The sequence below is a fragment of the Prionailurus viverrinus genome, chromosome B1 (assembly GCF_022837055.1).
Source record: "Prionailurus viverrinus isolate Anna chromosome B1, UM_Priviv_1.0, whole genome shotgun sequence".
In the NCBI taxonomy this organism is placed as follows: domain Eukaryota; kingdom Metazoa; phylum Chordata; class Mammalia; order Carnivora; family Felidae; genus Prionailurus; species Prionailurus viverrinus.
The window spans coordinates 15,506,617-15,620,637 of record NC_062564.1 but is presented as its reverse complement, the minus strand read 5'-3'; the positions used below and the strand labels follow the sequence as shown (position 1 = coordinate 15,620,637).

Below are 114,021 nucleotides of genomic sequence, written 5' to 3'. Positions count from 1 at the left end.
ATAGAATAAAATACCTGGAAATAAATTTAAGGTGAAAGACCTATAAGACTCTATGAAACACTGATGAAAGAAATTGAAGAGGACACAAATAAATGTAAGGATACCCTTGATCATGGACTGGAAGAAGTAATATTGTTAAAATGGCCATACTACCCAAAGCCATCTACATATTCAATACAATCGCTATCAACATGCCAATGGCATTTTCACAGAACTAAAATAAAGAATCCTAAAATTAGTATGGAACCGTAAAAAACCTTCAATAGTCAAAGCAGTCTTTAGAAGGAAGAACAAAGCTGAAGGGGTCGTGTTCCCTGATTTCAAACTGTACTATAAAAGCTGCAGTAATCAAAACGGTATGGTAATTGCACAGAAACAGAAACATAGATCAATGAAATAGCTCAGAAAAAGACCCATTCACAGCTGCTGTGGCCTCTTCTTTAGTTCAGAAGGGGAAAATAAGGGAGAGTGAGATGGGAAGAAAATATAGGCTATTCAATTAATGTGGTCCATCAATCTATGACAAACGAGGCAACAATATGCTAATGGAGAAAGACGGTCTCTTCAATAAGTGGTGCTGGGAAAACTGGACAGCTACATGCAAGAGAATGAAGCTCGACCACTATCTTACACCATGTAGAAAAATTCAAAATGGATTAAAGACCTGAACATAAGACGTGAAATCATAAAACTCCCAGAAGAAAACACTGGCAGTTGGCCCTGTGACATCAGCCTTATGGATATTTTTGAACCAGTCTCTTTAGGCAAGGGCAACAAAAGCTTTGAAATAAACAAGTAGGATTGTATCAAACTCAAAAGCTTCTACACAGCCAACAACAAAATGAAAAGGCAACTTACTGAAATGGAGAAAATATCTGCAAGTCATATATCTTACAATAAGGGATTGATATCCAAAACATATTAAAAAAAACTTACACAACTTAATATAAAAAATTTTTTTGAACGGGCAAGGAATTTAAATAAACATTTTTCCAAAGCAGATATGCACACAGACAACAGACACATGAAAAGATGGCGCAATAGCACACTAGTCCTTAGAGAAATGCAAATCAAAACCACAATGGTTATTACTTCAGACCCATCAGATTGCTATTATGAAAAAGGATAAACAACAAGTGTTGGTGAGGATGTAGAGAAAAGGAAACCCTCATGCACTGTTAGTGGGAATGTAAGTTGGGGCAGCCACTGTGGAAAACAGTACAGAGGTTCCTCAAAAAATTAGAAATAGAAATAGCATGTGATACAATCATTCCACTTCTGGGTATTTACCTGAAGAAAATGAAAACACTAATCCAAAAGAATGTATGTACCTACGTTTATTGAAGCATTATTTATAACAGCTAAGACATGGAAGCAACCTAAGTGTCCAGTGATAGATGAATGAAGAAAATGAGGTACACACACGTACACACACACACACACACACACTGAAATATCAGCCACAAAAAAGAATAAAAACTTGCCATTTGTAACAACATGGATGGAACCAGAGTATATTATGCTAAGTGAAATAAGTCAGACAAAATTCCATATGATTTCAGTTTCACGTGGAATCTAAAAATAAAGCAGAACAGACGCATAGATACAAGAAATTGTCGGTTACCAGAAGGAGGGGTGAAGACGACTAAGAGCTACAAATGTCCAGTTACAAAATAAGTCATGAGGGGGGTGATTGGTTGGGTCAGTTGGTTGAGTATCTGACTCTTGAAATTTCATCTCAGGTCATGACCTCCCGGTTCATGGGATCCAGTCCCACACTGGGCTCTGTGCTGACAGCATGGAGCCTGCTTGGGATTCTCTCTCTCTCTCTTCCCCTCCCAGACTGACTCACTCTCTCTCTCAAAATAAATAAACTTAAAAAGTCATGAGGATGTGATATGCAGTACAGAGAATATAATCAATAATATTGTACTAACTTTGTGTGATAACAGATGGTAACTAGACTTATCATGGGGATCATTTGGTAATGTATAAAGATATCAAATCACTACAATATACACCCGGATATACTGTATGTCAATGATACCTCAATTTAAAAAAAAATTTTAATAAGTTTTAACCTATAAATAAACATGCAAAATTAAGCTGATATGAACATATACCAACTCTGGTCAGTTACAATTTCAAAGCTAATTTTCAATAAAACTGGCCTACTTCAGTAAAAAACAAGAATTGAGAAGCAGAGTGATAAAACTTAGTTGATATAGACGGTTTTAATAAAAAGTTACTATAACTTAGTATATTTATGTTACTAAACCGCCTTCAGGCAAAATTACAGCCTACTTATATACCAGTCCAGAGTTAATTACTCTTGCAATACTTGCAAAATTAGTTCATCAGGAATTTCATCCACTCCACTATAATAACTGAGAAGGCCATTCTCTGCAGCTTCTGCTAATTCAGCATCTTCGGTAGCTTCCAAAAAATAAGTATCATCAATGCCATTATCCCAGTCAGCATCAGAAGCTACACCTTTTGACAACGTACTAGATGGTGGTTTATGAGGATTCTCGGTTTCACTGTTCATTGTTTCAGGTGCTGTGAACTCTTCTTCCTTTAGTTCAAAGGGGGAAAATAAGGGAGAGGGAGATAGGAAGAAAGTACAGGCGATTCAATGAGAATATGTGATGATTTCACTAAACAGTCGATTTATGTTAAAGTACTAAGTACAAAACCAGTTCTTGAACAGATACTAAAATAAATATGCTGGATGATATGGTCTTCAGTACAGTCGCCATGGGAATGAGTTCATTAATTCAAATGTTGCTGCCACTGTAACTCAGACACTTAACACTCTAAATTTGGAAATGCCCACAATTCCTCTGGTACATTCTTTTCAGTATTCACAGATGGGATTGGAACAATCGTAGATGGAATTTTTTAAAAAGCAGACAGTGCAGCTCAAGCCAAATTAGAAAATACACCTGCTATCTTAAAAGATTTAAAAGACTTGTTATCCTATTTATAAAGAATTTTAAGAATTAAGAACATGAATTTAAAAAACTGCTATAAATAGTTGAGACAATTGTCAAGATAGGGCTATACAGATTTATGTATTAGATAACAGTATTGTTATGGTAAAATTTTTAAACTCAGAAAATGTACATATTTAAGAGTATCCTTATTCTCTAGTAATATACTTAAATGAAGAGATACAGGGTTTTGATGGCTGCAACTTCCCTTCAAGAGATCTGTTGTGGACTGTTACCCCAAATTCATAAGTTGAAACCCGAACCCCCAATATCATGGTATTAGGAGGGAGGCCTTTGGGAAGTGATTAAGCATGAGGGTACAGCCCTTACGACTGGGATTAGAAACCTCACAAAAGGGACCCCAGAGAGCTCTTTCATTCCTCTGACATGCGAGGACTTGTCACAGACTCTCAGTCTGGAGTTCTCTCTTGTCCAGCAAGAGAGCAGATGAAGAACTGAATACGAGAGAGGCTAATGTCCAGGAGGAGACAAGAGCCCTGAGTAAGGGACCTAGCTCCGTATTTATTAGGATTAGAAGGCTCGCATATGTGATAGACATGCAGAAACAATAATACAGTAACCATTAACTCCTGTGTGAGAGAAAAGGGGTTTTTGAAGATGTGTGGGGTTAGGGTCAAGACAAATCAAAATCTGGACACCGAGCAGACAGCTATTTACTAAAGGCACCAGGCACCACGTCTGTTTATCTTAACTTTTCTAGGGGCTAAGACAGAGCATACTACCTCAGGGTTAACAAGGTGTTTTTCTCAATAATTAGCCCTGGGTGCTTTCACCCTGTGGCAGCTTTCCACCTCTACCTGTTCTTCTATGCTTTGGTCCTGTGGAAGCGGCTTTCCGCCCTAAGCCTTGTTAACTCTTGGTGCAAGCTCGGAGAATTTTTAAACTTATCCCCCACAAGGATTCAGCGAGAAGGTGGCTCTCTATAACCCAGGAAGCCAACCAGACACCAAATCTGCCAGGGCCTTGACCTTAGACTTCCAGGCCTCCAGAACTGTGAGAAATAAACTTCTGTTGCTGATAAGCCGTCCAGTCAGGGGCACCTGGGTGGCTTAGTTGGTTAAGTGTCCAACTCTTGTTTTCAGCTCAGGTCACGATCTCACGGTTTTGTGAGTTCGAGCCCCACGTCGGGCTCTGCTGAGAGCGCAGAGCCTGCTAGGGATTCTCTTTCTCTCTGCCCCTCCCCCACTTGCACTCTCTCTCAAAAATAAATAAAAACTAAACAACAACAACAAAAAGCCACCCAGCCTGTGGTATTCTTTATAGTAGCCTAAAATGACTAAGACAAAATTCGTCAAAAATGTGTATGCGTACAGTAGAGGGAGAAACACAAATGTAACCAATATTAACAAAGGGCAACTCTAGGTGAAGAGAGTTTGTTGTCCTTGTACATTTCTATAGGACAGTTACCAACACTCGGTAACAGAAATACAAATAGTATATCTGAAAGAAGTTCAACTTCCTTAAGACTGTAAGAAATGTAAACAAAAACAACTGAAATACCACTTTTGGCCAAATAGGTTGGTAAAGGTCAAAGGTAAAAATAAACAATGTTGGCAAAGGTGTAAACAGGTGCTCTCTTAAATTGTGAAGCCTAATTTTGTATCAGTTTTATTGGTACCAACTGGTAATACATACTACTGAAAACATTTGTGATAGCTGAAGTAGGAAAAAAAGCCTCTAACATAGTACGCATACTATGACTTTAAAAATATACACGGGAGCACCATAAATAGAAATTTCTGGAGGATCTATGCCAAAGCACTTACATCTGTTATCTTTGAGTGGTCAAATTATATGTGAGGAGGAGTTTTTCCCCTTTGGCTTTTCATGTATTTTCTAATTTTTTCTCAGAGTGAATGTGAATTATTTGGGCAAATAAAGGTTTTTAACAAGAAAACGTTAATTTGGCAATCTAGCAATATCTACCAAAATTAAAAATGTATACACTCTTTGACATAATTTACTTCCAGAAATTCTCCCTACAGAAAGAGTTGTTTAAAGAAACACAAAGATGAGTATTTTGGTACGCTTTGTAAAACGAAACATGAGAAACTTGTTAACTGTCTGGGAGTGGTTGACTAGGTATCTATACAATTTCTTCCGCGGCAGTGACAGTGAGGTGCATCCTACCAGGTACGTGCTCACAAGGCACAATCACTACGGCACGCTCCTAAGTGAAAACTAAGTACTGCAGAGTGTGTTTAAAGGCTATGTGGACACGTCTGAACACTACTAATAGCTCATGGATACTGTTGTACCAAGAACTGATTACTAATGAGAAAGAAACTAAAACCTGCACTTACCTCCTTGAGCAGAAACAGGAGACCAACTTCAGCAGGTAATGGAAAACCTGAACAAGAAAAAGAGCAAAACTGTTTTATATAGACCTCCTATTTTCACTTGGTATAAATATAAAAATTAACAACTCACAGTCCGATTTGAAGTTTTCTGCTTTACATACAGGGTCATGACATTTTTGATACCAAACTTCATTTTTCAGATCAACCAAAATCCTTTATATTGAAAAAAATAGAAAGGAAAAAGAGTTACAACTTGATTCCCAGACTGGATGGAAAACAAAATTCATCTACATGCTGCTTACCAGAGATGTGCCTAAGACTTAAAGATGCAGACAAGGTAGAAAGTAGAAGCATTGAAACAAATATACACCACCCAAAAGAAAACTGTGGTTGTCAAAGATAGCATGCAAAATGGACTTTAGGGGGAAAATATATGTATATCTATATACATATAGATACATATACAATATATGTATAGATATGTATATACATATGTGTATGTACGTATGTATATAACATGTATATATGTATATACATATCTATACGTATATCTATAGACAAAAATTCTTCCAGGAAGACCTAATTCTCAACCTGTACCCACCAAATAAAAAAGCTTCAAAAATGCATAAGCAAAACTGATGGAACTCCAAGGATAAACAAATCTCCCATAAATCAAGATTTTAAAAAACATTCTTTTAGTATTTGATACAAATAGGCACAAAAAATTCAGAAAGGATATAGAAAATTTGAATGACATAAATTAAAAAGCAATTACCAAGTTTGATGTAATAGGCATACATGAATATTGTTTCAGATAGTTGGAAGTTCTTTACACTCACGTATAGAACAATTACAGGGGCATCTGGGTGGCTCAGTTGGTTTAGCGTCCAATCTTGGTTTTAGCCCAGGTCATGATCTCACAGTCTGTGAGTTCTAGCTCCACGTCGGGCTTGTGCGGTCCAGTGTGGAGCCTGCTTGGGATTCTGTCCCTCCCTCTCTCTCTGCCCCTCCCACAGGCTCTCTAAATAAATAAACTTAAACACAAAACAATGATAAAAACTGTGCCAGGTATCATGTTAATTTCACTGAATTAAAAAAAAAAGTATTCATACAACACATCTCTGACCACAAAGCAAACTGTTTAGAAATAAATATTAGAAAAATAGCTAATAGAAACACGTAACTTGGAAATGAAAAACTTTTTTTTTTTTATCATTCTGAATTGTTCTATTTTGTTCTTTTCACTCTAAGAATGTAGTCTTATTCAGAGAATGACAGCTGGTCAATTTATTCGTAAGATATTTATCCATACTTATCTAGAGTTTTCAGAGGCTACTGGACCAGTCAGCTATTCTAAACGTTTATGTTAAATATGGACATTTTCCCAATACTACTCTTAAGTTATATCTCATTTACCTTCTTCCTTAAGAACTGCACAGGCTTGTTTCAAATAGTTGAAATGTCTGTAATACACTATAGAGTTTGCTTAGAGGCACTCTGTTAATGCTCTGGTGTGGCCAGAGGAAAAGCAAGCATTATTAAATATGAATGCAATCCTTACCAACACAAATTGAACCTTTTTTTCCTCAATAAAAAAGCTAGCCCAGAAAAGTGTCTCATCCCATAAAGATTTATCATTTCCAAATCACAGTGAAGGGAAGTAAATTGATTTCCCAATTTTGTTTTCTATTCTGTGTCTCAGAGATGCCTCACTAAAAACTGGTATCTGACAGAGTAACATTTGCAGAATGTAATATTGTAGTGACACCGCTCACATTGATTGTTAGACATATTAAACTCTGCGTATTAAATGGTTACACCCTGTTTATATAGAACATTGGTCCAATAACAAAAATAGAGAACAGCAGCTGGAAATTTATCTCATTCAGTGTTCAGAGATAAAAGAGTTAACTATTCATTCCATTATGTTCTATAGGTAAGTCCTTTTTTCATACGGAAATCTGCTGGCAATTAAATTATATTTTTCCCAGCTACTGTATGAAGAAAATGCCGAAGGCCATCATGTACAGCACACTGCGACGGAAGGACTCTTCCGTTCACCAATTCTGGCGCACTTCCAAAATATACCCAACAATCCAGTCTTATTTCTGTCTAGGAGGCCGGGTGCCAAGGATAGGATATAAGCACAGGTACACATAAGCAGCAAGATTACAGTCAACAGACTCTGGAAACCGAAAACGGTACACATAGTGAGGCCACTGAAGCCCCAGCCACATCTGAAAAACATTTCTAAATAACCAATTACTCAAGGAAAAATCATGATGGAAATTAGAAAATGGAACTGAATGCAATTGAAAATATGTATTAAAATATGTGAAACAGAGCTAAAACGATCTTTAGAAAAAGCTTATTTACATAAAAGAATAGCTGAAGACCAATAAGTAACTAACTTGGGAAATGAACAATTGAATAAACTCTAATAAAAAAAAAAAGGCAGGAAGTAAGCAAAAATTTAAATGTTTGTTTATTTTGAGAGCAAGTTCCACACTGTTTATTTTGGAGCAGGCTCCACGCTCTCAGCACAGAGCCAGACCCAGGCGTCAAACTCACGAACCATGAGATCATGACCCGAGCTGAAATCAAGAATCGGATGCTTAACCGGTTGACTGAGGCACCGAGGTGCCTCAAGAAGCCAAACTGTAAAAGAATCAACAAGGCCAATGTGAAGACTAATACAATTCTTGCCAGATTGATCAAAAAATAAATAAGGTAAAGACGTAAGTGTTACTCAAAATTTAGTGCAGCTATAACTACAAATGTAGAATATACTAAAAATTTAAGAATATTATGAACAATTTCTGACAGTAACATTAAGCATTTTGGTAAAATAGACAAAGTACTAGATAAAAAGACACCCAACTAAGCAAACTTAAAAAGTTATGAAGAACCTGAACAATCCTAATAAACGCATTAGTGCTGCAGTTCCCGAACTTCACATCAAACTGTCCCAGGGTCATGAAGAATATTTACATGTTCCTAAGGGCAACTGTGATACTTGATATCCGTCATGCGCCCTGCAAACTACTTGCTTACGGTTCACAGCCTCAGAACTGTAGCAGCCTTCATTCCTTTCGGTCCTGTCCTGTCTTTGTAGAGCTGAGGTTTTTGGTGGTGACTGGGATAAAAAGGACCACTAACCTCAATGCAGAATAAGACAGAACCGTGGCGGTGACAGTGTCCAATCTAATTCCAAGGTTTACGAGGTTATGTGATGCTCAGAACGACACATATCCCATTAATAAGTATCCGTATTTGAGAATTAGTCAAAAGGGGGGGCGCCTGGGTGGCTGTGTTGGTTGAGCGTTCGACTCTTCATTTTGGCTCATGTCATGATCTCATAGTTCATGGGATTAAGCCATGCGTCGGGCTCTGTGAGGACAGCACGGAGCCTGCTTGGGATTCTCTCTCTCCTTCTCTCTCAAAGTAAATAAACAATTTTTAAAAAGGGGGAGGGCACATGGGTGGCTCAGTCAGTTAAGCGTCCGACTCTTAATTTCAGCTCAGATCTTGATCTTGCGGTTCTTGAGTTCCAGCCCCACGTCGGGCTCCGTGCTGTCAGTGTGGAGCCTGCTTGGGATTCCCTCTCTCCCTGTCTGCCCCTCCCCAACTCGCATGCTCTCTCTCAAAAAGATAAACTTTAAAATAAAAAATAAAATTAAAATTAAAAAATTCTTTAAAAAAAAAAAAAGACGATCATCTTATGATAATGATTTACTGGTAAACTTATATATCCATAGAGTAAAAAATTAGAAAGATATACCAAAATTATAACCACAGTTATCACTGGTTCTGGGCCTATGGGTAATCTTTTCTTTGTGCTATTCTACGTGATAGCTTTTGTGTATTGAGCATATAATTTTTGAAATGTTATTTTTTTTTAACTGGGTTAACCTACATATGTAAGTATAGCACTGAGTCATGCTGCCCAATGTATTCGCTAGCTTCCTAGCAGAACTTCACAGTCTTTTCTCATGTCTGGCACACGTGCTATTTACACTTGATACACAGAAGTCTCAGCTTTGTGTTAAATATAAAACACAGCAAAACTTCCCATATCATAACCAGTAACTGCTGGGTTTCTGTCTTATCCCTATTCTAACCATACCTTTGTATTATCTAAAATTCTTTTTTTTTTAAGTTTATTTATTTTGAGCGAGAGAGACGGAGACAGAGAGAGACAGAGAACATGCACAAGTGGGGGAGGAACAAAGAGAGACAGAGAATCCCAAGCAGGGTCCTCACTGTCAGTGTAGGGCCCAATGCGGGGCTCAAACTAACGAACCGCAAGATCATGACCTGAGCTGAAATCGTGAGTCAGATGCTGAACCAACAGACACCCAGGTGCCCCTGTATTATCTAAAATTCTATTTCTGGTTTCACTTCATCCTTCACTCCCTCTCCTTTTGCCAGGGGGATTTTACAGAAAACTCCTAAAACAGGGCCTGGTGCATACAGCAAGCATTCAATAAATATTTGTTCCTCTCAGTATCATTCTTTGTCTTGAACATGTTAACCTTAATTCCAACTCTTAGCACCGAAGAGTTTCCCTTTCACCCAAGTTTGCTTGATTTCAATTTACTCCCTAACATGTCAAGGACCAATGGAAACAGACAAGGGAGAGATACTTCCTTCCTCCTGTCTACTGCCTCTAATTTCTTTCTAGCCCCACTCAATTCTACCTTACTCTTCTCAAGATTATACTATCTAATGGATTATTTTACCAAATAAAGTACAGATGAAAATGACATGTGCTAAGGTGATAATTAAGTTGGTCAAATTAAATATTTTCAAACATAAACCAAATACAGTATCTGATGTAACTACATTCATTATAAGAACAAAATCATGTTTATATTCTCAACTGTAAAAATTATAAAAATTTAAAATGTAATGTTGGTTAAATACATGGAACTCAATAAACAACATCACCTACATGATATTATTGCTCTTGTGCGCTCTTCTGATGTTTTCACACCAGCGATATTTACAAATATCATAAACCAGTAACTCTTCTGGGAAAAAGTAGCTCCAACGCCGAATTCCTAAAATGCAAATAATGTTTCTGAAGCTATTATAACTCCAGCATATTACAGTGAATAAGGAATAAGATTATCTTTACCTCCTTGAATGCCATTTTTATTCACCAAAGAAAGAACAAATTGATCAATTTCAGGGTAGGGCGAACAATGAAAACCCTCAATGTTTTCTGCTGCAACAGAGAGAAAAATTCATTATAATTAAAGTGGCTAAAAGCTGAAGAGTTAAATTTTAAGTTGTTCTTTAGTGCAATTACACGTTTCAGAAACTCTCCAGGTCCCTCCCCCCGCCCCCCCCATTTCTCCATTTGTCTTTTAGTCAGTCACGGGTTCTGGCTTATCCTACAAGTAAGTAATATTCAAACCTCTCAATTAAGTCCAATGTTAACTAATTTTCACAAGAAGCACCTATAATCATTCTGATTGCTTTCTTCATTCTTATAAAGAGAAAAGCAACCCCTTACACCCCGGAGCTGGCCTACTCCTATCAGCTCGGCCTTGGTGTTGTGACAAACAGGCTGGGCACACACGGCTCAGCCCTGTATTTTCCTGCTGATGAGTAACCATTTCACAGAATTTCAACATCACATAAGGTCACTCTGTGGCCAAGATGATTCAAGACAAAAATAAGAGCGCTCTGCAATCACAAACAAAACATGAACTATTTCCAAACCACAAAAATGACTAAACGCCGCCCATCTTATTCATAACGGGGGCTGCTTTGCCAATTCTAGCTTTAGTCCCACTGTAGTCTGCCTTCCTTCTAGATAAACTTTATGAAGATAGCCAAGCGCAGAATTGTCTCCGACAGTACCCAGCTGAAAACAAATCCACGCTGCCTTGGACATTCCTCAAAACACCCAACTCAAGCCTGAATCCTAGAAGTCGTTTCTAACACCCTTTTACTGAGCTGCCCCCACAGATCCCGGTGGTGCGTGTTTTCCACACATAACACACGCCACTGGTTCACTGCAGGTGTGCTCTCCCGGGACCTTCAGCCATAGGGCTCTGACAATTTGGTTATATTTTGTATCTAAGAATCTACTGGAATAATTTACAATCATTTACTTAAAATCTCACTTCATCTTTAAACACAGAATTATCTACTTTTCTTAAAATAAAGCCTATATTGGGGTGCCGGGGTGGGTCAGTCAGTTGAGTGTCTGACTCTTGATGTTGGCTCAGGTCATGATCCCAGGGTCGTGGAATCAAGCCCTGAGTCAGGCTCTGCTCTGAGAGTGCTGATTACAGACTTTCTCCCTTTCTCCCTCTGCCCCTCTCCCCCACTGTGTTCTCTGTCTCTAAATAAATAGGGGCACCTGGGTGGCTCAGTCGGTTAAGCGACAGACTCTCAGGTGTTCACTCTCTCTCTCCCTCCCATTCTCAAAATACACTTTTTTAAAAAAAGTGTGAAAATAAACAAACAAAGCCTATATTTCACTTACAAAAATAATATACATAATTGGAGAAACTTTGGAAAATACATTAAAGCAGAAATGAGAGAAACAAACTCCAAATCAGTATCTGAAATAACTGTTAAACAAGAAGAAAATAAGCATAAGACAATGTTATCCATGTTTTTAAGGAAGCTGTAATCATACCTCCCAATTCCAGAGTCTACTTTTTCTCTTATAAATGGACATTTCCCATGTTATATTGGTTTTTATAAATTTTATAAATTGGTTATAGAGTATGTTATAGGATGTAACCAATGCCATTTTGTTTTACATTTAGATTTGTTTCCAGTTTTTCACTGCTATAAATAATGATAATCCAAAATGCATTTACAAAATTGTTTACAGGAGAATATACAAAATCCTAGAAAAAAACCTCTATGTTTTTCAATATAAAAATGAAGGACATGCGTGAAAACCATGCAGCCATTAAAAGAACAGGGAAATGCAAGGGAAATCTCCACGGGGTTCCATGGAAACTGATGGTGGCTACCCATCATTGGTTGTGGACAGAAGGGAAGAGGACTTTTAGGTTTTTCTTTTTTTTCTTTTTATTTTTGAGACAGTGTGAGCAGAGGAGGGGCAGTGAGAGGGAGACACAGAACCTGAAGCAGGCTCTAGGCTCTGAGCTGTCAGCACAGAGCCTGACATGGGACTCAAGGTCACAGACTGTGAGATCATGACCTGAGCTGAGGTCATATGCTTAACCGACTGAGCCACCCAGGCCCCCCTAGGTTTTTCTTTTAATAATGGTTTATTTCTACCAACAATCTACTCTATTTTCCCATTTCCTGCCCCCCAAACCATAAGATGAAAATTAGTGAATACACTTTAAAAGTTATCTTTTCTTGGGGAGCCTGGGTGGCTCAGTCAGTTAAACATCCAACTTCTGCCCAGGTCACGATCTCACAGTTCATGAAGTCAAACCCCACGTCAGGCTCTGTGCTGACAGCTTAGAAACTGGAGCCTGCTTCAGATTCTGTGTCTCCCTCTCTCTATTCCTCCCCTGCTCACGCTTTCTCAAAAAATAAACATTAAAATTAAAAAATAATAATAAAAATTAAAAAAATAAAAAATATAATTATCTTTTCTTTACACTTTTTCCCTTTTGGATAGAAACTAAGTTGTTTTAAAGGATCAGTAGATACTGAGGCACCTGTGTGGCTCAGTTGGTTGTCTGATTCTTGGTTTCATCTCAGGATATGATCTCATGGCTCATGAGTTCAAGCCCCTCGTTGGTGCAGAGCCTGCTGGGATTCTCTCTCTCCCCCTCTCTCTGCCCCTCCCCTAATAGCTCTCTCTCTAAATAAATAAAGTCTAAAAAAAATAATAAATGATCAGTAGATATGAATACTGAGGATTTAAAATCTTCAAGGCAAAACAGACTTTGTATCCTTAAATTTTCATAGGAAATTGTTCTCTTAAAATTACCTTTAGTGTTGGTGCTGCTAAAACATTCAATTCGTTTTTCTTTATTCTGAGATGTGTCACATGTCAGAATTCGTAAAGTGTCTGAGAATCTGAAGAAAATAGGTGAAAGAAACAGTTAACATTATGTAAGAATTAAAGAGACATGGCTACGGAAAGGAGACTGAATTTCAAATAGTTCCACATTAAAATCCTTTGTTCAACAGCTAATTGTACTAGGACAATTAAGCCACATTTGCCTACAAAAACACCAATCCTATCCATATAGAAAACAGTAGTTTGGTGATCACTTAAAATACTTTCTTTGGGCTGCCTGGGTGGCTCAGTCAATTGAGCATCTGACTCTTAACTCTTGATTTTGGCTCAGTTCATGATCCAGGTCGTGGGATCAAGCCTTGCATCAGGCTCTGCGCTGAGCAACTGAGCGTGGAACCTGCTTGGGATTCTCGCTCTCTTCCTCTGCCCCTCTCCACCTCCCTCTCTCTCTCTCTAAAATAAATTTTTAAAAATTAAAATACTTTCTTCAACCACAGAGTGAACCAGAGGACTCTGGGTCTGCTGAAGCTATAGAATGAAGTACAATTCTATTCTCCAAACATACAGAGCCTTTGACATTTTTGTTACAATGATTTGAAAAGTGTGAATAAGTCTAAAAATAATTTGAAAAGTGTGAAAAAAAAGGAGGCATGAGAGCAAAGGAAAAAATGAATTAAAGTTAACTGAAAGACAGACTCATAGCCATAAAGAATTTAGCCTTTATTTCAGGAAGAGAAATACTTATTTACTTGGCTACACAAAAGAAAATTAAGGAAACCCCATTGCGTAGAAGAACTCTCCACTTGCATGAAATTAATACTGAAACTACAAAAGAAATAGGATTTGGTAATCAGGAGATGACTTCAGGCTGTATTAGAGGCCACTCCTGTGCCAACCACAGTGATACAAGTCTTACACTTACCACTGTACTTCCAGAATCTCAGGAACAGCTGCTAACAACTAACACTTACCCAGCAGACATCGCGTGCCAGGCCCAGCTATAATTTTGTGTGTACCTCTTCCCTCATTTAATCTTCACAACTCCCTAAGATAGGTGTTAATATTATTTCCATTTTAAAGGTAAGGAAACTAAGACCCTGACATTACTTCTGACAAATGTAACTCAGTTGGTTAAGCATCTGACTTCAGCTCAGGTCAGGATCTCACAGCTTGTGAGTTCAAGCCCCGCGTGGGGCTCTGGGCGGTCAGCTCCAAGCCTGGAGCCTGCTTCGAATTCTGGGTCTCCCTCTCTCTCTGCCCCCCTCCAGTTTGTGTGCTGTCTCTCTCTCAAGAACACAGAAACATTAAAACAAATTTTAAGTTTTCATTACAACTAACTGTTGCAAATTACGAACTTGGAAGATATTCATGATATAATGTCGAGTGGATAAAACAACAGATATAACCACATAAATAATGATCTCAACTATTTTTTGAATGAAGGACGTATATAAGTATGTATGAACTTGCATATATGAAAAGTAGATATTAACAGTAACTCTATTTGCAAATGGAACAGGTTTAATTTTCTTCTTTATAAAAATACGTTACCCTAGAATTTTGAGAACTTCCTTTTCCTTAAGTTAGAATGAATTTACCCAACTCACATTATAGTACTATCCAATGCTGTTCACTGCTTAATAAGCATTCACGAATATGCAACAGTTTGATGTTGGTACTATATACTATCTACCTGACATTGCTGACCAAAGAAGACAGGAAACATTGATTTTCTTCAGATACAGTCTCCGAATGTTTAGGAAAAAACTTGTTATCTTCAGCAATCTCCAAAGCCACGTGCTTCCCTATCTTCGATGATTTATACAGCCGAAAGTTTCTATTTCTTGTATAAACTCCTATGTCAAAAGTTAACAAGAATAATTACGAACGCACGTTTTCAGCCATTTGGTTTTACAGTCAGCAAACATTAGATTCCTTTTGTATGGCGTTCTTAGGGAAACCAGTGCTTCCGGTCCAACATGGCAACGTTGGAAGAGCCCGAATTCACCTCCTCGGGTGAACACCCCAAATCTGTAGCTATATATGGAACAATCTCCTCTGAGAAACAGCCTAAAAGCTGGCCAACTGACTCCTTCCGTGGAGGATGAGTCGGACAGCCCCTCAAGGCAGGTAGGAGAGGCTGAGACAACCTCGCCGCAAGCCCCACCCCCACCATTGGGAGGGAATTCAAACCCGGAGCTCCTCCCTGAAAGGCGGAGGAGTCATACCTCACACACCTCACAGCCCAACGTTTAAGACCCGAGCCTAGGAGATGAGCCCCGGGAACATATGGCTTTGAAGACCAGCCGGGCTGGGGCCTAGGAGACCTACGGGCCGTGGCCAACTGGGGAAGAAAGACTCCCTCAGGGCCTGCGTGCAGACTCACTCACCCCAGGGCCGAGTGCAGAAGCAGCTCTCCGAAAAGCACCCAGGGTTTATGTGAAAGAGGCTCATTTCCAGACTTTCAAGCGTTGGACTGAGAGATCTTCTTCAGAGATGGAGGTGGCCGGTGCCATCTTCTCTGCTTTGCTAAATCCGGCGGGCGCCATCTTTTCTCCTTTCTCCCCCCCTTTCCAGCGAGTGCCATCTTTGCAAGCCCCTCTGCCCCCCTCCAGCCGGGGGACACAATCTTTGGCTCCCCGCCTGCCGTGCTCCAGGCCACCAGAATCTGCTGGAGGAAAGCGTCTACTCGCATCTGGTGCCGCAGTTTTACATCCGCCAAACCGTTTGCAGGTAACCCCCTTGATCACCTGGCCTTAAAGGCCAGGGAGGCTGGCGTTCCTGGGTCCAAGGACTCTAACAACTGGAGGCACAGTTCTCCGTAGACCACCACTCCCAGGCCATGGCACTGAGAGCAGACTGAAACCCACCCCCAGTTTCTGACAGGCCGATTTCGTGTGCCCGAGGGGCAGGCTTCTGCTGTGGCACACGCCCAGGGGCCTACAGAAGGGCTCTCAGGGAATGGAGTCCAGGGGACCTAATTTTTGCACTCTCCCTCTGCCTCACTCCAGCTCACTGGTATCTTCCAGAAAGGAGCCTATGCCCTTTGCTTGGTGCCCTGATTTTCGCAGTTGCAGCCTGGGGACTCCTCTCTGTCACCTGGCTCTGCTGGCCAGTGGGACTTACCCTCACAGGTCCTACAGAACTGTCACCAGTGGAGAAAGGGTTCTTAAACAGCGGGCGTCCCTAGGGCACAGTGAGGCAACAGAGCCAGGAGCTCAGTCAGCTCAGTCCCTCTGTACAAGAGCCTGCCAGCTTCTCCTCACAGGAGCCTAACTGAACACACATCCAGGGGCTAATTGGAAACCTTTCCTGAGACCTTGGAGGGTGGGCACCATTCTCCTCCTGGCTTTTGCCGTGTCTCACAGCACCAGCATCTCTCAGAGGGGAGCTTCTGTATGTGTCTGGTGCCCCAGTTTTGACCTCTGGTACCCTGCTTTTCGTGGCCGCCTCCCAGGGCCTAACCCTCGATCACCCGGCCCTGGGGGTCATGGGACTGTAACGGTCAGGGGGACAGTTCTGAGATGGCGACCACCACCGGCGCACCGCAAAGACAGCGGATTGAAACACCCCCAGCCTTTCTGGGAAAGACGCCTAACTGCTTGTCCCGGAGCTTCGGCCTGAGGGGCAGTCTTCAAGTTTGGCATACATCTAGAAGCTACAGAGCTGCTCACAAGGAACGTAGCCAGAGGCTCTATCTTTGCACTCGCCTTCTACCTCACAATCGCTCCCCAGGATCTCTCAGAAAGAAGGTCACATGCTCAACAAGTCCTGATTTTTACAACTGCCACCGTGGGCACCTCCATATGACCTGGCTGTGCTGGTCAGCGGGACTTACGCTTGTAGTGCAATACAACTGCACATGCTCTCCATTCCTTAAAAGCTGCTGCCATGGGGCATCTGGGTGGCTCAGTAGGTTAAGCATCTGACTCTTGGTTTCAGCTCAGGTCATGGTCTCACGGTTCATGAGTTCCAGCTCCATGTCAAGCTCCAAGCCACCAGTGTGGATTCTCTCTGTCTCCCTCTCTCTGCCCCTACCCCACTTAAGCATTCTCTCTCAAAATAAATAAATAACCATTAAAAAAAAAAAAAAAAAAAGCAAGCAAGCAAGCAAGCTGTTGCCTGAGGGTCTGGCTTCCAATCAGCCTGAATCTAGGTGTTAAATGAGATCCTCCCCTTTGGGACATTAACTGGTCCTGGAATACCCCGAAGTACTGGGAGCTATTAAAAATAAAATAGGCTGCTTGGAAAATTACAAAAGTTTGAGAAACAACCAAGAGCTAGGACAGGGTTGAAGGATAGATTTCATCTCCTTCTCAGGCCAACTCTTCAAGACTGCTAGGGATGCTAGTTCACCTAATGCAGGGAAACAAACAGAGTCAAGCAAAATGAAGAACAAAGGACCAAGTTCCAAACAAAAAAGCAATTTAAAACTCTTTAAAAACCTTTATGAAATGGAGATAAGGAATTTATCTGATAAAGAATTCAAACTAATGGTCATAAAGATGTTCACCAAATTCGGGAGAAGAATGGATAACACAGTGAGAACGTCAACAAAAAGAAATATAAGAAAGTACCCAACAGAAGTCACAGGGCTGAAAATGCAAAAACTGATGTGAAAAATACACTGGGGTTCAACAGCTAACTAGATGAAGCAGGATCAATGAATTCAAAGACAGGATGGAGGAACTCACCCGGCAGAGCAGCAAAAAGAGAAAAGAATGAAATAAAGTGAAGACAGCTTAAGAGGCTTAGAAGACAACACCAAGCAGGCCAACATTCACATCAAATGAATCCCAGAAGGAGAAAGGGCCAGAAAACTATTTTAAGAAATAGTAACTGAAAACTCCAATAACCTGGGTAAGGAAAGACCTACAGATCCAGGAAGGACAGCGAGTTCTAAATGAAATAAATGCAGAGACCCCACACCAAGACACATTATAAAATGTCAGAAGTTAAAAAAAAAAAAAAAATGAGAGAGAGAACCTTAAAGGCAACAAGAAAAAACAAACAAAAAGAAGAAAAACCTTGTTACATACAAGGAAAACCCCATGTGACTATGAGCACATTTTTCAGCAGAAATGCTACAGGCCAGAAGAACATATTCAAAGTGCACGTGATGCTCACGGGTTGGAAGAATAAATATTGTTAAAATGTCAATTCTACCCAAAGCTATCTACACATTCAATGCAATCCCAATCAAAATTGCACCAGCATTCTTCTTGAAGCTAGAACAAGCAATCCTAAAATTCATAGGAACCACAAAAGGCCCTGAATAGCCAAAGTAATTGTGAAGAAGAAGACCAAAGCAGGAGGCATCACAATCCCAGACTTTAGCCTCTACTACAAAGCTGTCATCATCAAGACAGCATGGTATTGGCATAAAAACAGACACATAGACCAATGGAATAGAATAGAAACCCCAGAACTAGACCCACAAATGTATGGCCAACTCATCTTTGACAAAGCAGGAAAGAATATCCAGTGGAAAAAAGACAGTCTCTTTAACAAATGGTGCTGGGAGAACTGGACAACAACATGCAGAAGAATGAAACTAGACCACTTTCTCACACCATTCACAAAAATTAACTCAAAATGGATAAAGGACCTGAATGTGAGACAGGAAACCATCAAAACACTAGAGGAGAAAGCAGAAAAAGACCTCTCTGACCTGAGCCGCAGCAATTTCTTACTTGACACATCCCCAAAGGCAAGGGAATTAAAAGCAAAAATGAACTATTGGGACCTCATGAAGATAAAAAGCTTCTGCACAGCAAAGGAAACAATCAACAAAAGTAAAAGGCAACCAACGGAATGGGAGAAGATATTTGCAAATGACCTATCAGACAAAGGGCTAGTATCCAAAATCTATAAAGAGCTCACCAAACTCCACACCCGAAAGACAAATAATCCAGTGAAGAAATGGGCAGAAAACATGAACAGACACTTCTCTAAAGAAGACATCCAGATGGCCAACAGGCACATGAAAAGATGCTCAACACTGCTCCTCATCAGGGAAATACAAATCAAAACCACACTCAGATATCACCTCACGCCAGTCAGAGTGGCCAAAATGAACAAATCAGGAGAGTATAGATGCTGATGAGGATGTGGAGAAACAGGAACCCTCTTGCACTGCTGGTGGGAATGCAAACTGGTGCAGCCACTCTGGAAAATAGTGTGGAGGTTCCTCAGAAAATTAAAAATAGACCTACCCTATGACCCAGCAATAGCACTGCTAGGAATTTACCCAAGGGATACAGGAGTGCTGATGCAGAGGGGCACTTGTACCCCAATGTTTATAGCAGCACTCTCAACAATAGCCAAATTGTGGAAAGAGCCTAAATGTCCATCAACGGATGAATGGATAAAGAAATTGTGGTTTATATACACAACGGAGTTCTACGTGGCAAAGAGAAAGAGTGAAATATGGCCCTTTGTAGCAACGTGGATGGAACTGGAGAGTCTTATACTAAGTGAAATAAGCCATACAGAGAAAGACAGATACCATATGTTTTCACTCTTATGTGGATCCTGAGAAACTTAACAGAAACCCATGGCGGAGGGGAAGGAAAAAAAGAAAAAAAAGAGGTTAGAGTGAGAGAGAGCCAAAGCATAAGAGACTCTTAAAAACTGAGAACAAAGTGAGGGTTGATGGGGGGTGGGAGGGAAGGGAGGGTAGGTGATGGGCATTGAAGAGGGCATCTTTTGGGATGAGCACTGGGTGTTGTATGGACACTAATTTGGCAATACATTTCATATAATATAAAAAAAAAAGTGCACGTGACATGCAAAACATAAAACATGGGAGGCAAGAGTAAAAGTGTTCAGCTTTGGAATGCATTCACACGTGGGGCGCCTGGATGGCTCAGTCAGTGAAGCGGTCAACTCTTGATTTCAGCTCAGGTCATGATCTCACAGTTTGTGGGATGGAGCCCCAGTACAGCCCTGTACTGATAATGTAGAGCCTGCTTAGGATTCTTCCTTTCCCTCTCTCTCTGCCCCTCCTCCAACTCTCTCACACACACACACACACACACACACACACACACACGCGCTCTCTCCCTCAAAAAAAAAAAAAAAAGAATGGGTTCCCACTTAAGTTGTTATAAATTTGAAATAGATTATTATAAATATAAGCTGTTATATGTAATGCTCACGGTAACCACAAAACAAACACCTCTAGCAGATACACAAAAGCTAACGAGAAAGGAAGCATACTACTAAAAATGTCATCAAACCACAAAGGAAGAAAGCAAGAGAAGTAGAAAGAAAAAGAACTAAAAAACAGCCAGAAAATAATGAGCAAAATGGCTATAAGTACGTACCTATCGATAATTACTTTAAATGGATGAAACTTACCAATCAAAAGAGTATCTGAAAGGACAAAAGAAAACAACGGCCATCTATATGGTCCCTATAAGAGACTCATTTCAGACATACGGACACAGACTGAAAGTGAAGGAATGGATGGAAAAAGATGTGGCATGCAAATGGAAGCCAAAAGCTGGGATAGCCATACTTATGTCAGACAAAACACAAAGACTTCAATACAAAGACTGCATAAGAGACAAAGAAAGGCATGTAACGATAAAAGGGTCAATACAAAAAGAGGATAGAACATTTACAAATATTTAGGCACCAATGCAGAAGCACCTAAAAAATATAAATCAAAGGTTAACAGACCTAAAGGGAGAAATCGAAATATAACAGCAGGGGACTTTAGTACCCCACTTATATCCATGGATAGATCATCCCGACAGAAAATCACTAATAAGAAAACATCAACCTTCAATGACATGTTAGACCAGATGGGAATAACAATATATATAGAACATTCCATTCAAAAGCAACAGAATACATTCTTCTCAAGTACATAGGGAACATTCTCCAGGACAGATCACATGATAGGCTACAAAATAAGTCCTAATAAATTTAAGATTGAAATCACATTGAGCATCTTTTTTGATCACAATACTGTGAAATTAGAAATCAATTATAAGAAGAAAATTGGAAAATTTACAAACATATGGAGGGTAAACAACATGCTACTGAAAAAGAAGAAATCAAAAGACCTTGCGCCAAATTAAAAAAATAAAAATAAACCAAATCTAAACCTATGAGATGCAGCAAAAAGCAATTCTGAGAGAGAAGTTTACAATAACAAATACCTACATCAAGAAAAAAGAAAAATCTCAAACACCTTTATTTCTCAAGAAACTAGGAAAGGAACAGCAAATAAACCCAAAGTTAGCAGAAGAAAGGAAATAATAAAGATCAAAGCAGAACTAAATGAAATGGAGACTTTAAAAAACAACAGGAAAAAAAAAAATCAATGAAAGCAAGAGGTGGTTGTTTTAAAAGATAAATGAAATGGACAAACCTTTAGCTAGACTCACCAAGGAAAAAAAGAGGGCTAAAACAAGATCAGAAATGAAAGAGGACACATTACAAGTGATACTGCAGAAATACAAAGGATCATAACAAACTACTATGAGAAATTACACTCCAACAAATTGGGAAACCTGGGAGAAATGCACAACTTCCCAGAAACATAACCTTCCAGGGTGCCTGTGTGGCTCAGTCGGTTAAGTATCCAACTTTGGGTCAGGTCATGATCTCAGCTTCTGGGTTTGAGCCCCGTCAGGCTCTGTGCTGACACCTTAGAGTCTGGAGCCTGCTTCAGATCCTGTGTCTCTTTCTCTCTCTGCCCTTCCCCAGCTCATGCTCGTGCTCTCTCTCTCTCTCTCTCAAAAAAAAAATAAAACCTTCCAAGGATGAATCATGAATTGAAAATAGCCTGATGACTAGTAAGGAGAGTGAATCAGTAAACAAAAACCTCCCAACAAACAAAAGCCCAGGAATAGACAGATTTAAAGGTAAATTCTACCAAACATTTAAAGAATAATAGGTTCCCCTTCTCAAATTATTCCCAAAAATAGACACTTCAAACTCACTTTACACAGCCAGCATTACCATGACACCAAAAATAAACAGGGGCACAAGAAAGAAAATTACAGGTCAATATCCCTGATGAACACAGATATAAAAGTCATCAAGAAAATAACTAAATCAATAAGAAAACAAAGTAACAGCAAACCAAATTCAACAATACAGGTATCTCCCAACTTTCTGAAAGTTCACATTACAACACTTTGCTTTTATGAAAGACCTATATTGCTACCTGTTTTCACTACCTGTAAGATTCCAAAGAGGATTTCCACTCTTATGGAAAAAGCTATTATCATACTAATGTAGGTCTTTCATAAAAGCAGAGTGGCTTCATAAAAACCAAATGATCATCTTGCTCTTTCCGCCACCTTGGAACCTGTGGAGTCTGGCTGGGAACAGGACTCCTAAAAAGACAAATACGTCTAGAAGGCTGTGATCCAAGGCCATTTTTGCTGTCTGTAAGCGAGGTCTCCGGAGCCAGAGGGTCTCTGGAACACAGCTCTTCTTAAAAGTGAAGGTGTTTATGCTCTAGATGAAATGAATTCTATCTAGGCTTTGTGTACAAAGCAAAGAACAACACAATGACTCCTGGTGGCACACTGAACAAAACCAGAGTAATCTGGAGAAAAGTAACTCATGCTCATGGACACACACGGCGGCATATGGCTCGTGGCAAATTCCAAAGCAACCTTCCTGCTAAAGTCATTGGCCACAGAATACATGTGATGCTCTACCCCTCAAGGATTTAAACTTACTGAAAAGTAAACAAGTAAAGGTGTAGATTTCTCTTGTAAAACAAACAAGCAAAACAAAAAAAAAAATGACAATCTCAATAGATACAGAAAAAGCATCTGACAAAATTCAACATCACTTACGATAAAATACTCAAAGTATTTTATACCTATGATAAAAACTCTCAACAGAATGGGTATACAGGAAACGTACTTCAACATAATAAAGTCTATTTATGACACACCCATAGTTAACATCCCACTCAGTGGTGAAAAGCTGAAAGCTTTTCCTCTAAAATCAGGAATAAGAACACCCACTCTCATCACTTTTACCAACATGGTATTAGATGTCCTAGCCAGAGCAAGTAGGCAAGAAAAGGAATAAAAGGCATCCAAATTGGAAAGGAAGAAGTGAAACTGTCACTATTTGCAGATGTGTATGTATAGAAACATATTATGTAGAATATTCCAAAGACTCCACCAAAAAAATTGTTACAACTATTATCAGTCAAGTTGCAGGACACAAAATCAACTGTATAGCAATCTGCTGCATTTCTGTACAACCACCAACAAACTATCGGGAAAAGAAATTGAGAAACAATCCCATTAAAAAAAGAAAAAAAAAGAAACAATCCCATTTATAATTGCATTGGAAAGAGTAAAATACCCAGGAATAAATGTAACCAAGGAGGTGAAAGACTTGTACTCTGAAAAGTATAAAACACTCATGAAAGCAGTTGAGGAGGACACAAAGAAATGGAAAGATATTCCAGGCTCACAGACTGGAAGAATACTGTGAAGATGTCCATAACACCTGGGTCAATTTACGATTTGGTGCCGACCCTATCAAAATTTCAGTGACACTTTTCACAGACCTGAACACAGAATTCTAAAATTTGAATGGAACTACACAAGATCCCGAATGGCCAAAGCAACGCAGGCAGAGAACAAACCTGGAGGCACCATGTTTCCTGATTTCAAAGTGTATCACACTGCCATACTTACCAAAACAGTATGATATCAGCAATAAAAACAGGCACATAAATCAATGGAACACAACAGAAAGCAAGAAAATAAAGCCATGTATGTATATGTTCATTTAATTTACAGCAAAGGAGCCAAGAATATACAACAGAGAAAGAACAGTCTCTCCAATGAAATGAGATGGGCAACTGGAAAGCCACATGCAAAATAATAAAACTGTACTACTTTCTCACACCATATCCATAAATTAATTTGAAATGAATTACAGACTTGAATATAAGACCTGAAACCATAAAAGTCTTAGAAAACCGGTGGTTTTGGATCTTGGCGACGGTGTGGTTTGTTTTTATTTGTTTTTGTTTTTTATTTTAGAGAGAAACAGAGAACTCGAGCAGGAGAGAGGGGCAGAGGAGGAGAGAGAGAAAGAGCGAGAGAATGTATCTTAAGCAGGCTGTATGCTCAGCACAGAGCCCAGCGTGGGACTCAATCCCACAACCCTGGGATCATGACCTGAGCCAAAATCAAGAGTCGGACGTTCAACTGACCGAGCCACCCACCCAGGCACCCCAGCAATGGTGTTTTAAATTTGACACCAACAGCAAAGGCAACAAAAGCAAAAATAAATAAGCAGGACTACATCAAAGTAAAAAGTTTCTGCAGAGAAAGAAAACCAGCAACAAAAGTAAGGTTACATGCTGAATGGGAAAAAATACTTGCAAATTATAGATCTGATTAGATGTTACTAGCCAAGATATATAAAGAACTCCTACAACTCAAGAGAAAAAGGAAACCTAATTAAAAAGTGGGCAGACAGGCTTCTCGAAGAGAAAATAGAGAAGACCCAAATAGATAAAATCACAAATGAAAATGGATTTATTACAACCAGTCCCTCAGAAATACAAGCAATTATCAGGGAATACTATGAAAAATTATATGCCAACAAACTGGACAACCTGGAAGAAATGGATAAATTCCTAAACACCCACACACTACCAAAACTCAAATGAGAAGAAACAGAAAATTTGAACAGACCCATAACTAGTGAAGAAATTGAAACAGTTATCAAGAATCTCCCAACAAGTAAGAGTCCTGGACCAGATGGCTTCCCTGAGGAATCCTACCAGACATTTAAAGCAGAGTTAATACCTATCCTTCTCAAGCTGTTCCAAAAAGTAGAAATGGAAGGAAAACTTCCGGACTCATTCTATAAAGCCAGCATTACTTTGATTCCCAAACCAGAGACCCAGCAAAAAGAGAGAACTACAGGCCAAAATCCCTGATGAATATGAATGCAAAAATTCTCAACAGGATACTAGCAAATCTAATTCAACAGCATATAAAAAGAATTATTCACCATGATCAAGTGGGATTCATTCCCAGGCTGCAAGGCTGGTTCAGTATTCACAAATCAATGTAATACATCACATTAACAAAAGAAAAGAACCACATGATCCTGTCAATAGATGCAGAAAAAGCATTTGACAAAATACGGCATCCTTTCTTAATAAAAACCCTCAAGAAAGTCAGGATAGAAGGAACATACTTAAACACCATAAAAGCAATTTATGAAAAGCCCACAGCTAATATCATCCTCAATGGGGAAAAACAGAGGGCTTTCTCCCTGAGATCAGGAACATGACAGGGATGTCCTGTCACCACTGTTGTTTAACATAGTGTTGGAAGTCCTAGAATCAGCAATCAGACAACAAAATGAAATAAAAGACATCAAAATTGGCAAAGATGAAGTTAAACTTTCACTTTTTGCAGACAACATGATACTCCACATGGAAAACCCGACAGACCACAAAAGGTCTGCTAAAACTGATACATGAATTCAGCAAAGTCAAAATCAATGTACAGGTACAGGGCACAAAATCAATGTACAGAAATCGGTTGCATTTTTATACACCAATAATGAAGCAACAGAAAGAGAAATAAAGAAACTGATCCCATTCGCAACTGCACAAAGAACCATAAAATACCCAGGAATAAACCTAACCAAAGATGTAAAAGATCTCTATGCTGAAAACTATAGAAAGCTTATGAAGGAAACTGAAGAAGACACAAAGAAATGGAAAAACATTCCATGCTCGTGGATTGGAAGAATAAATATTGTTAGGATGTCAATACTACCCAAAGCAATCTACACATTCAATGCAATCACAATCAAATGCAAGGGAATTAAAAGCAAAAATGAAGATATTTGCAAATGGCATATCAGATAAAGGGCTAGTATCCAAAATCTATAAGGCACTCACCAAACTCTACACCCGAAAAACAAATAATCCTGGGAAGAAATGGGAAGAAGACATGAATAGACACTTTTCCAAAGAAGACATCCAGATGACCAACAGACACATGAAAAGATGCTCAACGTCCCTCCTCCTCAGGGAAATACAAATCAAAACCACACTGAGATACCACCTCATGCCCTTCAGAGTGGCTAAAATGAACAAATCAGGAGACTATAGATGCTGGCGAGGATGTGGAGAAACGGGAACCCTCTTGCACTGCTGGTGGGAATGCAAACTGGTCCAGCCACTCTGGAAAATAGTGTGGAGGTTCCTCAAAAACACTACCCTATGACCCAGCAATAGCACTGCTAGGAATTTACCCAAGGGATACAGGAGTGCTGATGCATAGGGGCACATGTACTCCAATGTTTACAGCAGCACTTTCAACAATAGGCAAGTTATGGAAAGGGCCTAAATGTCCATCAACTGACAACTGGATAAAGATGTGACTTATATATACAATGGAATACTACTTGGCAATGGAAAAAATGAAATCTGGCCACGTGCAGCAACGTGGATGGAACTGGAGGGTATTATGCTAAGTGAAATAAGTCAGTCAGAGAAGGACAGATTCATGTTTTTACTCATATGTGGATCTTGAGAAATTTAACAGAAGACCATGGGGGAAGGGAAGGGGAAAAAAAAGTTACAGAGAGGGAGGAGGCAAACCATAAGAGACTCTTAAAAACTGAGAATAAACTGGGGGTTGATGGGGGATGGGGGAGAGGGAAAGTGGGTGATGGGCATTGAGGAGGGCACCCATTGGGATGAGCACTGGGTGTTGTATGGAAGCCAATTTGACAATAAATTATATTTTAAATAATTAAAAAATTAAATAAATAATAAAATAAAGTGGGCAGAATTTGAGTCCACGTTTCTCCATAAAAAGACACACAGATGGCCACATAAACAGATGTGCAACATCCCTAATATCAGGGAAATGCAAATCAAAACCACAATGAGATACCGCCTCACACCTGTCAAAATGGCTGGTCTCAAAAAGACAAGAAATAACAAGTGTTGGTGAGGCTGTGGAGAAAAGGGAACCTTCATGCACTGTTGGTGGGAATGTAAATTGGTGCAGCCACTGTGGGAAACAGTATGGAAGTTCCTCAAAACATTAAAAATAGAACTGCCGTATGATCCAGTAATTCCACTTCTGGGTATTTATCTGAAGAAAATAAAAACTAATTCTAAAAGATATGTGGTCACCATGTTCACTGCAGCATTATCTACAATAGCCAAGATATGGAAACAATCTGCACGTGTATAAAATGGAGTATTATTTAACCATTTAAAAAAAAATAAAAATCCTGCCATTTGCAACAACATAGATGGACCTCAAAGGCATTATGCTGAGTGAAATAAGTCAGACAGGGAAGGACAAATACCATATTGCTTATATACAGAATCTAAAAAGTTAAAAAAAAAAAGCTAATAAATACAGAGAACAGACTAATGGTTGCTTGAAGTGGGGGGGGGGGGTAGGGGTGGGCCAATGGATAAAGGGAGTCTAAAGACACAAACTTCAGTTATAAATAAGTCATGGGGATGTAATGTACAGCAGGGCAAATATAGTGAATAACACTATATTGCATATTTGAAAGTTGCTAAGAGAGTACACCTTAGAAATTCCCATCATATGAAAAACAACTCTATTGTATGTATGGTGATGGAGGTTAATGAGAGTTATTGTGGTAATCAATTTGCAATATGTGCAAATATCAGATTATGTTATACACCTGAAACTAATTAAATGTGGTATGTCAGTTACACCTCAATTTAAAAAATGAGGGTGAAAAAAATCACCTTCATGTAAACAAAAATGAGAGTAAGAATTATTTTCTACCAGCTGTAAACAAAATAAAATCAATGTATAAATTAAAATAGAGTAGAGTTGGCTTGGAAGAATGCCACATCCAGAAACAGAAATCGAATTCTGTTCAATTTGTGGGTAACCCTCCTATTGTAAATAAATAGAAAACCTGGGGAAATCCATTAGGAAAAAAAGTTTGAGACTACTGAAGACCTGCTAAGGCAGTGAGGTTTTCTAGTGCCAAAATCTCAAAGAAGGGAGACATCCAAAAATCAAGCAGTGCTCTCTCTCCGCTATGGAAGGCTACAATGAGAAGACAGGGATCTGTACACCAGGAACAGGACCTTCACCAGAAGCCACCCACACTGGTACCCCAATCTTGCTACTGTGAGAAATAAATGTTTGTTGTTTAAGCAAAAAAAAAAAAAAAATCAAATATCTAGAATAAATCCAAGATGTACAAGTTCTCTATTCAGAAAATTATAAAACACGGAGAGAAATTAGAGAACATCGATGTTAGTGGAATGACAAACCACGCTCATGAATCGGAACACTAAATATTGTAAAAATGTCAATGTTGATCAATAGACTCAATGCAAACTAAATCAAAATTCTAGCTCTGTGTGTGTGTGTGCGCGCGCGCGCACACGTAACCTGATAGAGTGATTTTAAAATTTAAACGGAAGTGCAAACGGTCAAGAACAGCCAAGAAATTTCAAAGAACAAAGATGGTGGACTTATTCTACTGGACAGCAAGACTTTTTAAGAAGGCACATTAAGGGGCACCTGGGTGGTTCAGTCAGTTGAGCGTCCATCTGACTTTTGATTTTGGCTCACGTCATGATCCCAGGGTTGGGGATCGAGCTCCACCTCAGGCTCTGCGCTGAGCATGCAGCCTGCTTAAGATTCTCTCTCTCCTCCTCTCCTCCACTAGCATACACTCTCTAATAAAAAATTTTTTTTAATTAAAAAAAATAAATAAAAAAGCAACATTAAGATAGTAGTGGTACTGGCACAAAAATAGATCAATACAACAATGGAGCAGAACATAATCCAGAAAAAGACCAGACATAGATAGACGCTTGACTTATGACAAAGATGTCCTTTTAGGTAAAGGACAGTTATTTCAACAAATAGTGTTGAGACAAACAGATGTTCATACAGGAAGAAAAAACACAATCTTGACTCCTCTTCACACGATAAGCAAAAATCCATTCCAAGTGAATTGTAGATCTAAGTATAAAAGGTAAAAATATAAGTCTTCTAGAAGGTAACTAGGAGCATATCTTCCTAAGTGGAGATAGCAAAAGATTTAACAAGATACAAGAAGCACTAAGAGGAAAACATTTGATAAATCAGACTACCACTATTTAAAGGTACTTTTGTTCATCGAAGACACCAATAAGAGAGTGAAAAGGCAAGCCATAAGTACTATGATTCCAATAATAAAAATTTCAGGGGTGCCTGGGCGGCTCAGTCAGTTAAGCATCTGACTCTTGATTTTGGCTCAGGTCATGATCTCACAGTTCGTGAGTTCGAGCCCCCACTCACAGGATTCTTTCCCTGCCCCTCTCTCTCTGCCCCTCCCCTATCGAGCGTGTTCTCGCCCTCAAAATAAGCAAGCATTTTTTCAAAAGTTCGGAAATAGGCAAAACTAATCTACAGTGTTAGAGGATGGATTACTGGTTACCTGTGGGGAGGAGGAAGGGTACTTCCTAGAAGAAACACAGAGGAGGTTCTGGAATCCCAGTAACCTTCTATTTCTTGCCGAGGGTGGTGTGGTGACAAGGGTATGTTCATTCTGTGATAATCCATTGACCTGGGCACTCACCAATCACTCGTGGCTCTGAATGTTTTACTTCAATAAAAAAGTTTCCTCAAAAACTTACTATTACATCTCTGACCTTTCAAAAGATGCCTTAAGGAATGTCCTCTTTGCTGCATCAATAATTCTAGGCAGAGGCCTGAAATATTTCTTTCAAGCAGATCACAGAAATGTCCTTGCTAGTTCAGGAAACTAACTTTTAAGGCTGTCACAAACTGGGGTATTCGGTTTGTGTCTTTTACTGGGGTAGAGGTGGAGCACAGAGATCAGCTATGCCGCACCCCCACGCCCCAGCCCCGCCCCGAGTCACTTCCTGTCGGCAGTCTCCCTTTTTTACTGCATGCTAGCACGACCTGGAGAGAACAGTCTGCTAACAAGACAAAACTTGTCATTTGGAAGAATGCCCCTCTACTCCTAACTCGTGCTTGTTCACACCCGAACCAGGGCATTGCCCTTATCTGACTGTATTTCCAAATTTGGGCGCTCGGCTGTCAGGGTAGCCAGAGAGATATGGAATGCATCAAGACACTGCCCCCCCTCTTGGCCTGGCTGCCTTGATAATCCTGCCTACGAGTTAAACCTAACTTCCCTCAGCCCGTGGACACTGCAGCTCTCCCGGTTGCTCTGACACGCAACGCATAAACGTACTCTTCACGGCTTCCAAATCGCAAGCGGAGGCCACAATAGAAAAATGAGGCTTGGGTGGCTCAGTCACCGAAGTGTCCGACTTGGGCACAGGTCATGATCTCCCTGGCTGGTGGGTTTGGGCCCCCCGTCGGGCTCCGTGCTGACAGCTCAGAGCCTGGAGCCTGCTTCGGATTCTGTGTCTCCCTTTCTCTCGGCCCCTCCCCTGCTTGCGCTCTGTCTCTGTCTCTCAAAAATATATCAACATTAAATTTTTTTTTTTTTTAAATGAGGCTCCTTTCACCAGACTGGAGCTGGCTGAATGGGTCCCGATCGGCCTACGTGTTACCTAAGCAGACTACAGTCTCGCCCCATGCTTCATACACCTTCAGGTTCACCGACCAGAAGCAAGTAGGGTAGGAGAGAGCACAGTTAAAGCAGCTGCTGGTTTGACCACAGTGAGAAGGCTGAAGAAATGGCCGCTGCCACTAACGGCAAAGCTCTTCAGTGGAGAAAACAACCGCCTCATTTTGCCACATAAAAGTACCATTTGTATATTATGTCTGTTTTTAACTTTTTTTTTTTTTTTTAAGTTTATTCACTTATTTTGAGAGAGACAGACACGGCAGCGCAAGTAGGGGAGGGACAGAGAGAGAGAGAGAGAGAGGGAGACACAGAATCCCAAGCAGAGTCCCCACAGAGCCCCGATGCAGGGCTCGAACCCGTGAAACCGCGAGATCAGGACCAGAGTCAAAACCGAGAGTCAGACGCTTAACTGACTGAGCCACCCAGGCGCTCTAACGTTTATCTCATCTTATGAAACTTCTCACCGGTGCTGGAGAGTGCTGGGGCAACTGTCCCCTATTAAGACTCTCCTGACACAAGTCTCTAGACATTTCAGAAGTAGTGGCAGCCGCAACCATTTTCTTTTTGGAACTCAGGCCGGTCCGGGGCTTTTGTCCCACGGGGCCTCTCTACGATCTCTGAATGGAAGCCAGGCAGAGTTCCAGCACCTTAGCTCACTGATCACAGTCTGCTGGTGATTCTACGGTCACCATGGCGCAGTGGCAGTAGCAAGAATCCCAAGCAGAGTGACACGTGGGCACCGACTGGTCTCTCAGAGGAGTACAAAGGGACAGTCCAACGGACAGCTGCCAGCTTTACTTACCCAGGTCTACAAAAAGTTGCTTTTCTCCTGTGTTATTCCTCACAACTAAAAATGAAAGATCAGGACTGCTTTGCTTAGCTGACCCCAGCCTCTCCAGTTCCTCTGAATTCAACGTCCAGCTCTCTCCTCCATCCTGATCTGGGGACATTTTGCCAAAGGAAATTCCTTGTTTAATTGGGGTTTCAGAAAAATGGGAAAACCCATGGCCCGTTTTCTCTGAAATACTATCGTCTTCACTGGCAATGAAGTGAAAAGCAGGCTGCAATATTTTTCTCACAAAATTACCTAAAAAAAAAAAAAAAAAAAGTATTATGATTAATCTAACTCTGCTTTTCCACAAAGTATAAGATCTAGGCACAAATCTCCACATGACAATTTTATACAGTAAGGCTTCTTTTTTTTTTTTGACTTCTGGTTTTAAAACTGAGTTGTTATTACCAACCGTGCTTCTCTTGTTACTTCCTTCCTCTTTATGCAATCTTCTACTTTTTCGATTCCCACCGACAGGGTAGCATGGGGTCACTTACAATAAACAGATCATCTTAGAAGGGAAGGTCAGCTTGAGATGTGTTGACGTTGCTAGCATGAGCCTGAGCCTAACGTACTGTCACCAAGAAAGCACCATTTTTTTTTAAAAACTTTTTTTTAATGTTTATTCAGTCTCTGAGCTGTCAGTGCAGAGCCCAACCCCACCAACCCCCACTCAAACCCACCAACCATGAGATCCTGATCTGAGCCAAAGTCGGACGCTTAACTGACTGAGCCACCCAGGTGTCCCAGCACCACTTTTACTAATACAAATTGAGTAGAACTTATCTTGACCGTCGATGGATTAAAGAATGGAAGGAAGGTTTTTATGCATAAACAATGCTGCCAAGATAATGCCCAGAAATACCACGAGAACCTCTGCCGCACTCCCCTTGAGTCAGGATGTCAGCAAACTTCTCTGGAGCTCACGCTCTCGCCTTTACCTGTCATGATATGCCCTAAGAATCGTGACATTTGCAACCAGCGGTTCCAAAGTCGTTGCTCCTCCGGCTTCTCCCTATAACTGGTCACTGGACGGGCTGTGACATCATAAGTAAAGTCCAGATCGAAAGCAATTAAATACATAGATTTCAATACTTACTCTAAGGGCTCTGTTTTTTTAAGTTTTTGTTTTTTGTTTTTTGTTTTTTTTGAGAGAGAGAGAGAAGGAAGGAGGGAGAGAAAGAATATCCCAAGAAGGCTCTGTGCTATCAGTGCAGAGCCCAACGTGGGGCTTGATCCAACGAACCAGGAGAGCATGACCTGAGCGGAAATCAACAGTCGGATGCTTAACTGACTGAGCCACCCAGGTGCCACAAAGAGCTCTAACCATTAGCGGTCCTATCTCTACCTAGAAAAGATGATATGGCAAATCTAGAACTTCTTTAACTCTTGTATGTTATTTACACCATAAAAATCAAGCAATACCTTGGTTAAGGTGTTTCATGTATATGAATACTGGAGAAAGGCAGTGTTTTAAGAAAAAAAATTTAATTTCTAATATTGGTATTGTCTGGGTTTGTCACTTTATTTACCCTGAAATCATGTAACACACATGCTCTGACTTCAAAATTCTCTTTCTCCAAATTAATGATTTACTCTCTACTCAATGAAACAAATCCAGTATCTCATCAAACGCTATACATCAAAACGAAAGCAAAAGCATCTGATCCTTGCAATGATCTACAGATGTGATTATCTCTGGAATGAGGCAAATAAGGGTAAACACCGAGTAAAAAGAAATCACGATGTATCAAAAAACAACAATGCAGTACAAACATAAAGTTAATGTTCCTGGAAATGTAAGATAACATCTACTTGACGCAAGGCATGGTTCTAGAACGACTTGCAAAGGGAGCGCTAAGCAGGCCAGGTAGGCCTTTAAAAACCTTTGGCAGGGAGTTAACGTGGCCAGGATACAAGGACAGTATCACCAGCATGAATTCCAACACAGGCTTCCAGCAACTACTCTGCTTTCTACTTCCCTTCCCCAATCTTGTCACCCTCGCCCTCATCATTACTATGGGGACAGGAAGTTTACTGGCTGGGAATAACTCAAAAGAACGTGTCAATCATAGGAATTTCGGGTCCTATGGCAGGCTGGCAGAGGTGTAGTTTAGGCAGATCAAATTTACACATTTTGCAAACATTCTGTGCTCTTTTACACTCACTCTAATTCTACTTTCCGAAAGGCTAACGATAGGAACTAGAAATATCACCAAAACATCCGTGGAGGGATGGGAAATGAAGGGCAAATTTTGGACTAATTTCTTCATCCCTGCATCTCTGGTTCTGGCAGTTCATAATTTTAGAGAAAAGGAGCTTCAGACCCCCTCTGTCCCCCAAGGTACCTCCACGCTTTTGTGTATGCTGTTCTGACAGTAAAGCACTTTTTACTTAGTTTATGCCACGGAATCAGGTTTAAAGCCAGCTTGAAGGCAATCTGCTTTCAGAAGACATCTGTAGCAGCGACTGCTAATTACCTGACAAATTTCTACTCTCCCTTCTTCCCTAGCAACCAATCTCCACTTTTAGCCTGGTGGCTGGGAGCCATGGAGCAGACTGAGGAGTCCATAGAATCAAGGAAATATCTTGCTGAAGGCTCTGCCCCCACACCCTGACCGTAGAGCCCACTGAATAGTTTTTCATTCGGCAAATACTTATCAAATGCCTACTTCTGTTTTATTGCTGCGGCTGCTACTACTAGATTACAAATATTGATAAAGATATGATTATGTATGAGCTCTGGAAATAAACAGTAAATAAGAAACAGTCCTTGGGGCGCCTGGGTGGTTCAGTAGGTTAAGTGTCCAACTCTTGGTTTCTGCTCAGGTCATGATCTCACAGTTCGTGAGTTCAAGCCCCACATCGGGCCCCAAGCTGACAGCTGGAGCCTGCTTGGGATTCTCTCTCCCTCTGCCCCTCCCCCACTTGTGTGCATGCGTGTGCACGCACGCTCTCTCTCTCAAAATAAATTAAAAAAAAGAAAAAGAAAAAAACAAGCAGTCCCTGCCCTAAGGAAACATTCAGTGAAACATAAAGACGACAGAAAATTACATGAGGAAGTGGTGAATGTGATAAGCACTGGGCTGTCTATAACCCAGAGTCTCAGCGTTTGAGATGTGACAGGCATGGCTTCTCATCTGATGATATCTACACTGGGTCTTAAGAGACCACATAATCGGAGTATGTCATTTCAGACAGCAGCATCAAAATGTGCAAAGGCACAGGGACTTGAGAAAATGTGGCCCCCGCAGGAGCTAAGTAAAGGTCAGAGTGAGAAGGGCTGTTCTGTGCCGGTCTCAGCATTTCATCAACACCAAATGTTGTGCTTGGCCTGGGCTTGGGTTCTTGTTATGACTGCAAGACGCCTTTCGGTAACAACTATCAAGAAACTTTGAAAAAAAATAAAGGTCTATTACTTTCAAGATCTGAAAATTGCCCACGACACCTGGGGCCACACAGCGAGGTGGGGAAAGCATGCACAGGCAAGGGGTTTCTGCTTTTACTGGGCTTGGGGGCAGAGGCCTAGGGTTTCCCAGGCTCACACCTTGTTAGTGAATATAAAGTATAAGAGCAGGGGCTCCTGAGTGGCTCAATCAGTTAAATGTCCAACCTTCGATTTCGGCTCAGTTCTTGATCTCAGGGTTTGTGGGATCAAGCCCCATGTCAGGCTCCATACTGACAGCACGGAGCCTGCTTAGGAATTGTCTCTCTCCTTCTCTCTCTGCATCTCCCCTGCTCACACATGCTCTCCCTCAAATAAATAAATATTTTTTTTTTAATGTAAAAAATAAAAGAGCAGGAATTTAAAGCAAGGAAGAGAAAACTAGTGGCCCAAAATGTCAGTTAATGAAATCAACCAAGATTTCTGAATCAAAAGCGTCTCAGTCTGGGGAGTGCTATTGAGATAGCGGTCTTTGAAATGGATGCCACTTTGAAATGGGAGCCTCAGGAATCAAAGCTTAAGTCAGGCAAACCAAACACTGTCAGGGTTTACACTACAAGGGTCACGTGGTATGAGAGGAGGCTAGAGCACAGTGGGGCTCTGTGTAAAGGAAGACATCTAGAAGTCATCCTGATGGCATCGAGCAATCCTTGAAGGGTCTGAAGCATCCAAGTGGTAGAATCAGCTCACTCCAGCTCGCTAAGTAAGTATGCTGAGAGAAAACAGAGCTCAAAGATGACACCAACATTTCCACTCGGGTAGTTGGGTAGATGGTAGATACTACTCACTGGTACATATATCACAGGAGAAAGGGCAAATTTAGGAGAAAAATGAGGAGTCCGGTTTAGGGATGATGGGTGTGACCTATCTACAAGGGAATGTTTAATAGGCTGCTGGCTTTATAGGGTCTGGCATCAAAGAGGACAATCTTGGCCGAAGATGAAGACTTAAGAGTCATCAACACACAGATGGTCATCAAAGCCATGACAGTAGATGATCGCCAAGGTTACGGACAGAGTGAACAGAGGGACAAGGAGAGATTCTACAATTATTAATACCTGAGGGCTGAAAGAAAGAGATGGAATGTCCAACTATGCAACGGAAAATGGGGAGATAATAGGAGCCCCTCAGACATAGCAAACGAGGTCACCGTGACCTAGCTTTGATCTAATCTGAGTTAGGTTCCTGACTTCTATGCCAGTCCTCGAGTGACTATGCTCACGCCTTTTATTCTAGGTGCCCCTAAACTATCAGACACCTGTAGTTCTCAAACAGATTACCTATTACCTGAACTTCAGCTAATCAGCTGCCATTGAGACCTCGAAATACTAGCTCTGTTGCTGCTTTGATAAACACTCAGGACTGGGGCTTCTATTCAGACCTTGGTTTTCAGTGTTTCCCCCTGCCTAACTTGTTCCTCTACGGACTGACTTCATTTTATACCTGGGCCTGTGTCTCTAAACATCCAGTCCCAGACACACACCCCCCTTGCACTCTCAGGCTTCCATACGTAGACACCTTCCCAATCTTGAGGGTCCGCCTGGAGCAGCAACCAATAAAAAAGCCTCTTCGGACGGAGCCCCAGCCTCGTCCTCATGTACCGAAAACGAAGACTAAGGCAAGGCTGAAGTGAAGGACAGATACAGATCTGAGGCATCACGGAGAAGACCTGAATTAGGCCTCCACCGCATTACCCAGAAAAGTTCTGAAAGGACTCCTGTTGTAGCAGAAACCAGTCCCAGGCAACGGACGGCCATCCCAAAATGTCTAGCAAGAGGCACGAATGCCAAGGATATCCTGAGGAGGTTAATGTGTCTAAAATGTGTCTAGAACAGGAAGGTAGGTCTAGAACTAAAGGAGATCCTGAAGATGTGAAAAGCCACATTTCGTTATTCAGGATAGGTTAAGAACCCTAAAACCTGGCAAGTATTTACAGAACTTTAAGAGGTAAAGGAAAATAAGAAATTTTAATAGAATTCCTTGACTGTTTTGAAAATGGTGTACTTACCAACATGAATGTTATCTTTAAATGCCACATCATGGAGCTGAAATATTAGATGGCGGCTAAATTTTTCCTCGGTGCTAGAATCCAAGTTGAAAACATCTTCGGCTGAACAGTTAACCCTATATAGTTCTTGAAGTGCCTTACAAACATGCTAAAAATACAAGTAAAATAATTCATGTTTCAAATTGTTTTAAAATTTTTCCATGAGCAAAGTTCAAATACCGTGGTACAACTCAAACTCATCTTTTTTATTTTACTATCTGTATACTTACTGTGTAATAATTTCATCAAATTACTGATGTATAGAAATATACATAGTATTTAAATTATGACACACTTATGTTCAAAGAATCATAGGCTCTCAGGAGTAAAGACCTCATAAAATTCGAACAATTTACCTTATATATTAATCTCCTCTAAAATCACAGTAAAAATATTTCTTTTTAAGCATCTCTTTAAATATCATCTATGAGTTTAAAGTCACTAATTCTATTTTTTTTATAGTTTTAGTTTTCAGGAAGTTCCTCACACATATTGAGCCCAAATCTACATCCAAGGACATAGCCCTCTGGGGCTAGATGCTGCTGCTATTAAAAAAAAAAATTTTTTTTAATGTTTATTTGTGAGAGAGAGAGAGAAAGAGCACGCACACACAGGGGAGGGGCAGAGAGAAAGGGAGACAAAAATTCTAAGCAGACTGCAGGCTCTGAGCTGTCAGCACATGTCCCAATGCGGGGCTCAAACCTACAAACCATGAGATCATGACCTGAGCCAAAGTCGGATGTTTCACCGACTGAGCCACCCAGATGCCCCCAGATGCCGCTCATATTGAAGGCAGCTAAGCATTATAAGAAGGCAGCAAGCAGGATAGGCGCACAAGATTTGGAATCGGAAAGATCTAGGTTTGAGTACTGGCTTTGCCACTTACCAGCTCTGTGACTTTGGTCAAGCCCAAACCTTACATTCCTACTGCAAAATAGGAATAATAATCAGACCTAACTTTGAGGATTGTTGTAAGGAGTAAATGACAAAATGAAAGTAAAGAATTAGCACAGTGCCTGGCATATATACCTGCTTAAAAGCAGCTACAAAATGAGTCACTTCTCCTGAAACCTCAGCCTCCTCATTTGCAAAATGAAGTTACTAAGAACTACCATGCATGGTTATCCTGACATTAGCAAAATGCTTATAAACTGGCAAGCACTTAGACACTTAATAGTTATAAAATAAGTTTTATTAATGTTATTTGAGCATTATTATAGCTACCCCCCTCCCACCCTCTTTGATAGTATTCTTCAATATTCTCACTTTCTCAGAGACTTCCTCAGTTTCCTATTTACATCAATTCCCCCTTCATATTCTGTCTCCATTTGTAGTACTTACACAGCTACAATTTTAACTTGTGTGATTACTTTGACTTCAGTTTCCTCTGTTACAGAGGCTATCCCTATCTGTTCTTTCCTCCTTCTGTAGAAATAGAATGCTCATTACCTAGGTACAAGGTCATCAGAATAAAGACTACATTTCCCAGACTCCCTTGCAATAAGGTGTGTGGCCACATGACTCAGTTCAGGCCAATGGGATGTGAACAGAGGGAAGGTACCTGACTTCTAAGTTACACTCTTACAGGCAAGGGGCATGCCCATCCCTTCACCCTTTTCTACTGGTTAGAAAGCAGACAGTGGTAGTGAGCCATCTGGACAAGGTAAAATAGGCAACATCTCAGGAAATAGCAAAAGCAGTAAGCCTAGTCTTTAACAATGGAGCCATATCCAGATACTCCATGAGAGAAATAGATTTCTATCTTGTCTAAGCCACATTAAGTTTTTTATTATGGCAACTAAACCTATCCTAATTTGCTATCCTCCATTAGGCTATAAATTCTAAGAAGGCAGAAACCATGTCCTATGGGCTAAACCACTGTATTCCTAGTCTCTGGACGCACTGACACAGCAGAGGCTGAAAAGATTTTGGTAAGTGAATAAAATCTAGTTATGTACTTTGGAGCTGTATAGAATAAATGGAATGACTCCATGGGTTAAACAACAACAATAGAGTAGTCCTAATCATCAAAGTTAACTTTCCTAAGTTAAACTTTAAATATTTATTTAAATATTAAAATTACAAAATCCACAAATTAAAAATATATGATTTGAACAATGTTACCTGTCAGCATAGTTTTATAAAATGCATTAGCACCAGGGCTCATACCATTTGGCAAAAGGGGCTTACTAAAATTTTTCAGTTAAGTCATGGACTCAAAGGGTGATAGGTTATCACTAATTATCATTAGCCAGTTATTTCTTAACCACCTGTTAAGACAGGACCTAATTTATGCCTCTTCACATGGAGATTCAAGAGGCAAAGTACGTACTGGAATACACAGTTATTATACAAAGTAACCAATAAATGAAATTAATCTCAGCGTAAATATGAATGAAGGTTATATTATCTAAAATAATCCTACTAACTTTTCTACCAAACAGTAAACATGTTAAATAAAAAGGCTATATAATTCTAAGCTCACATTTCTACAATTTTTTCCAACTTTTGCTGATGTAGAAGATTAGTTATTTAAGACTAAGTTGGATAAAATTATATAAAGAATTAGGAGGAGGGACGCCTGGGTGGCTCAGTTGGTTGGGAGTTCAACTTCGGCTCAGGTCATGATCTCGCGGTCTGTGAGTTCAAGGTCCACATCAGCTCAGTGCTGACAGCTCAGAGCCTGGGGCCTGCTTTAGACTCTGTGTCTCCCTCTCTCTCAGCCCCTCCCCCACTCACACTCTGTTTCTCTCTCTCTCAAGCATAAACATTAAAAAATAATATGTAAATAAATATTTTAAAAAATTAGGAGGTGGGGCACCTGGGTGGCGCAGTCGGTTAAGCGTCCGACTTCAGCCAGGTCACGATCTCGCGGCCCGTGAGTTCGAGCCCCGCGTCAGGCTCTGGGCTGATGGCTCAGAGCCTGGAGCCTGTTTCCGATTCTGTGTCTCCCTCTCTCTCTGCCCCTCCCCCGTTCATGCTCTGTCTCTCTCTGTCCCAAAAATAAATAAAAACGTTGAAAAAAAAAAATTTTTTTTTAAATTAGGAGGAAAAAATTTTAAATACCTACACCATTTCTGCCACACCAGTGTTTATTAATCTATGTTACAAACAGGATTTGCACTAGTGTTGGTTCAATTCGGGGTATTTCTGGTTTATAATACAATGTGCTACTTCTTAATGGTATGCCGTGTTAAAGTGCCAGTAAAAATCTCTGAATCTTAATTCCTTCTTAGCTATACAATAGCTGTGTAATAAATCTTACCTGAGAATTTAAAAGTGCATCATACATCAGAGAAAAATCAGTATCTATGAATTATTTTAAAATAAAATTAAATTCAAAATACTTATGCATGTTATAATTTACCAAATACAATGAAATAAAACTTTGGAATCTGTTTTTAAGGGTCTAATGGTTATTTTAAGAAAAGTATCCTTCTTGTTTGGTTTCTTTGGGGGAAGGAGGACTAATGTACATTTCTTCTGCATCAAAGCTAGGAGAGGATGATGGAGTAGGAGGATCCTGAGTTCACTCCTTCCACAGACACACCAAGGCTGCAATTAAATACAGAACAGGTCCTCTGAGAGCAGCCTGATGACCTAGAAGAACAGAGCTAAAGATATAAAGGAAAAGCCACATAAATAAGGGTAGGAGGGGCAAAGACCAGGTTGGCTCAGGAACCAAGCCCTAAACACGGTGACCAACAGGAGGCAGAGACATCACGAGGCACAGGTCTTCCCTGAGTAGCGATGGGTTCAAGGCCCACACCGAGCAGCTCTGCCTGCCCTGGAGATGTGCACCAGGAAGACCAGCCACCAGAGAAGGACTTCGAAAAGGAGCAGAACTCCAGGAGAGCTGGAGAGCTGGAGGGTTAGGAAACCAAGACTCGACTCTGTTTTGTTTTGTTTTTTTAATGTTTATTTACAGAGAGAAAGATAGTGCTCACGCGAGCAGGGAAGGGCAATGAGAGAGGGAGAAAGAGAATCCCAAGCAGGCTCCAAACCATCAGCACAGAGCTCAAGGTGGGGCTCAAACTCACCAACCATGAGCTCGAGACCTGAGCTGAAATCAAGAGCCGGTCACTTAACCAACTGAGCCACCAGGTGCCCCAAGACTCTACTCTTAAAGGGCTTGTGAGCAATCTTACTCCAAGACACAGCACAAAGATAACAGATTTAAAAAGCACTTGGTCCAGGGGCACCTGGGTGGCTCGTTGGTTAAGCCTCTGACTTCAGGTCAGGTCATGACCTCCTGGTCTGTGAGTTCTAGCCCCACCTAGGGCTCTGACAGCTCAGAGCCTGGAGTCTGCTTTGGATTCTGTGTCTCCCCCTCTCTCTCTCTCTGCCCCTCCCGACTTGTGTGCATGCACGCTCTCTCTCTCTCTCTCTCTCTCTCTCTCTCAAAAACAAACACTAAAAAAAAAAAAAAAAAAAAAAAAAAAAAAAGCACTTGGTCCATACAGGAGGAGATGTATTAATCTTAGTGTGTGTATCAGAGGAGAAGAGGAACTTTCTCTGGGAATGGAAGCACTAGTAAGCATCAGCATCATTTTTCTTGTTCCCTGGCAGATACAATTTCCAAACACTCTCTCTCCACCTTGCTAGTACCACTCATTGAGCCCCAGCATCACCCTGTGGACTCAGCCCGTCCAACCTGCCCACCCCATCAGGTGCTCCTCCAAAGTGGCTTCCCACATGCTATACCCAGCAGGTAAGCCCAGGCCGGGACTGACAACCCTGTCAAGCAACTCCTACCCAAGGAGAAGGGGGAAAGGTCAACCCCACCTACCAGCACATGCACAGCAGTCACAGCCAAGCCCTAGAGCCAGCTACAACAGAGGCTAACTCCACCCACAAGCACGTCCCCAGCAGCTGTAGCCACACCACTGGGTCCGTTGGTCCTCCCACCCGCACTGCCCACCAGTGCCCCTGACAGGAGTCAGGGCCCTGTCACGACAGAAGGGGACATACAACGCACACACAGGACACCCCTGGAGTACCTGGCTCTAGTGAGCAGGAGAGATTTCACTTCTGGGGCCAGTAGGATGCCTTCTACATAAGGATACTACCTTCAAGACCAGGAAACAGAGCAGACTACCAAATACATAGAAATAAACACAGAAAAAATGAGAAAGGATATGTTCCAAATAGGGGGAAAAAAAAACAACCTCAAAGCAAGCATCGAACAAAAGAAAGATAAACAATCTACCTGATAAAGACTTCCAAGTAACGGTCATAAGGACGTATAGAACCGAAAGACCACATATAAATAAATCAATCTTAAGAAAAAAGAACAAAGCTGGAGGTATCACACTGCCAGATTTCATACTATACTACAAAGCTATAGTAATCAAAGTAGTATGGTACTGGCACAAAAGTACACACATAAATCAATGAAACAGAACACAGAGCACAGAAATAAACCCACAATTAAATGATCATTCTACAACAAAGAAGGAAAGAATATACAATGGATAAAAGACACTGTGTTCAATAAATAGTGCTGGGAAAACTGAATAGCTAGCTACACACAAAAGAATTCACTTTCTTTCATCGTATACAAAAATAACCTTGCAATGGATTAAAGAACTAAATGTAATGCCTGAAACCAAAAAACTCCTTAAAGAAACTATAGGCAGTAAACTCTAGGATATTTGAGCATTAGTTTTTGGATCTGTTTCCCCAGGTAAGGGTAACAAAAGCAAAATTAAACAACAAGGACTACATCAAACCAAAAAGTTTTTGCACAGAGAAGGAAACAATCAACAAAACAAAAAGACAATCTCCTGAATGGGAGAATATATTTATAAATGATGTATCGAATAAGAAATTAATAGCCAAAATGTCTAAAGAACCTCTAACAACTCAACACCAAAAACCAAAACTCTGATTTTAAAAACGTGCAGAGGACTTGAGTAACATTTTTCCAAAGAAGATGTCCAGATGGCCAACAGACACATTAAAAAATGCTCAACATCACTCATCAGGGAAATGCAAATCAAGACCACAATAAGATATTACCTCACACAAGTCAGAATGGCTAGTATCAAAAAGACAAGAAATAAAAAGTATTGGCAAGGATGTAGAGAAAAGGGAACTCTTTTGCACTGTTGATGGTAACGTAAATTGGTGCAGCCTCTCTGGAAAACAGTATGAGATTTTTCAAAAAGTAAAAAACAGAACTACCGTATGATCCACCAATTCCATTCCTGGGGATTTACCCAAAGAAAACAAAAACAGTGATTTAAAAAGATGTACACACTCCTATATTTACTGCACCATTATTTACAATAGCCAAGATATGGAAGACATTTAAGTGTCCACTGACAGATGAATGAATAAAGAAGATGTAATCATAAAGAATATGATTACTCAGCCATGAAAAACAATAAAATTTTGCCATTTGCCAGCACATGTGTTATGCTAAGTGAAATAGGTCAGACAGGGAAAGTCAAATTCCACATGGTTTCACTTACCTGTGGAATCTAAAAAACAAGACAAACAAAACTAACCAAAATAGACTCATAGGAATACATAGTCATTAATATTATAATAACTTTATACAATGACTAGACTCATCCTGATGGATCCTATATAATGTATATAGATGTCAAGTCACTGTGTTATACCCCTGAAACCAATATTAGATGTCAACTATACTTCATAATAAATAAACAAACAAACCTAAGTAAGGTGGGGGGGGGGGGGGGCCGGGGGGGGGGAAAGCAAAGCCAAAAGAAAACTAACATATGATTTTTTAAAAAAAATATTTGCGGGGGGCGCCTGGGTGGCGCAGTCGGTTAAGCGTCCGACTTCAGCCAGGTTACGATCTCGCGGTCCGTGAGTTCGAGCCCCGCGTCGGGCTCTGGGCTGATGGCTCGGAGCCTGGAGCCTGTTTCCGATTCTGTGTCTCCCTCTCTCTCTGCCCCTCCCCCGTTCATGCTCTGTCTCTCTGTCCCAAAAATAAATAAACGTTGAAAAAAAAAAAGTTAAAAAAAACAAATTTGCGGGGTGGGGCACCTGGGGGGTTCAGTCGGTTAAGCGTCCAACTTTGGCTCAGGTCATGATCTCACAGTTCATGAGTTTGAGCCTCACATGGGGCTCTGTGAGGCTCCATTGGGCTCTGCACTAACAGTACAGAGCATGCTTGGGATTCTTGCTCTCCCCTCTCTCTCTGCCCCTCCCCTGCTCATGCTTTTTTTCCTCTCTCAAGATAAATACACACTTTTAAAAAAAGTATTTGCATACATTTTTCACAAAAAATTTTAAAAACATAGTGATTCAACATAATTGGGCAGATAATCTCTACCAAAAACATTTTGAGATATATTTTTTCTAATTTTAAGTTTTATCTATTTATTTGGGGAGAGAGAGGAAAAAAATACAAGTCGGAGAGGGGCAGAGAGAGGAAGAGAGAGAGAATCCCAAGCAGACCCTGCACTGCCAGCACAGAGCCCGAAATGGAGCTCGAACCTATGAACTGTAAGATCATGACCTGAGCCCAAGTTGGATACTTACCTGACTAAGCCACCTGGGCACCCTTGAGATATATTTAAAGTTATAAAATGTAAAAAAATAAATAAATAAATAAAATAAAATAAAGTAAAGTTATAAAATGTGTCATCTACAATTAACATCTAAAAGAAAAAAATTAATCAATAAATGTTAATGCCTACTTTGGGCCCAAATAAAAACCAATATAAGTTTAATATAATTTAATGCAATAAAATATTAAAAGATTTTATAAACATACATAATAGTGTTCAGTTGAACAAGCCCATATTGTCCCTTTTGTTAGTAACTTCCTGGTTGACACTGCTAAATCAAAAACATACTAGAATTACAGTCTTTTCTCCTTTAAAAACAATGTTAACTGAATTACTAGACCATGTTTTGCCAATACTATAAGACCTAGAATAAGAATTAAGTCTTTCTAGACCTTAGTTTCCTCATTTATGATGGCACAATAATTTCCAAAATCCTTGTGAGCAAAAAAATTATGATGACTTTTTTTTTAAATTTTTTTTTAATGCTTATTTATTTTTGAGACAGAGGGAGACAGAGTGTGAGTGGGGGGAGAAGCAGAGAGAGGGAGACACAGAATCTGAAACAGGCTCCAGGCTCCCAGCTGTCAGCACAGAGCCTGATGCAGGGCTCGAACCCACGAACCATGAGATCATGACCTGAGCCAAAGTCGGACGCTTAACCGACTGAGCCACCCAAGTGCCCCTTATTTTTTTAATTTGAGAGAGAGAGAGAAGCAAGCAGGGGAGAGGGGCAAAGGGAGAGAGAGAGAGAATCTCAAGCAGCCCAGCATGGAGCCGGATGTGGGGCTCGATCCCATGACCCTGGGATCATGACCTGAGCCAAAATCAAGATGGACACTCAACCAACTGAGCTGCCCAGGTACCCCTGTGATACAAATTTTTTTATTTATTTTTTATTTTTTAAGTTATATTTATTTTGAGAAAGAGAGAGAACCAGCAGGGGAGGGACAGAGAAAGAAAGACACAGAGAGACAGAAAGAGAAAGAGAATATCCCAAGCAGGCTCCAGGCTGTCAGCACAGAGCCTGACTTGAGGCTCAATCTGACGAACCATAAGATCATGACCTTAGCCAAGATCCAAGTCATATGCTTAACTGGCTGAGTCACCCAGGCGCCCCTATGACACAATTTTTAATCAAAGTTTTCTTGAAATTCATCTGACTACCTGATTTTTACAGTAAAAATTACTTTGCCTTTTTACCAGAGTCAGCTATTTATAATATAAAGAGAATTAACATATAATTTAAAAAGTGTCCAAACTGCCATCTTTCTCAAGGCTGTTTTTTATAGATGTGCTAATATCACAAAACATATAGACTAGAACTGAACCTTCGGTCTCTGTGGAACTTTACTCAGAAAAGTCACATTAAGAAATGAAGGTCAAAAGGAAGAGGAAAGAAAAAAAAAAAGGAGCTGAAACACAGAAGCCAAATATTACATAGGTTGGATGCACTTAATGAATAAATGAATGAAGAGATATACAGATATAAGAAGAAAAACCCAAGTTATTAATGTACCTCGATGAGTAACGCAACCATCTTTTTCCCATCAGCTTCAGGATTCGCATGTTTGTTAAATTCCAAATCAAAATAAAGCTTGCACACAGCGTTTTCAGGAATGACTTCATAGCAGTGTAAGAGATTTTTTCTAATTGAATAATGCAAGATTATTAGGTTTACATCTTATACCTTTTAAATCATAATAGCTGCTTTTATATTTCAAGATACTGTATTAACTGTGATTTAATGACATATAACTATGGCACAGTGAAGGCATGACAAAGTAAACTGCTCACAGTAGGTTTATGGATCATATTATTAAGAGCTCCCATCACACAACATGTAATAATTGTATTCGTAACATTATTTAACTTGAAAATATTTTCAAGTGCTGATAACTTTCACATTGTATGACAATTCTTTGCTTTTTGGTGTCATGATAAAGCAAATCCTGTCTAAGAAAAGAACTTTCTCACACCGGAATCCCAAGATCACATATATTCTTGGGATTCGATAAATTTTTTGAGAATTTTTAAGATTTGTATTTTCATTAGGAAAACAGGCTTTTCAAAATTGGCTAAAAACATATTCTAAATCACCTGACTTCAATGAGCTTTCATTGCTCCCACGTGGATCAGGAGACAGGACTTTAACACGGGTTAGTAAGAACAGATACTGACTTGATAAGTAAATGATTACTTGTGCTAAGTGAAGTTCAGATGGCATCCTATGTAAGTAAAAGGTTTGTAATTTCAACACAGAAAAGTGATGGGGGGATTGGGTCATCATGTGACACAGATTATTTAGGAACTCAAAACACACACACACACACACACACACACACACACACACACACACACACACACACGGTTGGTTACATAGTACTCTTCTCCCAACACCTGGTGAGATCATTCAGTGTTGCCATGACAAGGAAGCTCCAGAATTCAATTCTACCAGTAAAGGACTATTGTGTGATTGAGAACTGTAACAGTTAATTCAGCCAGAATCAATTTCACAAACATAACTAGATGAAGGAAATGTAACTTTAATATGCTGTGCTTTACAGACTTACCGGGATTTATAGTAAAACCAAAGTTGAGTGTAGGTTGTTACCAGGTAAATACGTTGTCCATCACCCACTTTGTATTCCAAAGCAAATACATGAACATCCTTTATAGAAATCAAAAATAATATTCAAAAAATTAATAGAGTATAAATCCAAAAACCCACTGTAGCTACTCAATGCTTATGAAGAATTTTGTCAAATTTTGAAAAACTGGCATTTGAACATCTATCTGTATTACTAAAAGTAAGAAAAATAGTACACCTACGCCGATCAAAATCTTTGCTTTAAATGTAAATGGACTAAATCCTCCAGTCAAATGACAAAGGGTAACTGACTGAATGGATAAAAAACACAAGACCCATCTATATGCTGCCTACCAGAGACTCACTTCAGACTGAAAGACACATAAACTGAAAAAGGGATAGAAAAAGATATTCCATACAAATTGAAATGAAAAAAAAATGCTAGAGTGGCAATACTTCTATCAAACAGAATAGATTTGGGACAAACACTATAACAAGAAACAAAGAAGGTCATGACATGATGATAAAGGGATCAGTCTAACAAGAGGATATGGCAATTGTAAATGTCTATGCACCCAACATAAGAGCACCTAAATATATTAAGTACTAACAGACAAAGAGGGAGAAAATGACAGTAATACAATAATAGTAGCATACTTTAACACCCCATTTACATCAATGGATAGATCATCCAGACAAAAAAAAAAAAAATCAATAAAGTAACTTTGGCTTTGAATGACACACTAAACCATATGGATTTAATAAATATATACAGAACATTTCATCCCCAAAGGGCAGAAAACACATTCTTTCCAAGTGCACATGGAACATTCCAGGATATGTCAGGCCACCAAACAAGTCTCAATAAATTTAAAAGGACTGAAATCATATCAAGCATCTTTTCCAACAATAACAATATGAAACCAGAAATCAATACGAGAAAACAACTGGAAATAAACGTGCTAGTAAAAAAACCAATGGGCCAATGGAGAAGTCAAAGGGAAATAAAAAAAACACCTGGACACATGAGAAAATGGAAACACAATGGCTCCAAATTTACAGGAGACACAGCAAAAGCAGTTCTATTAGAGGCAAGTTTATAGCAATACAGGCCTACTTCAAGAAACAAGAAAAATCTCAAAGAAGCAATCTAAACTTACACCTAGAGGAAAAAACAAGAAATAAAAAAGCCCAAAATTAGAAAGAAGAAAATAATAAAGATCAGAGTGGAAATAAAGACTAAAAGACAATAGAAAATATCAATGGAATTAAGAACTGGTTCTTTGAAAAGATAAACAAAATTGATATAACCAGACTCATCAAGAATAAAAAAGACAACTCAAAAATAAAATCAGAAATAAAAGAGGGGCGCCTGGGTGGCTCAGTCAGTTAAGCGTCCGACTTCCGCTCAGGTCATGATCTCACAGCTTGTGAGTTCAAGCCCCACGTCAGGCTCTGTGCTGACAGCTAAGAGCCTGGAGCCTCTTCAGATTCTGTGTCTTTCTCTCTCTCTCTGTCCCTCCCCTGCTCACACTCTGTCTCTGTCTCTCAAAAATAAATAAACATTAAAAAATTTTTTTTTTAATTTAAAAAAAAGAAAAGAGAAGTTACAACTGACACCATAAAAACACAAAAGATTAAAGGGACTACTACATCTTTTGATTAGGTCTGGGTCTTTTAATAAGCCTGTCCTGGACCATGAACTTCATACTGGCTTATCAGCCCACCCACTAGGTGAGGCAGGATGATTAGAGTGGGCTGGAGATAGGTATTTCATTAGGTATTTTATTATTTAGTTTAGCTCTGATAAAACCCTGACAGCTTAAACCATGGTTAAATAGTGTCTCCTCAGTGTAGACCATGTTAAAAAGAACAGACTGCTTTGACGTATTTCTAATTGGTTCCTCTTTTCTTCTCCCTGCTGGAAGCATGAGGAGATTTTTCTCTGGTGTTCATTGTGAGAAACTGATAGAGCTCCCCAGGGGGAAAATTTCATAAAAGTGTGGGGCCATTTCTGCTTCTCCCTCTTCCACTCCCCACCCCCCCAATGACGGGTCTTCTTAGAGATTTTCTCTCTCAGACTTGTCCATCCTGAGACTCCAGCAAGTTATCAGTTACAGCTCAGGTTTTCCTAACTTGACACTCATTCCCAGAGAACAGAGGTTACTGCTCATGGGTCTTTTCTCCAGGAGGCTATGATTCTCTGTTTTTGTCTGTCAATCTTTCCAATTTGGGGGAGCAGTGGCTTACCTGTGTTCTCACTTCTCTTACAGATCTAAGAAAAGTTGTTGATTTTTCAGTTTGTTCAGCTTTTTATACTACTTAGGTAAAAAATTAGTGTTGTTGGGACACAGTGGCAACTTTTAAGCCTCCTATATGGATTGGAAATTGAAAGTCTACATATTTCTTTTAAAATACGTATCTCTGTGTTTTTAGGATGTGAATTTGGCACTTTTTCATAAATTTTGATTCAAAAAAATAAAAATAAAAAGTGGAAAAAAATAAAGGTACTACAAGAAAGTATATGCCAACAAATTGGACAACTTAGAAGAAATGGACAAATCCATAGTAACATAAAGTTTTAAAAGACTAAATCAGAAATAGAAAATGGATTACTAGTAATGAAATTCAATTGGTAATCAAAAACTCCCCAAAAAACAAAAGTCTAGGGCCAGATGGCTTCACAGGTGAATTTTACCAAACATCTTTTACTCATTTTTTAAAAAGTTTATATATTTATTTTGAGAGAGACAGAGAGCGAGTGAGCACAAGCAGAAGAGGAGCAGAGAGAGGGAGAGAGAGAATCCCAAGCAGGCTCTGCACTGTCAGCACGAACCCCAATATCATGACCTGAGCCAAAACCAAGGGTCAGGCGCTCAACTGACTGAGTCCTCCAGGTGCTCCTCACCAAACATCTTTTAAAGAAGAGTTAATAACTATGCTTCTCAAACTATTCCAAAATATATAAGAGGAAGGAATGCTTTTTTTTTTAAAGGAATACTTCCGAATTTGTTCTGAAAGAACAGCATTACCCTCAAACTAAACCAAAGACACTAAAAAAAAAAAAAAAAAAAAAAAAAAAAAAAAAAAGTAGACTATTATCCCTGATGAGCACAGATGTAAAAATCTTCAACAAAATATTAGCAAATCTAACACAATACATTAAAAGGATCATTCACCAGGGCGCCTGGGTGGCTCAGTCATTGAGCGTCCAACTTCAGTTCAGGTCATGGTCTCGCAGTTTGCGGGTTCGAGCCCTGCGTCCGGCTCTGTGCTAACAAACAGGTCAGAGCCTGGAGCCTGCTTCAGATTCTGTATCTCTCTCTCCCCCTCCCCTGCTCATGCTCTGCCTCTCTCTGTCTCTCAAAAATAAATGAATGTTAAAAAAATTTTTTTTAATAAAAAAAATTAAAAAAAAAAAAGATCATTCACCATGATTAAGTGGGGTTTATTCCAGGGATGCAAGGATGGATCAATACCCACAAATCAATCAACATAATACAACACTTTAAAAAGCATTTGACCAAATTCCATATCATAACACTATCAACAAAATGAGTATTGAGGGAACATCTCAACATAATAAAGACCATATATGACAGACCCATAGCCAGCATCATCCTCAACAATGAAAAGCTGAAAGCTTTCCCTTTAAGATCAAGAAAGGATAAAGATGCCCACTTTCCCCACTTTTGTTCAACACAGTACTAGAAGTCCTAACCACAGCAATCAGACAAGAAAAAGGAGGGGAAAAAAGGCATCCAAACTGGTAAGGAAGAAGTAAAAGTGTCACTATTTGCAGAGGACATGATACTACATATAGAAAACCCTAAAGACTCCACCAAAAAATAATTACAATAAATGAATTCAATAGAATTGCGGGATACAAAATTAACATACAGAAATCAAGTGTACTTTTAAATACTAATAGTGGGCTATCAGAAAGAAATTAAGAAAATAATCTCATTTACAGTTGCATCAAAAGGAATAAAACACCTAGGAATAAATTCAATCAACAAAGTGAAAGACCTGTACTCTGAAAACCATGAGACACTGATTAAAGAACTGAAGACAACAAAAATGGAAAGATATACAATGCTCATGGATCTGAAGAAGTAATACTGTGATAATGTCCATATTATCCAAAGCCATCTACAGATCGAATGCAATCCCTACCAAAATACCAATAATATCTTTCACAAAACTAGCACAAATAGTCCTAAAATTTGTAGGGAACCAAAGAAGATCACAAATAGCCAAAGCAGTCTTCAGCAAGAAGAACTAAGCTGGAAGTATTCCAACCCCAGATTTCAAAGTAGATTACAATTCTATAGATATCAAAATAGTATGGCACTGGCACAAAAGTACACACACAAATCAATGGAACAGGATAGAGAGCCCAGAAATAAATCCATAATTATAAGGTCAATTAATCTATAACAAAGGAAGCAAGAATATGCAATGAGGAAAAGACAGTCTCCTCAATAAATGGTGCTGAGAAAACTGGATAGCTAATGCAAACAAATGAAACTGGGCCACTTTTTCGCACCATACACAAAAATAAACTCAAAACAGATTAAAGACCTAAACATAAGACCTAAAGCCATAAACCTCCTTAAAGAAAATACAGGCAGTAAACTCTTGGACATCAGCCTTAGCAATATTTTTCTGGATCTATCTCCCCAGGCAGTGGAAACAAAAGCAAAAATAAACAATTGGGACTAGACCAAACTAAAAAGCTTTTGCACAGCAAAAGACACCATCAACAAAATGCAAAAGCAACCTCCTGAATGGGAGAAGATGTTTACAAATGATATACCTGATAAGGGGTTAATATCCAAAATAATATAAAGAACTCTTACAACTCAACACCAAAAAAAATCTGACTTTAAAAATGTGCAGAGCGCTTGAATAGACATTTTTCCAAAGAAGACCTATAGATGGACAACAGACACATGAAGAAATGCTCACCATCACTAATCATCCCGGAAATGCAAATCAAAACCACACTGAGATACCACCTTGCCCCCATCAGAATGGCTAGTATCAAAAAGACCAGAAATAACAATGTTTGTAAGGATTTGGAGAAAAGGGAACACTCATGCAGCACTGTTGGTGGGAACGTAAGTTGGTGTAGCCGCTATGGAAAACAGAATGGCGTTTCCTCAAAAAAATTAAAATAGAAATACCATACAATCCAGTAATTCCAGTAGTTTGGTATTTACCTGAAGAAAATGAAAGCACTAATTCAGAAGAATATGTGTACCCATATTTATTTATAACAGCCAACATATGGAACACACCGAGTGTCCACTGACAGATGAATGGATAAAGAAGATACAGTGTATGTACTCAAAGGAATATTACTCAGCCCTAAAAAAAAAAAAAAAAAAAGAATGAAGTCTTGCTGTTCACAACATGGATGGACCTAGAGGGTATTATGCTAAGTGAAATAAGTTAGAGAAAAACAAAGATCACATGATTTCATTTATATGTGGAATCTAAAAACAAAACGAACCTAAAACAGACTCATAAATACAGAGAATAAACCGGTGGTTGCCAAAGTGGGGCAGGGAGGAGATGGAGAGACAAGAGAAATAGGGGAAGGGGATTAAAAAGTACAATCTTCCACTTATAAAATAAATAAGTCATGGTGATGAAAAGGACAGCATAGGGAATATAGTCAATAATATTGGAGTAACTTCGGTGATAGATGGTAACTAGACTTATTGTGGTGAGCATTTTGTAATGTATAGAACTGTCAAATCACTATGTTGTTCACCTGAAACTAATATACTTACTATGTCAACTATATTTGAAACAAAACAAATTTTAAGTGTCATTACAAATTTTTCAAACCAATTGGCACTACATAGGTCATTGCTCTTCATTCTTAATATAAAGTAAATGGCCAATAATTCATAGGGATATGTTTTGCAAACTGTGTGATATTTAGATCACGATTCTTTTGTAGATCATGTGGGCTGGAATGAACACAAACAACGATTTTTAGTTTGTTTTTAGAAATCTAAAGTTACAGTAGCCCCAGAAATAAAGGCAGGAGATGAGAAAATTACCTCTTTACAGCTTTTAACAAAATTAAAGGCTTCAGTTTGCCGATGGAATAGTTTCCAAATGGAAGGTGGTTCTTCTGGCTTAGACAATCTCGGTCTGTATACTGAGGACAATGGTTTCCTCTCATAACAAGCTGCTCGTTCTTCAATTTGCTTCAGTTTTGCTTCCCATTTTCTCTCCATTGGTTCAGAAGTTACGGGAAACTAAATCCTATCCTGTGTAAGATTTCTACCAATTAGTACTAAAAAAACAAGGACATCAATTTCTTTGTTTAGAATATATATACATATTTTTTGGTAAAACTTCAAAACCCATTTCCTAATGGCTATTTCCTTATCCTATTTATTTACTTATTTATTTTACATGAAGTTTTAATGTGAAATGAGAACATGGCTAGTTGTCAGATATCTTTCAATCTTGGTTCTTCTAACAGTGCTATGATTTTAGAAGTTCGCTGAGCCTTAACTGCAAAATGGGGATCAATGTCATCCTGAATACTTTATGTAATTATCAGGATACATGTGACAAGACCTAAGAAAACGTTTTGTAAATTACAGAGTCGCAGGTAAATACAAGTGGTTTCTGTATCATTATCGTTTTCACTAGAACCACTTTAATGCATCAAGCGCTATTGACCTTGACCAAGTCGTCCTACTACTTTGGCCATGACTCCTGTGCTACTACTTCTCAGGGCAGAGTTCATTTCCAGACACCACTGTGCAACTCTTAGTTCCCTTTCCTTCTATGTTTCTATCCATTTCTTTTCTTTTCACCCAACACAGCCGTTAGTTGGGAGGACAACACCGTGTATAAATGGGAACTGCAATATTGGCTACTTTGGTTTAGGATGTCTATGTTCATCATAAGCACGACTGAAGACGGGAATAAATAAATTTTAATCTATGTCTGTTAATGACTGTAATTTTGTGATCAATGTGAAATGATGGTCTTTTAACACCTGTTTTTTTTTTTTTTAATTTTTTTTTTCAACGTTTATTTATTTTTGGGACAGAGAGAGACAGAGCATGAATGGGCGAGGGGCAGAGAGAGAGGGAGACACAGAATCGAAAACAGGCTCCAGGCTCTGAGCCATCAGCCCAGAGCCCGATGCGGGGCTCGAACTCACGGACCGCGAGATCGTGACCTGGCTGAAGTCGGACGCTTAACCGACTGCGCCACCCAGGCACCCCTAACACCTGTTTATTAATCTAATCATATATGTTTTTGTTTGCATACGTTTCCATTTTAACCAGGTGAGGGGGCCAGGCAATACTTTTTCAACTTTTGATTATGTTTTACTTAGAAAAAAAAAAAAAAAAAAGGATGAGTTTTTAGAAGGGGAAAAAAAGCTTGTATCGTAGGTAGATAATGGCCACAAAATTTTTGCCATTCCTCCCATCAACAGCTGCTGTCTGAGCCCACTCCCACACTGACTCTGTGTTTGGTCATGTGACTTGCTTTGGTCACATCAACAATGTGAATCTCAATGTGTCAATGTCACATCAACAAATGTGAAGCAAACTAGTGGCGTTAAGTGCTTTTGCACTGGATTTGGCTATGCTGTAGTCCCACCCTGGCACTGTCATGCCAGAACTCTAGCCTCATAGAGGATAAAAAGCCATCCGGAGAAGAACCCAAGTTACCCCAGGTAACAGCCAACATCAACTATCAGATATATTGAGTTAAGCTATTTTGGATCAGGCACCCACCAGAATTCAATGTGTAAGTAAACCTGAGTGAGTTCAGGTGAGATCTGCAAAGCAGCTGTTCAACCCACAGAACTGGAAGAAAATATTACTTTTTGTTTAAGCCTAGAAGTTTTGGCATGATGTTTTACACAGAAATAGAAAACCGATGTAGTCTCCCTCTTCATCAATATCATCTATGTCATAATTTACTGATATATAAAACACATACATTCATTTTATAAACCGAAATAACAACATAAACTACAGCATTTGAGGGGAAAATTCCTATTTACCTTTCGCGATGCCTTTCCAGTACTTGTGCTTATCATGTTGATAAATATTCTCTTGAATTTTAGCAGAAAACCTTCCAACAACACAAACTCACTGGCAAATGATACGTTCCCGGGAAGGAAAAACAGGTTCATCCTAGAAGACTGAGATGGTAAAACGTCATGACTGTTAAATTTCACATTTGACTCCAACCATAACAGACCTAAGAAAGATTGCTCTCTCAAAGTTACACCTGATCCAGATGAAAATTATAAATTACAAACCAAGAGGGGCACCTGGGTGGCTTAGTCGGTTAAGCATCCAACTTCAGCTCAGGTCGTGATCTCCCAGTTGATGGGTTTGAGCCCCACACATCCAGCTCTTATGCTGACAGCTCAGAGCCTGGAGTCTGCTTCTGATTCTGCGTCTCCCTCTCCCTCTCTGCCCCTCCCCTGCTGGCACATGCACCCTCTATCTCTCTCTCAAAAATAAATAAACATTAAAAAATTTTTTAAGAAACATTAAAAAATTTTTAATAAATAAATTATAACCAACGTAATTCTAAAGATATCAACATAAATGTCATTACAGGTATGCCGCGGAAAAGAATACAATTTCACTGGATTGAAGAGACAGGGTAATTTTTGACGAAATGGCTTTTTCAATACGAAGTGATACGGAGGCTCCGTAATGCTAGATTCTGAGTACAAAGTTTATTTTAATTTGTTTCACATACAGATAAAAATCCTCAACATTTAGACAACCTAAGTGAGAAACTGATTCTCTTCTATAAAATATAACTTTTAATAAAGCCCACTGATGACTTAGTAAAGACAAGAAACACAGAATGCATTTAGATAGGATCTGTAGCTCTAGGATCTAACCAGTAACTGACGAAGAATAACCATGTACATGTTCACACTTGGTGACACTGACATCAGGAAAATTTTTGATTTTGTAAAAATTGCTGGCATGACCATGAGAGTATGGTTTGACAACTCACTGAACTGAGGAAACCATAGTGCCAACAGAGAACAAAGAGAAATTCAATATGTTACTCCCTCATGTTGTTCGCACAGTTCAAAAATTTTAACAGCTGGGTTCAGGGTTAGAAGACAACTGGGGGCCTCACTGTAGGAGCAGGAGGATTAAATGACAAAAGCAAAGGAAATGGAAAACAGGAAGGCATCTGGTATTCTGGTTTTGGACTATCATTTTCCTCATCTCTACCCTCTACGAGAAGAAACAGGTCACCAATTTTGAAATGCTTTTTTTTTTTTAATGTTTATTTTTGAGAGAGACAGAGCGTGAGTGGGGTAGGGGCAGAGAGAGAGAGGGAGACACAGAATCTGAAACAGCTCCAGCCTCTGAGCTGTCAGCATAGAGCCCGTGCGGGGTTCAAACTCCAAAACAGCAAGATCATGACCTAGGCTGAAGTTGGACACTTAACCCACTGAGCCACCCAAGTGCCCCTCGAAATGCTTTTAATTCCTGGTGGGGAAGGATTGTGGTCTTTTACATAATTGTGCAGCAAAAACCTCTTTCCACACAGGACCATAACTATTTTTGGTAACAGTTTCCAAGTTCCAAAGAAAAATATTTGCTGTATTTTAAAATACTAGGCTTAAGAGCTCTATTATTTATTTCTTCACACTGTGCCGCAATGTTCTTTCTTCTTTCTCCTCCTCTTCTTTTTTTAAAATAAGCTCTATGCCCGATGTGGGGCTTGAACTCATGACCTCAGGATCAAGAGTCACAAGCTCTACCAACGGAGTCAGCCAGCCAGGCACCCCCGACAGTGCTATTTAATTTTTTTTTAATGTTTATTTATTTCTGAGAGAGGGAGAGAAAGAGCATGAGCAGGGGAGGAGCAGAGACAGAGAGGGAGACACAGAATCCAAAGCAGGCTCCAGGCTCTGAGCCGTCAGCACAGAGCAGGATGTGGGGCTCGAACTCATGGACTGCAAGATCATGACCTGAGCCAAAGTCAGGGCTTAACTGACTAAGCCACCCAGGCGCCACATCCCACAATGCTTTTTTCTTAACATTGCAATTAACCATGTTCGATACTGATTTTACAACTAAAGGTGGTCAGGCTAGAAAAAAGTCTGGCTGAGTCATTTTTGAGGAACCGTAGTGGAAGAAGAGGCAGAGGAAAGGGGGCAGAGAAAGGACATAGGCAGCCAACCTCAATAGCCCTGGTTTATGCCCAGACTTGCCCAGCTAGCACACTTGGTGGCTGGAGTCCCAGAAGCAGCTGGAATACAGATTCCCGGTCTCTAGGGAGAGCTAAAGCCTTGCCATGGTTCTCCCTGGTGCACTTCTAGCTTCTTTCTTCTTTTGTCTAATCACAAGTCAGCTTCTCCCGGTGCCCTGAGAACAGATTCACCAGTATTTTGTGTTTCCCGGCATGTATGTTCCAGTGTTTAGTAATGTTCTGGTATTTGGCAATATTTTCTTAATAAAATCCCCTTGCTGGCCTCCTGGAACACATTTATACTACTTTTCCCGCTACTAGAATATTCATAATCAAGTATGAGATTAAAATTCATTTACAGTAATATTGTTATAGAAGATTATATCCCAGATGAGTAACACCTGAAGAAATTAACTACACCAATTGAATCTTCTCCCCACCCCCCACTCCGGTCACTTTGCCTCTCTATGCTTAAACAAAGTAAGTCATATTAAAATTTCCCTAAGGGCACCTGGTTGGCTCAGTCGATTAAGCATCAGACTTCGGTTCAGGTCATGATCTTGGGTCGGTGCATTCCAGCCCTACGTTGGGCTCCATGCTGATAGCTCAGAGCCTGGAGCCTGTTTTGCATTCTGTGTCTCCCTCTCTCTCTACCCAAGCCCACTCACACTCTGTCTTTCTGTCTCAAAAATAAACACTAAAAAAAAAAATCAAATTTCCCAAAAATTTCTGGTAAGGGATAACAAAACATACAGTGACATATTATTCTTCTCCAGCTTCCCCTTTCTACCACCCCCAGTGGATCATCCATCCAAACAGGCTAACTCTGCCAGACTAATCACCTTTAAAACCCAGATTCAGAACTTTCCATAGGGCCACTCATTAATGGTTCAGAGCATCACTCAGTTCACACTTTGATTCACCTCAAGAAGTCCAAACTCTCTCCAGAATCTGGACCAGATTCTAAACCGCTTTACAGTCTCTAGAATCTAGACCACTTAATCATTTTATTTCTTACCACCAAATGCATCAGGACCACTTCCTGTCCCTGGCCAATTACAAGCACCCTCTGGCGTAGATTCCTCTCACCTGGAATGCCTCACTTGCTTTTCCCAAATTCTTCCTCTTCAAGGCCCAGATCAAATCCTGCCACCTCTGAGACAACTCTGTCAAAACAAATTACTGGACTCAGAAGACATTTCCTCTAGCCAACTGTTCTACTATAATTAAAGTTTCACTAGACAAATTAGCATAATTTACAGGAAAACAAAATCTGCTGTTGCTTTAACTCAAGCATCATTTTGGTAAGAAATGCCTGGGCACAGGAAGGGGCGTGGGCATCTCAGGGTAACAGGACTGATTAACAGTACCAGTTCCTTCCCTAGAAGTAGGAGCTGGACCACCGGTAGGATTTGGAGGGGGTCGTATTCTTCAGTTGCACTGCAGCAGAGAAAGGACTGCCAAACACTGGTCCTCTCTCAATTTGGGAAGGATAAAGAAAGGATCTGAGTTTAACCCCGGTAACTCTTTTAGCAAGAGCAAATGATTTAACTGTCTTCAATACCTGTAGCGACTTTAATTGGAATTCCTACCTCTTGGAGTTGTAGAGAGGATACAATGAGCGCACTACGAAAATGTACTAAGCACTCAACAAAGGAGTGCCAGATATACAAGACGATGCATATTTATGTACAAACCGCAGCCCCCGGATTTATACCTGAATGGGCAAAAATGTTGGGGAGCAGGCTAGTTCTTAACGTGGATATCATGAAGCTCTTGAAATCTGGTGAATTTCGTGCTCAATTGTGTTGATATATTCTGCTGCGAAAACGATATGTTGTTTGCATCAGGGTCTGAACGGAGATTGTGAACGAAAACGGGAGGGGAAATCAGTAGAGCAGGGAAGGATTCGGATTTAGAGACAGTAAGTGGGGGGGGGGGGGGGGGGGTGAGCTAAGAAAAGCGAAGTACAGAGTTACCAGCGCGGGTCGCGGCCTGCTCCCTTTCCTCCCGGAGGTCTGACGGGGCCCGCCTTTGACTCCCTTCTCTCTGCTCCTTGGGCCTCGTGAGGCCTTCACGTCTCCGTCCTTTTACTTTCAGAAAGAAACCCGCGCCACCGGCGGAAACCCGTGGGCCCGCAGCAGCAGGCGGGGTCCGTCTTCAAACCCCGCGCGAGGGCCAGGCCAGAGCGTGAGGGGGCGTGCCGGCAGGAGGGCGCCGGGCCAATGAGAGAGCGGCATAGGTGCGGGGGGGGCCGGAGAAAGGAGAGCACCAGGCCTATGAGAAAGGGGCCTGGGGCGGTGGGGACGAGAGCGTGCCGGGGTTGGAGGGACGTGTCAGCGCTGAGACGGGCTGAGCCGAGGGGGCGGGACCGGGGCGGGGCTAGCGGGGGCGGAGCCTGCTCTGGAACTCACCCTTAATGGGCAGCTGGCGGAGGGCTAGAGAAACGGAGCCTGTGCGGAGAGGAGCAAGTCGGTGGCCGTTGTGTGGAGAGTGTGTGTGCGGTGAGTGCTGCCATCGCCCCTTCCTGCCGCGGCCCCGTCAGCCCTAGGCCCGCTCCCTCCATCCTCCAAAGCCCGGCGCCCGCCGGGCCTGCAGCTGCTCCGGGGGGAGTGGAAGAGATGGGCAGGGTCTGTGCGGCGGATCCTTTGTTATGGCACCACATGGGTGTGAGACCGTGCACCGAAGCCCGCTTGGCGACAGAGCCGAGCAGGGGTGGGGGAGACCGGGCCGAGGAGCGGAGATCTGGCTGGAGGGGCCGAGCCCGGAGGACGGGAGAATGGGCAGGCCGGGCCGGAGCATCGAAGCCGGATTGCAGGCGACTAGACCCCGGGCCTGGGGACGAGTGGGGGGAGGGGGCGCCGAACCCGGCAGTAGGAGGAGGAGCCGAGAGCCGAAGGCAGCGGGATGCCTGGGAAAGTAGGGCGGCCTTGGGCTAAGATTTAGATCGGGAAGAGAGGAGCGGACGCTCGGCGCCCAGAAACCGTGCCCCTGGGGGGCCGAAGGCGGGCTTGGTGGTGCCGAGAGGCGCGGCCCTCGGGGCCGATCCTCCCGTTACTGTTCCGTCTCGGGCCTAGATTTTCTCCGGTAGACTGTGTGACTCAGTTTTCCAGAGACGTAACTTGAAGCATTGAATTCCAATTCCTTTTCAGACCTGAGGGCTTCCATAAGTCCTTGCAGCTCTTCCCTGTGGTTAACTATCCATTGCCAAAGTCCCCTAGGAGCTGCTTTGAAACCCCCTCAGGCCATGCTGAAAATTGCGCCCTTCTCACACTTGTCACTCTTGATTTGAGTGGTCTGTTCTCAAGCCATGCAGAAGCTTCCTCTCTCCCTGTACTCAGTAAAGGGCATCCAAGCCAAGAAACCAGGAACCAGCCTTCTCAGCTACCGCGCCCTGTTCTTTCCTCAGTTAGCCATCAAGCCTCTGGACCTCCTCCTGAATATCCGCCACATCTGTCCACTTCTCTGCATTCCTGAGAGCCACCCCAGGCTCTCACGTGGCTACAACAGCCTCATTGGTCTCCGTACTTCCAGACCCCTTCCCCCTTTCTAGTCCATTCTTCACAGCACAGGCTGAGTGATCTTTACAAAATAGAATTCCAGAAGGCTTATCCTTTGCCCATAGGACAAACCCAGTGCCTTAACGAGGCTAACAAAGCCAAGCACGGGTTGGGTCCTCGGTCTCCTCCCCTGCCTTATCTTTCATTGTAGCACCATTTCACTTTCTGCACAGCCAGGCTGATCTTAATACCTATTCTCTGCCGGGAACACTCTGCATTCGCTCTCTCCCTTCTTTACATCACATTTCCTTGTGGAACTTCTACTTAGGTTTCTGTTCTCATTAAGTACTTCAAGGTTTAAGTCTTCTCATCATGTGTTCCTATTGCATCCTGCATTTCCTAAGAAGGAAATGGCATATCCTTTGCAATTGCTAGTTTATCTCCCCTACTAGTTAGTAAGCAAATTCCATGAAGTACTGTGTTTATCTTGTTGTTCCTTATTGTCTTTCCCCATGTCTAGGGCCTGGCACATGTTAATGCCCAGACTACAGTATTATGTTTTTTTTTTTAATAATTAAGCCCTATTTAGAAAAAGTAAACCTGTTTTAGGATTACTTGGCAAATTATAATTAAAAGATGTGGATTAGAAAGGAACTGCAGAACTGAAATATGGAGACACTGTAACAACGTGAATATGCAAGGTAGTAACAGGTGCTGAGCAAAGTGATTAGACCAGCCTGTATCATAATGTGCTCAGCTACTTTGAATGTGTTAGAGTTACATGATCTCCAAGCTTAAATCATCCCTATCACACCTGATGTTTGAGCTTTGGTTTTGCTTTGCTTTTTTGCAAAAGAAGGCTTTGAAAGTTAGGATGTGTTTTAATAAAGGAACAATTTATTAAAGTGTGGTGATAAAACCTGCTCACAATACAAAGGAAATGAAACATGGTACCTATTTAAATCAGATTTGCTTTTGCTCTCCTTAAAAAAAAAAAAAAAAAAAAAAAAGGCCTTTCTTCCTGCCATTTTAAGAGACTAACGTGTTGTCTGATATAGACATTTATAATATTTCCTTACTGTTTGCTTTCAAGCCTAATTTAACACAACCTACAGCTTCATCCTCCTTCAATGCTAAAAAGCAGTCTTTCCTTTCACGTATGCTTTCAGAACAGTTTTGGTGCCTAGTATTAGATCTTTAAACTCTGCCTCAAAGGTAGGAAGCACTGGTGTTTGGGCCCCCAGAAAGATGTGGGAATTCTTCAACTGTTAGATAATGTTCTGTACACATTTAGTAAATATAAATGTAATGGAGGGGAATAGGCACTCTGTTGTCAGAAGACCCGAGGCCAAGTCCCAAGGGCACCACTTACTAGCTCTTTCGTAGATTAGGCATAAATTATATACACACCTCATAGGGTAGTTGTAAGGATGAAATGGATGTCTGTTGACAGTGCTTTCTAACTATGTAATGTTATTTCTCTGCCTGTTTTGGTTTTGCCTGCAAATTGCTTATAGAGATTCTGAGTTTGAGTAAGATAAAGTTAGGTGATCCCTACTGAGCACTGTCTGGCATCTGGCTTGTGGAGGCACCTCTGAATTCTCCGGGGGGTACAGGCGAGTCCCACACAGGGATGGGACCCACGGCTCTGCCGTCACTGCATCCACTCAGGTTGACCGCAGTACTCTGCACGCAGTTGTTCAGGTAATTATTATAGCACAAATGACAAATGAGTAAATACTGCTCACTCGGACTTTTCCCAGTTTCAAACCTTCTCTCCCTGGGAGGATTTTTTAAGTCAGGTGATTGTAAACACGAATCTGCGTGTAGAGAGGAGTGGTTCTGAGTGGGCAGGAGGAAGTCTTGTAGGTTAGCTGTAATTTTTATGAAAGGCATTCAGGATCCTTCATTCTACATTTATTTTATACACAATTTGGCTTTGAATAGGAGGGGAGCAATTCCAGCCTGTCTTCCTGGGCCTGTGGCCCTTCCAGAAGAAAGGAAAAATGGTTTCATTTGATTCTATGGCACCACTGAACTTAGTCTAGTTTACTCTGTATTTAATTCTACTTGCTGCTCAGTGGGTTTTCACCTCAATTACAAAGTAAATATTAAAAGAATGACTCCTCGGTCCAATGACAACATCCAATTCAGTGAGTCTTACAATTCCCCAAAGAAACTCAAGAGACTAGATGGGAAACAGTTTCCATAAAACCCCCAGTACATTAGAGCTGAAGTCTTTTCTTATTCAAACTATTTGAAAAGTACGTTTTTCTGTTTCACTTACTAAATTTGGATACATGACTGCTTTTCAGACTTTGTCCTCTGTAATCGGTTATAAATACAACCCTGATGTTTTTCAAGTTCTTTGGCAAAAGCATAGTCTTCCCAGAAGTCCTAATGGGAAGGCTTCACCTTTACTTTAGAGGCATACAGAAAATATGTCTTAATAACATACTGAAAGCTTAACATGAAAGCAGTTATGTGACTTTCAGAAGTAAATTACCCAGTGGCATCAGAAACACCATAACTGTCATCCTTATTTTCTTCATTAATTAGAGTAAGGGCACTTTATACTATTTCTGTGTCTCTGCTATCAGTTTCTGTCATGTTATTTATGCTCTTTGCTGCCTCATAATTAGAGCTTCTAGGTTATGGATTTTAGTTTCCTGTCTTAAAATGATGAATAGTGTCCTATAGGGTAGTAAGTCACATAGAAGAGTGGGAGTCCTGGCTCTGCCGCTTAAGTTACTTCACTGCTCTGAGCCTCAGTCAGCTGAACTGTAAAATGGGGGGGATCTTAACGTCTCAGAGCATCATTGGAAGAACTAATCAGAAATACAGTGTGTTGTTTTGTTGTTTTTTAGATAGATGCATGGAGTTGATTCATAAGGGAGCAGTATTCATTCTGATGTCTCATTTTGAGATTTCAAACCCTTTGAGACCAGGCTTTATCCCTTACCTCAGTTTCCTTGTAGGGTAGCCCCCAGGAACAACCTACTGATGGGGGACAGGTTAGCTGAGTAGGAATCTGGCAAACTGTTTATACTATTTTAAAATCTTATTCGGAAATCTCTGCTGTAGACACACTTTCAAACTATTCATTTTTTTTTTTTTTTAATTTTTTTTTCAACGTTTATTTATTTTGGGGACAGAGAGAGACAGAGCATGAACGGGGGAGGCGCAGAGAGAGAGGGAGACACAGAATCGGAAACAGGCTCCAGGCTCCGAGCCATCAGCCCAGAGCCTGACGCGGGGCTCGAACTCACGGACCGCGAGATCGTGACCTGGCTGAAGTCGGACGCTTAACCGACTGCGCCACCCAGGCGCCCCGTCAAACTATTCATTTTTAATAACAGAGTTTTGTGGGCTTTTACAGAACACTTCATAACTTCATATAGAAATTGCAATTTTAGAAATTAATTTCCATTCTGCACCTTAACTGTAGATGACTTTCTCTGCTTTACTGTATGATTGCAATACATGATGGTCCCTTTAGTTGGCTAACCACAATATAAATAGGAAAACATTACAACTCTTGTTTAGGAAAACACAGTGTGAAATGTTTAAATATCTGTTTCAGAGTGACAGCAAATTTATACTGAAAACCTGTTTTTAAACTTGAAGATCTGTTTGTATCTTCAGTGGCAAATGCTAAAAGAGTCTAGGAACTTGAGAAGTGACCCTAAGACCCACATTCAAGTTGCCATCTAATGCCAATTGGTCCACTTAAATTTTCTCTAGGACCTAATATATATTCAGAACTCTACTTTGTGAGCAGCAGCATCCTGAATTGGTGGAAAAAAATAACATACGTCAGTATAGCAGAAACAATTAGTATTAAGTTCATTGCTGCACTGAGATATATTTTTTAAATCCTTCTTATCTTCCCACTTACGTTTTGTCAAATGAAAATGTTCTAAGAACATAGACTTCTGTTATCATTTAGAGCATTAGATGTTTCCCTTGAGGGATCATTTTTTTTCCTTCAAGATGAGATCACCATCCTCAGAATAATTTATATTCAGCCAAGCATTAGCTAATGGAGGTGAGGTAATGCTAAATGTGACACATTAGTAAGTTCTGCGAGAACCACAGCGCTGATCCCAAGAGTGTGGATTTGCTACTTTCACGTGGAAAAAGCAGATGGTGACAAGGAGAGAACAAATGTGCACGAATCTGAGGCTGTGAGGATTTTATTTACCATTATATAAATTTACGATACTATATGAAGGTCAACTGATACTGTCACAATGTATAGTATTCAGATTCTGGTAACAAAAGCCATGAAGCATGTTACAGTATTTTTTCCTGAGAAATCCTTATCAAATACTATAATCCTACTCTAAAGAATTCATATTTTTCCTTTCAGCCACCAACTACCTTTACTGCAACAAGATCGTACATCTCGTGCCTAATATCAGATATTAATAAATTACAATTATTTGTATTAAGCTTGATCTATATAAAACTGTAACTTTTTTTTTTTTAATTTTTTTTTTCAACGTTTATTTATTTTTGGGACAGAGAGAGACAGAGCATGAACGGGGGAGGGGCAGAGAGAGAGAGAGACACAGAATCGGAAACAGGCTCCAGGCTCTGAGCCATCAGCCCAGAGCCCGACGCGGGGCTCGAACTCCCAGACCGCGAGATCGTGACCTGGCTGAAGTTGGACGCTTAACCGACTGCGCCACCCAGGCGCCCCTAAAACTGTAACTTTTAAGAATGATTTGGTCGGAGAAAGTTCAGTAGAGGCACCCGGGTGGCTCGGTTGAGCATCTGACTCAATTTTGGCTCAGGTCATGATCCCAGGGTCGTGATCAAGTTTCACATCAGGCTCCGCACTGGGTGTAGAGCCTGCTTGGGATTCTCTCTCACCCTCTGCCCCTCTCCCGCACCTGCGTACTCTCGCTCTCCAAAAACGTTAAGTTAAATTAAAAAGAAAGTTCAGTGAAAAGGAAGTAACTACGTAAAAGTCTCCTATTATTTAAATTAAATCTTCACACTGATATGAGCCAAGAAGCCAAATATTTTAAAACTCTGGAAAGCTGGTCACTATTTAAATTAAAACTTTCTATAAGGATAGAATAGTTTCATTCCACAGCTTATTGTTGGCAAAAGATAAAAACGTTGTTAGAAATTAGTATTTCAGTCTAAGAATCACTGTACTGTTGGCCAAAGTGTTTGACAGGATCTCTTAAGGGCTTCAGTCCCATGTGGGAACCTACCAGCATTTAGGGGTTCCTAAGCACATACTGTACATTTGGAAAACCCATTCACAGGGCCAATTTGAGACAAACCCTGGGGGCCAGAAAGGACACTGGCAGGAGCTCAGGGTTCAGCTTAAGAAATTTCTTTTTTCTTTTTTTTAATGTTTTTATTTATTTTTGAGACAGAGAGAGACAGAGCATGCACAGGGGAAGGGCAGGGAGAGAGGGAGACACAGAATCTGAAGCGGGCTCCAGGCTCTGAGCTGTCCGCACAGAGCCCGACACGGGGCTTGAACTCACGGAGTGTGAGATCATGACCTGAGCTAAAGTCAGATGCTCTACCGACTGAGCCACCCAGGCGCCCCAAGAAATTTCTATTTTTATTAAGTCTTCTTTCTCACTGTTTTCAGTCCAGATTTACTACAGGCTGGCCATAAAGTCTTGAAACATATATAATACTATTTTTGTATGGATTGTAATACAACAATAAATCATTATATATTTGCCTGTGTTTTCAGAATTGTTAGCCACTCTGTAACTATTCTCTCAATTCATCAAATTAACCACAACTTTGTTTTTTAGCAAAAAATTATGGATGGATAGTTATTTTGAGTTCTAGTCTGCCCACTTAGAATTGGCCTGCATGGGGCAATTTGGTCTCTAGATTTAGGGTTCAAGGACATTTGAGGTTTCCTGTACCTGATACATGTTTTTTTCAATGTGTGAAAGAGAAAGAGAAAGAAAAAGAGGGAGACTAGAACATGGCACAGAGCAGTTAAGGAAGGATTGCTACTTTCATAGTAGAAATGATCTTTGTTACTATTTTCTAACTTTAAAAATAATACATGGCACAAAAACAGACACTCAGATCAATGGAACAGAATAGAGAACCCAGAAATGGACCCACAAACGTATGGCCAACTAATCTTTGACAAAGTAGGAAAGAATATCCAATGGAATAAAGATAGTGTCTTCAAGTGGTGCTGAGAAAACTGGACAGCAACATGCAGAAAAATGAACCTGGACCACTTTCTTACACCATACACAAAAATAACTCAAGCAACAACAGATGTTGGCGAAGATACAGAGAAAGAGGATCTCTTTTGTGCCGATGGTGGGAACGCAAGTTGGTGCCGCCACTCTGGAAACCAGTACGGAGGGTCCTCAAAAAATTAAAAATAGAGCTACCCTCTGACCCAGTAATTGCACTACTGGGTATTTATCCAAGGGATACAGGTGTGCTGTTTCGAAGGGGCACGTGCACCCTAATGTTTATAGCAGCACTATTGACAATAGCCAAAGTATGGAAAGAGCCCAAATGTTCATCGATGGATGAATGGATAAAGAAGATGTGGTATATATATACAATGGAGTATGACTCGGCAGTCAAAAAGAATGAAATCTTGCCATTTGCAACTATGTGGATGGAACTGGAGGGTATTATACTAAACGAAATTAGTCAGAGAAAGACAAAAATCATATGACTTCACTCATATGAGGGCTTTAAGGGACAAAACAGATGAACATAAGGGAAGGGAAACAAAAATAATATAAAAACAGGGAGGGGGACAAAACATAAGAGACTCATAAATACGGAGAACAAACAGAGGGTTGTTAGAGGCGTTGTGGGAGGGGGGATGGGCTAAATGGGTAAGGGGCATTAAGGAATCTACCCCTGAAATCACTGTTGCACTGTATTATAACTAACTTGGAAGTAATTTAAAAAATAAAATAAAGTAAACATACACCATTTAAAAAAAAAAAAAAGGGCACTTGCTGTGATGAGCACTGGGTGTTGTATGTAAGTGATGAATTCCTGGGGCGCCTGGGTGGCTTGATCAGTTAAGCGTCCGACTTCAGCTCAGGTCATGATCTCACGGTCCGTGAGTTTGAGCCCCGTGTCGGGCTCTGTGCTGACAGCTCAGAGCCTGGAGCCTGTTTCAGATTCTGTGTCTCCCTCTCTCTCTCTGCCCCTCCCCTCTTCATGCTCTGTCTCTCTCTGTCTCAAAAATAAATAAACATTAAAAAAAAAAAGTGATGAATCACTGAATTCTACTCCTGAAACCAATATTGCACTGTATGTTAATTAACTAAAATTTAAGTTAAACAAAGATTTACAGGATAAATTAATATAAATAAATATAAAAATTTAAAAAATAAATAAATAAATAAATAAATAAATAAATAAATAAATAAATAAATAAGAACAGTACAGGGGCCCCTGAGTGGCTCAGTCGGTTAAGCATCCAACTTTGGCTCAGGTCATGATCTCATGGTTGGTGGGTTCAAGCCCTACATCGGGCTCTGTGCTGACAGCTCAGAGCCTGAAGCCTGCTTTGGATTCTCTCTCTCTCTCTCTCTCTCTCTCTCTCTCTCTGGCCCTCCCCCACTTATGCTCTCTTTCAAAAATAAATAAAATAATTTAAAAAAAAATTTTTTAAACAATACAGATATCATAGAAAAAATAGAAAATAAAATTTTAAGGAATGACTAAGTTGCCAATAATCCCATCCCCCAGAGATAGCCACAGTTAACAGGTTAATATGTAAAGATGCTAGATAATTACTTTGGGTCTTTTTCTTGTGTTTGCTTTGATGGAGATTATTTTATACAGCTTTAAAAGCATTTTTTTAATGTTTTATTTATTTTTGAGAGAGAAAGCATGAGTGGCGGAGGGGCAGAGAGAGAGAGAGAGAGAGAGAGGGAGGGACAGAGGATCCTAAGCAGGCCCTGTGCTGACAGCAGCAAGCCCGATGCAAGTCTCAAACTCAACTGTGAGATCACAACCTGAGCCACAGTTGGATGCTCAACCAACTGAGCCACCCAGGCACCCCTATAACCTGTATCTACTTAGCCTTACATTATAAGCATTTGCTATATAATTGATAGGTACTTTTTTGTACTGTTTATATATTTTGATTAAGAGAGGGCTGGGGAGAGACAGGTAGAGAGAATGGGAGAGAAAATCCCAAGCAGGCTCCACACTCAGTGCAGAGCCTGATGCAGGGCTTGATCCCATGACTGCGAGTAATGACCTGAGCCACCCACGTGCCCCTTGTTAAGTTGTTTAAAAAACTTTTATACCAGGGCTGAGTGTAGCCTGCTTAAGAGTCTTTCTCTCCCTTGCCCCTCTCCCGTGTGCACTTTCTCTCCAAAATTAAAAAAAAAAAACAAAAAAACATTGTTTTAAGTTTTATAGCTCTATTAGCCAGTGTATGGATATACCACAACTTAACTATTCTCAGTTCTCGATATTCTCAATATTTTGTTGAAAAATGCGTATCCTTCCCTCCCCACCCCCACCAACCCCTGGGGCTATTTTTTTAGGCTGCATTCTTAGAAGTATGATTTTACCAGGCCAAACTTCAAAGCATTTATTGAGGGGTGGGAGGACATATCAAGATATTCTCAAGAGATGATCCCAGTTGACGTCCCTTCCAGTAGTGTATGAGAATGCCTGTCTCACACACCTCTCCTCATATTGTGCGTGATTGGTTTTAGGTATGACTTGGTTCAAATACATGGGTAAGTCCGCACAAAAATACAGCTAGGACATTTTGGGATTCTTGCCTCATGGCTGATCTAAATATAGAGGAAATAGGAGCAATCCCAGGGAAGTACCTAATCCTCCCTCTGTCACACTCACCATCTCTTTACACGGGGTGTCCCCCTTCCCATCATGGCAGATGAACCCTCTCCTGTTCTTAGCTGAGACTGACACCTCCCCACATGTGAGCTACATCCACAAACCCTTTCATCCCTTCTGGAACTTTCTCTCCTCTTGCCCTATTAATTTCTCACTTTACACAGATCAGTCTCACCAACATGAAAGCATGCCTTCTATAACCTATCTTTAAAACCCAACAACTTAAGAAATCTCTGCCCCCTTGTCCCCCTCCAGCTACTATCCCATTTCTCCTTTCCCCTTCACTGCAAAACTGTTTACTCACTTTTGTTATCTTTACTCATTTTCGTTCTCCCATTTTCTCCCCAACCCTCTGCGGCAACATGGATCCTTTTAAACTATGATTTTTGAGGGCGCCTGGGTGGCGCAGTCGGTTAAGCGTCCGACTTCAGCCAGGTCACGATCTCGCAGTCCGTGAGTTCGAGCCCCGCGTCAGGCTCTGGGCTGATGGCTCAGAGCCTGGAGCCTGTTTCCGATTCTGTGGCTCCCTCTCTCTCTGCCCCTCCCCCGTTCATGCTCTGTCTCTCTCTGTCCCAAAAATAAATAAACGTTGAAAAAAAAAAATTTAAGGGGTGCCTGGGTGGCGCAGTCGGTTGGGCGTCTGACTTCAGCCAGGTCACGATCTCGCGGTCCGTGAGTTCGAGCCCCGCGTCAGGCTCTGGGCTGATGGCTCGGAGCTTGGAGCCTGTTTCCGATTCTGTGTCTCTCTCTCTCTGCCCCTCCCCCGTTCATGCTCTGTCTCTCTCTGTCCCAAAAATAAATAAAAAACATTGAAAAAAAAATAAAAAATAAATAAATAAAATAAAAAATAAATAAACTATGATTTTTGAAAAGTATAAAATGTGGCTGTTGGGTAAATGTAAAATAAATGTGTCAGATATTTTAAGGCATTTTTTTTAATGTTTATTTATTTTGAGAGAGAGAGAGAGAGAGAGCGTACACGTGCAATTTGGAGAGATGCAGAAAGAGAAAGGAGAGAGAATCCGAAGGAGGCCCAGATGCAGGAATCGATTCCATGACTGTGAGGTTATGACCTGAGCCAAAATCAAGAGTCAGATGCTTAACCGACTAAGCCACCCAGGCGCACCAGATATTTTAATTAATAATAGAACCAGTAAGATATTAAGACCAGTTCAAAGGAGAATTGGAAGAGCAAACATAGACAATTAGGTATAATGAAATGAATTTGCTAACAGAAGCAAAACTGGTTAATATCCTATAGGGCGGTAATACATCATTTGAAAGGGTCCTCTTTTCTACAGGTTCAAAACCAACTGCATCATTAAAAGACACGTTCATTTTTGTTGCTATAGACAAGAATCATTTGCATGGCCATCCATTTTCCATGACTTCTCTTCCTACAGAGTTGTAAAATAACCTACACAGTACAAGGTCAGTCAAAAGACACCCTATAAAGTCAAGATTCCTCTTGACAATGGCCAGCACCACACTGAAATGATATACAGTAATTTCTTTTGCCCATTTCCAAGTGTTAGAGAATTTTTCCTGACATTCCTCTGATACTCCCCCTGCTGCAGTCACCTTAGTCTCCTACTGGCTCTCTAAATACCAGAGTGCCCTAGTGTATCTCCAGCACTGATCTCTCCCTGATTCCAGACTCTTAACTGCCTACATCCACTGTTCAACTCTAGTCTAAGCCATCATCATCCCTTTCTAGAACTATTCTTTAAGGCTTTCCATTGGCCTATGTGTTTGTGCTCCCGTCTTCTGCAGTTAATTCTCCACTCAGCAGTGACAGTGATCTTTTGAAAGCATTCCTTCCCTCCTCTGCTTAAAAACATACCAATGGTTTCTCCTTGCAACCAGAATAAAACCCAAGCTGCTCTCAGCTCCTGAGGGCCCCATGTGATCTCACCTTTCCTACTCCATTTCTCTTCCCTTCCTTCCCCTCCCTTCCCCTCCCTTGACCATGCACTAAGTGAAATTAGTCTTCTTTCTGTACCATGAATACACCAAACTCTTTCAGAGGCATTGTACTCGGGGTCCTTCTCTGGCAAGGATAGCCTCAATGTCATTTGGATCTCGATGTAAATGTCACTTCGGAGACGGCTTCTCCAACCACCTTAGCTAAAGTAGCTCACACTCCCAGTCTCTCTGGTACTTTACCCTATTTTATTTTCTTCAGAGTTCCAATTAGTGTCAGAAATCTTACCATCAATCTGTAACTATTCTTCCTTTCTAGGATGACACTTTCTTGAAGGTAAGAACTTTGCCTTGTCTTCTACTCTGTCCTAGTACTTACAATGGTACCTAGCACAAAGCATGTGCTCACTAAATGTTTGCTTACTTACTAAAAGAGGGTTCATCACTATCCTCCCATGATTTTGTAGAAAGCCTGTAGGAAACAAGATGGTAGAAAAGCAAAAAGTCTTTGTTAGAAATGCAAAGTCAAGACTGGCTTTGAGAGAAGGTGAAATGCTACCCTCCTCTGTGGTTAAATTGAAATGGTGACACTTCCTTTCCTCCATATTCTTGTCTCCATCTTTCCCCACCACAGGGGCATATAATATTTAGGGAGAAGGCAGGAAGGAACTTGACTTTGGAGAACAAAAGAAGTCTCCTTAGCTCTTAGGAGGCCTTGAAAGGGGCGGGCTTTGGCAGGGATTTTCAGTTTGGGAAGATGAAAAAGTAGGTTCTAGAGATGGATGGTGTGATGGTTATGCGATAATGAAACTATACGTAATGTCACTGAATTGTACACTTAAAATAGTTAAGATGGCAAATGTATGTATGTTTTATCACAATTTTTTAAATTTAAAAGTGGGAAGGGAGGCTAAGGCTTTCTATATAAGCTCTGTGGTTGGGTAGGTCCTGTTGATGGGCTGGTATATTCTTTTAAGATTCCTGATTTTAGCATACAAGTTAGGTTCAAATTGTATCTTGGTTAGAATTTCTGAGATAGCCAGGGCTTCCAGAGGCTGGAGAAAGTTGAGAAATTTTGGCCTTGTTTTTTCTCTCTTCTTTATTTAAGGAGGCAGATTGCCATGGGAAGTACCTTTACTTCTGGAAGGCTAGAGAAGACATGGGAGAACTCCAGAAGACAAGTAGTAAGGACCTGGCTTCCTCGGAGGCCTCAGAGCAGAGTGGGAAGGAAGGGGCCTCAGTCACTTAGCTCTGTGACTGTGGCCCAAGTCATTTAATCGCTAAAAGTGGAGTTTCCTGACTTGTAGGAGTGTCGGGAAGAGAAAAGGTCACATGCCCAACACAGTGTCTGCTGTATAATAAGTGCTTTGATTGTTAAGGACTTGCGCACTGCATAAGGTAGGCTAGAATTGTCTGATGGAAGCATGAAAGCAGAAACTTCCAGTTCTTACTTCCTGGTTTCCCAGGCCATCCACCCCACCACCCTAAACGAGAAGTCGGGATTCTCAAGCCCAGTTTCAGAATAAAGATTATATGGAGGTTTGGGACTTCTTGGTGCTGTATCTCTCAAGAATCTAAAGCATCGTAGAATAGTATGATGTGAGGTATACCGTTGTGATGGGGACTTTCTGGGTTTTGTGTTGATGGTGTTGAGTTAGAAAACTGAGTTCTTATCCATGAATGACCTGCTCTGTTGCAATAAGTTGCAACTGGTACCTTGGTCAGGTGGGAGTGTACAAATGTAAAAATTGATCAAGCCGCATGCTTCTTCCCTGTATACTGTGTGGACTTCATAGCTCGCTTAAAAAAGAAAGAAAGAAACCAAGAAATGGGCTCCGTTACACATACTTTTAGAAGGGATCATTGTTTTCAGGTTTGACTCACAGAAACATTTAACAGAGGAGGTGAAGCTGGGGAGGGGGGTAACACTAATGTGAAAATGTCCATATAAAGCATTAATTTGGAGAAACCATCATTGGAATAATTAAGAGGAGGCAGTGATCTTGTAAGGACAGATTTTGATTACTTCCTATCTTTATATTCTAGTTAGAAGTACCCATGGAGAACAGTGAAAACTCAGTGGATGCAAAATCCATTAAAAATTCCGAAACGTGAGTATTTCTAATACTATCTTTATAATCAGAGAAAGGCACGTGTATGTGACACAGCGAACTTTGAGAAGCAAGGAAACAGAAAGGCCTTTCAAACCAGAGACACCCAGCCAGGTCCCTACCTCAGCAGCTGTGTGGCTCCACACATGTCTACTTAGCGTCCTTGAATCTTGTCGTTAAAATCAAACTTTCATCTAACTATGGGGAGGATGGGGGGAAAGACGAGGTACAGTGCCTGACCCACAGTCAGAGACCCCAACCTGGAAGCGGGACGCCACAGGAAGGGCAGAACTTGCAGATCTGGATGGTTCTGTGCTTCCCTAAATCCTTCTGCAGGATGAGAGCTTCTGTGTTTGGGGGAGATTTTTGGCGTTGTGTTTATCTCTGAGTGACAAGACTAAAATGAAATGACAATTCCGAGTCTAGGGAAGAATTGCCTGGTTTTAGATGATCTTGTACCCTTTGTTTTTCTGTCTTCCTTTTTGCAATATTTTACATATTAATGTTTCCCATAACCAGATGTTGGAGAAAGAAAAAAGATAAAACTCAAAACACTATTAATTTAATTCATGTCATTATCCATTTGCAATCTCTTGGAGAACTTTGAATTCTAAAATTTCTTTCTGAGACCTGATATTACTATTTTGGACCACCCAAGGAAGTAGTAGTTTTAGTACTAAATAAGAGTATTACAGAACTATTAACAGGTTACCAATAAAGATTTAGCGGTGTCTGTTTCACTAAGGAGATTTCCTAGAAACTAAACTTTTGAAATGCACTCTCCTTTTAGAGGGTTTGGGGATTTTTTAAAAAACCTTTTTAAATGATACATGCATTTTCCTACCTTTTCATATCATATAGAATATAATTTTTTTACCATTTTTATTCATTTTTGAGAGACACAGAACATTAGCAGGGGAGGGGCAGAGAAAGAGGGAGACACAGAATCCGAAGCAGGCTCCAGGCTCTGAGCTGTCAGCACAGAGCCCAACGCGAGGCTCAAACTCATGAACTGTGAGATCATGACCTGAGCCGAAGTCAGGACGCTTAACCAACTGAGCCACCCAGGTGCCCCTAGAATATAATTTAATAGCAAATTGCATGGGAGCCCAAAACAGATTTAGGTCGTTTTTGTCTTGTGCTAAGTTATCCTCACGTCCCTTGGTTTTTTGAGTCTCTGCTCTTTATCAGGCAGCCCCCGCCCCCGGCTCCCCCAGCCTGGCTATCCTACTGCCTCCTAGGAGGCAGCAGGAGGTGGAGAATTACTGTTCTGGGATCCATTATCTATATGGTCTCCAACAAGTCAGTCTGCTTTCAGAGTGTTGATTTTCTCACCTGTAAAATGTGGGGATCTTCACCTCTAGCTAAATATAATAGTTCCTTTCTGACCTTGACTGCTTTCATGTACTATTTTCATCTTTTTCCAACAATGTTTTTAGAATTGCATGTAATTGCACGTAATGAAATACTCCCCGGTTAAAGGCATGAGTACATGCACTTTAGGTATTGAGGTTTGGCTGTTCCTAGACCTGGTATTTACTGATTCTTGGGCTAGATCAGGGTTTGGGCTTCCAGTCTATTTTGGTCAAGTATTATTGGAATGTAGCCACACACTTTGACTTACATATTGTCCTGGGCTATGTTCACCAGCAGAACGGAGGAGCTACAAAAACACTGTATGACCTGCAGGCCTCAAATACTTGATATTTGGCCCTTTTGGAAAAAAATAAAAGTTTATTGACCCTGGTCTAGGATTAACAGAGGTTTAGCGACTTTCAGACAAGTATTTTCCAGTTATTTACAACAGTGATTTTCTGTATTAACTATTAATTTGTTTAACTCATGGCATTTAAGGAACAATTTAGGAATTGTGGTAAATATTGTGCTTCAAGTCATATATGCATTTTGTTGCTTTCCTAGCATTTCAGGGTAATTTTTAAGACGTTGCTCTTACCTTGAAAGGTAAAATATCTCACAACATTACAAGAAATTTAAAATGTTTAAAGCATAAAATGTATGTGATGAAATTCTATACAATTTAGAGGAAAACCAAATGTGGAGATTAAAAGCCTGGACTCTGAAGTCCAACAGGTGCTCTTGGCCTCGGTCCTGACACGTTATCTGCATAACCATCTGCACATTACTTAGCCTCACAACAGTCACTTCCTCATCTGTAAAATGGTTTCTTGTGAAATTTAAATCAGGAAAGGCCCGCAGCACACAGCCTAACATTCCCCCAACAAACGTGAACTGTTCGTCTGTGTTATAAAAGTTGTATTGATGTGAACAGCAGCATTGGCCTTTCTGTCTTTGTAAACTGTTTGATTTCCAAGCAGAAAGATCTTCCATGGAAGCAAATCAATGGACTCTGGAATATACATGGACAACAGTTACAAAATGGATTACCCTGAAATGGGTTTATGTATAATAATTAATAATAAGAACTTTCATGAAAGTACCGGTATGTATCACAACCCAATTTTTAGTCCTTTTCAAATATTGTACTATTTACATTTGGTATAATTTTAAAAATAGAACCGATGCTATTAGTTAGTAAACGATAACACAGAATAACCACAAAGTAAGGATGGAGCGGGACCCTTCATGTCCTGCAATACATTATGAACTCTCCGTCTTCTATCCACCGTCATAATCTCTCCCTCTTCCTATAGCAGGCCTCCTATCTGTGTGTTGGCTTTTCTGCCCTCGTTTCTTTATCTCCCTGTTCCCTCTTTAAGGCTAATGGAAGGATTCAACAAATAATAGGTAGTAGTATTTTTTCATTCCAGGAATCGTACAGGGCACCTGGTAGGTATTCTCTTGTTTAATTTGCATAACAACCCGGAAAAGCAACCGCGGTTAGGTGCTGAAAGGTTAAAATTCTTGCACAGAGTCACACAGATAATTTAATAGCAGAGCTGGGACTTGGCCTTGGTGTGCCCGACCACGCCCCCAGCCTGAGCTCTCAATCCACCTCCTGGACTCCCTCACCTGTTTGTATCTTCACTTGCTCTATTGACTTTTTCCTTTCCCCCTACAAAAATGACGGAGCCCCATTTGAAAGAGACCTTTCTTTTACCCTGCTTCCTCTTAAGCTTTGATCTCATTTTTGTCTCCTCTAAATTTTGAAAACATGTACTTCAAGCTTGCTGTTTTCACTTCTTTCCATCCCTCTTGAATCTGTTTCCTCCACTACCTCTCCACTGAAACTGTTCTCTTAGGTTCACCATGGCCTGATCACCAAATCTCCTTCCCAGCCTCTATGCTGAGTGCCACTTGAATCTACTAATACATTGCAGACTTTATTTTTAGAGAATATAAAAAATAAAATCCCCTACAATCCTAAAAAGCTAATTAATATCTTGATGGATTACTTGATATTTTCTCCTGACCGTTTCTCTTAAAGCTTAATTGTATTCATAATATGCAAGCAGTATTGTATCCTTATTCCTCTTAACGTAATATAAACATTTTTCGTGTTGCTATATAATCTTCAGATTTTTTTCTTTTAATGATCATATAGTATTCCATTTGCTCCATTTGTATAATTTATGATCTGAATGGGCTATTTTTCCACTTCTTATTTTTTAAATTGATGCTGTGATCATTCTTTGAATTGGCATATCGATCACATTAGAATTGATTTTTAACTAAAGAAATTAGAAGCAGCAGATCTAATTTAGGAAGCTGTCTACCAGAGTGGTGGTGAAAATGGCCAAAAGAAGCCAGGTGGCACTGGAAAGATAAGTGGGCCTTGGTGTTAGATTAGTTATGAAGAATGAGGACACGGGGAATGGGGATGGGTGTTTAAATCTGAATGGCAGCATTTGTATTGCTTTCGGCTGTAAGTTGAGATGCCGCCTTGAACCATCGGACATTCTGTCTCAACATTGCCAGTTGTGATGCCCACTTTTACATTGTTGAATATGTTCTTTAACAACCATAAGAACAAACAACAAACCAGTAGTCTGGCTTTAGAGCAGACTTTAGAGCATTAGAGTGAGCTCTTTTTCTGCTTTGAAATTTGAAGGTCAGGGCCTTGCAGTGATCTCTAGACAGTATCATACTTCCGGTTCTACTATTAAATAGCTCACAGGGGTGCCTGGGTGGCTCAGTCAGTTGAGTGTCTGACTCCTGGTTTAGGTCATGCTCTCATGGTTTGTGGGTTTGAGCCCCGTGTTGGACTCTGTGTTGACAGCTCAGAGCCTGAAGCCTGCTTCGGATTCTGTGTCTCCCTCTCTCTCTCTCTCTCTGCCCCACCCCCTCCCCTGCTCATGCTCTGTCACGCTCTCTCTCTCTCTCTCTCTCTCTCTCTCAAAAATAAATAAACATTTAAAAAATTTTTAAATGGCTCACAACCTAGGACCAGAATTCACTCACCTTGTCACATAGCTGCATGGTACCCTCAGCCTCTCCAGAGTCAAAACTTTGCTAGGCTTATTTTAATTTTATAAAAAATTACATATGGCCATAATAGAAATTTCAGAAACTACAGATTAACAAAAGAAAAACCATTAAAATCACTCATAGTCACACTACACAGAGATACTCTAACAACAATATTTTGGAGGTACAGACATTGAGTCTTTTTTTTTCTATTCATACATGTTAATAACTTATTCAATTCTAAGGTGTGTCCTCCCCAACATTTTAGTATTTTTAAATCTGGGTGCACTGTGCAATCAATCTGTACATTGATGTGGAGGGTACTGTAAAGGAGTGATGAAAGCCCAGGACCCCCAGGTACAGGCCTAACGCGAGCTTTGTCACTTTCAACAAGTACCTGAACCTCTCTGTGCTCCTGTCCCACATCTGTACAAAAGAAGCTGGTCATAATCATGGTCTCGTGGTGTCTGGAAAGGGTTGGAGGAAATTACTCCTGGCAGGATGCCTGGTGAAAAATGTTAATGTGGTAGTGGGTTTGTGGGGGTTTTTTCTGAAAAAATATTATTAAAGTAGTAACGTATCTTAAAATTGCTGGGAACTTAAAAAAATCCAGTTCCTCTGAGTGTATGAGATGTGTATATGGTTATATATATATATATATATATATATATATATATATATATCATATTTTTCCTAAACAAAAGTAGTATCCTATATTGTTTTATAGGGTTTTTTTATACAATGACCATTTCCCATGGTAAAATTTTGTCTACAGAAATGGCAACACAGCATTCCATTATATAAATGAATCATAATTTATTTAACCAAAGTTCTCCCATTAAGCATTTCAGTTGTGTTTTTTACTAAACAGCTGTGAAAGATCTCCTTATGACCATAACACTGATACAGCTTGTATTATGAAGTGTCTTATATGCCAAGAAACTAAAGAGACTTAGTGTTACCGACGATCAGAGTTAACTGAATTTTCTTAACAGCTGAAAAGAAGAATTTATTGCGCTGAATAATTCATTCAGAGCCATTACTCTTTTTTTCTTTGTAATGCAATTTAAGTAATCCTTTCTGTTTTCCAGGAATGCCGTCTCGGTCTGGTACAGATGTGGATGCGGCGAACCTCCGAGAAACATTCACAAACTTGAAATACGAAGTCAGGAATAAAAACGATCTTACACGCGAACAAATTGTGGCGTTGCTGGACAGTGGTAAGAAATAATGAAGAGTGACCCACCTTCACGGTCCAACTTTATATGACAGTAGCTGTAATTACAACCGTAAAGCGTGAGAACGGTGGCGTCGTACTGTTTATAAGCCTACATTGTATATAAATGACATAAGAGTAGTCGTGCCCCCCCCTGAAGTGGTCTGAGCTGTGCTGTCTGGCACAGGTGGGGCTTCAGTGACCTCTCGGTTCCGTCTTCAAGTCCTTCATCGTTCTCCTGTGCGGTCTCCTAGGAGATGAGTGAGTGAAGTTGTGTTGGGTTTTCTTTGCTTATTTTCCTTACTTATAAATGTTTTTCCAGTTTCTAGAGAAGATCATAGCAAAAGGAGCAGTTTTATTTGCGTGCTTCTAAGCCACGGTGATGAAGGAATCATTTATGGAACAAACGGACCTGTTGACCTGAAAAAATTAACAGGTTTCTTCAGAGGGGATTATTGTAGAAGTCTAACCGGCAAACCCAAACTCTTCATCATTCAGGTAATCTTTCACTGAATAACCTGGTGATGGAGGATTAATCAGGGAGTAAGTTACTCATTTGTGGATTAGCCGATGGATTGTTTTTTTCCCCCAGAAGCTACTGAACTAATGTTAACTTTTTTATTCATTTAAACTACCACTTACGAGATCTAGAATAAATGTTCATTTTAGACTTCTATCAAAAATATTCTTCATAGTTAACATCCATTTTTACACAGCCTTTACATTTCTTAGGAATCAGTTATGTGTGTAGGGGTACCTGGGTGGCTCAGTCATGTGAGCGCCAACTTCAGCTCAGGTCATGATTTCAGGTTGTGAGTTCGAGCCGTACATCAGGCTCTAGGCTGACGGCTTACAGCCTGGAGCTTGCTTCAGATGCTGTGTCTCCCTCTCTCTGCCCTTCCCCTGCTTGCACTCTGTCTCTTTCTCTCTCTCTCTCTCTCTCAAAAATAAAATAAATGTTACCAAAAAAATTAAAAAAGAAATCACAGTTATGTGTATACACACATGGTGTTTTATTTTTATTGTTTATTTATTTTGAGAGAGAGTGAGTGAGAGTGGGCATGAGCGGGAGAGGGGCAGAGAGAGAGAGAGTCCCAAGCAAGTTCCATGCTGTTAGCACCGAGCCCAACATGGGGCTCAAACTCCCAAAGAGTGAGATCATGACCTGAGCCAAAATCAAAATTGGACCCTTAGCCGACTGAGCCAGCCAGGTGCCCCACACATAACAGTTTTTTAGTAAATGTGTATTTTCTAACCTCTAGGCCTGCCGAGGCACGGAACTGGACTGCGGCATTGAGACTGACAGTGGTACCGAGGATGACATCGCCTGTCAGAAAATACCAGTGGAAGCCGACTTCTTATATGCGTATTCCACAGCCCCTGGTAAGGGTACAAACAGTGAATGTTACCTGGAGATCTTAAACACAAAGAAACTGTGCCAAAGGCTGTCAGGATTTTGATATTCATGAACAGCTAGCGGGGCTGTATTTCAGGTAACTTTAGCTACAGAGAAGTGTCTGAAGGTTGTCTTCAGCGAAATCTGGCTGGAAAATCTGATAGAAGGAAGCATACTTGGACAGTGCCATTCATGAACTTAATGCCAGATAGGAGGCTATAGGGTAATGCAGAATAGCACTATCGTCGTTTAGTAGTAGAACACAGTATGTACCATTTTGTCACAGGTATTGTAATTGTGAGAGCTTCCTCCACTTCTTGGAATAGGAGAGAGGTATGTTTTCCAGGAATTCTTTGGGAGATGGGAGATAAAAAAGATAAACCTTAATAGTATATGACAAGGGAAAAGAAATGTGGTTTGTGTTAAACCCATCAGCATATAAATAAGTATTGATTGACTGTGTGATTTATTTATTATGCGACTAACTCAGGGTGTCACAAAGTTTGGAAATGGAGGACAGATGCATTTTTTTTTTAATTTTTTTTTTTTTTAACGTTTATTCATTTTTGAGAGACAAGAGTGTGAGTTGAGGAGGGGCAGAGAGAGGGGGAGACACAGAATCCAAAGCAGGCTCCAGGCTCTGAGCTGTCAACACAGAACCCAACGCGGGGGTCGGACTCACAGTGTGAGATCATGACCTGAGCCGAAGTCGGACGCTTAACCGACTGAGCCCCCCAGGCGCCCCTGAGGACAGATGCATTTTTAAACGATGTTACATTTTTAAATACGCTCAGTATGATTTCTTTTTGACCTCAGGACATCTTTCCAGGTAAAGTGCTTCTAAATTAGAAGCAGTCGATCCAAGAGTTAATCTGAAAAAAGTACAATAAATATTTTTACCCCTTTTTGGAGTTTTTGAATACTCTCTAATGTCTTTATCATACTTCATTCGGATGCCTCGTAGACGCATTTAGGACACTCAAATGTGTGTGCAGACACGAGCAGCTTCTGTCTTGGATGAGTCAATAATCTGACTGCAACACTGTGCTACCCCAGTGGTGCTTCTCACGCATTTGCCTCTGTACCTTCTGCACATTACCCTCTACCCTCCCTGCGGGAAGGGGGACCCAGAGAAGAGAGCTTCCCATAATTCAGCGGGGAAGGTAGTTCACAACTCTTCGTTTCCTCGCCACGAGCAGGGGTATATACACAGCACACTTTTGTCCCCTCTAGTGTCATTTCCCCGGACACCACAGGCGCCATTTCTTTTCTTTTTTAGGGCTGGGCCTGCTTGAGGAAGTGTATGCTTGTTTTCTCCTTGACGATTATGTGGGAATTTATAACATCAGACACTCACGGCATTTTGGTTACGTTTTGCCTTGTAGGTTACTACTCCTGGCGAAATTCCAAGGATGGATCCTGGTTCATCCAGTCACTTTGCTCGATGCTCAGACTGTATGCTCACAAGCTTGAGTTCATGCACATTCTTACTCGGGTTAACCGAAAGGTAGCTCTAGAATTTGAGTCCTTTTCTCTTGACTCTGCTTTTCACGGAAAGAAACAGATTCCATGTATTGTGTCTATGCTCACAAAAGAACTATATTTTTATCACTAAAGGTGGATGATTTTTTTTTTTTCGTTTGTATGCCAAGGGAGGAAAAGGTTTAACTGCTCTGTTTTCCTCTCTCATTTAGATCTAATCTAATACTTCAAGTGGTATTTTGGAACATGGCACTTTCATAGCAGCAGAATTATGAGGCTACCTCAAACTCAGAATCAGGTAGTTGAAATCAAACTTAATTAGGGATAAATAAAAGTGAATAGTGGCACAATCATTGTGAGGGGAAATGTTTGTAAATTAACTGCTCTCATAATTAGCAAGTTTTAGTGATGCCATGCTATGAATTCTTAAGTAAATACGGAAAACGTTCAACATTGTAGTTAGGAAGTTCAGTGATCCTGGTATGCTGTCATTTAAGAGTATGCACTCTCGTTTTTGTCACACCATAGACCTACTGATGTGGAATAAGGTGTCCTAGAATTGTGGGGACCCATGGACATGGTCAAAGTCTTAAAGACCTACCTTGATTTTAGAATCGGTATTTGGAGATAAGGCCCCTGTACTTTTAGATCATTTGTTTGAGTGCATGGTTTCGTGATGTTGGTCCTGAGCAGGTCTTCTGCGGCAAAAAGTCACGTTTACTATTGAAAAAGAAACTGAGTGTTTTGCTAGAGAGGCAGTGTGCGCAAATTCCGTTGATTCTTGTGAGGCTAGATGCGGCGTCAGTGGAGGGAGACAGGGTCAGAAGTGCGAAGTGCCAGAGAGAGTTCATCCACCAGCATCGCGGTCCTGATGTCTGCGCCCGGGCCCATCCGCTGAGCTCTCACCAGGAGAGCACCTAAAGAGCAGTTACGTAAAAACCTCAAACTGTGGATCGTGCTGATAGCAGCGCGAATTGACGAAATTCTACAGGAATATAATAAAACACACCGGGCACAGTAAACAGTGTCATGCAACGAAGAAGCAATAAACCCATCAGCTGGGTGCTCCATAACTAGGAGATGGTTTGACCTGAGCAGAGACACGGCGGGCACAGCCCGTGTGATGTGATGGAGACGGGGCCACAGACCGGCTTCAGAAAAACCACCGCCAGTTAGTTGTTTCGTATGGACTGGTGCGTGTGGAGGATGAATCTCCAAGAAAGCAAACCAAAGCAGAAACGTCTGAATTGGAAATTTTCCAAAGAAGGTGAGCGTCACAGCCGAAAGCATAGCACGCTTTGTAGTACGGTGTTTAAGCAAGCTATTTTCTGTTGAAGTCTACACAGGAAATGGTCCGGTTATAATCATGTCCTGTTCTCTGAAATGAAAGGCCCACCGCACACAGAACCTGAGACGGCAGCCAGTCTCCCCTCCCCTGGCACAGGGGAAGCGGCGCTCGGGCAGGCCCTGGGCCGCTGCCGCATCACCAGGTCTCCCTGGTTTTTCCGTCTCACGTTGCACATAAGCTATCTCTTGCTCAAAGAAAGGAACTCACATTTATAAATGACAGCTCTTTGTTTTGACTATGGAACTTTTTTGTATAAATGAAGCATGCAATGGTATCTGTGTGACTGTTCTGTAAACTTTTGTTACGATTTTTTATTTCAAAACATAAATTTTAACTTAAAATTACCAACATGGTCAAGTTTTTGTTGTCGTTTCTGATGTTGTGCTACTGACTGTAGTTAAAAACATTTTTAACCAAGGGGCGCCTGGGTGGCTCAGTTGGTTGGGCGTCCGACCCTTGCTTTCAGCTCAGGTTGTGACCCCACGGTGGTGGGATCATGTCTGGCTCTGTGCTGACAGTGCAGAGCCTGCTTGGAATTCTCTCTCTTCCCCTTCTCTCTCTCTCTCTCTCTCTCTCTCTCTCTCTCTCTCTCTCAAATAAATAAACTTAAATTAAAAAACAAAACAAAATGGCGGCACCTGGGTGGCTCAGTCAGTCAGTTAAGTGTCGGACTTCGGCTCAGGTCATGATCTCACGGCTTGTGAATTTAAGCCCCTTGAGCCTTACGTTGGGCTGTGCACTGGCAGTGTAGAACCTGTTTGGGTTTCTCTTTTTCTCTCCCTCTCTCTCTGCCTCTCCCCTGCTAGTGCTTTTTCTCTGTCTCAAACAAACTAAAAAAAAAAAGAAAGAAAGAAAAGAAAAGACAGAAAGGGCAAACATGCAGTTTTAAATTTCTTCCAGTATTTCTGTAATACACATATTACACTATAAGTCAGAAAACTAAATTAAATTATCCTAACTGGGAATAGGGGATTCCTATTTCCAAGAAATAGAGGATGGCATGAATAACTTTTTAAAGACTCTTTAAAGCTATAGTTCTGTAATGGGTTGAGAAAACCAGCCCGTTCTAATCTCCCTACTATCCAAAGAAACTTGAGATGTTAAAAAGAAAAAAAGGACCAAGGGTGTGGACACAGTTCACGGAAAAAGAAAGACCAAATGTCCCTAACACGCACATAAAGAGCTTAACCTCCATCATAATAAGAAAATCAAACATCTGTCCTAAAGTTTGACACCATTCTGTGGGCGAGGCAACAAGGAAATACATTCTCCCACTGGTTGAAGTGCAAAATGGTATAATTCCCTGTGGAGGAGAATCCAGCAATACCTATCAAATTATTTACTCTTTGAGGGGCGCCTGGGTGGCTCAGTCGGTTGAGCGTCCAACTTCGGCTCAGGTCATGATCTCACGATCCGCCAGTTCAAGCCCCGAGTCGGGCTCTGTGCTGACAGCTCAGAGCCTGGAGCCCGTTTCAGATTCTGTGTCTCCCTCTCTCTCTGCCCCTCCCCTGTTCATGCTCTGTCTCTCTCTGTCTCAAAAATAAATAAAAACGTTAAAAAAAAAATTTTTTTTTTAATTATTTACTCTTTGAAGTAGCAATCTCATTTCTTAAGATTCAAACTACCCGTACATCTGTATACGTACAAAGTTATAGGCATAATTATCCATCACAACACTGTTTTCATGGGTAAAAAAATGACAGCGACCCAAGTGTCACGAAGACAGGTGAAATACACTGTGATACAACCACGCGATGGAACATGATTTGCTGTGAAAGAATGAGGAAGATCCTCAACTGATAGGTAAAGATCTCCAACATAGGTGATTAAGTAGAAAAGGATGAAACACAGAACACTATAGATAATATGCTGCATTTTGTGTCAAAAGGGAGAAGGGAGATAAGAATATGCATTTGCCTAAAGAAACACCAGCGGGATTTAAAAAAAAAAAAAAAAAAAGAAGAAACTAACAAAAATGTAAATGGTGGACGCGGACAGGACAGAAGTGAGATTTCACACGTGTTCACTTTTCTGTATCATTTGGACTGTTGAGGACCATGTCAATGTATTACCTATATCAACTGAGAAAAGAAGCAGAACTTGAAATAAAACAAAAGCATTTATTTTGGGTCTCAGAATGGCAACGTGGGAGCACATTTTAGGTGGCAACCCAAATTTTGGCCCCCCAGGGAACACAAATCAGGATTTATTAAAGACATAAGGGGGGGCGCCTGGGTAGCTCAGTTGGTGAAGCATCCAACTTCAGCTCAGGTCATGATCTCACAGTTCATGAGTTCGAGCCCCGCGTCAGGCTCTGTGCTGACAACTCAGAGCCTGGAGCCTGCTTCGGATTCTGTACCTCTCTCTCTCTCTCTCTCTCTCTCTCTCTCTCTGCTCCTCCCCTGCTCATGCTCTGTCTGTCTCTCTCTCAAAACTAAATAAACATAAAAAAAAAAAAAAAAAGACAAAAGGGAAGGCTTGCATATGTTTGCAAAAAATGTTGATTAGTGTTGACAGCAGAAAACTAACCTTGGCTAACCACGGTTGTTGCTAAGGCTGTCACTCGTTGGTTCATTACGGTACCAACCTGCCCGTGTTCCCTGGAATTCCTTTCCCTGGAATATTTGCTGTTTGGCCCAGTACAGAAGTTCATGGTCCCGCCCAGTGAGGTGTGTGCAGAAGGGCCACCTTGATGGCCTCCCAGCTCCATTTAAAAACCCCTTGACATATATGACTCCTTTTTATTGTGCCATTCATAACCTGCCTTCAAAAGTGAAATTAAATCAAGGGGGGTGGAAATGGCACAAAACTGTTTCAGTAATGAGAACACAAATCAGCACAGAGGGGAGCGGTGGGGAGGATACCATACATTCCCAAAAGCCATGTTACGGGATTCTGTTTAGCTTGTTAACTTTCTTTTTTTGCCTCGAACTTTGTAGGTATTAGTTGCAAAATCATAACATGCTTAGTATTAGAACTTGACCCCAAAGTAATTCTCAGTTCAGTTTTTTGGTTGTTGTTGAAGGAACACACCAGAATATTAGTTTCTTGATCGATTTTCTACTTGTCATGAAAAGACTTAGCAAATATATGATTTCACTCATACGTGGAATTTAAGAAACAAATGGAGAAAGGGGGGAAGAGACAAGCCAAAAACACACTCTTAACTACAGAGAACAAACGTGGTTACCAGAGAGGAGGTGGGTGGGAGAAGCGGTGGAATAGGTGATAGGGAATTCAGAGTCCACTTACCATGATGAGCACAGAGTAACGTATACACTTGTTGAATCACTATATTGTACACATGAAACTAATATACTATCCTGTATGTTAACTATCCTGGAAGTAAAATCAAAAAAAAAAAGCACGGGGACGGGGGACGGGCACCTGGGTGGCTCAGTTGGTTAAACAACTTTGGGCTCAGGTCATGATTTCAGGGTTTGTGAGTTCGAGCCCCACATCCGGCTGGCTGCTGTCAGCACAGGGCGAGGAGCCTGCATCTTCTGCCCTCCCCCTCTCTGCCCCTCCACCACTTGCACACTCTTTCTCAAAACTAAATAAAACTCATTAAAGAAAAAAGATAATGAAAAGACCTGAGGAACTGAGATATTTAGGAATATTCAGAAAAGGCAGACATCTCCCTTTCAAGAAAATGTTTTTGCCAAATTTAAACTTGGTACAAAAGCTATTAAGGAGCATGTCTGAGTTAAAAGAATCCATTGTCTGATCTCCTTCTGCTTTGTTTTTATGTGACTTTTTTTTTTAATTTTTAATGTTTATTTTTGAGAGTGTGTGTGTGTGTGTGTGTGTGCGTGCGTGTGTGTGGACACGCACCGGCGGAGCAAAGAGAGAGGGAGACACAGAATCCAAAGCAGGCTCCCGGCTCTGAGCCGTCAGCAGCATAGGCCCACACGGGGCTCGAACTCACAGACCTCGAAATCATGACCTTGAGCTGAAGTCAGACTCTCAACCGACTCAGCCTCCCAGGCGCCCCTGTGTGACTTAAATGTAAGCTTGGAGACCTGACAACCTTAGAGGGAAGCACGGTTGGCCAGCATGTTGAATGCTAATTCACTGATTTTACCAAAGAATTTCCAAAAACCCATTTCTGCCTGGCAGGTTTAAGAAGCATTAATGGGGCCACTGTGGCAGGAGGACAGTCAACAAGGGGAAGAGGAGACAAGGTCAAGAGAGAGGCCTTGGAGGTGCTTTGTCTAGAGATGCCACCCAGGGAGAGTACACGTGGGAAGAGGAAGCACCAACATTTGAACACCCAGAAAAGGAGACAAAGGACCACCAAAGTCAAAGGTGGGAAAACAGTAGAGGCTGAGAAAGCCACAGGAAGAAACGTTCCAGAGGAAGTGGCCAGTGTGACAAACTACCAAAAATTCAGAGAAAAAAAAAAAAAATTTTTTTAACGGCACTGGATTTGTGACAGGAGGTTATAAGTGAGCCCGACAAAGGGCACTCTGCAAATATTGAGACAGAAGCCAGCTAAGGGTGGATCAATACATTAGTGGAAAATGAAGAAACGGAACTATCAAGTATAAGAAACTTGAGAAATTGGCTTTGAAGGACGGGAGAGAGAGAGAAGGGAGTAGCTAGAGCAGGAAGTGAGGAAGGGTAAACCTGAACAACTGTGGGGAAGAGGAGGGGAGACTTTTTTTTTTTTTTAACAGGGGAAAATGTGAGGCGGGGTGCTGAGGAAGCTAGGGTTACAGTTTTTGTGGCCGGAAGTTCCTTCATAATAGCCTCTATATTTCCTGTGAGGTATAAGGCAAGGACTCTGCTCCAAGTTAGGGAGGGGACAGTGGGATCAAAGGTTGAAAGAGTAAGAAGAGTTTGCAACAATCATTGTCAAGAGCGGGAGAGGGAGTTGGGCAGAGAAGCTCAGGAAGGTCTCTGGGGGGTGCTGAGGGCCTCCTCAAGACCAGAGATTTTGAATCCACAGTGGCTCCAGCCGCCCCGTTGGCATGATTTTATCTGGTGCACTCAGCTGCTTGGATATTGGCATGCGTTGGCTTTATCCGACTTTGGACCTTTGCCCACATTTGTTTAAAAAACAAAAAAATTACAGAGGGGGTGCCTGGATGGCTCAGTTGGTTAAGCGTCTGCCTTTGGCTCAGGTCATGATATCATGGTTCATGGATTTTCTCTCTCCCTCTCTCTGCCCCTCCCCTCCCTCTCTTGCAAAATAAATAAATAAACTTGAAAAAAAAAAAAATACAGAGGAGCCACAGACTTCAGGATACTGAAAAATGAGTTACACAATTGATGAACCACAGAATGTGAACCAGCTAGAGAGGGCAGGGGAAACAGAAGGGGTATAAATGCAGGGAATATGAAGAGTGGTCCAGAGACTGGTGGTCCCGATAAATCTGAGTATCTGTTGTAGGGCCAGTAGTGGAACAATGTGACGAAATGAGGAGAGACCGTGGTCAGACAATGAGTGGAAAGTGGGGCAACTCTGATCATGAAAATGATGTGACTGAGTACAGGGACCAAGTAGCAGGAAGCAGACCATGTTGGAAATGAGGTCATGGACCTAAGAGGTGAGGATGGTGGGAGTGGCCTCGTCCGCGTAAGCCCTGATTTGCTGAAATGAGATTCAATATGAGGGAGTATAGTAATGGGATAATGTGCCAAAATTTAGTTGTGTTCACAAAGCTTTGGTTGTATGGAATTTAAAAAAATCTTTTTTTTTGTTGTTTTTTGTTTTGCCAAATAACATTTTTGGAACACTATCTATTATCACCATTATTCATAAAAAAAAAAAAAAAGACATTTTAACCCACCTTCTCATTTACCCCTCGGCCCCCAAATAAAGAAGGACATCATCTCAGATTAAAGGAAAGTACTTCCCAAGAAAAGGGGATGTACCGATGGCCAATGATTTAATCAATTATGCCTACGTAATAAAGCCTCCATAAAAACCCAAAAGAACTGGGTTCAGAGAGCTTCCGGGTTGGTGAACACATGGAGATATGGGGAGAATGGTGCACCCGGGGAGCATGGACAGTCTGCGTCCCTTCCCTAAACCTTGTCCTAACCATCTCTTCCCTCTGGCTGTTTCTAAGTTCTAGCCTTTTACAAAAAATTGGCAATCTAGTGAATAAAATGTTGGTCTGGGTTCTGTGAGCCACTCTAGCTAATTAATGGAACCCATTAGAAGGGGATCTCACTAAGGGAACCCATTAGGGGATCAGTGGAACTTCTGATTTCTAACCCACCATCAGAAGCAGAGGTGACAATCTAAACTTGAAGTTGGCAGGACTGAGACCTTAACCTGGGCCATCTGATACTATCTCCAGGTAGACAGTGTCAGAATTAAGCTGCAGTGAAAAACATCTACTTAGCTGGTGTCTAAGAACTGATTAATGGTGTGGGGGGAAAACCTATACATGCTGCTATCAGAATCTGAATCTTTGATGTAGCATTTGAGAAGTGCTACTCTTACTCTAGTCCATTAGAATAAAGTTCCACTTGCCACCTGAAATAAATTTGTACTCTTAAGAATTTCCTTCCTTGGGGCGCCTGGGTGGCTCAGTCGGTTAAGCGGCCAACTTCACCTCAGGTCACGATCTCGCGGTCCGTGAGTTCGAGCCCTGCGTCGGGCCCTGTGCTGACAGCTCAGAGCCTGGAGCCTGTTTCGGATTCTGTGTCTCCCTCTCTCTGACCTTCCCCCGCTCATGCTGTCTCTCTCTGTCTCAAAAATCAATAAACGTTAAAAAAAAAAAATTAAAAAAAAAATTTCCTTCCTTGATGAGACTTGGGCAGCAAGAAGCGGCAGTAACTAGAATGGCATAGAATTGCCTTTTACAGAAATCTTTTTACCAAAAGTTTTCCCTGTACACCATTAGTATGTCATCATCAGTGATTTGCCAGAACTTTCTATAGATAAAATAAAGATTCCAAGTCTTCATTTCTTTCCGTATTTATCTAACTTTCAGATGATCCTGAGCAAGAGAAAAAAAGTGAATGTCGATGTGGGAGGGTCTGAGTCAGTCCACTGCATAGATGATTAGGAAATAATAGGTTAAAATCAAAAGTAAGTGCATGTGGATGTTAGGAACGAGGATATTTGGGTCCCAGTCTGTATTAGGCCACTAATAGTAGAGTGATCTTGGCCAAATCACAACTTTTTTTTTAAGTTTTTTTATTTTGAGAGAGAGTGTGCGTGCACATGGAAGAGGCAGAGAGAGAATCCCAAGCAGTCTGTGTGCTGTCAGGATGGGGCTCCATGTGGGAATCGAACTCATCAACTGTGAGATCATGACCTGAGCAAAATCAAGAGTCAGAAGCTTAACCGACCAAGCTACCCAGCGCCCCCTGAATAAGTAAGTTTATTACAATATATCTAGATCCTATTGTTCATTTACAGCATTTATTTCTAGACCTTCAAGTTTTCCAAGATGCTTCCCCATGTTTAAAGCTTAAAGAAAAACCTGATTCTGCTCAAAACCTTAGTGTGTGTGTGTGTGTGTGTGTGTGTGTGTGTGTGCGTGTGTGTGTGTGTGTGTTTGCTGTTGTTTATTTCAAATTTTGAATCAGAATACAATGTAATCGGGGTGCCTGGGTGGCTCAGTCAGTTAAGCGTCCAACTTCGACTCAGGTCATGGTCTCACAGTTTGTGGATTTGAGGCCCGCATCCAGCTCTGTGCTGACAGCTCAGAGCCTGGAGCCTGCTTCGTATTCTGTGTCTCCCTCTCTTTCTTTGCCCCTCCCGGCTCATGCTCTGTCTCTCTCAAAAATAAATAAACATTACAAGTTAAAAAAAATAATAATAATGCAATCAAGAGCTCCATATAGAAATAGTAGATCCCTGTTTCCAGCCAACACTACCCCGTGTCTATTTTGAACACTGGTGTCCAGAAGCATCGTTGGTGATACAAATTCAGATGGAAATGATTGAAAAATAAAATTTTCAAGTAGTATCTGTTGGGTTTCTACTATTTAAAAATCCGTAAGAATGAGTTGGACTACCGCTGGGGTGAGGGGTGGAGGCAGCCTGTTTACTGAAATCTTGTTCTGCACCTGCACAGTCTCACCCCACCTTCCCCAACTCCTGCTCCCCATTCACCCTTCATGGCTCTCTGTCCCCTGCAATGAACTTGAGACTCTGGAATGAGGGGGAAAAAAAAAATCAGATGTGTCTGGCTTGTGCATACCAGCTACGGTCTGATTCAACACTCCCTTGTCCCAACCCAGGCTGATACAAAATTTAATGACTTAAATATTAAAGTCTGCTTTTAGTGGACAGACTCCATCCTTCCATTTACTTTCGGTACTTTATCCCTAATTGATCAACTTGTTAGCCTCCTGAAAAAAAATTTCAATAATCTTACTGTGAGAAATGGAATATGAACTTTCTAGATATATCTGATGGTCAAACGAGTCAAATATCACTTAAATGTCATTTAGATTTCTATTATTAGTATATAGTCATACAAAATTAGGATCTCATTGATCCCTGCTGTCTCCCTATCCCATCCCTTCATACACCCTCAAGCATGGAGCAGAATTGAAAGGTTGAGATGGCTGAACCAAAACAGTGGTTTGGTTTATCCAATGAGAACATAAAAAGAAAGACAGACTCGACTCCGAGCCACTATCATACATTCATATCCTTTAAAGTTAACCACTAAAACTTTTAAATTATGTGTAATAGATTCTCTTCACAAATGTCTTCCTAAAACTCAAGTCCCGGATGGAAGCTTCTTACGAAAGTTCATCTGAGAGCCTTAAGGCGATCTACTTTATGTTGAAGACCCGATGTAAAAAGTCCCTTCAGATCACCACGTTGATAAGAACTACTTTAGTTGGAGAGCGTGGCATAATATCCAATGGCATCGACTGACTACATTCCAGGAAATCCTGAGTTAACATGTGCTGCTGTCTCCAGAGGTGTTACGGTTTGCGAACGACCCATTTTTCAGCCTGGGCAACTCACAGGTAAACTATGACTAAGAAATATTTTTCATAGGACATTTGTCACAACTCATGTCAATGCAGACTCCCCTGTCTCTGCTCCAACTCCCACAGCTACACTTCCTCTGTTGGGGTTCGTGAAGTGAGGGAGCGCCGGTTGTATTGAGCTAGCTAGCTGCCTCTTCCCCAGGCTGGACTGCGGCCTCTCCTCTAAAATGGGGCAATAATATCTTTCTTCCTGTAGGAGTGACATGAGAATTTGTCAACAGAGAATGACAGAGGAGTTGTCTGATGAATGTGAAGCAGACAAAACGACGGCAGGTTATTTAGATAGCCATCAGTTTGCTGTCATTGAAAATGTCCGGAGAACTAGGAAAACTGCTTTCTTTACTTATCAGCACATATACTTCCCGACTTGATGCCCGCCCCCATTCTAAGTGGTTTTAAATATTAACTCCTATCCTGTTCTTATCAACCTTATGAGACAGCCCCAGTTTACAAAGGAGGAAGCTGAAGTAACTGGACCAAAGCCACGACGAAAAGGAAGGAGCAGGGCCGGGATTTGAACCCAGGAGTCTAGCTATAGGGCCTGCCCACTCAACCACATTGCCGAGCTACCTCAAGGGAGGTCCTGTATGACCTCGGCAGCCACGTTAGCAGGTTCAGTCCTGAGCGTGCAGAGGATCTCTGGGGAACTTAAAGTTATTTTGTTTGTTTTCTTATTTTTTTTTTAACATGTATTCATTTTTGAGAGAGAGAGAGAGAGAGAGAGAGAGAGAGAGAGAGAGAGAAAGCATGAGTCGGAGAGGGCCAGAAAGAGGGAGACGGAGGATCTGAAGCTTGAACGCACGAACTGTGAGATCATGACCTGAGCCAAAATCAAGAGTTGGCCGCCCAACCGACGGAGCCACCCACCCGGCCACCCCTCAAGTTGTTACTGAACAAATATGTATTGAGTATTCATCATTTCTTTGCCAGGGATTGTGCTAGGTACTAGGACTATAAAGCTGAAAGACACATTTCATGCCCTTCTGGAGTCTGTCAGATGGCTGGTGAAATAAACAGGGAACACCTGGTAAGAGGCTATTTCCCTCCCTTTGAAGTCAATGAGGATAAGCTGAGTCCAAGAAAATTCCAGGCTGTGTGAATTCTAAATTGCCTTATCCTAGGTAGCCTCTGGCAGCCTCCTAATCTCTACTTATTTATCTGTCAAAAGCAAAGGAAACCCTGATGACTCAACAGTGTAAAAAGTTTACAGCTGCTTCTGGCCGCTCCCAGGGCAGGCCAACTGATAGGTCTTGGTATAACCAGCGTCCCCCACACCACAAAGAGAGGAAGCCACGCTAAGTCAGAATCGGTGGGCTTTTCAGGGACGGCTCTTAACCCCCATGTGGGGCACACTGGGCTCTGGAGGGAATGCTGATTTCCTCACCGGGTTTATATGGTGAGTGGGTGTGGAGGGGAATGAATATCACAACGCTGGAATATGAGATGAAGGGAAACAGGTCGTTGACACTCATTCTAACAAACCAGCGCCTCTTCGCGTTGTTGTGTTTTTAAAGAAAAATAGTAACAAAGGTCAAGATAATACAGCCAACGGTCATTATATATCTATTCTCAGGAAGTATATGTGGAAAAATCGCCAATGAACAAATGAGGGTTCAGAAGACAGACTGATGCTCAGAAGACCTTCTAAGCTATGCGTACTTGAAATCTCTTTGTGTGGTGTCACAAGTCTCTTTCCACTGACATCCAGTTAGGTCTTGGGTTGTGGATGCGAAAGTCCTGCTGAGAAGTGAGGAGTCTGACTCCAGGTCGCAACCCTATGTGTGATCTCTCAGGCCCAACGTTAGGAATTACAGAGGCTTTACCTGGCAGACCGCGTGGGGGAAAGCTGACCTCCCTGCACACACAGTATCTGTGTGCACCGAACTGAGTCCCTGCAGGGATACCCAGACCCTCCTGGCCGGCGATGCTCTTACAGATATCTGCATTCCTCCATTTGGAGGCCTCCTTATTGGGAGGCCCATGGCTGAGTCATTCTGTAGAGGCCACCTTCTAGGCTTGGGGGGAAGGGGACTCTGGAAGGCACTTTCCTTCACTCTGACTCAGCATTCATTTTTTTTCACTCCCAGTCCACCCCTCACCCCCCTCCCCTGTCTCCTCTTCACAAAACGGTAGGAGTCTTTTGTCTGGGGCTTCCTGTTGGTGCCCGCCCTGTTCCACGGGGAAGAACAAAACACTGGGAGAGCCAGTGCTTTCCTCAGTCTGCCTCCCGCTCATACCCTCACAGTAAGCATTTAAAGGCACCACTGTTACTCTCATTTTGGCTTGTCATTGATCATCTCGATACCCGGCCTTCCAGCTCTCTCCAGCTCAGCTCTTGCCAGGCAGGAGGTTAAAACAAAAGGATATTTTCCAACTGGAATTGGAAAATAAGTATTAGGACTGAGGTGACTCTATTGCCCAGACAGCCTACGTAAGCAAACCCAAACCTAAGCCTGTCACGCCTCAGGGCTAGGAAGTCAAAACCTAAGGACAACCAATCACAAACAGCCGACTTTTCCAAATAAGGCTTCTGTCCAGCTAGAGCCAATCAAGTCATTTCCTTACTTTGCTTCTGCGTCTTTTCTGTGAAGTCTTTCCCTTAGCTCCTATGGAGCTCCTAACCACTTCTGGTTTAGTGCTGCCGACTCAAATCCATTTCGACTCAAATAAACTCTAAAAAATGTAATACGCCTCACTTTATCTTGCAACTTTATCCTAGCAAGGGCACCTGGGTGGCTCAGTAGGTTGAACATCCGACTCCTGATTTTCGGTTCAGCTCGTGATCTCACGGTCACGAGATTGAGCCCCATTGCCCACCGCACCCCTCCCCCCCAGCTCTGGGCATGGAGCCTGCTTAAGATTCTCTCTCTGCCTCTGCCCCTCCCACCCTGATAAATTCACATCAGCTTCAGCTGAATCACATTGTTGCTTGTCAGCAAGGATCTTGTGGATGACTTTCAGCCAAGGCTAGTGTACAAATGGTATCTTTTTATTTTTTTTTTATTTTTTTTTTTTAAATTTTTTTTTTCAACGTTTATTTTTATTTTTGGGACAGAGAGAGACAGAGCATGAACGGGGGAGGGGCAGAGAGAGAGGGAGACACAGAATCGGAAACAGGCTCCAGGCTCTGAGCCATCAGCCCAGAGCCCGACGCGGGGCTCGAACTCACAGACCGCGAGATCGTGACCTGGCTGAAGTCGGACGCTTAACCGACTGTGCCACCCAGGCGCCCCCAAATGGTATCTTTTTAAAGCACATGTAAGGAGAGCCAGTCAAAGTTTGCACCCCTAAAGTCAACTGCACCTCAGACAACAGAGAAGGGTTAGCTGTCTCCTGAGCCCACCTGGGACAGGCAGCAGGTCTGTGAGGCTGCTTTCCCTGCAGCTACTCTGATGGAGGGAAGGGTATTGTGGGAGTATCTTTCAGGGGTATCTTTCAGGGACCCAAGCAGGAAACGCATAGCAGTCTTAAAAATTAACTTCTCCTATGGCTAAACTTAGCAGCTGATTAGATAGAAAGGCAAACATCCTAGGTGAAAGAGGAAGCTGTACTTTCTAATTCGTAGATGGCTGTGTCCTAGAATTGTGTACATTAAAAAAACCCAAGCTGCAATAAACTTGTGAGTTTGCTTTAAACCGCCTTTAACCCCAAGTATAAGAATCATTTCCTTTGAGGGGCGCCTGGGTGGCTTAGTCAGTTAAGCTCTTGATTTCAGCTCAGATGGTGATCTCATGGTTGGAGAGCTCGAGCCCTGTGTTGGGCTCTACGCGGACAGCACGGAGCCTGCTTGGGATTCTCTCTCCCTCTCTTTCTGCCCCTTGCCCCACCTTCTGTCTCTCAAAATAAATGAACTTGATAAAAATTAAAAAAAAAAAAAAAAAAAAAAAAGAATCACATCCTTTGAGGAAGTACAGGGTGGCAGGGCTCCTGACAAAAGAGGGGATCACTACCAGAGGAGAACACAGCAGGAAGTGATCCCATGATGGTGAGTGTGTGTCCACACACACACACACACACACACACACACACACACTTGCTCAGAGGTTCAGTTCACTGGGACAGCCTCCCATTTGGTGGGTATACAAATTAACTTGAGCACTCTGTTGATAAATCAAGTTACCTGAACCTCAGTTCTACTTGGTACTGGAAAACTCATCAGTTCAGGGCAAACTGGATCCATTCAGAGTTAACCCAGCCAACTTGGGGCTCTCTCCTTGCCTGGAGTTGGTGAAGCGTCGTGTCGTGGAGGTAGGGGAAGGTTGGAGGACTGGAGGTATCTGGTTCTCCGTTGTCACAGGTGCCCCGTGGGTCCGGCTGAGGCTTGCCTCATCCCACTTGGTTGTTCCCATCACTTGTGCTCTCTGGTATCCACTGAGATATCTGCGTTCCCATTGAGCCTCTGCTGTTATGGTTACTTTGCTACCACTCTGTGTCCTCGAAGCCCTGAGGCCCCTGGAGGGAGGAAAGGGAACTTTTCCTGTAACTTTCTGGGCTCTTGGCTGAGACCCCTGTCATAAAAGTGAGATTAACAAGAGAAAGAAACCCAGAAGTTTACTGACACGTATACCTCGTGTATAAAAGGAAGATCCCCAGGGAAAAGTGGGTAATAACAACCTCCCGAGAGGGCCTAGGCACTGGCTTAAATACCATCTTCAGGTAAAGACAAAAGAAAGAAAGGTGAGGTGGTCTAGTTGCGGTCTAGTTAAGCCTCTTATGATCAAGAGTCATCCTTCCCTTCATGGTACAGAGAGGGAGACAAGCTTTCAGGTGGAGACTTCCCTTATATAAATGCCCATTTCTCAGGGCGCCTGGGTGGCTCAGCCAGTTGAGTGTCCGACTTCGGCTCAGGTCACGACCTCAGGGTTTGTAAGTCTGAGCCCCACATCGGGCTTGCCTGTCAGCTGTCAGGGCACAGCCCGCTTTGGATCCTCTGTCCCCTCCCATTCCCCCCCCCCCACACTCCTCCCGCCCCTTGCCCACTTGCCCTCTCTTTCTCTCAAAAACAAATAAAACAGAAATAAATAAATAAGTGACCATTTCTCTTGCAAAAAAAGTAACTCCGATTCCATTTTCGGAGCTTCGCCTGCGTCTGCAGTTACTCAAAATAATCCTACGTCAAAGAGGCGTATTTTGGGGGAGCGTGTTTTGCACCCCTCAAAGTTAACTGCCTGCCCCTCAGACCACACAGGAAGATTAGTTAGCTGTCTCCTGAGCCCTTCTGGGACAGGCCCGGCGTCTGTGAGGCTGCTTTCCCTGCAGCTACTCTGATGGAGGGAAGGGTATTGTGGGAGTGTGTCTCTCAGGGTTCCGAGCAGGAGATGGGCAGGGACCCACACCGGTGACTCACTTTGGCACTCTCCTTATTAGATGTCCTCCTTTTCTCAGCTCAGAGGACTGTGACCTACCCGCAGGGATGCAGGGGACGGAGGAAGCCCAACAGTTACTCATTCTGTGTCAGCTTCAGCTTTTAGACATCAAACTCAAGACATAATGCCCTCATTCTTACTTCCGCTGCCAACAGTTCTCCTGGGGGCCACGAAGACCTCCTGTCTAACGGCTAAGTGGACAGTTTGAGAATAGGGAGGGTAACAGAGTCAAAGGAAGTGTGGACGCGGATGATGGGAACGCATCAGTTAATATTTCCTAACATTATTTTGCCACATGTGCTTATCATAGCAGTTGGCCCGGTTGCGTGACTTCTCCGTGCCGGATGCTTTCCAAACATCGTTTCCTGTAATTCCCACACGAACTTATGAGGTGGGTATTATTTTCCTAATTTTATAACTGAGGAAATGAAAAATCAGAGCTTAAACAGCTTGCCTAGGGCCACACAGCCTGTATAGGTGGTAGTGCCTGAACACGAACCCAGGTATTTCTGACTCTCAGTTCTTTGCTCTTTCTACTACTTGCTTCTCCCGAGGAAACCCAGTGAAGAACACAAGCTAAAGCACGCACCAGGATCTGGCAGAAAGCATGCATCTGTAAAACAGATCGCAGAAACACCTTCTACGTGCTTCTCAGAGCTCTGGCCTTTTGAGATGCTGAAGCAGCTCGTGGGAGGAGAATCAGTCAAGCTAACAGAAGCTCACAAAGCACTGGGCGATAGCATGGCCCTTCCTTGAGGATGGCTGCAGGAAAGAGCGGAGGAACGGATGAGCTCCAATCCTTAAAAACAGTCTGAACAAATGGGAGAGCCTCATTTGCCAGAACCTGCTCTCAAGGCGGCCAAGAGCTGTACCCCGTGGCATCACTTAAAGAAGCCAAAATAAGAAGGCGAACAAGTCCCAGGACAGGGTTGGAGGCTACCGGGTTGGGGAGTCAACTCGGGCGGGTTGAAAATTGACCGATACCTATTCATAGGTTTCTTTCTCAACTTTTCTTCCTGATTTTCTATCCAACTCTATTCTTCTCTCACCCGTGACTGTAGGATCCAGAAAGCAAAGGAGCAGGAGGTGCTGTAGCTGGGGGATGTCAGCTAGGAGCATCTGCCCACAGCATCGTGTGTGAGTAGCAGCAAACATCTATGAGCCAGAGGACCAACGAGGAGCGTTTGGGCGACAAGTGTTGCTCTAGGCAAGAAGCAGACGCCTGGGCATGCCAGGGTTGGGCACCTGGGAGGCAGGGTGATCCTGTGGCCCTCAGGAACTCAAAAACAGCGTGGAGATGAGGAAGAGGAAGCAGCCCTGTAAAATGGAAAGCTCACTGACTTTGGAGTCCTCAAGACCTGGCCACGAAGCCTGACGTCTCTGCGCGTTAACGACGCGACCTCGGGCATCTTGGTTAACCTCCGCGAGCATCGGTCTTCTTATTCGTAAAATGACCAAAGTAAATAATATCATCCTTGCAAAGCGGTTGTGGAGCACGCAGCTTAGGGCGTCACGGGCAATCGGTTCTGTCCTGCATCAAAGCTCATGTACTTGCCCCTAAGGGATCTCTCATGGTTTCCATCAGATTCTTAGACCTCATAAATTCAAGGTTGCATTCTCTGTCCCACGATGTGCAAAGCACTGTGCTAGTGCTGTGAAATGAAGGTGCAAGCTGCTGCAGAAAGCTGGGCAAAGATGGTGCCTGTCACGCTCATTTTCTGCTGATGACAGCCACTTACTATAAGCTTAGCATCTTAAATTTTTTTAATGTTTATTTATCTCCGACAGAGACAGACAAAGACAAAGCATGAGTGGGGGAGGGGCAGAGAGACAGAGGGAGACACAGAATCCGAAGCAGGCTCCAGGCTCCAGGCTCCGAGCCGTCAGCACAGAGCCCCACGTGGGGCTTGAACCCACAAGCTGTGAGATCATGACCTGAGATGAAGGCCAACACTCCACCAACTGAGCCACCCAGGCGCCCCTACAAGCTCAGCACCTTCAAACAGCACACACTTGTTCTCACAGTTTCTGGGGTCTGGACTCCAGGCGCAGTTCTCCGTTCAAGGACCCACGAGGCTGAAACCAAGATGCCAGCTGGGTCATGTTCTTCTCTGGGTGTTTACTAGGGAAGAAGCCATTGCCAAGCTCATCAGAGTTGTTGGTGGAACTCAATTCCTTATGGCTATAGAACTAAAGTCCCTGTTTTCCTAGCTATTGACCAGAAGCCACTCTCTGTAACTACAAGCCACCCTTGGGTCCTCGCCACTTGGCTCCCTCCACAGGCAGTTTCTAACATGCTGTTTGCTTCTTCAAGGCCAGCGGGAGGCTTTCTCTCCCTTCAAATATCTCTTCCCTTCGGAGAAGGCCCAGATCCTCTTTTGAGATGTGGCCGCTCAGGTCAGTCTCACCCAGAATCGTCTCCCTTTTGATTAATTCAGAGTCAACTGATCAGAGACATTAGTTACATCTGCAGAATCCCTTCCCTTTGCCATGTCACCCAACCCAATCACAGGATGAAATGCCATCATGCTCCCACATCCCACTCACACTCAGAGGGAGAGAATCATCTGGGGCACGGACACCAGGGGACAGAAACTGGAAGAACATATAAGAATTCTGCCAATGATACGTGCTTAGTCATACCCAGCTCCAAGCAGGGGCTGAGGGCTAAGCCTTAGCACAGGGTAAACGACACGTAGTAGACACCTTGTGAATCAGCAACTGATCCACTTGGAAACTCACAAGGTGATTTTTCTTCTTGCTTGCTAGATAGTTTACAGATCACATCACCCTTTTCAGATGCCACACCCTGAAAGAATATTGTCCTGCTGGGAAATGTGTTGCCCTGGGGGAAGCCTCTCTCACCATCTCAGACACTTTGCATTCTGTCTGTCCTGCAGACATCTTAAGGTAATAATATTAGGGCATCCAGGGGAATGCAGCTTATGCGGCCTGGGATCTAATTTTAGAAATACTCTCAATCTAAATATGGGGAAACTAAGGCCCGGCTAGGAGGAAAGTCACCTGGCCCCCTGCTCCGGGCCTCTTGCAGTGATGTTCTGATCAAAATTCCCACAGACTGGTCCGCCTTGGCTGTCAAGGGAGGGAAGTATCGGCTAAGTAGGATCCTAGCAGGTTGTGTAAGGGGTAGGTGACAGTTGACAAAATACTAGCCGGTGTCAGGTGGGTTGAGGGATTTTCCAAACAAAGTTTAATTTCCTGCATTATTATTACCGTAAAGAAAAAGAGGTAGGTAAAAATTATTTTCAAATCAATTGAAATCGAATTCATGGCGTTAATTCAGGAATACTTCTTTTGCATGAAACCTTTTATTTTCTCATTTTCAATGAAAAAAACGACTTTGTATTACTATTAATAGGCTTCATGAGATGAAGCACATTTTGAAAGTCAGTGACTTACAAACCTTCCAAGGTCTACCGGGATTAAAAGAGCTACAAAATTATCTTGTTCATTGCCTCCTACCAGATTACTGATAGCTGATGGATCTGCTGGTCTCTGCCATGCTTGCCCCTCCGAATGATTTTTGGCTTTAATATCTCTTTCAGGCTAGGCTTCCTAATGATACCCGGCACTATTAGTTCTCCCTTAAAGAAGGCTCCCCTGTGCTGACAAAAAGGGGTCTCGGGCTTGAGAAAGACTTGCTGGATCAAAATCCAGACTTCGAAAGTCAAACAGGGAGAGTGGTTGTGGGTGTGTGTCGAGGGGAGACCCCAGGGTCCGACCTGACTCAACCCTTCAGTGCCAGGGTGTTTAAAGAGCTGGAATGGTAGGAGCGTGGGCTAGTTTTAGCAAGAAGTGCCTCTGGCTGAGCCTAGCACTGAGAACACACTGGGTTTGGAAGGATCCTCATCAGTGCTGGTGGCAAGGACGAGAGCCAGAGCCCAAGGAGGGCAAGGAGGGGGGGCAATTCTCACGTACTGCTGTCGGTAATGCAAAATCGAACAGCCACTTGTGAAATCGGTTTGGCAGTTTCTTCTTAAGTTAAATATACATTTACTGTATGAGCCACTCGTTCCACTCTTAGGTGCTTTTTCAACAGGAGGGGAAACATATGTCCCCCCGCAAAGACTTGCACGTGACTGCTCACAGCACCTTTATTCATAATGGCCTAAAATGGAAAGGGTACAAATGCCCATCAAGAGGTGAACGGGTACGGAAGGTGTGGTTACACGGTGGAACAGTAGTCACCAATAAAAAGAGCCAGACCACTAATACACACACAGATAAACCTTAGAAGCCTCTTGCTGACTAAAAGAAGCCAGATGAAAGAGTACACGTTATATGATTCCATTTAAATAAAGGATCAGGGGCGCCTGGGTGGCGCAGTCGGTTAAGCGTCCGACTTCAGCCAGGTCACGATCTCGCGGTCCATGAGTTCAAGCCCCGTGTCAGGCTCTGGGCTGATGGCTCGGAGCCTGAAGCCTGCCTCGGATTCTGTCTCCCTCTCTCTCTGCCCCTCCCCCGTTCATGCTCTGTCTCTCTCTGTCCCCCAAAAAATAAATAAACGTTGAAAAAAATATTAAAAACAAAATAAATAAATAAATAAATAAATAAATAAATAAAGGATCAGAACAGGCAAAACCTACGTTATATTGAGAGAAATCATATTAATACTTGCCTAAGGCAGGGATTAGGACTCTATCAACTGCAAAGGGGCATAAGGAAGATTTGGGGGGTAATGAGAATATGTGATATCTTAATGGTGGTGATGGCTACACAGATGTATACAATTGTCAAAACTCATCAAACTGGAGTCCTAAAATAAGTACATTCAATTGTATGTAAAAATACTCATTACTGGATGAATATTAAACCAGACAAAGCTCATTTTTTAAAAAATTTAAAAAAATTTTTTTTAATTTAAAAAAAATTTTTTTTTAATTTAAATTTTTTTTTTAATTTTTAAATTTAAATTTAAAAAATCATTTTAAAAAAAATGATCCAGGCCCAGGGTTTCCACTGAAGAAGACTGATCGAGAGAGATCACTCTGTGTGTCTCTAGAGACATCTGAAATTCATGCTATGTTTCTTAAGTCCAACGGAATTCTGTTTAATTGATACAAAAACACTATAGGGACCAAGATGGAGTAGATACACTTCTCCCTACCCCTCCTGCTAAGTATAGCTAAAAAGCTGGACTTTATCGAGCAAATACAAGACTCTGGGTGCCTGGGTGGCTCAGTCGGTTGAGCATCTGACTTTGGCTCAAGTCATGATCTCACAGTTTGCAAGTCTGAGTCCTGCTTTGGGTGAACACCGCTTCTCTTTCTCTGTTTCTCTGTCTCTCCCTCTCTCTCTCTCAACCCTCATGGGATTCTCTCCCTCTCTCTCTGCCCCTTGCTTACTTGCATCCTCTCTCTCTCTCTAAAAAAGGTAAAAATAAAGCAAGTACAAGACTTTGAAAGTGGACAGAAAAAGGAAGTCTGGGGAGCAACCTCAGAACTCAGGGAATGATGTGACAGTGAGTTCCCTGAGTTTTATGTCTCATGTATCTTGGGTAAAATGCCAAGAAACGAGCCACTCATAAACACCAATGGGTACACACAAAAGAAGAAAAAGGCCTCCAAAGAAGCCTGCTCTTTCTAGCCAAAGGACCAGGAAAGCATAAGGCTAGCAAGACAGAAAACTTGAAACAATAACCACCCTTCTCAAGCCAAACACCATGGAAACAACCAAGCCCCCCACTCCGCCCCCTGACCTGGTCAACAAAGGTACCCCAAGCAGCAGAACTTGATGTTCTTCATTAGGGGAGTATTATTTCTTCTAACAACAACAACAACAACCTAGGAAACAAAAACTGTTAACATTTTCAATGGCACTGACTATGCTTTAAAGTATTCACGGTTAGTGGTGGTTATAATACCACACGCGTGCCTCACTTTTGGAGGAGCTAAGATATCCAAATGGTCCTTATATCACTGTTTTCTGTGACTATTACACCGTCAGATTTCTAATACAGATATTAGATTCCAATCATTCTCAGATTGGAACTTTGACGTACAAAACATAGCCAGGCTTCTCTGACAACCCCAAATTCAAGGGGAGGAAAACGCTTAGCAAACTGTCAGGGTGATTTTGTAACCAAATTATCTTTGGCACTTCCTAGATGGCCACTTGGTGTTGCCCAAGTATTTACTTCTACTTCCCACTGATTTAACCAATAGCATGGCACATATGAACAAAGAAGGAATTCTAAGAATAATTAGATGTGAGTTACACACTCCACAATTTTGCCAGTGTAACTCAAGAGTACTGTAAGAACTGCCCCATTTATCAGGCCCACAGTATGAGGAAAGCTCTGAAGACAAAGAAGGCAACTCATCCTTCTCCTTGAAGGATATTTAGAATTATTCAGACCTAACAAATAAAATGTTATCCTTATAAATGTATGCTCTGGTATTTGTATATTTTCAGGATGGACAGAAAAAACTCACAAGCAAGTATCTGTCAGCTAATATAAAAGACCTTATGCCAATGTTAGAAATGCCTTCTCCATTCAGAGTGAGTGGGCATTTTACAAGACATCGTAAACAGTTGGTAAAGCTTTATAACATCAACAGTGTCTCCAACCACCAACATAATCCAGATGCAACAGGAATAGTAAAAATATGAAAACTGTATTTGAAAAGAAACTTGCCATAATATATATTAAAAATGGCCCTGCCCACAGCATGAACAGAAAATCTATTGCTTATAAAAGACTGGCACTCTCCTCATATGAAGTATTAATTTGTAGGACTTTCGGTCCTCCCAACATTTCTGGCAGAATATACATCAGCTAAATGGTGTTGTGTTGAATTTTAACAACACATATGGGATGCAACTTTTCACTCACAGGTAAGAGAGGCTCTACAATCGACCCAGTTGATCATGAAGCAAGAATGTTTTCACATTGGGGTTCATCAGTTTTCACTGGAAGGGGTTTTATAAAGCCCCTCCAACACATATGGCTGTCAAATACGAAGTTCTTTTTTTTTTTAATTTTTTTTTTAACGTTTATTTATTTTTGAGACAGAGAGAGACAGAGCATGAACGGGGGAGGGTCAGAGAGAGAGGGAGACACGGAATCCCAAACAGGCTCCAGGCTCTGAGCGGTCAGCACAGAGCCCGACGCGGGGCTCGAACTCATGGACCATGAGATCATGACCTGAGCTGAAGTCAGACGCTTAGCCGACTGAGCCACCCAGGCGCCCCAAATACGAAGTTCTTTTATCTTAAACCCCTACGTCCCACAATAAGCAGACGTCAGTCCCCTTCAACATATAAATCTATGCTCTTAATGTCTCTTTTTCTGCCTAGACACAGGCATTAGCGACCTCCTCTCCACTATGTTCCAAATCAGTAGTGGCACCATGAAGTGTCCCAAGGGTGACCTGAAGCTCCAAGACCAACAGACAGACCTGCTACTCTAACCTATGCCTGCCAAGTAACACATTCCAACCTGTGTTCCTATGTTGTTCGACAATCTTCCCGAACGCTAAGGCCATCCCATTACAACTGGGAAGACTGAAGAAAATTTCCAAGGAGACATTTTTCAACCTACCTGTTGTCAACAAGAAGACAGGTCTAGTGCCCATCGCGAGTATCAGCAGCACACGACAGTGATCACACACCATGATGTTTGCTATTTTGCTGCTTTGCTCCATCTGAACTTTCTGGTTTGGTCAATGAGTCATGACTGGGAGGTAAAGGGGATTCACTTTCAAAGACCAAGACGGACTCTCCCTGATACCTTGCCTTGACCTAGTTTACTGTCACTGGGGTCTTGCATTCAGGAGCTAAAGGACACGATAACATTTTGTTCCTTTAATTATCACACTAACACACAAACTACTTAAATGCTTCTAAATGGTGGGTCAGCTCCCATGCACCACAAGGCGCTAAGGGAAAAATCCCTATAAGAAGAGTACGTTTCACATGAGATATGAAGCGTGACAGGCGGTGAAAGTTTAAAAAAACAAAGTTCCTTTAACGTTATGAGTGACACAACTAGTCTAACTTCACAGACTGTACTTTCCTTTTCCAACTCAGTGGGAAGATACAAAGATAACTAGCAACTGATAGATCAGTGTGCCAGGCCGTTGATGAATCTGTGTTGTTAGAAGACAGCATTTCATCCTATCCTAGGCCACGATAAAAATCAGCCCAAACACTTGTAGAGTATAATGCCACCTTGTTTCTGGATGACAGGTGCAGTTAGAAAGGAAACAACAGCTTACACGAAAAATTAATACTTACAACATGTTGTAGAAGCTGAACCCTGAAAAGAATGTATTCTGAATTTTCTCAACTGGACACTAACAAATAGTGAACACTACATATTTAAGAGTAGACTTGGAAAATAAATCTGAAGGACCAAATGTAAGAAATTTTATGAAGAATCAAATTTTAAAATAAAGCATTGCTAAAGGAGGCGACAAAGAGAAGCACCTGGGTGGCTCAGTCGATTGAGTGTCCGTCTCTTGATTTTGGCTCAGGTCATGGATCTCATGGTTCGTGAGACTGAGCCCCACAACGGGCTGCATGCGACAGCATGGAGCCTGCTTGAGATTCTCTCTCTCTCTCTCTCTCTCTCTCTCTCTCTCTCTCTCTCTTTGCCATTCCCCCACCCACTCGCTCTCAAAATAAATAAACTTAAAAAAAAAAAAAAGGCAATATGGGGCTCCTGGGTGGCTCAGTCAGTTAAGCATCAGACCTCTGCTCAGGTCATGATCTTAGCATCCATGAGTTCGAGCTCCTCATCGGGCTCTGTGCTGACAGCTGGAGGCTGGAGCCTGCTTCGGATTCTGTGTCTCCCTCCCTCTCTGCCCCTCCCCTGCTCATGCTCTGTCTCTCTCTCTCAAAAATAAATAAACAGTAAAAAAAAGGGGGGGAGGGGCAACAAAGAGAATTGTAGAATAAGAAAATAAGAAGTTGTACATTGCATTTGTTCAAAATTGTTGTTTTACTTTTCTTTTTTAAATGACTTTAATTACACAAAATAGATTAATCGTAATTCTTGATTCATAGGACACATTTGTTCATAGTTCATCCCGGACTGTGCTTGGGCCTCTACGTATATATGTTTGAGTGTATTTGAATAATACAGTGATCACCTGAGACCTCAACACACAACACAAGAATTGGAACTCTGACCCTAAAATCTACTGAAAACTACTCTTCCCTTATCCTTCTCCCCACTTTATACCATCCAGCTCAGGGGCAACCACCATCCCAAATTTACGTTTATGACTCCCTTGCTTTAAAAAAATAACGTTTTATGGGGCACCTCAGTGGCTCAGTCAGTTGGGCATCCCACTCCTAACTTCAGCTCAAGTCATGATCTCATGGTTTGTGACTTCAAGCCCCACATCAGACTCTGCACTGATGGCACAGAGCCTGTTTGGGATTCTCTCTCTCCTCTCTCTCGGCCACTCCCCTGCTGGGGCTCTCTCTCCCTCTCTCTCAAAATAAATAAACTTTAAAAAAAGTTAAAAATAATAAAAATAAAATAAATGTTTTATCACATATATATGATTGCCTAAATTATAGATTGTTTTTGAGTGTATAACTTATTTATCCATTCTCCTGTTAATTTACCCATTCTGCTATCATTGAACATCTGGATTTAATTTTTTTTTTTTTTTTTTTTTTAGGTAGACTTCATGTCCAGTGTGGAGCTCAATGCAGGACTTAAACTCACGATTCTGAGATCAACACCTGAGCTGAGATCAAGGGTCAGACACTTAACTAATTGGGTCACGTAGGTGCCCCCAACATTTGGATTTATTTCTGTTTTTTTGCTATTATGAATGGCACTGAGCTTTTTTATTTTTATTATTATGATTATTATTTTTAATATCTTCTGATGCACATGGGCAAGAATTTCTCTGTGGCTTATAGGAATTACTCTGCCATAAGATAAGAGAATGCTCAACTTCATGAGATAATCCAAAGTGTTTTCCAAAGCAGTGGTTCTTATTCAAACTCTCACTCAATAATAAATAGGTGATCTCTTGGTCCACAATCTCTCCAAATTTGGTATTGTCAAACTTTTTTTAAAAATTTTTTTAACGTTCACTGATTTTTTGAGAGACAGAGAGAGACAAAGCATGAGCAGGGGAAGGGCATAGAGAGGGAGATGCAGAATCTGAAGCAGGCTCCAGGCTCTGGGCTGTCAGCACAGAGCCCAAACAGGGCTTGAACCCGCGAACCATGAGATCATGACCTGAGCCGAAGTCGGACGCTTAACTGACTGAGCCACCCAGGCACCCTAGTATTGTCAAACTTCGTGAAAGTTGCCAATTGAGTAGAATAGAATGTCTCCTTCATTTTCCTGATTACCGAGGTTGAGCAAAAGTTTGTGAGTTTGTTGGCCATGTTTCCTCTTCTGTGAAATCCCTATAAATGTATTTTGCCAGTTTTCTACTGGACTGTCATTTGTTATTAATTCACAGGAGCTCCTTATACTGTGTTGATATGATATTAACACTTTGTAGGTTTCATGTATTGCAAATGCTTCTTCCAATTTGTAGTCTGTCTTTTGCTTTGTGATGAAAGTTCTTAATTTTGCTACAGTCAAGAATTTCATTCTCCTTTTATGGTTACATATCTTTTTGCATCTCGTTCTCCTACGTCTTCCACTAAATATTTTAAAGTTTTGCTTCTGACATTTAAGTCCTTGATCCATCTGGAATTAATTTTTACACCTAGAGATAGGAATATAATTTCATTTTTTCCCTGTATCAACAACCATTTTTTCCTAGTCCTATCTATTGAAAAGTCCCTCCTTTCCTTACTGACCTGCCATGCTACCTATGTTACATATCAAAGATTAAATATGTGGAGGTCTGTTTGGAGACTATTCTGTTTCGTGAACCAGCTTCATTGGTCAGTTTGCTTATCTTTGTGGCAACGCCACACTATCTTAAGTGTCGAAGCTTCACACAAGTCCTGATATTTGGCAGGATAAATCCCTCTTTCTTCTATAATGGTGTCTTAGATGTTCTTGGCTCTTTTCGCTTTTTTCTATTTTAAGATCTGATCGCAAGTCTGCTTTTTTCTCTTGGTACTGTTTAGAACGACCGTGCTTAGCCCTGGGAATGATGCTAGTGAACAATACTAATCTAAGGAATATAAAAATAAAACATTCCCTCTTCTCTATTGCGGAAAAGCAGAAAATCTCCTGAATCATATAGTTAGTTCTGATAAATCGGTACATTGAAAGCATTCACAGTGATATTAATTAATCTTGATGGAATTTCTGCTTAACTTGGAATCTCAACATACATAGACTTAAAAGATTATTGCTCTAGGGGCGCCTGGGTGGCTCAGTCGGTTAAGCATCCGACTTCAACTCAGGTCACGATCTCGTGGTCTGTGAGTTCGAGCCCCGCGTCGGGCTCTGGGCTGATGGCTCAGAGCCTGGAGCCTGCTTCCGATTCTGTGTCTCCCTCTCTCTCTGCCCCTCCCCCGTTCATGCTCTGTCTCTCTCTGTCTCAAAAATAAATAAAAGTTAAAAAAAAATTAAAAAAAAGATTATTGCTCTATTCTATGAAATGTAACCTATAACCCCTACAATTCTGCCATTCTAGCTGGCTGTCTTACTTAATAATCTGTTGCTTTGTTTAATAACATGCAAATTGGCATCAATATCAGTGAGGTTTCTTAGTTACTCTAGAGGAAACTTCACCTTCAATTACCAAGGTGACTTATGCATGAGTAACAAATCTTCCAGCTCCTTTTTTTTCTTTCCATCACAGCATTCACAGAAAATAATATTCCTATAGCAGATGGGGATAAATGGACCACAGTGCTTGTGACCTGAGGTGAGTGGCTCAGGGTCTCGGGTGTTCCAGGCCTCACTGAGCCTTCCTGATAACTGAGAGCATCGGTCATCTCCACACACCTATAACATATGGTGCCCCAGAACATAAATCAGAATGCTCTGCTTTATTCAAATGAAGAGTTGACTCTATCTCATTTTAATTAAATCAACAAATAAGCACTATGTATACTTAAAATCTGGTTCCGTTTATGTCCCTTTACAAACCCAGTTGCTTCAACTGAACCACAAGCAAATGCAGAGAAAACATAAGTTAAGCACATATGCTTTCTGTGAGATACTATTCCAAAATCTAATTTAAACCTAATTAGGAATGCCAATAAAAACTTCAAACACTGAACTCATTAATTTCTACATTATTTTACTTTAATGTACTTATTTCTTTTTATGAATTTACTGTTTCTAAAAATGCTCATCTTAAAAAATATATAGCTGACTAATAGAGCAAAAGACAAAGAACATGGTAAAGAACCATTCTCAACCCCACAACCTAGAAGTAACCATCATTAATATAGGAAAATGCCATACCATCCACCTCTCTGGGAACACATGCAGATAAATAGGAAGATAAAAAGATAAATGATGGTAGGATGGATAGACGAAAATGACTCTGAATAAATGAGATCACTATAATTCTAATTCTGATGCAAAATTTTACATTTGCCTTTAATTTGAATTTTGAAGCTCTGTTGTTTGGCACACACAATTCATATCTCTATGTCTTCTTGGTGGATTTTTAAAAACAATTCTAAAATGTGAGTTTATATCCCTTTTAATTTTTTCTCTTAAGTCTGTTTACCTGTTATCTTTATCTGTTATCAACTTTAATATTAGCATGTATATCTTTTTTTTACCCTTTAACTTTCAATCTACCTATACTGTTGTGTTTGGAGTGAATTTCTAGTACACAGCATGTACATATTTTCTTTTTTTATTTTAAATTTATTCTGCTAATCTTTGTCCTTTACTTAGGGTTTTTAGACCATTTATCCTTAAAGTAAATCTTGAAATGTTGGAGCTTAAGTCTGCTATTATTTATTTTCTCTTTGTTTCCTCTGTTTCTCTTTTCTTGCTTTCCCATGGGATGCTTTAATCATCTTCTTAGGATTCCCTCTTGTTTAATTTATACTGTTTTTGAGTATATTGCTTTGTATAGCTTTCTTAGTGGTTGCTCTAGGTATTACAATATACATATGTAAGTTATCACAGCCTATGGGTATTAATGTTTAACTACTTCAAGTGAAGTAGTGAAAACTTACTTCCATTTAAACCTTTTTACCCTCCCTTATTTTAAAATAGAATTGTTTCAAGTATTTCTTCTACATATTTTGAACACACTACAAATACTGTTGTAATTTTGGCTTCCACCATTGAATAGGATTTCAGAAACTCATGAGGACAGTTCATTTTTACCCATTTCACTGTTCTTTTCTTTCTGAAGTTGCAAACCCTCTGTTATCACTGTCCATCTATTTGTAGAGTTTTCTTTTACTATTTTTTAAGGGTAGTCTGCTAGTGACGAAGTCTCTTAGTTTTCTTTCATCTAAGGATGTTTTTATTTTCCCTTCCTTCACAAAGGGTAGTTTCTCTGGACACAATTCACAGTTTCCTATTCTCTTCTATCAGCACTTGAAAAATCTGCCACTTCCTGCTGACCTCCATGGTTTCAGATGAGTAATCTTCTGTTATTTGAGTTGGAGCTTAAGTCTTCTATTTCAGATCTCCAACATTTTTCTCTGATGGCTTTTATATTTTTTCTTTGCCATTACTTTTCAAAAGTTTGATTATGACATGTCTTGGCACAGATTTCTTTGGTTTGGGATTCGTTTAGTTTCGTAAATCTGTAAGTTTGTGTATTTCACCAAATTTGGGAGGAAATTTGCAGTCATTATCTCTTTAAGTGTTTTTTCAGCTCCCTATTCTTTCTTCTCTCACTCTGGAACTCCAATGATACAAATACAACTTTTGTTGTTCCACAGGACCATAAGGCCCTATTCGTTTTTTTTCTAATCTATTTTCTGTTGTTCACGTTGGGTAATTTTTATTCACTGCTCTTAAGTGAATCACTGCTTTTATCTTTTGTCATTTCCACTGTACTGTTGAGCTCATCCAACCCAGTTTTTTAATTTAGTTGTTGTATTTTCTTGAATTTAACAGAAAAATAGATAACTGAAATAAAAGTGAAATCAATGCTGACCTTTAAAGAAATTATTTTTTTCACTCCCCGACAAGATAAGCTATTTCCTCAGTCCCCTTCTCTTCAATATGGGGCATATTAGCAGGACTATCCAAATGATCACTCCTTTGGGAGATAACTCTTGTTTTTTGTCCTACAAGACATATTAAAGTGATCACATATTTCACAGAGGAAAATAATTTTCCTATAACATATTTAAAAATTTTTAAATAAAATGGCATGGAAATTTTTATTATTATTTTTTTTCATTTTGAGACAATAGCAAATATTCTTTGATGTCGTTGTGGTTTTGTGGTCCTAGACTCTGCACCTGCACTGCCCAGTAGCTCTGGACTTATTTTGTTCCTGAGAATGGTCTTGACACCTGGCAGAGCCTTGCCAAAGTTTCTTTCTCTTTCATTAGCTAGCATCTCCTTCTAAAGGTTATAGCCTGACATTACATCATGTTTTGTTACTCCAGGGCCAACTCTGCTCATGCCCTTTGGGTAGTTTATATCATTTGGTACTGAGGGAGGTAGATCTTGTGATCCAACTGCATTCAATCGTCTCTACCCAAACGTCTAACATTTTCTTTTTTTTTAAATTTTTTTTTTTTTTTTAACGTTTATTTATTTTTGGGACAGAGAGAGACAGAGCATGAACGGGGGAAGGGCAGAGAGAGAGGGAGACACAGAATCAGAAACAGGCTCCAGGCTCTGAGCCATCAGCCCAGAGCCCGACGCGGGGCTCGAACTCACAGACCGCGAGATCGTGACCTGGCTGAAGTCGGACGCTTAACCGACTGCGCCACCCAGGCGCCCCTTTTTTTTTTTTTTTTTTTAATTTTTTTTTTTTTAACGTTTATTTATTTTTGGGACAGAGAGAGACAGAGCATGAACGGGGGAAGGGCAGAGAGAGAGGGAGACACAGAATCAGAAACAGGCTCCAGGCTCTGAGCCATCAGCCCAGAGCCCGACGCGGGGCTCGAACTCACAGACCGCGAGATCGTGACCTGGCTGAAGTCGGACGCTTAACCGACTGCGCCACCCAGGCGCCCCTAACATTTTCTTAAAAAGTAGAAACTTCCATTTTTGGTCCTTTCTCAGTGATATGTGTCCAAAGCAAGACACTGTTAATTTTTGATACTTCAGAATGTGTCCATCATTCCTTCATTGTCATTTATTCAGGGAACATTTACCCCTAGATTACTAATTAAATGTAATTAAGTCCTAATTAAATTAAATTAATCCTAAAATTTGGCCTAATATCATTTCAGTTACTTTCATTTTAAAAGGCTCAAAATTGCTTCCATCCTGTCAACCAAGGTTGCCCAAATCTAAAACATTATTCCTTGTGTTCATCTATTAAGGATGGATATATTTCAGTCTACTTTTTACTGAAATTTGTTCCTATATTCAGATCAATGCATATTGCCTCTTTTCCATCTTGCATCTTGCATGACAAAGACATCCAAAGCTCAGGTCACTGTATTTATTTTCTTTTCCCGATACCGCCTGCTAAGATTTTTGCTGTTTCCTTCATTACTGTGCTTCCAACTACTTTTTTAATTTGTAATTTGGCATATTTTAAAAGTTTACCCTGTTGTTTTATCATGACAACCCTATAGTTACCAATTTATTTTATCCCTCTTTCCTGAAAACTCTGGTGTTTGACGCTCTTAATAATATTAGCATAAAACGCCAGTTGGTTGCTTCTACATTGATATTGCAAAAATCATAAAGTGATGAAGTTAACAGGTGGTTTTTTTTTAATTTGCATAATAGGAAAGTGGTTTGTTGTGGTGGTTTGTTTGTTTTGGACTTTCACAGACTAGATTTAAAGGTTTATGGAAGATGAGACAAATTGTCTGG

General features: G+C 41.2%; 3 protein-coding genes across 12 annotated transcripts; 1 reads left to right on the top strand and 2 right to left on the bottom strand.

Annotated features, from left to right (window-relative positions):
* Window positions 1-2,048: 2,048 nt before the first annotated feature.
* Window positions 2,049-59,749, bottom strand: PRIMPOL (primase and DNA directed polymerase). 7 transcript variants are annotated; one of them, XM_047855500.1, is made up of 16 exons: window positions 59,549-59,749; window positions 59,287-59,422; window positions 58,659-58,735; window positions 55,396-55,536; window positions 53,417-53,629; window positions 47,323-47,420; window positions 46,269-46,398; window positions 37,167-37,314; window positions 31,684-31,968; window positions 14,983-15,145; window positions 13,257-13,345; window positions 10,455-10,544; window positions 10,269-10,377; window positions 5,445-5,527; window positions 5,318-5,364; window positions 2,049-2,575 (listed from the first exon to the last, which is right to left on the bottom strand). In XM_047855500.1, the coding sequence occupies exons 5-16, from the start codon at window positions 53,594-53,596 to the stop codon at window positions 2,327-2,329; spliced, it is 1,671 nt and encodes a 556-aa protein (XP_047711456.1). In that variant the 5' UTR covers window positions 53,597-53,629; window positions 55,396-55,536; window positions 58,659-58,735; window positions 59,287-59,422; window positions 59,549-59,749; the 3' UTR covers window positions 2,049-2,326. The 7 variants fall into 7 exon arrangements, with proteins under 7 accessions (XP_047711456.1, XP_047711457.1, XP_047711458.1 ...); XM_047855501.1 differs by having other exon boundaries at window positions 58,588-58,735; window positions 59,287-59,390; XM_047855502.1 differs by having other exon boundaries at window positions 53,417-53,655; window positions 59,287-59,390.
* LOC125163568 (protein kish-A-like) lies at window positions 5,521-8,720 on the bottom strand. The gene has a single exon (XM_047855511.1). The coding sequence runs from the start codon at window positions 7,560-7,562 to the stop codon at window positions 7,335-7,337; it is 228 nt and encodes a 75-aa protein (XP_047711467.1). The 5' UTR covers window positions 7,563-8,720; the 3' UTR covers window positions 5,521-7,334.
* Window positions 59,750-59,963: 214 nt separating the features above from the next.
* On the top strand, window positions 59,964-84,135 carry CASP3 (caspase 3). Of its 4 annotated transcripts, none has more exons than XM_047855507.1 (8): window positions 60,036-60,073; window positions 72,957-73,032; window positions 73,895-73,959; window positions 76,293-76,420; window positions 79,437-79,565; window positions 79,884-80,059; window positions 80,824-80,944; window positions 82,343-84,135. In XM_047855507.1, the coding sequence occupies exons 2-8, from the start codon at window positions 72,970-72,972 to the stop codon at window positions 82,570-82,572; spliced, it is 912 nt and encodes a 303-aa protein (XP_047711463.1). In that variant the 5' UTR covers window positions 60,036-60,073; window positions 72,957-72,969; the 3' UTR covers window positions 82,573-84,135. The 4 variants fall into 4 exon arrangements, with proteins under 4 accessions (XP_047711466.1, XP_047711465.1, XP_047711463.1 ...); XM_047855508.1 differs by having other exon boundaries at window positions 60,038-60,073; window positions 76,296-76,420; XM_047855510.1 differs by lacking the exon at window positions 72,957-73,032 and having other exon boundaries at window positions 59,964-60,073; window positions 76,296-76,420.
* Window positions 84,136-114,021: the final 29,886 nt, after the last annotated feature.

Coding starts and splice junctions, on each gene's coding strand:
- CASP3 (XM_047855507.1), top strand. CDS start 72,970: ATGGGAAGTACCTTTACTTCTGGAAGGCTAGAGAAGACATGGGAGAAC. Junction 76,421..79,436: donor GAACTTTCATGAAAGTACCG/GTATGTATCACA, acceptor TCTGTTTTCCAG/GAATGCCGTCTCGGTCTGGT. Junction 80,945..82,342: donor TGCGTATTCCACAGCCCCTG/GTAAGGGTACAA, acceptor TTTGCCTTGTAG/GTTACTACTCCTGGCGAAAT.
- PRIMPOL (XM_047855500.1), bottom strand. CDS start 53,596: ATGGAGAGAAAATGGGAAGCAAAACTGAAGCAAATTGAAGAACGAGCA. Junction 37,315..46,268: donor TGGTTGCGTTACTCATCGAG/GTACATTAATAA, acceptor TTGTATTTTTAG/CATGTTTGTAAGGCACTTCA. Junction 5,365..5,444: donor AGAAAACTTCAAATCGGACT/GTGAGTTGTTAA, acceptor TTTCTTGTTCAG/GTTTTCCATTACCTGCTGAA.
- LOC125163568 (XM_047855511.1), bottom strand. CDS start 7,562: ATGTTTTTCAGATGTGGCTGGGGCTTCAGTGGCCTCACTATGTGTACC.